We start from the raw sequence: 144,179 nt of genomic DNA, 5'->3' as shown, positions 1-144,179 counted from the left end.
TTTAATTTGAAAATGCATTTTCAAATTTTCACTCTATATGCATTCGTACATTCTTAATTGAAATACTCTTATTTTGTTTAAAAAATTTTTTAAAAAAATACTCCTAAAAAAATTCCAAAAATCCACTTCCGTGATTTTAACATAAATTAGACAACACTTAACCACTAAAATATATTTAAAAGTACTTTCCAATAATGGTTGTGAACGTATATTTAAAAGTACTTTCCAATAATGGCTGTTAACATATACTCCTATATAAAAAAGTACTTTCCGATAATGGTTGTTAACTTATAATTAAAAATACTTTCCAATTGAATTGAGTCTATGGTTGGTTCTTCGGTAGAAAATCAATTTTTGACATCAAAAATTAATTTTGGAGTGTTTGATATTCTCAAATAATTTGCCGTCATCGTGTTTTTTCTCGTTCAAAAATGAATTTTTAAGAAGCTACAAATCTTAGTTTCTTAAAATCAATTTTCCTTTTCCATCAATTTTTCTTTTTTCCCTTAAATTGAACAACATCCTTAATTTTCACTATTTTTTAACCTTTTTTGTCATTTACACATTCAAGTAGGGGTGTTCGCGGTGCGATTTGGTTCGGTTTTGAGTATAAAAGTTATCCTAACCGCGAGATAAAAATGCACGCGGTTCGGTTTGGTTCGGTTAATTTTTAAAAAGTCATCCAAACCAAACCAAACCAATGCGGTTAGGATCGGTTCGGTGGGCTGCGGTTTACATCATAAAGTAAAAATGTACTGAAATAAAAAAAGGAAAATAATTCATTCTTCCATACATATATTACAGTACCATTAAAAACAAGTTTTTCATACTAATTACACCAAAATAATTCATTCATCCATACATATATTTTACACCAAAATTACTACCATATAAGTGTATCATGTATTTTACAGTACCATAGTATGTATTTTACATATACTACATACTAAATTACTAATATAACTTCAGTTATTCATACTACTGTCATACCCCAAAATTTGCCCGGTCAATTCATGTCTTTTAATTCATCAAGGATCAAAATTAAGAATCATAGGGTTTGACATTCCTATTGTCAAACATGCGTTCTTACAGAATATCCTGAATTAAAATGAGGGTTAAAGTTAGAAAGCGCTGGAGCCTAGTCATCTGACCCATCTGTGCCGTCTTCGAGATTTTTTAGTCCGTTTCACAATTAATCATATAGCTTATGATTTTTTGTCGGACTATTTCAATATCTGATTTGATCATTTTTAACTATTACTATTATTATTATTATTATTATTATTAATTAGTATTGTCTAATTATTAATTTAAATATTTAATGTGATTATTTTCTATTATTGTTAATTAGTGTTAGTTATTATTAGGGTTATCTTTATTTTTGAATATTATTAGTATTATTAATTTTAATAGGTTTATTTTTTATTTATTTAGTTTTAATTATTATTTATCTTTTGAAAACTAAGTACAATGCAAAAAAAAAGTATGAAAAAAATGGCTTTGTTAGTAAGCATCCAAAGGCCCAAAATTGCCAAAAAGAAACGTAAAAAGAAGGTTGAGAAATAGAAAGAGGATCAAAAATGGCAAAGGAGGATTGATTCAAAATCAAAGATCCTGGCGTTAAAGAATAAGATTTCCTATCAAATTTGTTAACCTAATCTGGTATACTATATATGCAGAAGAGTAACAAGGGAGAGGGGGGTTTTTTGGCTGGCCTCTCAAAACCGTAAATACGCTATAAAAAAACGAGAAGAAGGTGAAGATCGTTTTGGTGGTTGGAGTTTGTTTCAGAACGTTTCACATATCGCAATCGATTCTTTGGCGCTCCCTGGTGTTATTTCAATCGTCATTTACGACCAAGGCACTCAGAACCGTGGATATATAAGTCACGATTTGCCTCTACATAAACAAATTTTGTTTTCGCACATTGAGGCATTGTTGACATATTTCGTTTGCATATTATAACTAATACAATTGTCTAGAGTGTGTCTGGATCATTTGATTGAAGTTTCGTTGCAGACTCTAGAGCCCACCATTGCTAGGGTTTGAATGCTTCAAATTGGGGTTTTAAGTTTCAGAGAAAATTGGACCATAAGACCTATGCTATCGTGTTTAGGGGATCCAAAGGAGTCGATTCATGGTCTTGAAATTGATTTATATTATGTATTGTGAGTTTTATTGTTCACAGGGTCTATGGCAACGATACAAAAACGTGGCCAAAGGGGGTCTGTTCCAGAAAGTCCACGAGGAAGAAAGAGCTACAGGGACGCGCGCGTCTGATTTCTGTTTTAAAATTTTAATGCTTTTTGTTTTTTACATAGGGTTTGTCATTCCAATTACTATCAGCGAACGATTAATGGTATAGTGGAAGGAGACTTGGATTAACAGTAGGCTATAGAGCCTGGGTTCGATACCCAGGCGAGTTATTTATTTTTTTTTAACAAATTTGGCTTTCCGATTCAGTGTGCGTGACCCTATGCACCCTATCGTGCGCCCCCAGATCTCTTCCGTTGGATCACCATCTCATGTAGATCTAAAGGCCCTGAGCACAAAACTCCATGGTACTCCTCTATAGAGCAGCAGTACACGATTGAAGCCCAGGTTTTATATAATATTTTTTTGTTTTTCTATTGTTTTTATTATTTTGTTTTCTAGATTAATGGTTAAACTAAATTAAAATAATATAATATAATTAGGAGTAGAATAATAAAATTAGGTTTAGGGTTAGGATTATAATATGTCCCAATTATTTCGATTTATTCGACTTAATTATTTAATCGATTTTAATTAATATTAAATCACAAAAAACTTAGAAAGGTTATAATATTAGGACTTGCCCAATCCTATTACCGCTTGGTAAAAAAAACACTAATTCCTATCTAATTGATTCTTGATTAATATACTTTTCCCCTCGATCTGACTAAACCTATTGGTCGCATTGACGAGAAATAAATTTAATCGAATTAATGTTAATTTGACTAATTCAAGTTTAATTCTCTTCTCGACCCGACTAAAGCTATTAGTCGCAAAGACGAGAGATAAAAAATGGTAAAATTCTTTATTTAATTCTCTCCTTGACCCGACTAAATCTATTAGTCGCATTAGACGAGAGATAAAAAATTATAAATCTAAAACACATTCAATTTGCTGCCCGCGACGATCAATCTATCGATCTGAGTAACTAGCAATGCCCATTAATTTGTTAGCTATACTGATCAAATCTATTGATCACCGCATCTAACAGTGCCATATTAAAGCAGGGTTGTACGCCCAAAACCACATCTAAAACACTAAACCACGATACTACGGATTTACATCCTTTCAAACACTGCGATGTTCACAACTACGATAAGGTAATTCAAAATACCTTCGAACTTCGCATTTCAAAACAACTTCAAAACAACTCCAAACACCTCCATAATCAATTCTAAGGCGTACAATCCTGTGCCCGAACTACGTTGACTCTGATTCTCCATAAGGAGATACGTAGGCACTTGGTAACAAGGCGAGTCTCCCCCCTCACAATCTCAATTCAGTTCAAATCTCAATTTTCACCCTGTTCATTTCCTTAGCTATTAAACCTTAACTCTTAGCCATAAAACTTTTGCCTTAACATAAAACCTTAGGAAAGGGTTGAGGGTGCCTAACACCTTCCCTCGACCTGATTATAATAACTTACCCCGATCTCTAAACTGCGTAGGGTTTCCTATTCGCCCTTCAGAATATGTGGCGACTCTAAACCATTAATTTTTAGGGCAGATTGCTACAGCTGGCGACTCTGCTGGGGATACACTTAATGGTGAATTATTAGACTCCTATAGGTTTTGGCAGGGTGTAGGTTTTTGGCGACATTTTTAGGGTTGGCTAATTCGCCATTTTAGGGTTTATGGTTTTAATATAAACATTTAAATTATATTTATTTATTTATTTATTTACAACTTCCATTTACAGTAATTATAACAATTTAAATGAATATTCGTTTACTTTAATATTTGTTGATGTACTCCAATTTTGGAGCTACAAATGGCAGATTTGGAGATCAGGTTCTTTTAAATATTTAAATTTTTATTTATTTATTTATTTGCAATCTTATTTATTCTCTGCAACTCATTTTTTTTTACCGCAATTCAATTAAATGTTTATTTATTTGAATATGTGTTATTTTATCGCATTTTTTGGGATATATAAATTGCTGTCAAACCTAAGCGTGGGAATTATATTAAAGACCAAAGGGGAAATACATCGCCTACGAGTCTTATTATAATTCCACTCAGAGTGGGTTGAATATCCGAAAATGTCTGATACGAGGCTTGACCTTGTTGAGGGCTGGACTTGGTATTTGGCTGATCTCTCTGGGAACCTACCCCTAAATTTCGAACCTCATGGATCAAATGAGTTGTTTTAAAATCCAAAGAGACAAAAAGTCTCGACGGCTACGAACGACCCCATGAGACCTTCTAGAACATACCAATGGGAAGGGTAGGCACCCTAAGCCGTTACGTCGAACCTATGAACCTAGGGCTTATGTGCTTACATGCTTATTATATATGCAATTTATATACTGCGAATGTCTTGCGTCTTAATTTTGCAGGTACTCCTACGCGTTTCCTGGCCTGCAGGGACCCTATTTCCAAAGCCATTCCCTTCCCACGAAGGACACCTCCATTTACGCACGTCAATTGGCCTCTAGATGGCCATGCGATCTAGTGACTGTCTTGAACGGTCACCCCGTGCTTTTATCTACGCACTCCCTAGATTGTAGGGATTATATTTTAAGATCGCATCCTTCCCACGAAGGACGTATCTATTAACGCACGTCGATTGGCCTCTCGATGGCCATGCGATCCAGTGGCTGCCTTGAATGGTCACCATGTGCTTACATCTACGCATTCCCTAGCCGGTAGGGATCCCATTTCTAAAATCACATCCTTCGTTCGAAGGACATCTTCGTTAGCATACGTCGATTGGCCTCTCGATGGCCATGTGACCGAGTGACTGTCTTGAACGGCCACCTCGTGCTTGCTCCTACGAACTCCCCAGCCTGTAGGGATTTCCTTCTATGTCCATTTGTTTTTACAATGACTTCGTCCTTCCCCTGAAGGACACCCTCATTAACGCACGTCTATTGGCCTCTCGATGGCCATGAGATCTAGTGACTGTCTTGAACGGTCATCTCGTGCTTATTCCCGCAAACCCTCTAACTTGTAGGGTTTGGATTTTCGTTCATGCGTCTTCAATCCCTAGTCTGTAGGGATTTCACTTCATTCAATATCGTCCTTAGATAGGTTGTGTTCCACACAGAGAACCTTCCCACGAGGGACAACTTCATTGGTACACGTCGATTGGCCTCTCGATGGCCATGAGATTTGGCGACTGTCTTGAACGGTCACCTGCCGCTACTTTTTGCATACCCCCTAATCTAAGGGATTTCCCTTGGCGTGTCGTAACATCTATCTTGCAAAGAGTTCACGAGGGTCTAATTGCCGCCTCTAAGGCTATCCCTAGGATTATACGTCACATGTCTGCATTACATGCAAGGAGTTATAATACAAGGAGTCTCTCGCATATCGATGCATTCGCATTTTCATGCAGTCATACATCTGCCTACATTTGCATTTCTATCTTCACCCGCATCCGCACCTACCGTGCTAGCCGATTTCTCAAGACTCACAAAAAAAAAAATCAAAAGGATCGTAGACTATGGAGAAAGGAGGATAAATTATCGAGAACGAACTTGGCCTCACAAGGAAGAAAAAGGATGCCTCTCACCGTGTCATACCACATGTCCATGCCTCGTCATAACAGGATTGTAAATACAATAAAGGTTGTCATCGAGCAAGGATTAGTTCAACAAAGAAGTTCCCTCATAGATACACTTAAGATGTATCTAGTCATAACAGGGTTCATCTTAGAACATATCAAACTTACAAGGACGCTCTACGATAACCTAGGGGCAAGGGTCAGTCCAACTGGGCAATACCCTGAAAAAAGATGCATGACTACGATGGAGGAAATGCGACATATGTCAACCCCACACCAAGGGAAAAAGGGGTCATAGGTGATACTATCCTTGGGAAAAGCAAAAGAGGTTCAGTCAAAGGAAACTCATGAAGTTCCGATACGACGAAAACCCACCGCTAACGATTTATTCCCAACAGGTTTGACATGTCCAAGGAGAACTCGAGTTTACATTTCACTTCTACAAGTTCATCAACTAAGGAGTAAAACAAGGTCAATGGATCTATAAAGGAGATTGTCCTTAGGATTAATAGGTGTTTATCATGCTCAGAATTTCAACCCCTACGAGCGCTAAGTGTTACTCAAAATAAAAAGTTGTACCTTCGGATTAGCAGTTCTAATGGGATGACCATGCAGGTTTTGGAATCGATTCACTCGCACGCTTCTATTCTATTCTATTTCAAATTTAGGGTTATTAACAAACTTGAGGGAGAATGACGAATACAAATAACTAAGTCCAGCTAAACGTATGCTTTCAAGGTAAGACCGAGCCGATGATGTACAGGCATTTTTTTCAATTCCCAAACAGTGGAGATATAAGGATGTTAATCCCTCGTCACCCCCTCGAGCCAGGAGTTGGAGTTTGTTTTTACTTTTTCAAATAAACCTTGATTTCAACCAGGGGCAGGGTAGATTTCAATTAATCCAATGGCGTATTTTGGTTGTCAAGAGAATCAGTCAATCCAAGCAAGGATTCAAGCAAAGGTTCAAACATAAGGACCAAGCAAAGCAAAGGTTCAAGCACATCTTCTTCCTCGTATTCATCCAAGAATGAGGTAGTAATGGAGATAACATTCACAACAATCTTCTTTCTCATTACATCATTCAAGATAGAGGAAGTATCAAAGGCGAAGCTTACAAATCAAAATCAACATGGCAGTCACAACATTCAATATCCAAGGATCAATATCTCAGAAGGAGCATTCGAAAGAAAAAGAAAAAAAAGTCCGCTAAGTCAGAAGAAAAATTTCATGAAAGAAAATATAAACGGCTTAGGCAAAAATTAGGGCATCCCGATGGATCAAATTCAAAGGAATTGGTTCATACAAAAATAAGGGATAAAAACAAAACAAAGGCAAAATACCAAGGATAATCTTGTGACGGCTAACTCATCAAAGCTTCCCATAAATGCTTGGATCTCTACCACATTTTTCATCGGTGCTTGGATCTTCACTAAGGCTTCTGCTCAACATCAAAACTTAAGCGATTCTCTTGCAAACAAAGCACATTCATTGGATTAGGCGAATTCTTAGGATATGGAGAACATCAAGGAGAAAGGGGTGGGTTAAATAAATCTTGAGCCTTATATCCATTGTTTCTTAAAACATGAACCAGGCCAAGTTACAACATTCAAAAGTCCTAATTGAGGCAAGGTTAACTACGAAAGCATATTAAGCAGGATTTTGTTATACTGACTCCTAAGTTTGTTAAAACTATTTCTAACCACTATGCTTCTTCAAGCATTCACTTCTAATCATCCAGTCCTAATTCATAACGGACTTCGATTTCAAAACTTGCATACGCATCACATCGGAGTTACTTCTCAAATGGTACAACGTCATCTGCGAGTATACACTCAGCATCGAGGAGACCTCGAAATTGGTTAATCAAAGGTGATCATTTCTGATAAAGACTCTGGAATGGGGGGAACCACATCTAGGGGGTTCTCCTAAACAGGGGCAAAATTTCAAGGATCATAGGGGCATGCAATCGAACGTCCTATTACCTAGGGGCACTCTTCCTAAGGTTCAATCGACTCGGGGCACACCTCGAAGCAATAACAATCAGGGGCATGTCAAACATGGGAAGAGTTCAAATTCAAAAGGATAGAACACTATGGATAGTCCTCCATATCCTGGAGATCAAGGGCATACCCTTCAATTCAAACGTCGAAGCATATGACAAGGTTATTTCTCGGGGCACTTCCTTCATGGCTTGGAGATCATAGGCACCTTTTTCCGCTAAACATTAGGGCATTGGATATCAAATCCACAAGGTGAACAATTCAAAGAGTTAAAGGTGTGGAGAACCCCGAAAGGTTAAAGGTGTGGAGAATCTTCAAAGGTTAAAGGTGTAGTGAACCTCAAAAAGGTTAAAGGTGCGAATTACAAAAGTTGAAAGACGTGGAGAACTTCAAAATTCAAAAGCGTGGAGTAATTCAAAGGGTCAAACTGGGGCAAGACGCACGGCAAAAAGAAATGGAGTTCTCACACTTTACAACATCGAACCAATCTTTCTCCTAACTACGATCTTCAAAAACAGGTATCGGGGAATCGCGCTAGCATCACACCCCACCTTATCAAACAAACCTGCAACTCCAGCGAGCTATATACGTTTTGGTTATCAATAACCTATCATTGGGGAATCATGCAAATACTTACAAATCATGCATTACATACATTGGTCGATACATTACACCACACCTTTTTAGGTAGTCTTCTTTAAGACAAATCCTACGGTCCTTTCTAGGAACCTCTTCAGGTAGCCTTTTTAAGACATTACTGTTCTAAGAGCCTTTCTAGGTAGTTTTCTCTAAGACAATCATCGTCATTTCCAAGAACCTCTTTAGGTAGTCTTTGTAAGACATCTTCCAACCTGTTCAGGTAGTCTTGTTTAAGACAAATCTTACGATCCTTTCTAGGAACCTCTCTAGGTGGTCTTCTTTAAGACAAATTTCTATCCTTGCTAAGAACCTTTTTAGGTAGTCCTTCTTAAGACATCTTTTAACCTTTTCAGGTAGTCGTCTTTAAAGACATTCCTCATTCTTTGCTAAGACCCTTTTCAGGTAGTCTTCTTTAAGACAAATACTCACATCCATTCAGGAGACCTTTTCATGTAGTCTTATAGAAGACATTGCTTCATTCCACTCATTACATTAATCAACATATGCATGAGCATAAGCATTATCCCATACATCAAAACATCCAATTCAAAACTCTGGTGCTAAATGCGTATCGTCCACCTGCTTCCGGTAACCTTACCGACGACAGTAACCTTACTGTTGGTGTATTTCCAATCACCTGATTGATGCTTCCGGTAACCTTACCGATGCCAGTAACCTTACTGAGATATTCTTCCCAATCGCCTGATTGATGCTTTCCGGTAACCTTACCGATGCCAGTAACCTTACTGATGACAGCAACCTTGTTGTTCATTTCACTCATAAACAAACTACGCATATGCATAAGCATTATCCACATTATCAAGCCGGCATAAGCATAGTCGTGGTGTAGGTGCAAACATGGATTAAACAAGTTCAATGGGTTTAAGGAGATAAAATCTCGGGATTGCATCAGCATACATACATACGCATTAGCATATGCACATCATCTATTACATTCACATATTACCAAAAGCCCAGTTTCCAACCCTCGTGTTATGACAGGTGTATTTTCCGACCCTCGTGTCGTGAGTTTCCAACTCTCGTGTTGTGACAGGTGTATTTTCTCCGACCCTCGGGTCGTGAGTCTACAAACAGGTGAATCTTTTTCATGCAGGTACGCTTGTCAGAACCATGGCAGGTAATTCCTATGGTGCAGGTGAACTTGTCCGAACAAGGGCAAGTGACTCCTAATGGTGTAGGTGAAATTTGCCCGAACCAGGGCAAATGATCCAAATGGTGCAGGTGAAATTTGTCTGAACTAGGGCAAATAATCCTAATGGTGTAGGTGAAATTTGTCCGAACTAGGGCAAATAATCCTAATGGTGCAGGTGAATTTGTCCGAACAAGGGCAAATGATCCAAATGGTGCAGGTGAAATTTGTCCGAACTAGGGCAAATAATCCTAATGGTGCAGGTGAATTTGTCCGAACAAGGGCAGATGATCCAAATGGTGCACGCGAGCTTGTCAGAACTATGACAAGTAATCCTATTGGTGCAGGAACCTTTCCAGGCAGTCTTCTTTAAGACATATTCCATCCTTTTCAGGAGTCTTTCCAGGCAGTCTTCTCAAAGACGTATTCCATCCCTTCTAGGAGCTTTTCCAGGCAAACGGGGTTTTACAAAGGATTTTACAACAAAGATTTTCAAAAGGTTTCTCAATTGGGTTTATCACGTTAGTCCCTCGGCAGTGATATTCTCCAAAACATCATCAATGACAATCAAAGGTGCTATCTTTCTTTTCAGAGCTACTAACATACTTTAACTGACAATCACGCATCATTCAACTAACATACCCCATTCATACATAATGCATATACATACATCGCTCTCATTTATTTTGAGGAGCTCACTGCATCATGCATCGCATGCATCATAACATGGCATAAAATTCAGGTTGCCTTTTTAGGCCAAGCTACAAGTAAAGCACAGGGTTCCTTCCAGAAAGCATCTGCTTCACATTCAGATGGTATTTACTTGGGGTGGCATCTTTAAGCCCATCTCTCACAGAACTTTTTCCAACAAATGCAAATTTCAGGGCATTTCAGTGTTCAATCATCTTCTACCTTTAGATCACGATAAGCAGACGTGCCTATCTGACTCTTCAGGTTTAAGAAGATTGAACAGGGGCAGCTGTCATACCCCAAAATTTGCCCGGTCAATTCATGTCTTTTAATTCATCAAGGATCAAAATTAAGAATCATAGGGTTTGACATTCCTATTGTCAAACCTGTGTTCTTACAGAATATCCTGAATTAAAATGAGGGTTAAAGTTAGAAAGCGCTGGAGCCTAGTCATCTGACCCATCTGTGCCGTCTTCGAGATTTTTTAGTCCGTTTCACAATTAATCATATAGCTTATGATTTTTTGTCGGACTATTTCAATATTTGATTTGATCATTTTTAACTATTATTATTATTATTAATTAGTATTGTCTAATTATTAATTTTAATATTTAATGTGATTATTTTCTATTATTGTTAATTAGTGTTAGTTATTATTAGGATTATCTTTATTTTTGAATATTATTAGTACTAATTAGTATTATTAATTTTAATAGGTTTATTTTTTATTTATTTAGTTTTAATTATTATTTATCTTTTGAAAACTAAGTACAATGCAAAAAAAAAGTATGAAAAAAAATGGCTTTGTTAGTAAGCATCCAAAGGCCCAAAATTGCCAAAAAGAAACGTAAAAAGAAGGTTGAGAAATAGAAAGAGGATCAAAAATGGCAAAGGAGAATTGATTCAAAATCAAAGATCCTGGCGTTAAAGAATAAGATTTCCTATCAAATTTGTTAACCTAATCTGGTATACTATATATGCAGAAGAGTAACAAGGGAGAGGGGGGTTTTTTGGCTGGCCTCTCAAAACCGTAAATACGCTATAAAAAAACGAGAAGAAGGTGAAGATCGTTTTGGTGGTTGGAGTTTGTTTCAGAACGTTTCACATATCGCAATCGATTCTTTGGCGCTCCCTGGTGTTATTTCAATCGTCATTTACGACCAAGGCACTCAGAACCGTGGATATATAAGTCACGATTTGCCTCTACATAAACAAATTTTGTTTTCGCACATTGAGGCATTGTTGACATATTTCGTTTGCATATTATAACTAATACAATTGTCTAGAGTGTGTCTGGATCATTTGATTGAAGTTTCGTTGCAGACTCTAGAGCCCACCATTGCTAGGGTTTGAATGCTTCAAATTGGGGTTTTAAGTTTCAGAGAAAATTGGACCATAAGACCTATGCTATCGTGTTTAGGGGATCCAAAGGAGTCGATTCATGGTCTTGAAATTGATTTATATTATGTATTGTGAGTTTTATTGTTCACAGGGTCTATGGCAACGATACAAAAACGTGGCCAAAGGGGGTCTGTTCCAGAAAGTCCACGAGGAAGAAAGAGCTACAGGGACGCGCGCGTCTGATTTCTGTTTTAAAATTTTAATGCTTTTTGTTTTTTACATAGGGTTTGTCATTCCAATTACTATCAGCGAACGATTAATGGTATAGTGGAAGGAGACTTGGATTAACAGTAGGCTATAGAGCCTGGGTTCGACACCCAGGCGAGTTATTTATTTTTTTTAACAAATTTGGCTTTCCGATTCAGTGTGCGTGACCCTATGCACCCTATCATGCGCCCCCAGATCTCTTCCGTTGGATCACCATCTCATGTAGATCTAAAGGCCCCGAGCACAGAACTCCATGGTACTCCTCTATAGAGCAGCAGTACACGATTGAAGCCCAGGTTTTATATAATATTTTTTTGTTTTTCTATTGTTTTTATTATTTTGTTTTCTAGATTAATGGTTAAACTAAATTAAAATAATATAATATAATTAGGAGTAGAATAATAAAATTAGGTTTAGGGTTAGGATTATAATATGTCCCGATTATTTCGATTTATTCGACTTAATTATTTAATCGATTTTAATTAATATTAAATCACAAAAAACTTAGAAAGGTTATAATATTAGGACTTGCCCAATCCTATTACCGCTTGGTAAAAAAAACACTAATTCCTATCTAATTGATTCTTGATTAATATACTTTTCCCCTCGATCTGACTAAACCTATTGGTCGCATTGACGAGAAATAAATTTAATCGAATTAATGTTAATTTGACTAATTCAAGTTTAATTCTCTCCTCGACCCGACTAAAGCTATTAGTCGCAAAGACGAGAGATAAAAAATGGTAAAATTCTTTATTTAATTCTCTCCTTGACCCGACTAAATCTATTAGTCGCATTAGACGAGAGATAAAAAATTATAAATCTAAAACACATTCAATTTGCTGCCCGCGACGATCAATCTATCGATCTGAGTAACTAGCAATGCCCATTAATTTGTTAGCTATACTGATCAAATCTATTGATCACCGCATCTAACAGTGCCATATTAAAGCAGGGTTGTACGCCCAAAACCACATCTAAAACACTAAACCACGATACTACGGATTTACATCCTTTCAAACACTGCGATGTTCACAACTACGATAAGGTAACTCAAAATACCTTCGAACTTCGCATTTCAAAACAACTTCAAAACAACTCCAAACACCTCCATAATCAATTCTAAGGCGTACAATCCTGTGCCCGAACTACGTTGACTCTGATTCTCCATAAGGAGATACGTAGGCACTTGGTAACAAGGCGAGTCTCCCCCCTCACAATCTCAATTCAGTTCAAATCTCAATTTTCACCCTGTTCATTTCCTTAGCTATTAAACCTTAACTCTTAGCCATAAAACTTTTGCCTTAACATAAAACCTTAGGAAAGGGTTGAGGGTGCCTAACACCTTCCCTCGACCTGATTATAATAACTTACCCCGATCTCTAAACTGCGTAGGGTTTCCTATTCGCCCTTCAGAATATGTGGCGACTCTAAACCATTAATTTTTAGGGCAGATTGCTACAGCTGGCGACTCTGCTGGGGATACACTTAATGGTGAATTATTAGACTCCTATAGGTTTTGGCAGGGTGTAGGTTTTTGGCGACATTTTTAGGGTTGGCTAATTCGCCATTTTAGGGTTTATGGTTTTAATATAAACATTTAAATTATATTTATTTATTTATTTATTTACAACTTCCATTTACAGTAATTATAACAATTTAAATGAATATTCGTTTACTTTAATATTTGTTGCTGTACTCCAATTTTGGAGCTACAAATGGCAGATTTGGAGATCAGGTTCTTTTAAATATTTAAATTTTTATTTATTTATTTATTTGCAATCTTATTTATTCTCTGCAACTCATTTTTTTACCGCAATTCAATTAAATGTTTATTTATTTGAATATGTGTTATTTTATCGCATTTTTTGGGATATATAAATTGCTGTCAAACCTAAGCGTGGGAATTATATTAAAGACCAAAGGGGAAATACATCGCCTACGAGTCTTATTATAATTCCACTCAGAGTGGGTTGAATATCCGAAAATGTCTGATACGAGGCTTGACCTTGTTGAGGGCTGGACTTGGTATTTGGCTGATCTCTCTGGGAACCTACCCCTAAATTTCGAACCTCATGGATCAAATGAGTTGTTTTAAAATCCAAAGAGACAAAAAGTCTCGACGGCTACGAACGACCCCATGAGACCTTCTAGAACATACCAATGGGAAGGGTAGGCACCCTAAGCCGTTACGTCGAACCTATGAACCTAGGGCTTATGTGCTTACATGCTTATTATATATGCAATTTATATACTGCGAATGTCTTGCGTCTTAATTTTGCAGGTACTCCTACGCGTTTCCTGGCCTGCAGGGACCCTATTTCCAAAGCCATTCCCTTCCCACGAAGGACACCTCCATTTACGCACGTCAATTGGCCTCTAGATGGCCATGCGATCTAGTGACTGTCTTGAACGGTCACCCCGTGCTTTTATCTACGCACTCCCTAGATTGTAGGGATTATATTTTAAGATCGCATCCTTCCCACGAAGGACGTATCTATTAACGCACGTCGATTGGCCTCTCGATGGCCATGCGATCCAGTGGCTGCCTTGAATGGTCACCATGTGCTTACATCTACGCATTCCCTAGCCGGTAGGGATCCCATTTCTAAAATCACATCCTTCGTTCGAAGGACATCTTCGTTAGCATACGTCGATTGGCCTCTCGATGGCCATGTGACCGAGTGACTGTCTTGAACGGCCACCTCGTGCTTGCTCCTACGAACTCCCCAGCCTGTAGGGATTTCCTTCTATGTCCATTTGTTTTTACAATGACTTCGTCCTTCCCCTGAAGGACACCCTCATTAACGCACGTCTATTGGCCTCTCGATGGCCATGAGATCTAGTGACTGTCTTGAACGGTCATCTCGTGCTTATTCCCGCAAACCCTCTAACTTGTAGGGTTTGGATTTTCGTTCATGCGTCTTCAATCCCTAGTCTGTAGGGATTTCACTTCATTCAATATCGTCCTTAGATAGGTTGTGTTCCACACAGAGAACCTTCCCACGAGGGACAACTTCATTGGTACACGTCGATTGGCCTCTCGATGGCCATGAGATTTGGCGACTGTCTTGAACGGTCACCTGCCGCTACTTTTTGCATACCCCCTAATCTAAGGGATTTCCCTTGGCGTGTCGTAACATCTATCTTGCAAAGAGTTCACGAGGGTCTAATTGCCGCCTCTAAGGCTATCCCTAGGATTATACGTCACATGTCTGCATTACATGCAAGGAGTTATAATACAAGGAGTCTCTCGCATATCGATGCATTCGCATTTTCATGCAGTCATACATCTGCATCTACATTTGCATTTCTATCTTCACCCGCATCCGCACCTACCGTGCTAGCCGATTTCTCAAGACTCACAAAAAAAAATCAAAAGGATCGTAGACTATGGAGAAAGGAGGATAAATTATCGAGAACGAACTTGGCCTCACAAGGAAGAAAAAGGATGCCTCTCACCGTGTCATACCACATGTCCATGCCTCGTCATAACAGGATTGTAAATACAATAAAGGTTGTCATCGAGCAAGGATTAGTTCAACAAAGAAGTTCCCTCATAGATACACTTAAGATGTATCTAGTCATAACAGGGTTCATCTTAGAACATATCAAACTTACAAGGACACTCTACGATAACCTAGGGGCAAGGGTCAGTCCAACTGGGCAATACCCTGAAAAAAGATGCATGACTACGATGGAGGGAATGCGACATATGTCAACCCCACACCAAGGGAAAAAGGGGTCATAGGTGATACTATCCTTGGGAAAATCAAAAGAGGTTCAGTCAAAGGAAACTCATGAAGTTCCGATACGACGAAAACCCACCGCTAACGATTTATTCCTAACAGGTTTGACATGTCCAAGGAGAACTCGAGTTTACATTTCACTTCTACAAGTTCATCAACTAAGGAGTAAAACAAGGTCAATGGATCTATAAAGGAGATTGTCCTTAGGATTAATAGGTGTTTATCATGCTCAGAATTTCAACCCCTACGAGCGCTAAGTGTTACTCAAAATAAAAAGTTGTACCTTCGGATTAGCAGTTCTAATGGGATGACCATGCAGGTTTTGGAATCGATTCACTCGCACGCTTCTATTCTATTCTATTTCAAATTTAGGGTTATTAACAAACTTGAGGGAGAATGACGAATACAAATAACTAAGTCCAGCTAAACGTATGCTTTCAAGGTAAGACCGAGCCGATGATGTACAGGCATTTTTTTCAATTCCCAAACAGTGGAGATATAAGGATGTTAATCCCTCGTCACCCCCTCGAGCCAGGAGTTGGAGTTTGTTTTTACTTTTTCAAATAAACCTTGATTTCAACCAGGGGCAGGGTAGATTTCAATTAATCCAATGGCGTATTTTGGTTGTCAAGAGAATCAGTCAATCCAAGCAAGGATTCAAGCAAAGGTTCAAACATAAGGACCAAGCAAAGCAAAGGTTCAAGCACATCTTCTTCCTCGTATTCATCCAAGAATGAGGTAGTAATGGAGATAACATTCACAACAATCTTCTTTCTCATTACATCATTCAAGATAGAGGAAGTATCAAAGGCGAAGCTTACAAATCAAAATCAACATGGCAGTCACAACATTCAATATCCAAGGATCAATATCTCAGAAGGAGCATTCGAAAGAAAAAGAAAAAAAAGGCCGCTAAGTCAGAAGAAAAATTTCATGAAAGAAAATATAAACGGCTTAGGAAAAAATTAGGGCATCCCGATGGATCAAATTCAAAGGAATTGGTTCATACAAAAATAAGGGATAAAAACAAAACAAAGGCAAAATACCAAGGATAATCTTGTGACGGCTAACTCATCAAAGCTTCCCATAAATGCTTGGATCTCTACCACATTTTTCATCGGTGCTTGGATCTTCACTAAGGCTTCTGCTCAACATCAAAACTTAAGCGATTCTCTTGCAAACAAAGCACATTCATTGGATTAGGCGAATTCTTAGGATATGGAGAACATCAAGGAGAAAGGGGTGGGTTAAATAAATCTTGAGCCTTATATCCATTGTTTCTTAAAACATGAACCAGGCCAAGTTACAACATTCAAAAGTCCTAATTGAGGCAAGGTTAACTACGAAAGCATATTAAGCAGGATTTTGTTATACTGACTCCTAAGTTTGTTAAAACTATTTCTAACCACTACGCTTCTTCAAGCATTCACTTCTAATCATCCAGTCCTAATTCATAACGGACTTCGATTTCAAAACTTGCATACGCATCACATCGGAGTTACTTCTCAAATGGTACAACGTCATCTGCGAGTATACACTCAGCATCGAGGAGACCTCGAAATTGGTTAATCAAAGGTGATCATTTCTGATAAAGACTCTGGAATGGGGGGAACCACATCTAGGGGGTTCTCCTAAACAGGGGCAAAATTTCAAGGATCATAGGGGCATGCAATCGAACGTCCTATTACCTAGGGGCACTCTTCCTAAGGTTCAATCGACTCGGGGCACACCTCAAAGCAATGACAATCAGGGGCATGTCAAACATGGGAAGAGTTCAAATTCAAAAGGATAGAACACTATGGATATTCCTCCATATCCTGGAGATCAAGGGCATACCCTTCAATTCAAACGTCGAAGCATATGACAAGGTTATTTCTCGGGGCACTTCCTTCATGGCTTGGAGATCATAGGCACCTTTTTCCGCTAAACATTAGGGCATTGGATATCAAATCCACAAGGTGAACAATTCAAAGAGTTAAAGGTGTGGAGAACCCCGAAAGGTTAAAGGTGTGGAGAATCTTCAAAGGTTAAAGGTGTAGTGAACCTCAAAAAGGTTAAAGGTGCGAATTACAAAAGTTGAAAGACGTGGAGAACTTCAAAATTCAAAAGCGTGGAGTAATTCAAAGGGTCAAACTGGGGCAAGACGCACGGCAAAAAGAAAAGGAGTTCTCACACTTTACAACATCGAACCAATCTTTCTCCTAACTACGATCTTCAAAAACAGGTATCGGGGAATCGCGCTAGCATCACACCCCACCTTATTAAACAAACCTGCAACTCCAGCGAGCTATATACGTTTTGGTTATCAACAACCTATCATTGGGGAATCATGCAAATACTTACAAATCATGCATTACATACATTGGTCGATACATTACACCACACCTTTTTAGGTAGTCTTCTTTAAGACAAATCCTACGGTCCTTTCTAGGAACCTCTTCAGGTAGCCTTTTTAAGACATTACTGTTCTAAGAGCCTTCCTAGGTAGTTTTCTCTAAGACAATCATCGTCATTTCCAAGAACCTCTTTAGGTAGTCTTTGTAAGACATCTTCCAACCTGTTCAGGTAGTCTTGTTTAAGACAAATCTTACGATCCTTTCTAGGAACCTCTCCAGGTGGTCTTCTTTAAGACAAATTTCTATCCTTGCTAAGAACCTTTTTAGGTAGTCCTTCTTAAGACATCTTTTAACCTTTTCAGGTAGTCGTCTTTAAAGACATTCCTCATTCTTTGCTAAGACCCTTTTCAGGTAGTCTTCTTTAAGACAAATACTCACATCCATTCAGGAGACCTTTTCATGTAGTCTTATAGAAGACATTGCTTCATTCCACTCATTACATTAATCAACATATGCATGAGCATAAGCATTATCCCATACATCAAAACATCCAATTCAAAACTCTGGTGCTAAATGCGTATCGTCCACCTGCTTCCGGTAACCTTACCGACGACAGTAACCTTACTGTTGGTGTATTTCCAATCACCTGTTGATGCTTCCGGTAACCTTACCGATGCCAGTAACCTTACTGAGATATTCTTCCCAATCGCCTGATTGATGCTTTCCGGTAACCTTACCGATGCCAGTAACCTTACTGATGACAGCAACCTTGTTGTTCATTTCACTCATAAACAAACTACGCATATGCATAAGCATTATCCACATTATCAAGCCGGCATAAGCATAGTCGTGGTGTAGGTGCAAACATGGATTAAACAAGTTCAATGGGTTTAAGGAGATAAAATCTCGGGATTGCATCAGCATACATACATACGCATTAGCATATGCACATCATCTATTACATTCACATATTACCAAAAGCCCAGTTTCCAACCCTCGTGTTATGACAGGTGTATTTTCCGACCCTCGTGTCGTGAGTTTCCAACTCTCGTGTTGTGACAGGTGTATTTTCTCCGACCCTCGGGTCGTGAGTCTACAAACAGGTGAATCTTTTTCATGCAGGTACGCTTGTCAGAACCATGGCAGGTAATTCCTATGGTGCAGGTGAACTTGTCCGAACAAGGGCAAGTGACTCCTAATGGTGTAGGTGAAATTTGCCCGAACCAGGGCAAATGATCCAAATGGTGCAGGTGAAATTTGTCTGAACTAGGGCAAATAATCCTAATGGTGTAGGTGAAATTTGTCCGAACTAGGGAAAATAATCCTAATGGTGCAGGTGAATTTGTCCGAACAAGGGCAAATGATCCAAATGGTGCAGGTGAAATTTGTCCGAACTAGGGCAAATAATCCTAATGGTGCAGGTGAATTTGTCCGAACAAGGGCAGATGATCCAAATGGTGCAGGCGAGCTTGTCAGAACTATGACAAGTAATCCTATTGGTGCAGGAACCTTTCCAGGCAGTCTTCTTTAAGACATATTCCATCCTTTTCAGGAGTCTTTCCAGGCAGTCTTCTCAAAGACGTATTCCATCCCTTCTAGGAGCTTTTCCAGGCAAACGGGGTTTTACAAAGGATTTTACAACAAAGATTTTCAAAAGGTTTCTCAATTGGATTTATCACGTTAGTCCCTCGGCAGTGATATTCTCCAAAACATCATCAATGACAATCAAAGGTGCTATCTTTCTTTTCAGAGCTACTAACATACTTTAACTGACAATCACGCATCATTCAACTAACATACCCCATTCATACATAATGCATATACATACATCGCTCTCATTTATTTTGAGGAGCTCACTGCATCATGCATCGCATGCATCATAACATGGCATAAAATTCAGGTTGCCTTTTTAGGCCAAGCTACAAGTAAAGCACAGGGTTCCTTCCAGAAAGCATCTGCTTCACATTCAGATGGTATTTACTTGGGGTGGCATCTTTAAGCCCATCTCTCACAGAACTTTTTCCAACAAATGCAAATTTCAGGGCATTTCAGTGTTCAATCATCTTCTACCTTTAGATCACGATAAGCAGACGTGCCTATCTGACTCTTCAGGTTTAAGAAGATTGAACAGGGGCAGCTGTCATACCCCAAAATTTGCCCGGTCAATTCATGTCTTTTAATTCATCAAGGATCAAAATTAAGAATCATAGGGTTTGACATTCCTATTGTCAAACCTGTGTTCTTACAGAATATCCTGAATTAAAATGAGGGTTAAAGTTAGAAAGCGCTGGAGCCTAGTCATCTGACCCATCTGTGCCGTCTTCGAGATTTTTTAGTCCGTTTCACAATTAATCATATAGCTTATGATTTTTTGTCGGACTATTTCAATATTTGATTTGATCATTTTTAACTATTATTATTATTAATTAGTATTGTCTAATTATTAATTTTAATATTTAATGTGATTATTTTCTATTATTGTTAATTAGTGTTAGTTATTATTAGGATTATCTTTATTTTTGAATATTATTAGTACTAATTAGTATTATTAATTTTAATAGGTTTATTTTTTATTTATTTAGTTTTAATTATTATTTATCTTTTGAAAACTAAGTACAATGCAAAAAAAAAAGTATGAAAAAAAAATGGCTTTGTTAGTAAGCATCCAAAGGCCCAAAATTGCCAAAAAGAAACGTAAAAAGAAGGTTGAGAAATAGAAAGAGGATCAAAAATGGCAAAGGAGAATTGATTCAAAATCAAAGATCCTGGCGTTAAAGAATAAGATTTCCTATCAAATTTGTTAACCTAATCTGGTATACTATATATGCAGAAGAGTAACAAGGGAGAGGGGGTTTTTTGGCTGGCCTCTCAAAACCGTAAATACGCTAAAAAAAAACGAGAAGAAGGTGAAGATCGTTTTGGTGGTTGGAGTTTGTTTCAGAACGTTTCACATATCGCAATCGATTCTTTGGCGCTCCCTGGTGTTATTTCAATCGTCATTTACGACCAAGGCACTCGGAACCGTGGATATATAAGTCACGGTTTGCCTCTACATAAACAAATTTCGTTTTCGCACATTGAGGCATTGTTGACATATTTCGTTTGCATATTATAACTAATACAATTGTCTAGAGTGTGTCTGGATCATTTGATTGAAGTTTCGTTGCAGACTCTAGAGCCCACCATTGCTAGGGTTTGAATGCTTCAAATTGGGGTTTTAAGTTTCAGAGAAAATTGGACCATAAGACCTATGCTATCGTGTTTAGGGGATCCAAAGGAGTCGATTCATGGTCTTGAAATTGATTTATATTATGTATTGTGAATTTAATTGTTCACAGGGTCTATGGCAACGATACAAAAACGTGGCCAAAGGGGGTCTGTTCCAGAAAGTCCACGAGGAAGAAAGAGCTACAGGGACGCGCGCGTCTGATTTCTGTTTTAAAATTTTAATGCTTTTTGTTTTTTACATAGGGTTTGTCATTCCAATTACTATCAGCGAACGATTAATGGTATAGTGGAAGGAGACTTGGATTAACAGTAGGCTATAGAGCCTGGGTTCGATACCCAGGCGAGTTATTTATTTTTTTAAACAAATTTGGCTTTCCGATTCAGTGTGCGTGACCCTATGCACCCTATCGTGCGCCCCCAGATCTCTTCCGTTGGATCACCGTCTCATGTAGATCTAAAGGCCCCGATCACAGAACTCCATGGTACTCCTCTATAGAGCAGCAGTACACGATTGAAGCCCAGGTTTTATATAATATTTTTTTGTTTTTCTATTGTTTTTATTATTTTGTTTTCTAGATTAATGGTTAAACTAAATTAAAATAATATAATATAATTAGGAGTAGAATAATAAAATTAGGTTTAGGGTTAGTATTATAATATGTCCCGATTATTTCGATGTATTCGACTTAATTATTTAATCGATTTTAATTAATATTAAATCACAAAAAACTTAGAAAGGTTATAATATTAGGACTTGCCCAATCCTATTACCGCTTGGTAAAAAAAACACTAATTCCTATCTAATTGATTCTTGATTAATATACTTTTCCCCTCGATCTGACTAAACCTATTGGTCGCATTGACGAGAAATAAATTTAATCGAATTAATGTTAATTTGACTAATTCAAGTTTAATTCTCTCCTCGACCCGACTAAAGCTATTAGTCGCAAAGACGAGAGATAAAAAATGGTAAAATTCCTTATTTAATTCTCTCCTTGACCCGACTAAATCTATTAGTCGCATTAGACGAGAGATAAAAAATTATAAATCTAAAACACATTCAATTTGCTGCCCGCGACGATCAATCTATCGATCTGAGTAACCAGCAATGCCCATTAATTTGTTAGCTATACTGATCAAATCTATTGATCACCGCATCTAACAGTGCCATATTAAAGCAGGGTTGTACGCCCAAAACCACATCTAAAACACTAAACCACGATACTACGGATTTACATCCTTTCAAACACTGCGATGTTCACAACTACGATAAGGTAATTCAAAATATCTTCGAACTTCGCATTTCAAAACAACTTCAAAACAACTCCAAACACCTCCATAATCAATTCTAAGGCGTACAATCCTGTGCCCGAACTACGTTGACTCTGATTCTCCATAAGGAGATACGTAGGCACTTGGTAACAAGGCGAGTCTCCCCCCTCACAATCTCAATTCAGTTCAAATCTCAAATTTCACCCTGTTCATTTCCTTAGCTATTAAACCTTAACTCTTAGCCATAAAACTTTTGCCTTAACATAAAACCTTAGGAAAGGGTTGAGGGTGCCTAACACCTTCCCTCGACCTGATTATAATAACTTACCCCGATCTCTAAACTGCGTAGGGTTTCCTATTCGCCCTTCAGAATAGGTGGCGACTCTAAACCATTAATTTTTAGGGCAGGTTGCTACAACTACATACTATATATAGTTTTTCATAGTAATAAACTACATACTAACTAATAAACTACATACTACATATACAAGTATCATATAACTTGAGTTCTAAATATTAATACAACATTACAACTTCAGGACTAAATATTATCAGCACTACATATACACCAAATGCTTCTCTAGAATGAGTGAGAGAGAGAAATCAGAGAATGAAGTTGAAATGTTGAATAAGAAGGAAGAATGAAGGAATAGTGAGTGACGTGACGTGAATGTACAGTATTGCAATTGGATTGGAAATATAATGAATTAATTATAGAAATTCAAAAGTTTAGTTAAATATGCGGTTCGGTTCGGTTTTGTGAAATGAAAACCGCAAACCGAATCGAACCGTGCGGTTCGGCCCAAAAATCATCCAAACCAAACGTGGTTTTTGCGATTTTCGGTTTGGATTGGTTCGGTTTGCGGTTTTCCATTTGGATTGGTTCGGATACGATCACCCCTACATTCAAGAGCTATTTTGATAAATATATTCAAACAACAATTTTCATACAAATCATTTTTGTCGTGAATATATCCAAACATAAATCACTTTATATTAAACTCAATTTTATCTAAAATTAATTCTCTAAAATCAATTTTTTCAAAAATAATTTTTTCACCATAGAAACAAACACACACCGAAAGACACAACCGTTTTACAATTAGACAACACTTAACCACTAAAATAATATTTGGAAATTTGGAAAAATGATTATCCAATAATATTGGATACGAAAGAGGGGTGGCAAAACGGGCCGCCCGTCCCGCCCAGCGCTCGCCCCGCCTAATGCCCGCCAAAAAGCGAGCAGGGCGGGCAAGCCCGCCAAGTAAAATGGGCATAAAAATCATGCTCGCCCCGCCAAGGTGGCAGGTTGGCGGGCGGCGGGCTTGCCCGCCTATTTTTTAATTTATTTTCTTTCATTTTTTTTAATAGATTAATAGTCTTTTTTTACCTTTCAATTAAATTTTTCACTTATTTTTTATAACAATTTTTTATAAAAGCATCTTTTAAATAAATTTTACCTAAAAAAATATTGCATGTATTTACAAATAAAGTATAAAATAAAACCATCAAGAATTTGAATGACTAGAATTAACTAAAAAATGATGGACTTAAGGCGAAACAAGTTTAACAAATAGGTGATGCGGGCTTTAGCGGGGCGAGCTTAGGCGGGCGGCGGACTTTGGCGGGGCGAGCTTTGGTGCACGGGCCGGACCGGCGGGCCACCGCCCGTTTTGCCACCCCTACGAAAGAGTGTGTCATGAATCCCTACACATATTTTTCAATATTACAGTTAATATTATAACTAAAAAATTTGTTCAATAATTTATTATAAAATTAAAAATAATTAAATGAATGAAAGAGTCATGTTATTCTGCCAACAGTGGAAAGATAGAGCCAAAGTTGCTATCAAGAGTCAATGTAGGAGCATTTTAAGAGAAGAAGCGATGTTATGGAAATATACTTTCGAATTTATTCTTAAAAAATATATATTTTCTGACTTTTATTTTTTGACAAAACAAAAATGTAATTTATTTATGTATGAATTTGATATATTTAAAATACGTTTAGAGTACATTTCAGAAATTAGATCAGGTTTATTTTTGGTTTTTTACGAAGATGTGAAATCAATTTTTTTTAACGTATATTTAAAGGTATTTTTAAATATAGTTGCTAACATAAATTTAAAAGTACTTTCCAATTGAATTGAAAGGCACTACCATTTTACAATGAGACAACACTTAGCCACTAAAATACATTGATTGATATGTTTAGATTTTATAAGTCTATTTTAAAAAATAAAATAATTAAAATTGGACCGGACATTACACTGATATATCTATAGATTCAGAATTTTAAGATTTAATCTGAGTTGAACTCGGGTTCAATCAATTATATATAAATAAATATTTTTTATTTATATAAAAATAATAATACATAACAATAATTATATTTTTTAAATAATAAAATAAATTATTGATAATTTATTAATAAGTAATCCTTAATAGTCTTTTTAAAAAAAATTATAGTCAAACAAATTTAAAACTTTTATTTTAATATAATAATAATAATAATAATAATAATAATAATAATAATAATTCAAGTAATAATAATAGTTATAATAATAATAATAATAATTAAAAATTTGATAATTTTATCAATTGTTTGTTCACGATATTGTCTAGTCATTTCCTCTTTTATTTATTATATGTTGAAATGTATTTTATCGTATTTATCTATTATATATTATTATACAAAATTTACTTTCATTCATCATAGGAATATAGTATAGAATAACAAAAGAATTTAAAATAGTTTTTACTTTGATTTTTCTACGATAATGTGTATTAGAGTGATTGGAGAATGAAAAAGAAAATAAAACCAAGCATTATTTTGAATCAAAACTAATTTTTTATCATATTTTATAAATCAAAAGCAAATTCCAGTCCGATCCTACAAATCGCCTAAATTATTGGTTTTTTTATTTTTACCGATTTTTGATCAGTTTTCTAATTTAAATCTTGATTCTTCTACATGTTAATTTTAAACAAACTAGTTAGGATTCCAATTCCCGGTCCAACTAGTTGAATCGGTCGGTCCTATCCGATTTTGATTACCATGTTAAAAAAGTAAATCAGTCTTAATATTTGAAGAAATTTGGAAAGATGATTATCCAGTACGAATTATTATTATTATTATTATAACTACAAAATTTGTTCAATAATTGATCATAAAATTGAAAACAATAGAATGAATGAAAGAGTTATGTTATTGTGCCAGAAGTGGAAAGATAGAGTCAAAGTTGCTATCAAGAGTCATGTAGGTGCATTTTAAGAGAAGAAATGACGTCACGGAATATATGCTTCCGGTTGGAAGTAAGTATATTTCTGAATTATTATTTTTACGGGATGTAACTTATTTGAACTTGATGTATTTAAAACGTGTTTGGAAGTACATTTCTGAGTTATAAAGATATTTTTAGTTTTTCTTAAAAGTTAGGTAACAATTTGTAGAGAAGTTTAAAAGAGTTACACTCTCTTTCAATAAAAATATGGGTAATGATAATGAGTACTCCGGACTGATTAAGAAATTAAAAAGATAAGTTAAACTTTATTTAATAAAATAAAAAAATATGTTTTAATCTAAAATATATATATTCAGTATATTGAAAATATAAATAATTAATTTTTTCTGAAGGATTTCAAATATAAAAAATATTCTTTAAATGAATCAATCATTTAAACTTCCAATGCATTGAATACAAGTATTTTTAAGAAAAAACATACGTTTTATATACCATTTTAAACTCTTAACCAGTGCTCCAGGACACTCGTTAGCATTGACCAGTGTCCGTGGCACTCGTTAGCATGACCCTAAAAATATATCATTTTATTATGTTATATAAATGATTTAAAAATAATAATTTAACTTTAGAATTTATGATTGCAATTGATTTAAAAATTATAATTTAATTTGTTGATATTCATGATCGTGATTGATATTTATGATTGTGATTGATTGATAATATAAAATTATAACAAATTTTTCTGTTATTAAATTTCAAATAAAAACTGTAAATTATTTTTTATAAATAGGATCAAACTGCATTACTGGTTTGCACAAAAACCATTGAATCAGAGAGGGTAGTTAAGCAGAAGTGCTTTGTTGAGATGGCAGTTTACTCGGGTCTCGATGAAGCCTCGGCGCTGGCCTCTCTTCCCGGCGACGTTGACGGTTACATTTCCATTTGCGGTTACGGTTCCCTCCTCTCCGGTAACTAACCTCTCATTTCATTCTTCCCTCCACTAATTCTATTCATCACTCTATTAACTCTTAACATTTCAGAGAAAAGTGCCAGATCAACCTTTCCAAACCTAACCAACTTCCGAACCGCCAGATTAACTGGTTTCCGACGTCTCTTCTCGGTTGTCGGAGCTTTCTTCTTCACTCATGGCATCGCAAACCCTAAGACTCAGGTCACCATAATTAATTGATCAATGGAGTTGAAAGATATCATAATTCACAAAAGAAAAAGAGAGAAATAATGAAGTCTGAAAAGTGCTGTTGTAATAACTCACTAGTTAATCAATTTATTAACGGCTTGAATGTTTGAGTTTACATTATTTTTTTTTTTTGCTATTTGCACCGGTGTCGACCCACTCAGGTGGGCCACTATTTGTTTCTAAAATTCCTTTACAATTAATTATGAAAACAGATTCCAGCATTTATTAAAAGGGAGAGGGAATACAGACTTTTAGCTGTGAGTTTTCTCTATTTTTCTTTTTGAAAATTATTATTATTATTAATATTGTGTATTGTAGGTTTTTCCTGAATCACTAGATGGAAAGCCCTTTCCCAATCCTGCAGTATGTTATGTTAATTCAAATCTTACTGTTATATATAGCTTTTTCTGATGGTTTTATTCACTTGATGATGGTATTGGTGTCTTCAATGTAGGTCATTTGTGCATCTTACACTGATGAAGAATTCTGTAAAAATAAATGCTCCGGTAACTTTCCAACTAAGCTACTGATCCTTATTTCTATGAACCAGTCTTTGACTTTAAAAATATTATACAACACATGCATCTTTGCTTTTACAACCGGTTTAAACTAATTGTGTTAAGAGTTAAAAGGATTCAATCTCTAATAAAGGTTGTAAATATAATATTAACAATTTTCCATTAAAAACAGGTTAAAAGATAAGAACACTTACATTAATAATACCTTACAGCTGAGCCTTCTGATTGTTTTTATAAATGTTTTGCAGAAGGAAAGGAAACATACTTTCAACCATACGGAGAATATAATGTTCATAAGATTTGGCGGGATGACGTTTTACCATGCCGTGTTTATCTTCGACACTGGTCAGTAGTCTTCTAAATCTCAACTACTAATACTCTTAATTAATTTATCTGAGGTTTATATACTTATCTTTAGGGGCTGCTGATATAGGTTAATTTTTTTAAAAGTGTCTTATAAAGTGTGTTAATGAGCTACATTTCTATTGATTTGCTCATTTTTCTAAGAACTGGGGGAGATCATTTAATTGTAACAGTCAACTTTGAATATGATTATTATCTTGAATTAGTATATGTTCATTGTCTATATATTCATGATGATTTTGGCATAATCTGAACAAGTATTTTGTAAAATTAACTTATGGTAATGAATTTCTTGCAGCGTCCTAGCCGCAAAAAGCCTCGGCGATGAGGCTTACAGTAACTTCTTGGACCATACCTTCATTGCTGATCGCAAAACAACCATACGCCAGTACTTTGAGACAGTAGGCACAGGCATCATGGAAGAAGAGCCTCCTGAATCATTAAAAGCACGTTACGGTGGTTGATCAGATCCAATAGTCGATACACTCGGCAAGGCTCTGGCTTATGGGGTTTCCATTTCTGAATTTGTTGTCCTTGTGTACTTTTGATATGTGAAATATAGATAATTGCTTTCTTTTCACGGATGCATTAGAAACGTGTTCATTATTGATGTGCATCGAGGCAATGCCAACACAGAGACTATGACCCTTCACACCTTTCTGCATCAGTGTGGAGTCCAAATTCATCTATTCCACATATTTGTTAAGAGTCCAAATCATAGTCACCACTCACCATTCATAATTCACTTTAGTACGGGTACGTGAAGGATTTACATAGTTGATATGTGAGTTAGTACACTATTAATATTTTTTTTTATCTAACCTAATTAACAACGATAAAATACATGCTAATAAGATAGTATGAAGTATCAACATTAAGTAATTTAAAATAATAAGAGAAAATAAGAGTTTGAAAATACTTGATGTTAATATTATTGGACAGTTTTTATAACAAATACTCATTTTTTTTTTAATGAAATAATCTGTAAAAATAATGATAATATAATTAATTATTATAAAACAGAAATAAATTAAGCTTAAGCTTATGACCACAATAGAGCAAGAGTAGTTCTTTTTTTAAATTAAATTAAAGAGTATGAGTAGTTTATTGTATTTGTCTTAGGAGCTACTCCCTCCATTCCTTATTATAAGCAAAATTCCACTTTTTAGATACATTGAATAATTAATGTATCTAGACTACATATAGTCCAAATACATTAATGATTTAATGTATCTAAAAAGTGGAATTTTGCTTATAATAAGGAATGGAGGGAGTAAGCTTTAAGTATAAATAAGAAACTAACTCCCACATCGAAAATGTTTAAAAGAAATTAAAAAAAAGATTGCCATAATACAAGTACGGTCATAATGATCAAAACAAAACACGCAGTATATTCATCTCTTAACAAAACAGAGATTTTCATAAAAATAATATGACAAGTATATTCATCTCTTAACAATTATTCACTAAGACGAGTATATCACACACGTTTTAGATTCTTTTAGTCCGTATTGAGATTTGTTTAATTTATTGAAGTAGTCTTTTTGAGATTCAAAATTATATGCCCCAGGTATATTGAATTCTTCTCTAGAAGCTTCATGTAAATGTAACTACCAATGTAATATCCCATATCCTCTTAATCCTCTTAAGTGCCCTATTCTTTTTCATTTGAGACAAATAGAGTAATTAGTGAACGCATTTGAGACTAATTAGTAATCAGTTCTCTTAATCTGTTTACTTGTAGGATTAGGTATGCATTTTAGTGTGTAAAAATGATGAAGAGAATTGAGAAATCCGCTTGAATTGGACCAAGGGTGCGTATCCAAGCCATGCCTAAGACGACATTTGCCCCTTCAATGGGCAATAAGTAAAATGGGAGGTGAAATGGTTGTCCTGCAGAACAATTTGAACGTTGTTGCAAATAGCTTGACATTGGAGATGAGATATGTTGCCTACCATAACTGAAAATTAGGTATTGGGGTAGTGGGTAGGTTTAAATGTTGGGCAATACGGGGTGCAAAATGTTATGAGTACTTCCTGTGTCCACCAATACCATAATTGATAAACCCCTAATAAAGTCGTTCAATTTAAGTGTTTGAGGGGAAAAATGACTAGTCAAAGCTTGAGTAGACACCTGAAAATAAGTGTCATGAAGATCCTCTTCAGTAGGTTCCTATTCAACGTTGTCATGTATTAAATTCGAAGATGTTGGTGAATCTTCCTCATCTAAAAGTAGTAGAAATCTAGCAGAACTACACTTATGTCAAATGAAAAACTTTCCATCACAATTATTACAAAGGCATTGGGCTCTTCTCTCCTGTAATTGGGCTTGTGTCAACCTTTTAATATAGAATTTGGATTGGAAGGTGGAGTTAGTAGGTTTGGTAGGTTGGATCGTTTGGAAAGAAAGTGTAGGTTGTAGCTTAGATGTTTGAGGGTTTGTGGTAGTAGCATTTTGTTTGAAATATGGGCTGGTAAAACTCTTAGAATATTTGGGTTTGGCATCTTTTAATTTAGACTTTATGAGTTTAGCCAGACCAATGACTTGGGAAATTGAAAATGGTTTATGAATGGCCAATTCATTCTTAATTTCCGGGAATAATCTGAAAATAAAGTAATTCAGAATGGCCTCGAGGAAGACCTATCACTTGATTACCCAACTGTTCGAACTTGGTTTGATAATCTACTACAACTTCTTCTTGTTTTAATTTAAATAGTTCTGCTTGGTGATTAACATATGTAGAGGGACCAAAACGTAACTCTGCAACTTTGGTAAACAAAAACCAATCTTGTAATAGTTGGTTTTGATGAGACAGATGAGCCTGGTTCCTCGTCTGGATCGAGGAGTCGACTGGCTCAGGTATCTTCTTCCTGTCAGGAGGAGGAGGAGGAGGAGGTGAGATACCAGGAGGCGGCGGAGGAGATACCTGATGCTAATCCTCCACATGGGGAGGAGGAGGAGGAGGGCTACCCGGGAGAGCCTAGGGACACTTTCGTGCTAATTTCCTACCACGAGCACGTCGCTCGACGTGTCTGGGAGGGAGATATATTTTTTATAATTTATCCGACTTTATTATTTAACCTTTTTTATTTAGCTTTTTATTCCACATTTTCTTAACGGTCTAATTAACAATGTTTTTTGTTTTTGTTTTTGTTTTTGTTGTAACAGGAAAGGCCGACCCTAAAAATGGTGAACCACGCACGAAAGATTTTTGTTCTCTTTAAACTAGAGGCGCAGTGGTTTAATGATGTGGTGACTGCTTCCGGGCTAGGTGGGTTGTGCATGACCGAGTATACCACCATCAGCCACGGCATGCAGGGGGCTTTTGTGGAGCGGTGGCATATGAAGACGTCTTCTTTCCACTTACCGTTTGGGGAGTTGACAATCACCTTGCATGATGTGCATTGTCTTCTCCACTTGCCGATTACGGGGATGCTGCTGAACCATTCCCTGATCCAGAGAGTCGATGCGATCAAGTGGATGTGGATCTATATGGGTATGGACCCTTATATGGCTGATTATGAGTGCCGAACGAAAAATGAGGCTCATATCCGGTTCCCCACCTTGAGAGAGCTGTATGAGCACCACTTAGTGGCGGCGACCGATTCCGAGGAGGCAGATAACAACCTATTTATGGAGTATCACCGTGCGTGTGCTCTCTGATGCTGGTTCATGTTTTTGGTAGGCACTGCATTCTTTGTGGACAAGAGTGCAACATACGTCAACGTGACCTACCTCCGCTACTTCATGGACTTGACTACCATTCACCAGTGGAACTGGGGGTCAGCTATTCTGGTATACCTATACTAGAAGCTGAATGAAGCCTCCAACTAGAGGACCAGGCAATTGACTGGATCTGCCACACTCTTGACGGTATGTTTTATTTTAATTGTTTCACATTTATTTAGGGTTCGTATTTATTTTTAATACATTATCCTGTTTGTCTTTTAGGGTTGGATCATATCCTACTTCCCCCGCATCCACGGCTTCGCCATTGATCCTACGTACGGTGACGCCATGCCCAGAGTCGCACGATATGTTCTCCAAAGGGGGAACAACGCAGTGGGACCATATCGCGGGTACCTCGACCGCACAGCTCACGATGACATTCGTTGGACGCCATTCAGTGACTACACTGTTGTCGTCCCATTTGACCGCATCGCGTTATACTATGGTTGGTTGGCATGCGGGGCCAACACCATGGTGAGGTATCTGTCGGAGTGGTGCATGCGCCAGTTTGGACATGTGCAGATGATACTGAGGTTACCATTTAAGGCTGCTCCCGACACAATTACTCGAGTGGAGCTCACTTCCATATTTGCGGACTAGGAGCATCATTTGATCCCGGTGGAGTATCGTCGCATGCTGGCCACCCAGGAGTGGCATTGTGTAGAGGGGCACGTGACATGGTTGTATCGGGTGTCACATCCTCTGATGACACCTGACGCTCCCGGAGCTTCTATGCCAGCATACGAGAAGATCCTGAAGAACCAGCAGGCCGAGGATGACCATGCCATTGATCTCCTGCCAATATATCAGCGGATAGAGATGCTTGGGCGGGACGCGTTGGAGTGAGGTATCATTGATCAGGGCGGTCCAGAGGCAGTCGCCGTGGTGGAGAGGATGGTCGGTGATGCGGCCGGTGCAACAGCATATAGGAGGCAGAGGAGGCCCCAGGGCGTTAGGGTTAGGCATACTCAGTAGGGGGTTCCGGATTATGTTTCTTGGATTTTATTGTATTCGGGTTGTATTTCTTGACATTCACGTACATTTTCGCACACTATTACTATTTTATTCGGCTTGTATTTATAATATTAATATTTTATGTTTATATGTCGTTTATTTTATTCGGCGTTTTCGTTTAATTAAAAATACGGGACTAAATGTTGTTAAGAAAAACATAAAAAAAAACACATTTTCTGCATATTTCGGAAGTGCACTTCCGAAAAACCCCTAAAATGTGAAAAAGGTGTTTTCGGAAGTAAATCTCCGAAAACACCCCTCATTTGATGTTTTCGGAAGTGCACTTCCGAAGTCTGGAAAAATCTTTAAAAAAATTACTTCGGAAATACATCTCCGAAGCAGGGGCAACTTTGGTATTTCGCTGGAGTCACCCTCATAGTGGGTCAATAAAGAAATTCTTTAATTTTATGATCACGCACATATTTAGAGAAGTCAATTTTTACACGGATATTCTCGCTAACATTGGCTTAGACCGTAACTCCTCTCTCTGGTTTCATCATGTGCATAGGTGCATTAGAAAAGACTTTGCGTTAGATATAGAGGATCCTAAGACTGGAATTTGTCACTAAGAGGTTTTTGACTTGGTCTTTTTTTTTTTTTTATCTATTTTCCTTTTCTTTTAATATTATCCTCTTTTTGGTTAAAAAAAAAGTTGCTATATATATTTACATCACACTTATATACAAGTAAAAAAAAATCATTACTCAGTAAAATTAAATTTAAACACTTAGATCCTTTCATCAATATATCAACTACTTTTTTATTATTTAAAATTCATAGTACTTGATATCAAGAACAAGTGTAATTTATCTTTATCTATTTGACAGGTAAAACATTCACATGAAATACCTTTTGCAGCTCTTCGTTCCAAAACATAAATTGTTTTAAATATTGCATCATGTATAATTGTCAGTTTATTGTTACTAGGAGGAAGAACGGTTCCAAAACACCTTTTATGTTACTATTGATTAGAAATTATATAGTTTTAGCTACTCTACATATATTTTAATAACTTTATCTGAATTTATAGGAGACTAAAAGGAATATCTAACTCCGAATCCAATTGACAAATCAGAGACAAATGATTTTAATGCATTTGAATATTTAATTCTTGAATTCTTGAGTTGTTTGAAAATTTTATTTTGGTTTGTTAACTCATTCAATCAATTTAAAAATTGACACAAATATTATGCTGTGAAATTTAGATAAATTTGAAGGGTTATGTAATGATACTAAAGAATTGTTAATCATACTGCGAAAAATATTGGAAATATCATTTATACTCCAAGAATGTCATCGTCCTCTTCCTAATCACCATGACCTTTTAAGTTTGTAAGAAGACAATTTTTTATTATTGTCTTTTTTACAATAACTATTAATAAATGTCAAAGACAATCATTGAACTACGTCGGGTTATCCTTACATAAGGATATTTTTAGTCATAGTCAACTATATGTTGCATTTTTTAGAGTCAAAAGCAAGAAAGGATTGAAAATATTAATTCATGACAAAGTGGAATAAAGTTTGAATACAACCACAAATGTCAGTCTCACTTTTCAATGTAGAAATGACATGTACACTACTTTCAATACATTTATAAGGTTAATTCAGTAAAAACGCAATGTTTTATGACAACATTATAATATTCAATCAATCACAAAGTGAAAATATTATCCTTAACCTATTTTTTTTTCCTTTCAGGTTCATTTAATTTTTTTAGAGAATTTCTTTACCCACCTCCCTATCTTCTTGGTCACCTCTGGTGAAAAATACAAAATATACTCACTTCGGAAATGCATTTCCAAAACACTTTTTTTTCAAAATTTGTCTTATTTCGGAAATGCACTTCCGAAAACACGAAAAAAATGTGTTTTCGGAGATGTATTTCCGAAAACACCCCCTTTTTTGAGTTTTCGGAGATGCATTTCCGAAAACACATTTTTTTGGGAGAGGGGTGTCTTCGGAGATGCATATCCGAAATATCCCAAGACCAAATTGGTCTTGGAATGTTTCGGATATACACTTCCGAAAGAATTCAATAATTATTAAAAAAATTAAAATCAAGGTGAATCAATACAATTAATAGGTATAAAATCAAGGTGAATCAATAAAATGAAGGTGAATCAATAAAATCAAGGTGAATCAAAATTTTCTAAACAATTTTAAAGTTAAAAATTATTTTACTAACTTATATAAATCAAAAACATTTTAATTCCATAAGTAAATTTTGAATTATATAGAATTAAATATAAAATTTATTCATTAAATAAAATTAAGACAAAATCTTTTTTTAATTTTTTTAAACTAAATAAAAAATTATAACTCATTTTTAATTATGAATCAGAATAGAAATATATAAATATATAATAATAATTATTAATTTTGTAAGTGAAATATATAAATATATAATAATTAATATATAAATATATAATAATTATTATAAATTAAAACACTCATTTTTTTAATTTTTATAATTATTATATAAATATATAAATATATAAATATATAATAATTTTTATAAATATATATAATTGTTATATAAATATATAAATATATAAATTAACACACTCATTTTTTTAATTTTTTTTGTAAATACATAATACTTATTATAAATATATAAATATATAAATAAAAAATTATAACTCATTAAAATTCACACAATTATTTTAGTTTTTTTAATTAAAATTATTTTAAATTTTAAAATATGAATCAGAATAGAAATATATAATAATTATTATTCATAACTCATAAATTATATCAAAATATATAATTATTATTATTCGTTGTTCATTATTCATAAATTATATCAAATTTATGAAATATGAATTAATTAATATCCTAAAATTAATTTTTGGGATTTTTAGATTTTTTTTTTGTTGTTTCGGAGATGCATCTCCGAATTAATCAAAATCCCAATTTTTGGGATTTTTTCGGAAATGCACTTCCGAAGTCTGGAAAAATTTAGAAAAAAAAATATTTCGGAAATGCATTTTCGAAGCAGGGGTAAAGTGGGGTTTTCGCTGGGGTGACCCCCATAGGAAGGTGGGTAAAGAAATTTTCTTTTTTTATTGTCTATCATGAAGTTGTTAGCTTTTGAATTTGGGGACAACTTCTCTGCCTATCATAAAAAGTTGGGTATTGTACATTCAATCAATCACAAGATTTCATTTAATTTTAACATATTTAATTAATTATAAAATAGTACAATTATTTGTTGTTTCTAAGACATTTTATATTGAAGGTAACTTTATCCAACTTTTTAAGTTGGTTACATGAAAATTCCCCTTTGAATGTTCTATTAAAAAATTATTATTACTTTCTTATCATTTTGTTATATAAACTTATTATGATATGCAAAATCTTGAATTATTTATGGTATTCACCATATTACATTAACATATCAAACAACAATCTTACACAAAAGATTATCTACCGTGTAGTTTATGAAAAAAATACCTGTATGGTAGTTAAGTATGGGGTAAAGGCAACACCCATACGCTAGTGGAAAAAAGTTAGACCATGTGCAATCATGGGTTGATTTTAAGTCAACATGGGAAAATCAAGTGCAATGGTGTGTGTAAAGTGGTGTTGAATGTGTGTTGCAGGAGAGAGATGGTGAGAAAACTCAACACCAAGTAAACTGACGCAGAGGCTGACTTGGCAGCGCATGATTGGGCCAAAGCAGGCGCGTGTGAGCCACTCTCTGGCAGTGAGAGTGGGCTTTATCCCACGCGGAGAGAGAAAGAGAAAAGGGATAATTAATGCCACTTGGCTGTTTCTGATTGGCTGTCCAGATTTTTATCCATTTAATACTTTGGACTCAATTATTTCGTTGCAAATTATTATTTTTTATTTTTTATTTTTACCAAAATTCATGATTTTTTTTTCTCTATAAATAGAGACTTGGTTCATTTGATTTGGACACAGAAAAAAAACCAAGTTTTTCACTATCTTAATCTTATTATTATCTTTCTATTAGTGTTTATTTTGAAGTTAAGTGTCTTTTTTTAGTGAAATGGATCCCAATAATCATTACGTTAATTGTGTGTTGTATTTTAAATTAATTTAAGATGATTTGTATCGTATCCAATTATTTAAATAAATTTTGTTTTTATTACAAAAAATTAAAAAATAAATTATTAAGTATTTATTATTTTAATTTAATTTTAATCGATAATTGTAATTTTATGTAATCATAAAAATAAAAATAAAATTTAAATAAGAATATGAAAATAAAAAGTGGTGGGGTATGGTGTTGAGTGAAAAACCTTTGAACAGGGTAAAAGTTGAATGAGTGTTGAGTTATTAACTGGAAGAAAGAGAAAATGATGTGGGGTGTTGGGAGTTGAAAAAGTGGGTGTTGAGTTTCTCAACCATTGTAGATGGTCTTACGTGGATGATGAGTTGGCCGGGCCAAGTGTCTTAATAATATTCAAATAGTAGAGAAAAAACGAATCAAACTGCGTTACTTCTTTGCACAAACCACTCAATCAGACTCAACAAAACAGAGAGGGTAGCTGAGCAGCAGAGCAGAAGTGCTTTGTTGAGATGGCAGTTTACTCTGTTCTCGACGAAGCTTCAGCGTTGGCCTCTCTTCCCGGTGACGTTGACGGTTATATTTCCATTTGCGGTTACGGCTCCCTCCTCTCCGGTAATCTAACTTCACGGTTTTCTTTCCACTAACTAGTAACAAACCCGTGCGTCCGCACGGGTTCTGGTATGGGACGCGCATTTGTTTCAGATGTATATTTTTTAATAGAAAAATGTCTGGTACCCGTTAAAAAATAATAATTGAATGTAAAGAAATATGTCTGGTACCCGTGAATAAATAATAATTGAATGTATAGAAAAGTGTCAGGTACCCGTGAAAAAATAATAATTGAATGTATAGAAAAATGTCGGGTACCCGTAAAAAAAAATAATTAAATGTATAGAAAAATGTCTGGTACCCGTAAAAATATTTAGATCAATAAAAAATTTTAATATAAAATATGTGAATAATAAAAGATAAAAAATATAATAAAAAATAAAAGCTAAAAAAGTTATGATGGAATTAAGATATATATATATATATATATATATATATATATATATATATATATATATATATATATATATATATATATATATATATATATATATATATATATATATATATATTCCATCTTAAAAATGTTAAAGTATATATTGCAATGTAATTAAAAGCTTTGGAATCTGATTTTTTTTTTATATCGATCAATATTTATCCATCATCATGATTACCATTTTTTAAACTGAATTAATTCAAACACTAAACATTTATTATTGTTTAAAAATTGTAATAATATTAACAAAATTTTAATAACATATATTTTCTTCAAATTTACAATAAATGGTAATTAATAGTTTTAAGCGTATTTAGACATATAGTATGTAATATTAAAAATTATATATTAATTTTTTAATTTCTTACAAAATACTAACCTTTTAAAAGTTTAAGATAAAAGAAACACTTTATATCTAAAACAATCAAATATTAAAAAAATATCTTTACCGAGATAATTTCTTTAAACAGTGAGAATAGTGACTATTATTAGTTGTGGGAAATACATTAAATATAATAATTTAATAATTTATGTATATTAAATAAGTATGGTGACAAATTTTTAAGAAAACAATTAAGTTAATTTAGTGCTATTTATTACTTTCTAAGTAACAGGTTAAAAAACATCATGAGTCTTGTTCTATAATATATAAAGATCAAATTAATTTAGTGCATTTTATTACTTTCTAAATATGAGGTTAAAAAAAATCAGTATTGTGAGTCTTGCTCTATAAGATATAGAGATCAATATTATAAGCCTTATTTTACAAACTTGCTTATTGTTCAGTTTAATGCCACAAATTCCATTTAGCACCTAGCACACTAATTTTAAACATAAATAGTTACACAGTAAAAGAAATACTAATAAGCCACTTTTTCACATAGCATTGTTTCAAAATACAGGTATTCACACAAATTGAATAAGTTTGTTTCTACTTGACATAACTCAGAACAAAAGGTTGTTACATTTAAACATGCTGCAGAGACCTGGTAATAGTCATAGCATTCATCCAGGCAATAATATATGATTTTTGCATAATCACGACGAGTTAGAAAAGCTTGTAATTATTCTTAAACCTGTCATTATTTTCTCATCATTTTATAGATTTTGGATCTGGACAGTACGACCTCCATCTGCATGAGCATTCAAGTCCAGCTGAGTCTATATGCTTCATTTTGATTGGATTGTCTCATAATCCTAAGAGGTTCTAAGACACCTTATAGCAGCTAAAATTATAATTAGCTTTTCCAGATCTAAGTATTCCATCAGGTGCTTCTTCTTTTGTATAACTTAGATCTCTAGATTGTCTAGCACCACACCTGGAAAACAACAAAACTGATTTTAAAATGATCAGATAAGAACAAAAAGAATATATTTCAATACACATTAGAGTTTAATTAACATGCACAAGAAGAATAGAAGGGAAATATATATAGCACGAGAGTCTCCAGAATTGCATTTGCTGTTAAGTATTTGGAAATCTATTTCTATTTATTGGAGTGTGTTCCACTTAAGGTATTTTATTCATTATAGACTTGGAACTGCAACTCAAACCAGCCAGTAGCAAAACCAGAAAAGACCCAAATAGCGACCAATACCAGAGTAAAAAACATGAAATTACAAGACCGACACCACTACGGGTGAACCACTCCAAAAAGACATGAAACAAAGGTAGCTCAAAAATATCAGCAGCCTGCACAGACCAACCTAGACACGCGAAACCACTGACAAGTTAAAGAAGTTGATGGTACAAAACTCAGACTTCCGACTATCCCACCTCTACTGCAAACTATACAGAAAACAGGATATCAAGAAAAGCCAGTGCTCACTAATCCGGTCGAGCAGCACTGCGACCTAACTATCCGCCACCAATCTAACCACCATACTAAAACCTAACATAAACAGCCAGACCACTGCATGAACCAAAAACTTCAACAACACTTAATCAAGGAAACATCAGTACCAAACCAAATGAGAATCCACCGCCGCCTCGCCAATAGAGGTGGTCCGAAGTGAACAAAGCAACTTTCTCCTCACACACAATGAAGACAGAACCTCGTCCAAATAGACAATTAAATCTTCCATCCCATACATTCGTTTGGATGAGAAATCCACTGACTAAGATCCATTCTCAGGCACCATTATTGATTTTGGTGACAACTTGGACATATTTGTATGCTTCTAAATAAAACAAAAGGTCCAATCTCAGTAAACCCTCTCACATTAATTGATTTCAAGTAAAGCATTCTCAATAACATGTTATAGGACTGAAGAAGGTGTCCTTGCATCTTCAATGTCTTTCATTATAACTTTAAGGAATGAAACATGTTTCTCATGATTATTTTAAAGAGAATATAATTTGTACAAAAACATGATTAACAATAAATTTGACGGCATCAGGACCTAACTTGCTCAGACCATAATTCAGAACCGGTTCAGATCTTTCGGGAAGTAATCTTCAATTCAGTCAGTTGAGTTCTTCACTCAATGCCAGAGATATTCATATGGATAAATTTGACATGTTATCTGATTATGATCAACAACAACAACTCAAATTGATGCCCATATTTCTCCTGTTGTATCTGAGAAGAAAGAATATCTTGATGGAAAGTCTCTAAAATCATAAGATTCCATCGAAGAAAACACTTAAATAAAACTCACAAATAGTGGAGAGCTCAATAAAAGAAGTCACTAACCATTTTCAGAACTCTCACCCTTTTCCACTTCCTTAAGCTTAAGTGGCTTCTTCTTCAACAATTTGGGTTTGGGCTTCACAGGCTTCATAAAACCAGCCTGCAAAACAAAAACCATGTCAACTTAAATCATATATCCAAGATCTGATTCTAATTTCCAAATCTCACCAAACCAAACCAGATCTCACAAAACTATGAACACGAAAAGCCAGCAAACAAATCAGAAAAACCATAAACGATTCAAAATAGCCATAAACGATTAAACATGTGTTACCTTTGAATAAACTCTTGGAAAACACCCACATCATCTCGCCGGAAACTCCATTTCTTCGATCTCTAACACTCTATCCATGCCACCTTGACCGCCACTTTGATTTTGACCCATCTATCAAAATCACAAGAAGAAATCAGAAAACTCAATAGAGAAAACAATATGGAAAAAAGACAGAGAAGATGAAGAAATCGGTAAGGAGACGAGAGGAAGATCGAAGGCAGCGGCTAGGGTTTTTTTGAATTGAGGTGGAGAGATAAAGAGAAAGATGGAGAAAGATGGAGAAAGACAGAGAATGAGACGAGAAAGAGAAAGAGAAATATTTGTGTTTTAAAAAAATGAACCCGTGCAGAAGTCGTTGGGAGAAGCAAGATTGAAGCATTGTGAAGAGGAGGAAGCAATGCTGATCAACAAAGCAAGCCACGTGGTTCAACAACAGACCAAAGGGACATATTGGTACTTTCAAGAACATTAAACTTTCTTATATTGTAGATTAGTTATTTTCATTTTTTTTAGCTCTTAACTAACTCTTAAAATTTCACAGAGAAAAGTGCCCGATCAACTTTTCCAAACCTAATTAACTTCCGAACCGCCAGATTAACCGGTTTCCGCCGTCTCTTCTCCTTTGTAGGACCTATCTTCTTCACTCATGGCATCGCCAACCTTAGAACTCACGTCAGGCCTCTTTTTATTATTTATGCTATTGTTATCTGATCAATGGAATTTGAAGATATCGCAAAAGAAAAAGAAAAGGCTAGAAATGAAATTTGTTTTCTTTGCAGGAAATTGCTGCCCTCTCTGTTGAACCTTGCGAAGATGAAACAATTATAATTAGTGTTTTTGATATAAGCAAAACCGAGGTATTGTCTTTTCTAACTTTTGCTGTTTATAAAATTTAAGTCTTTTTTCACGAATCAATATCTTTTTATATATATCAAATTAATTATGAAGACAGATTCCAGCATTTATTCAAAGAGAGCGCGAATATAGCTTTTTACCTGTGAGTTTTCTTTATTTTCTTTGAGTACAAATACGAAATCTAAACTTATTCATAACAACTTTACCAATATAACTTTGATATTGTGTATTGTAGGTTTTTCCTGAATCACTAGATGGAAAGCCCTTTACCAATCCAGCAGTATGTTATTATGTTAATTCAAATCTTGCACTTGTATATAGCTTGAATTAATTGGAAGATATGATGATTTTATTGTCTTATTGATGGTATTGTGGTGTCTTCAATGCAGGTCCTTTGTGCATCTTACAATGATGAAGAATTCTTTAAGTATAAATGCTCTGGTAATTTTCCAACTAAGTTACTATTGTTTATGTGATCCTTATTTCTATGAACCAGTCATTGACTTTAAGAAATAGTATATAACACATGCGTCTTCATTTTTATAGAAGGAAGGGAAATATACTTCCAACAATATGGAGAGTATAATATCCATAAGATTTGGCGCGATGACGCATTACCATGCCGTGTTTATCTTCGACACTGGTCTGTAGCCTTCTACATCAATTAATAATACTAACTTAAAGAATTACTTTTCCATCAATCTTTTACCTGATAAATGATTTCAATGCATAAGCATACTGCCATAATCTGAACAAGTATTTTGTAAAATTAACTTATGGTAATGAATTGTTGCAGTGTCCTAGCCGCAAAAAGCCTCGGCGATGAGGCTTACAATAACTTCTTGGACCATACTTTCATTGCTGATCGAAAAACAACAATACGCCAGTACTTTGAAAAAACGGGCTCAAGCATCATGGAAGAAGAGCCTCCTGAATCATTAAAAGCACGTTACAGCGGTTGATCAGATCTAGTAGTCGACATACTTCACGCCTAGGCTCTAGCTTATTGGCGTTTCCATTTCTGAATTTGATTATCGTCCCTTACTTTTGATATTTGAAATCTAGATAATTGCATTCTAAGAATCACAATTAGAAACGTCTCCAATATTGATGTGTATGGATAAAATGCATCATTGCATGGTGCAGCAGCCTAGCACGTAAAGAAAACTATGTTTAGATTCAAAAATTGTGAATTCTCATTGTTGGTTGTAATAATATAGTATTATGTTTTTGAAGAAGGTCACATGTGCAGTTTGAGCATTCATTCTGGAACTACTAAAATGTATCAAAACCTTAAAAAGATATTTTATTGGCCAAGTATAAAAAAGGATATTGTAGAGTTTGTATATTTTTATTTAACTTGGCAAAAGTCAAAGATTGAGCATCAGAAGCTGTCAGGATTGATGCAACCATTAAGTATTTCGTAGTGGAAGAGAGGTAGTATTTCAATGGATTTCGAGAAGAGTTGGCGTAAGACTTCTAAAGAAAGTGATTCGATTTGGGTTGTTGTGGATAGATTGATTAAGTCGGCTTATTTCATCTTGATAAAGATCAATTATCCTATGCAGAAGGTAGCTGAAATTTATATTGAGAAGATTGTCAGTTTGAATGGTATTCCTTCGAGTATTGTTTCAGATAGAGATTTGAGGTTCACGTCAAAGTTTTGGGAGTGTTTGCGGGAAGCCTTAGGAACCAAGTTGAGGTTGAGTTCTGCTTACCATCCGCAGATGGACGGTCAGACAGAGAGGACGATCAAGTCCTTGGAAAAATTGTTGCGAGCTTGTGTTCTTGAGCAATGAGGTGTTTGGGACAGTTATTTACCGCTGATTGAATTCACGGATAGTAATAGTTTCCATTCTAGTATTGAAATGACTATGTATGAAGCTTTGGCTGGCATAAGGTGTCAGACGCCTTTGTGTTGGTATGAGTCCGGTGAGAGTGTTGTACTTGGACCATAGATTGTTCAACAGACTACTGAAAAAGTCAAGATGATTCAAGAGAAGATGAGAGCTTCACAAAGCAGATAGAAGAGTTATCATGATAATCGGAGAAAGGATCTTGAGTTCTAAGAGGGAGATCATGTATTTTAGAGAGTTACTCTGGTGACTGTTGTGGGTTGTGCGTTGAAGTCTAAGAAGCATACACATTTTTTTATTGGTCCATATCAGATTCTATAAAGAGTAGGAGAATTGGCCTACATAGTTGCCTTACTGTCGTTTCTTTCGAATTTGCATGATGTATTTCATGTATCTCAACTGCGGAAGTACATTCTTGATCCGTCTCATGTGATTCAAGTGGACGATGTGCAAGTTAGAGAGAACTTGACCATTGAGGCATCTCCTTTGAGAGTAAAGGGCCAAGAGGGGAAACACTTGAGAGGCAAGGAGATTATGTTGGTGAAGGTGGTGTGGGGATGACCTACTAGTGGAAGAGTGACGTGGGAGCTGGAAAGCCAGATGAAAGAGCCTTATCTGACTCTATTTCCTTCAGATAATTTGTAAGGGCGAAAATTCTCTAAGTGGGGAGAGTTGTAACACTAACACTCTCTTTTGGTTATTTAATTATTCTAGTCGAGTCAAAATGCGTTATTTTAATTTAACTGGATGTTGGTATGCTTTGCTTGCGTTATTTGATTTTGTTGGGAACTATTGAGATTTATTAATAATTCTAATGAATTAAATAATTAGAAAATTAGAGAAATTAGAGAGTTAGGGTAGAATTAGAAACAATGAGGAATAAAGGGTAATAAAGTGAAAATAGAAGTAAGATGGGCCAAGGTGTAATAATCAAAATATTAAATTAGGTTTTTGATTGAATAAAGGATTAGTGAACCTTAGAGTTGTCAGTACGTAAAAAATCAAGAGAAGTGAAAAGAGGTAACCATAGGATTGAGAAGAAACCACCATTGTTGGAGCTTGCTTTTGATGGAAAACTCTGATAAAGGGGGGTATTTACTCTACTATGGGTGTATATTATATGAAGGGTAGAGAGGGATCCTCGCCCTGCTATAGGTTTTTCTCGTATTTCACCATTGTTGATGCTTGAAGTGTTTTGAGAAAGTTATACATTAAATGCAGTCTACATGTTGTGATATATGTGATTTTATGCACTGATTTTAATGCTAAAATTCATATGTCTTTGTATGCATTCATTGATGGAGTTGTTATTCATGTTTAAGATTTTGGGGTTATGAACATAATCATGATTTTTGTGATAATTAGATGAATTAATTGTGTGATCAGTGGTGTTTCAATGTTATAAACATAATATAATTATATGGTTTAATTTCTATGTGAACTGGGTAAATCGGGATCGAAATTGGAGCTTTAGGGGAGCTCAAATGGTGAAAAATCGTATTCTGATTTTTGTAGGTTCGTTTGTTTTTGCCTGACAAGACCAGAAGCTTGTTGAGCGAGTTGTGCAAAGAGAAGAGGGGTTCTAGTTTTGTCAGCTCGCACGATGATGAAGGACTTCCCCTGGGGAGAGCTTGCCCAACAAGCTATTGTGTTGCCTAGCGAGGCTGACAGCGTAGAGTCGATTTGTTTCGACTTAATTTCTTTGACAGAGTTATATTGTTGTGATTGTTTGGTTCTATTGAGTATCAATTATTATTGTTGTGTACTATTTGATGTTGATTTATGTGTTATTTATTATTTTATGGTGATTTTAATAATTAATGTTGATTTTCATGGAGAAGTGTCCATGGAAGGGTGAGTTATTGAAGTGGGTTATGTAAAATTCGAAGCGGAACTAGTGGTGATTATTACAATTGAATGTTGTTGTTGCATTATCATTGCATCATATGTGTCTTTGTTGTGATGTGATGAGTTGCTGATTCAAAAGAAGGGATCAGTGATGAGTTTCGAGTTCAAAGAGGGACCTGGTTCGAAGAGGAATCGTCATTGAATGGACGAGAACAGTAACAAACTTCTGATGTCTAGAATTGGTACTAGATGCACTGATTCGAGTCATGAGTCACATTTCATTCATAAAGGCTATGTGAATTGTTGAGTTGTAGTGTAAATTGAATGTGTGATCGATGATTGTTGTGTGAATGAATCATTTGTTTGATAATGTTTGTTGTGTTTATGCTACCCTTTCTGATCTTTTGCACCACTAACATATTTGAGCGTATTATCACGCTTTTTATTGTGTTTGTGTATTGATGTACGTTGTGTATATATACTCGGGAACAGAAGTTGTAGCTGGTGCGAGTTGGAAAAAGGCATATAGATCTTACTTCATATGTTTACCGTTTTTAGGCATTTAGTTTCGTTGCTCTGATCTGTAACACTAAGATACGGGTCGATCGTTATTATTTTATTCAGTTTATGTTTTTCTGAATGATATAGCATTTCAAACACATTATTTTGTTGAACTATTTTGAACTATGTTTAACTAGATGATTATGCTGCTTATTTTCTAAATGAATGGGAATGAGATGTTGTGTAGAGCACATGTGTAACACCTTACTGTGATAATTATTCATTTTTCTCTTTAAAATTAAGAGTCAGGGTTTTAGAGTATTACAACATACATACAAAATCAAACAAACTCAATAGTTGCATAAAAATTATAGAAGTGCATTGTAGTAGAAATTGTGAGAAAGCTTGAAAAATGATGGAAATGGAGTTTGCTCAAGAGCTCTATTTTGGGTTATGAGTAACTTTCTAAAGTGAAGAAGGAAGGAGAAAGGTCTAGCCGATAATATAACTCAAAATGCATCCAGAGGTATACTTCCACGTTATTCACTGAGTTGTGAAATCATGGGTTATTACAAAAGTATACATATAGACTCACACTTCCATCGGTATAGAGTTACACATTCAGACTAATTTTTGACAATATAAGGATGAGTCACATACAAAGCATTTTGGTGCATCCGAAAATGTAATTTAGAATTGGGGGCATTTATAATTTTTCACGAAGGTGTGTGAGCACCACTAAGGATGCAAAGAGTAATCCAACTATATGCACCAACGATTTAAGAATATGACCAATCATCAAACCGGTTAAGGTACTGGGTCATTAGTTTATCGGTTGAATGAACCAGTCTCTATAAAAATATATAGTTATTAAATCGGTCGAATCGAATGATTGTCTCTAAAAAAATCACGACACCTATAAAAGTTCAAAATATCATAATTTCACAAGTTCATTCTTTAATTTTTCATTCTAAAAATAATCATCACACACAACAAAATAGTAGAAAATACAAATCCAAATGAATTTTGAACAAAGTCAAATTTTAACATAAATTGAATAACAAAATAATTATAATGTTTAATAAATTTAATATTAAAGAGGAAAAGTTGTTCCAAATAAATTTTGAACGAAGTTTACTAATATTTTAATTTTATTAATTTTTTAAAAAATTATCAAAACAACACCATTTTGTATTTTGTACGAGAAAAATTAAAGTAAACATTTAATCTGTTGGTTTTCCAAAACCGTCAGTTCATCAGCTTTTATCGATTTTGATCGATTCTAATCTTTTTTTACTAGTTCAATAGCTTACCCGACCCATCAATAAGATCAGACAAGTGACCCCACCGACTTTTGATTCAATTGCTTCAACCGATCAATTCGGTTCCAATTTTAAAACACTACGATTTACTTCCTTCCTCACTTTTTAAAAGATTAAATGATATATTTTATGAATGGTAAAACAAAATTTAATATATATGTATATAAGGAGAGATCAAATTACACCCGAAGAGTTGCACCACAAGTTACACTCGCTTAATAACTTCACATCGGATAAATATTTTTTAAAATCAACCGTTAGATTGAAACATATTATCATATAGATCATATCTATACAGTTTGAGATTAATCTATAATGATTTGCTATGACATCAAGATATCCAAAGTTTAACCACAAAATGAACTTTCATATAACATTAATTTTGATGTAATTCAATGACATAGTAAATCATTATAGATTAATCTCAAACTTTATAGATATGATCTATATAATAGTATGTTTCAATCCAACGGTTGATTTCAAAAAATATTTATTTGAAATGAAGTTATGAACGAGTGTAACTCGTGGTGTAACTCTTCGGGTGTAATTTGATCCCTCCCTTATTCGACACATTCATGCTCTGATACATTTTTTTAAGAATGCTCTGATATTATCAAACATGCTCTGATACATTCCAGAATGTAAGAATGCTATGATACATTCAAGAATGTTCTGATACAATCAAGCTTGCTATGATTCAATTGATTACAAAGGAGAAATTCAAAGCTCTGAAGCTGTCCTATAGAAGCAAAAAGCAGAAGCTCTGAATGTTCTGAAGTTCTATGCAAAGTGAAAGTCTCGATTGAAATGGAAAAATACTCAGGGAAGTCTTTTATTTATAAAATTCTTCTAGTATTAATTTCAGGGGGAGATTGTTAATCTCAGGGGGAGACATATTCACACACTATAATTATATGCTTATGCTATAACTGTGAAATTGTCTTTGGTCATCTGATATTCTGGTTACAAATTCATATCAATTATATATGTTTTTGTCATCATCAAAAAGGGGGAGACTGTTAGAACAATATTTGTTCTGATCAATATTCTATGTTTTGATGATAACATTATATATGAATTTTGTATAAGATAATGTGGTACTCTAATCCTTTGCATTTTCCATTTCAGGAAATACATAAAGAGTATGCACAAATCAGCGCTCAGAAGCACTGAATCAGAAGGTTCTGGATGGCTACATCAAAACATGATCTGGCAAGACATCAGAAGATGGTCAAGCAGAATCAGAACATGAACTATGAAGCATCAGAAGAACATGAAATCAGAAGCATAAGCACTGAAGTTCTTATGGTATGACGCTCAAGCTCTTCAAAGTCAGAAGACAAGAAGATGCTCTGCACCAAGCTGTTGACTCTGATATTCAAACGTTGTTAATCACAAACATGAGTCCAGAAGCAAGTACAAGATGACAGGCTATTAAGTCTAATCTCTGACTGACAAAAGGAACGTTAGAAGCTACAAAAGGAAAAGTCAGTAAAAGCAGCAAAAGCATGGCTCGAGGTAGTTGACAAAAGTGTGTAACATTAAATGCAAATCTGTACTATTCACGCAAAGCATTAAATGCAACCCAACGGTCATCTTCTCTCAAACGCCTATATATAGAAGTTCTGATCAGAAGCAGCAAGTGAGAACACTTGTGTAAAAAAATACCAAAACGCTGTCAAAATCAAAGCTCACGAACTTCATCTTCAACCTCACAAACTCTTGTAATATTTAGTGAGTGTTTAAGCTTAGAACTTAAGAGAAATATCATTGTTGTGATTATAGCTTTATAAGAAGCAATCTTACTCTTGTAAACATTATTTTACATTGTTTGTAAAAGGTTCCTAGAGTGATCAAGTTGTGATCTGTACACTCTAGAAGACATAGAAGTTTTCTAAGTGGATAACCATTGTAATCAGTTGGATTAGTGGATTAAATCTTCAGTTGAGGTAAATCACTCTAAGGGGGTGGACTGGAGTAGTTTCGTTAACAACGAACCAGGATAAAAATAACTGTGTTCATTGTTTTTATCTTACAAGTTTTTCTTTAAGTCACACTTATTCAAACCCCCCTTTCTAAGGGTTTTTCTATCCTTCAATGGGCATCAGAGCGTCGGTTCTAGGTGCAAGCACTTAACCGTGTTAGATAAAAGATTCAGGGAGAAAAACACAAAGTCAATATGGTTGAAACAGCTACATCCACTCCTACACCTGAACAAAACAACAATGGTAATGGAAGCAATAGTTTTAATGGCTATAATAGACCACCAGTTTTTGATGGTGAAAACTTTGAGTACTGGAAAGATAGACTCGAAAGTTACTTTCTTTGTCAAGATGGTGACTTATGGGATCTAGTGCTGGATGGTTACACACATCCTGTTAATGCTCAAGGTGTCAAGACAAGCCATGAGTGATGCTCAGAAGAAAGACTTCAAAAATCATCACAAGTCTAGAACAATATTGCTAAATGCTATCTCTCATGCTGAATATGAGAAGATAACAAACAGAGAAACTACACATGACATCTTTGAATCGTTGAAGATGACTCATGAAGGTAATGCTCAAGTTAAGGAGACAAAGGCCTTAGCATTAATCCAGAAGTATGAAGCCTTCAAGATGGAGGAAGAGGAAAACATTGAAGCAATGTTCTCAAGATTTCAAACTCTGACTGCTGGATTAAGAGTGCTAGACAAAGGCTACACCAAGACAGATCACGTCAAGAAGATCATCAGAAGCTTGCCCAGAAGATGGGGCCCAATGGTGACTGCATTCAAGATTTCTAAGAATCTGAATGAAGTTTCTCTTGAAGAGCTGATCAGTGCCTTAAGAAGTCATGAAATAGAGTTGGATGCAAATGAACCTCAGAAGAAAGTTAAGTCAATTGCATTAAAATCTAATAATAAAAAATGCACTAACGCTTTTTAGGCTGAAGAAGAAGATTTTGAAGAGTCAAAATCAGAAGAAGAAGAAGATGAACTCTCTATGATCTCCAGAAGAGTAAATCAACTCTGGAAGAGTAAGCAAAGAAAGTTCAAGAACTTCATAAGCTCCAAAAGGCCTGAAAGAGGAGAATCTTCTGGACACAGAAGATCTAACAAGAAGAAAGTGACATGCTATGAATGCAAGGAGCCAGGACATTACAAGAATGAGTGTCCAAAGCTTCAGAGAGAAAAGCCCAAGAAAAAGTTTGAAAAGAAGAAAGGCTTTATGGCTACTTGGCATTACTCAGATTCTTCTGATCAAGAGTCAGACTCTGAAGACGAGCAGGCAAACATAGCGCTGATGGCTACTGTTGATGGTGAATCAGAATCTACATCAGAATCAGACTCAGACTCTGAAGAGGTATTTTCTGAACTTTCTAGAGATGAGCTAGTTTCCAGCTTAACTGAAATTCTGGAAATCAAGGCTAAACTTAGTTTCAAATACAAAAAGCTGAGAAAGCTCTTTGCATCTGAAACTAAGAAGCTTGAAATAGAAAATGTTGAACTCAAAGAAAAAGTTTTAAAACTATCTAAAGATGCTGAGTCATCTTCTAGTTCAGAAAAGTCTATTCCAAGTGTAAACAATATTCTTAAGGAATATGACTTGAGTTTCAGAAAATTTCTATCTAGAGGTATTGGAAGATGTTAACTTGCCTCTATGATATATGCAGTTAGTGAAAAAAAAGAGTTGGCATAGGATATGAGGGTGAAACCCCATATAAACTTGAATCGGTTGATGAGATGAAAATCACATACAAACCTCTGTATGATCAATTCAAGTTTGGCCACTCTCATGATATAAAGCTCACATCTAACTCTAAGAGTTTTCATTTAATACACACCAAGAAGCATGCTGCACACACTAGAAAATATCATGCTATTCAGAATAGGGAATATCATGATGTACCTCCTGTTAATCTTCATGCTAAACGTCAATTCAATCAGAACTTGAGGAGAAATAACAAAAAAGGACCCAAGAAATTGTGGGTACCTAAGGAAAAGATTATTCCTGTTGCAGATATCCTTGGCATCCAAAAAGACAAAGGAAAACATGTCATCGTACCTGGACTCTGGGTGCTCGCGACACATGACATGAAAAAGGTCTATGTTCCAAGACCTGGTGCTTAAATCTGTTGGTGAAGTCAAGTTTGGAGGGAACCAAAAAGGAAAGATCACTGGTTCTGGAACCATTTGTATTGGTAACTCTCCCTCTATAACTAATTTACTTTTAGTATGTGGATTAGCTCATAACTTATTGTCCATAAGTCAATTAAGTGACAATGGTTATGACATAATCTTCAATCAAAAGTCCTGCAAAGCTATTTGTCAGAAGGATGGCTCTATCCTATTTATAGGCAAGAGAAAGAACAACATTTACAAGATTGATCTTCAAGATCTTAAGAATCAGAAGGTTACTTGCCTTATGTCTGTTAGTGAAGAGCAGTGGGTCTGGCACAGAAGATTAGGTCATGCTAGTTGTTGAAAGATTTCTCAGATAAACAAACTTAATCTGGTCAGAGGACTCCCTAATCTGAAATACAAATCAGATGCTCTTTGCGAAGCACGTTAGAAAGGGAAGTTTTCCAAACCTGAATTCAAGTCTAAGAATGTTGTCTCTTCCTCTAGGCCGCTAGAACTTCTGCATATTGATATGTTTGGCCCAGTCAAAACAGCATCTGTCAGAGGGAAGAAATATGGATTCGTCATCGTAGACGACTATAGCATATGGACATAGGTAAAGTTCTTGAAACACAAGGATGAGTCTCATACTATGTTCTTTGACTTCTGCACTCATATTCAATTTGAGAAGGAATGCAAAATCATAAAGGTCAGAAGTGATCATGGTGGCGAATTTGAGAACAGATTCTTTGAGATTTATTTCAAAGAAAATGGTATTGCCCATGATTTCTCTTGCCCTAGAACTCCACAGCAAAATGGAGTTGTAGAGCGAAAGAATAGGACTCTACAAGAAATGGCCAGAACCATGACCAATGAAACCAATATGGCTAAGCATTTCTGGGCAGAAGCAACTAACACAGCGTGTTATATTCAGAATAGAATCTCTATAAGACCTATTCTCAATAAGACTCCTTATGAATTATGGAAGAACAGAAAGCCCAATATCTCTTATCTCCATCCATTTGGATGTGTATGTTATATTCTGAACACTAAAGATCATCTGCATAAGTTTGATTCTAAAGCTCAGAAGTGTTTTCTACTTGGATATTCTGAACGCTCAAAAGGCTACAGAGTATACAATACTGAAACTCTTATAGTTGAAGAATCAATCAATATCACATTTTATGATAAGCTTGGTCTTGAAAAGCCAAAGCAGTTTGAGAATTTTGCAGATATTGAAATCTCTAATTCAGACTCTGAAGAACCCAGAAGCAAAATTTCAGAAGATCAAGTTGCTGCTTCATTAGAGAATCTCAGAATTTCTGAAGAGCCAACTATCAGAAGATCTCCTAGACTCAACTCTACTCATCCAGAAGATGTTATCATTGGAAAGAAGGATGATCCTATCAGAACAAGAGCATTCCTTAAGAACAATCCAGAATGTCAATTTGGTCTAGTATCTCTAATTGAGCCAACTTCTGTTGATCAAGCTCTGGAGGATGCTGACTGGATAATTGCCATGCAAGAAGAACTTAATCAGTTTATAAGGAATGATGTATGGGATCTAGTTCCAAGACCAAAAGGATTTAACATCATTGGAACTAAGCGGGTCTTCAGAAACAAGCTAAGTGAAAAAGGAGAAGTTGTAAGAAACAAATCCAGACTGGTTGCTCAGGGCTATAGTCAGCAAGAAGGTATTGACTATACAGAAACCTTTGCACCAGTGGCCAGGTTAGAATCTATTCGCTTATTAATTTCTTTTGCCACTCAACATAACATCACTCTGTATCAGATGGATGTTAAGAGTGCCTTCTTAAATGGTTATATAGATGAGGAAGTATATGTCCACCAACCTCCTGGTTTTGAAGACTCTAAGTCTCCAGAGCATATTTTCAAATTAAAGAAATTATTATATGGCCTGAAGCAAGCTCCCAGAGCTTGGTATGAAAGATTAAGTTCTTTCTTTCTGGATAATGGTTTCACTAGAGGACAAGTGGATACAACACTCTTCTGTAAAACCTTTAAAAAGGATATTTTAATTTGTCAAATATATTTTGATGATATAATCTTTGGAACATCTAATGCTACACTTGGAAAGGAGTTTGCTAAGTCTATGAAGGCTGAGTTTGAAATGAGCATGATGGGAGAACTCAAGTACTTCCTTGGGATCCAGATCAATCAAACTTCTGATGGAACTTATGTTCATCAGACCAAGTATGTGAAAGAACTTCTGAAGAAGTTTAATCTTTCAGAAAGCAAAGAAGCAAAGACTCCTATGCATCCAACATGTGTATTAGGTAAGGATGAGGTAAGTAAGAAGGTAGATCAGAAGCTCTATAGAGGTATGATTGGATCTCTTCTATATCTTACTGCTTCTAGACCTGATATTTTATTCAGTGTTTGTCTGTGTGCAAGATTCCAATCAGATCCTAGAGAATCTCACTTAACAACTGTTAAGAGAATTCTGAGGTATCTGAAAGGTACTACTAATGTTGGTTTAGTCTACAGAAGATCTGAAGATTACAACCTAGTAGAATATTGTAATGCTAATTACGCTGGAGATAGAGTTGAAAGAAAAAGTACTTCTGGAAGCTGTCAGTTTCTTGGAAGTCATCTGATCTCCCGGTACAGCAAGAAGCAAGCTACAATTGCCCTCTCTACAACAGAAGCAGAATATGTTGCTGCTGCTGGATGTAGTACACAGATGCTCTGGATAAGAGTCAGCTAGAAGATTATCAGATATATAAGAGTAACATTCTTATCTTCTGTGATAATACTTCTGCTATTTGTTTATCTAAGAATCCTATTCTATATTCCAAAGCTAAACATATTGAGATTAAACATCACTTCATTAGGGACTATGTTCAGAAGGGTGTTCTATCTTTAAACTTTGTTGATACAGAACATCAATGGGCTGATATCTTCACAAAACCCCTTGCTGAAGATAAGTTTAAGTTCATTCTGAAGAATATTAGTATGGATTTATGCCCAGAATGAAAGGATGAGAAGATCTGATATATGGATTAGATTTGAAATGATTATTTATTTTCTTATCAGAAGTTCTGAAGATGTTGATTAGTTAGATATTCTGATTATGTTATTACTAACGTTTCATATGTCTAAGTTTATTCAGAATTTCTTTTAAATCAAAACAGCTGTCACCATCTATTCCAGAAGATGAACACGTGTTCACTCTAAAGGGACAAGCATGCGTGCAGTTGATGAGACACCGCCCTAGGTAACTGTGCAAATCATTTCAAATATCACGTTTTACCCTAACGTCACTCAACATTAAATGCATTTGATTCTCTGCATTCAGTAACTGTTCATTCTCAGAATTTAATTGCATTTTGTTTCAAATCCGTGTCTATTTAAACATCTCTCATACTCTCTTTTTCTCTTTTCACACATTCATTCTCTTTAAGTTTATGCGTTTCTGCAACCTTTTCTCTCTTTTCTCAAACCCTAAAAGGAAACCCAAAAATCTCAGAAGAGCTTCCATGGCTTCCCCCTCTACGCATAATGTTTCTTCTTTGTCTCAGCAACAACATGAACAAGAACAAGAGCAACAACTTGTTCCTCCAATCACCTGTTCTATTCCATTGGATCAACTGGAAGTCATCTGTGAGTTAATGGTTGATGTTGAAAATCTGGAAAAACATGAGATTCATCTTGAAGAAAATTTGAGGTTTCAAGGATGGGCGCCAATGTTCTATGATTTCTGTGGACCAATCTATCCAGACCTTGTGAAGGAATTTTGGATTCATGCAACTGTGATGCCTAAGGCTATTATCTCTCTTGTTCATGGTGAATTCTTCCCTATCGCTGGAAACGTTTTGAAGAGAAGGAGTCTTTTGATGAGCTTGAAGAAGTGCATCCTCTGGCTATGGTCGTGTGGAAGCCCCAAAACAATGTTCTGACTGGCGACTTTCAGTCTGTATTCAGCTGTCTTAGGGAGAATCCCTCTGTTAAAGCACCAGATATGGTATATCCAAGAGTTGAATACCCATCAGAACCTCCTGCTCCAACACCTCCAGAGAATCTGGCTGACATACTTCTGGCTCTTAAAAATCTAGATGCTGAGATCCATGCTCCTGTGTATCCCGAAGATGCTTTTGTGTCTGAAGCTGATGTTGAGAATCATTCTGCTGTGAAAAATCCTGCTGAGGAAAATCCTGGTGATGTTCTCATGGTTGAAGCAAGTGCTGAGAATCCTCCTCTTATGGATAATAACTTTGATGCTTCTTCTGTTGGACCTTCTGTCTTTGTTTTGATAAACATTATGAAGGCTCTTCAACAGAACCAAGCTGATTTGGCTACTCGTCTAGACAAGCATGAGGATACTCATGATGAGTTCAGATCCTTCATCAAGGATCAGAAGGAAGACTCTGCTGAGATTAAAAACCTTCTGGCTATTTTAGCTTCTAGGCTTAGCCAGTCGTAGTCTGTCTTTGGTCTTAGTTTGTTGTCTTTGTTTCTATGCATCTGCTTGACTTGCATCTGTTTCTATCTTTTTTTGTATCTTCTGATATTTTATCAATGAAATTTTATCTTCTTCACTCTGTGTGTCTTTTATCATCTTAATCTTTTAATGCTTTTTGATGTTATGACAAAAAGGGGGAGAAACATGATAATTGAAATTGATTTATTGTATCAGTTACTGGGAATAAGTCTCAACATTCCTAATATTATTTGCAAGTTCTATGTTTTTGATAGTTTTTGCAGGATTGAAGATATTCTGAAAAAGCTAAACGTGAGAAGCAAATACATGGGGAAAAGCAATTCTATAAAGAAGCATGTTCTTAAAAATTTGAAGCAAGCTTAGTGCTGTGAAGCTTCAAGAGTAGAAGAAAAAAGAATGCTCCGACACATTCATGCTCTGATACATTTTTTAAAAATGCTCTGATATTATCAAACATGCTCTGATACATTCCAGAATGTAAGAATGCTATGATACATTCAAGAATGTTTTGATACAATCAAGCTTGCTATGATTCAATTGATTACAAAGGAGAAATTCAAAGCTCTGAAGTTGTCCTATGGAAGCAAAAAGCAGAAGCTCTAAATGTTCTGAAGTTCTATGCAAAGTGAAGGTCTCGACTGAAATGGAAAAATACTCAGGGAAGTCTTTTATTTATAAAATTCTTCTAGTATAAAATTCTTCTACATCAGAACATGCTCTGACAAGACATCAGAAGATGGTCAAGCAGAATCAGAACATGAACTATGAAGCATCAGAAGAACATGAAATCAGAAGCAGAAGCACTGAAGTTCTTATGATATCACGCTCAAGCTCTTCAAAGTCAGAAGACAAGAAGATGCTCTGCACCAAGCTGTTGACTCTGATATTCAAACGTTGTTAATCACAAACATGAGTCCAGAAGCAAGTACAAGATGACAGGCTATTAAGTCTAATCTCTGACTGACAAAAGGAACGTTAGAAGCTACAAAAGGAAAAGTCAGTAAAAGCAGCAAAAGCATGGCTCGAGGTAGTTGACAAAAGTGTGTAACATTAAATGCAAATCTGTACTATTCACGCAAAGCATTAAATGCAACCCAACGGTCATCTTCTCTCAAACGCCTATATATAGAAGTTCTGATCAGAAGCAGCAAGTGAGAACACTTGTGCAAAATACCAAAACGCTGTCAAAATCAAAGCTCACGAACTTCATCTTCAACCTCACAAACTCTTGTAATATTTAGTGAGTGTTTAAGCTTAGAACTTAAGAGAAATATCACTGTTGTGATTATAGCTTTATAAGAAGCAATCTTACTCTTGTAAACATTATTTTACATTGTTTATAAAAGGTTCTTAGAGTGATCAAGTTGTGATCAGTAGACTCTAGAAGACTTAGAAGTTTTCTAAGTGGTGATTTCCTAGAGTGACCAAGTTGTGATCTGTATACTCTAGAAGACTTAGAAGTATTCTAAGTGGATAACCATTGTAATTAGTTGGATTAGTGGATTAAATCCTCAGTTGAGGTAAATCACTCTAAGGGGGTGGACTGGAGTAGTTTCGTTAACAACGAACCAGGATAAAAATAACTGTGTTCATTGTTTTTATCTTACAAGTTTTTTCTAAAGTCACACTTATTTAAACCCCCCTTTCTAAGTGTTTCTCTATCCTTCAACGGTCAATGTTTGAGATTTCATTAAAATTTTAAGAGTAAATAATTAATAGATAGAATTTGTTTTAAATACATATCACACAAATGCATATCTGAGTACTGATTTTAAATCGTATGGTTATTATTAAAAATTCTCAATTCTCGTAGTAACTAAAGTTCTCATTAGATACGTTCTCATATATATATATATATATATATATATATATATATATATATATATATATATATATATATATATATATATTTTCAAGACCAAAAAAATACTAACAAATAATATAAACTTTAAAATAATAAGAAGTATAAATTTTTTAATCATTTTATTTGTATTTAAATTATATTCAATAAAAATAATATCATCTAATATTTTAAAAAAATATTAGTTCTTACAAAATTAATATAATTTATAAAAAAATTAACATTTAATTCTTACATTTAACATTTTTAAAATAAAATAACAAGTCTTTCTTCTTAAAACAAAACATGTTACCAAATATTTTAATAACAATTTAATCATTGCAATGGAGATTAATAAGTAATAATTAACAATAATTACATAGCTCATTTAATGATTTATCAATAATTTAAAAATTTGATTTTATAAACAATAAGTATCTTGTAAAATCACTGGTGATTCGGAATTTTTTACTACTTTGCGTATTATTCAATCTTCTCTTTGTAATTTTCCAAACGAGGTAAAGTTTATGAAACGTCAAGCGAATATAGTTGCTCATTCTTTAGCAAAGGCGGCCAATTCTTGGGCTAGACGTAATGTTACTGATAATACTCCTCCTTGTATTGATCTTTTAATTCATAATAAAAGAAGTTAGTTTTGCTTTGCTAAAAAAAAAAATATCTTGTAAAATTATCATTCTTGTAATTCCATATGAGTTAGATTGACCCCTTTTTAATTTCAAACAATAATTTATTTGCTTTAGAAAATCAAATTATTTTATTTTTTTAAAACTATCGATAATTTAACGAAAGAGTTATGCAGCTAGAATTAAGTTTCATTTATTAATATTTATTCTGGTGATTAAATTTTTATTAAAATATTTGAAGTTTTATTTGATTTTTAAAGTAATTTTAGAACAATTTATATACCTAAATAAATTATGAAAAAAATATAATTCTATAAAATATGAGATACAATGTTAAATAGGTTTTGGTTGAATTAAATTAATTTTTTAAGAGTTATTATTTTAAAAATGTTTATATGATATAAATTTATTTAAAATAATTTTAATATTTGGAAGATGAGTAAACAATTTATGCTTATGATAGTTTTAAAATAATTTATTTTCTCTAGTTTTATTTTTGAATATTTTTTAGTCTTGAAAAGTATTCATGGTTTAGATAATGTTAATTATAAATAAAAATATTAAATATATTTCTCTTTAAGACAAATATTTTAATTTTGTCACGTTCTCTTCCTAAAATAGATTTTTTTCCTATATCAAAAAAGTATTTTTTTTGTAGATTTTTTTATAATGTGTCATAAATTATTTAATTTAAATAATATTAAATTTCAATCCATAAACTTAAAAAACTATTGAATTGTTTAAATTTTTATAAAAAAAAAAATCTCTCATTCAATCTCAACGAAAAATTTTAGGTTTTTTTTTTTAAAAAAAATTGTTGATTTATAAATATCAACAACTTATATACAATAAATGCTGTTGCCAAGATTTGAATCTTGGACCGAGATTTCCTTAACTCAGCTAACAAGTACCAAGTGAACTATCCCACCTAGGTGTGTTCATGGGTTGGGTAAACCCAATAAAACCAGTAAAACCCACCCAAACTGATCCAAAAAAGTGGGTTGGGTCGGGTTATTGGGTGAATACGGTTTTCAAAAATGAAAACCCATTCAAAATAATTGGGTTATGGGTAAAACCACACCCAACCCACAAAACCCATGGGTTATTGAGTGACTATATTTTTTCTCTTTTTTTGTATTTTGACAAGTGATGACTTTGATGTTTTTAATTTTGCTTGCTTCAATTTCAACTTTTTGAACATCTTTTATTTAGTAAGTAATGATTTTAACTTATTTAGGATGCCACATTTTGATTATTTTGATGCTAATTCTAATAAATTGCAAGTATTTTATGCAATTCTAGGTTTTACTAATGTAACTTTGGTTTTTACAGATATATGTTTATGATAAATTTCATTATACATTTTGACATTTGATGTTTAAAAAAACAACAGTAATATGTTAAGCTATTTATTAAGAAAAAATGTAACATATCATTAATAATTATATAAGGAAAAATAATATTGGGTAACCCATTACCCAACCCAATCCAACCCATAGATTTGTGGTTTTACCCAAACCAACCCAATGATATTGTGGGTGGTTATTTTTACTCACCCAAACCAGTGTACCATGTACGGGTTGGGTTATGGTTTTGGCTAAATTCAACTCAAACCGACCCATGAACACCCCTAATCCCACCCACCCCAAAAAAATTTAGGTTATTAAAATAAACATAAAATTTATAAATATAGAAAAATACAATTAAATTATTTTTTGAAATCTAAAATTAAAAAAAATGTTGTCAAAGAAGTTGGGAATTAAATTTGTCTCGTTTAACTTAAATTATACATTATATTTTCTATCAAACCTGAGAGAGTTGGCCTAATGGGAGGGTGTTTGGGTCTCAAGGGTATGCTCTCCTTGAGGTGGATGGATTAGTCGGTACGGAAGGATACCACTATATAAAAAAATTTATATTTTCTATCAATTTAAAACGAAACATTGTTTTATATATTATAATAAAACATTTTTATCAATTTAAAATATAATATGTCAATTTGAATGATTTACTATATATTTTATATACAAATTTTAATGAGTGGTCCTCTTTATAAAAATATTGAATGAGTGGTCCTCTTTATAAAAAAATTGGAAAGATCAACAATCTTTAATTTAAGGATAGAAATTTACCATAATTTAAATAAATATTTGTATGATAAATTATGAAAAAATATCTACAATTTTTTTTGAGTATATGAGAAAGAAAATATCTACATTATATTGAAAATAATTGAAATATTTTCTATGAACATTTTAGAAAGAAAATGTGACTAAATTAAATGTAAAAAAATGTCAATAGTTTTGATTTAGAGTTTAAAGGTAGTGCACTAACAGTGTAAATTAACTTTAGACGTACAGTCAGTCAAAATTCTTACACTTGACATGTCATATTAGTTTTTTTAAATTAGAATTGTGTTTTAATTATATACATAATTGTGATTGGTTGATAGTATAAAAATATTTTACACTGTTAGTGCATATCTTTTTTCTCTTTGATTAAATATTTAATTTAGATCATTAAGTTAAACTAAAATCAATGAACAAGATTTAGAATAATTCTTTTGAGTTACTCATCATCTTCTTTTTTATAAAAAAAATTAATTTTCTAAATTAATTTAGTAAATATTGTATGTAGACTATAAGTAGACTAGATACATCAAATTTTTAATGAATCTAAAAAGTTAAAGAAAATTATAATTAAAAAAATGTTATTTACAGTTATGTATCATTTTCAATTTTCAAAATGAAATAGTTTTTTTTTGTAATCTTTTCAAAATGAAATAGTAGTAATAAAAATTTAAGTTCATTGAAGAAATGATGGATTGAGACTCTAAAGGGACTAGATGCATCCATTCTTCTATGAATCTAAGAAATTAAAATTTATTTATAATAAGGAAACACTTGTATAGTTACTATGGAATTGTCTCTAATAATAGGATAAAACTGCGCTGCTTGTTTGCACAAACCATTCAATAAAACAGAGAGGGTAGTTAAGCAGAAGCGCTTTGTTGAAATGGTGGTTTACTCTGATCTCGACCAAGCCTTGGCGCTGGCCTCTCTTCCCGGCGACGTTGACGGTTACATTTCCATTTGCGGTTACGGTTCCCTCCTCTCCGGTAACTAACCTCTCATTTCATTCTTTCCTTCCACTAATTCTATTCATCATTCTCTTAACTCTTAACTAACTAACTCTTAACATTTCACAGAAAAAAGTGCCAGATCAACTTTTCCAAATCTAACTAACTTCCGAACGGCCAGATTAACCGGTTTCCGCCGTCTCTTCTCCTTTGTTGGAGCTTTCTTTTTCACTCATGGCATCGCCAACCTCAAAACTCGGGTCAGTTCTCTTTTTATTGTTAATGTTATTTGATGAATGGAACCGGAAGATGTCGCAAAAGAAATTTGCTTGAATGTACAAGTTTGTTTTCTATGCAGGAAATGGCTGCCCTCTCTGCAGAGCCTTGTGAAGATGAAACAATTATAATTACTGTTTTTGATATTAACAAAACAGAGGTATTGTCTTTTCTAACTTCTGTAAAATAGTTTTGCATATGCATAATGCATCCAATCGTGTTTTGTAGTTATGCAAATTTGTTTCTCAAATATTCTACCTCCGGTCCTATTTATAAGAAAAAGTTCAGATACATTGAATAATTAATGTATCCGGAGAATTTGTCCAGATACATTAAATATTGAACATATCTATAGTGAATTTTTCTTATAAATGGGAGCAGTGGGAGCAGAGGGAGTATTTACTATTGGTGAAATATGATTAGATGTAATCACATTTGTTTATAAGAATAATGACTGTTTTCACTAATCAATAATTTTTTTTATATATATTCAATTAATTATTCAGATTCCAGCATTTATTCAAAGAGAGCGTGAATATAGCTTAATACCTGTGAGTTTTCTTTATACTGTATTTTTTTTTTTTTTGAGTAAAAATAAATCTAATCATAAACGTATCTGCTGCAAAACTTCCAACTTTATTGTTGTTAATTGTAGGTTTTTCCTGAATCACTTGATGGGAAGCCCTATACCAACCCAGCAGTATGTTGTTTTCATTCAAATCTTAAGAGCTTTTTCTGCTGATAGTAAGATATGGTAATTTTATTCATTTGATGATGGTATTGTGGTGTCTTCAATGCAGGTCCTTTGTGCTTCTTCTACTGATGAAGAATTCTTTAAATATAAATACCCTGGTAATTTTCTATGAACCAGCAATTTACTTTATGATATAGTATATAATGCATGCATCTTCATTTTTACAAATAAGTTTTGTTTCCTTCTTTTTGCAGAAGGAAGGGAGATATACTTCCAAAAATTTGGACAGTATACTATCCATAAGATTTGGCAGGATGATGCATTACCATGCCGTGTTTATCTTCGACACTGGTCCGTAGTCTTCTATATATCAATTATACAAACTTTAGGAGTTATTTTTCCATCAATCTTTTACATGACACATGATTTCACTGCAAAAGCTTACGAGAACTACCATAATCTGAACAAGTATTTTGTAAAATTAACTTATGGTAATGAATTATTGCAGTGTTCTAGCCGCAAAAAGCCTCGGCCATGAGGCTTACAATAACTTTTTGGACCATACGTTCATTGCTGATCGAAAAACAACAATACGCCAGTACTTTGAGAAAATGGGCACTAGCATCATGGAAGAACAGCCTCCCGAATCATTAAAATCTCGTTACGGCGGTTGATCAGATCCAATAGCCGACACATTTGTCGCCAAGGCTTTGGCTTATTGGCTTGCCCATTTATGAATTTGATTATCTTTCGATATGTGAAAATAGATGATTGCGTTCTTTTCAAAGATCAGATTAGAAACATGTCCAATATTGATGTGTATGGATCATATGCGGTCATTACATGGCGAAGCGGCCTAGCAAGTAAAGAAAACTATGTTTAGATTAAAAAATTGTGAACTTTTGTAGTAATACAGTATTGATGTTTTAGGGCAGCTTGCTCATAATGCTTGGCAACACAAAGAAAATAGAACCAAGAGAAAGTGAAGAAAAGCTTTAGGGAAAGAAAGTAACATGTTTAAAATTGAATGCTCAAAGTATCCACAACCACACGCCTAATTCATCTCAAAACCACATACGCAATAGCAGCTAGACGATTGAGACTTTTGCCTAAGGTCCAGCCTCATTTTGTCTTGACTACATGTATTTAGATATCATTGGCCAAACAAATTGCCCTTTTATCCAGATATCACGCTGTAGATGGTTAATGAAAAGTATTTTGAGGATTAAAGTTAAGATTTTATGAGGCATCATATTTTTCATAAATTGTCTATATGGTTCTGCTACATGAAAGAGTAAAAATAACATAAATGATATATTTACACTGATTAGCTTTGCTATACTTACACTATTTTTTTACACCAATACCTATACCGTATACACTGTTTACCGTATATATACGATGAATAGTATTTTTTAATAAAATAATATTATTATTTTTTAAAATATTTTATTTTTTAAAAAAATATTTAATTTTAAAATTTATAATACAAATATAAAATTGTGTCATTAACCAACTTTACAACTATATTAATTACAAAAATATATTTCATAATTAAAGCTATAAAGGACAACTTCATAAATTCCATAGTGAAAGCACCTAGTACCTGGATTTGAATCCCCTAACTTTACTCTATAACTTTCTCTCTATCTTTATCTGTGTCATTTACTTCTCTCACTTTTTTTTCTCTCTAAAATAATCATCATCTCTCTTCTGTCTTATTTATTTTTTAGCCTAAAGTCACTCTACATTTCCTTTCTAAAAAGTAGAGAATCCTTACCCATTAAATACTCCCCCTATCTCATATAAAATGTCTCAAAATAATTGTCCTTTTACAATATTAATGCAGCATTTATTACTCTTTCCCTTTCATAATGAATGTCGTTTAAGGTTTTTGCACACATATTAAAGAATGACACAAAAGGACATTCTTATTAAGAAATTTGTGATTTATTTATCTTATCATATTATATTATTAAATTAATTTATATTTTATAAAAATAAATATATTAAGACAAACTTACAAAGCAATTTTAATATATGTGAAAAATTTAAGAAACATCAAAATATTTTAAATTTGTATATAAATTATATAAATAAATTTAACAAATACATGAAATTTGAATTCAGATAAATTAATCAAAATTAATGATAAATATAAGTTTATTATTTAATATTATACTATAAAAATATAACAAAATTTTTAATTTTTTCGTCTCGGTTAATCTCATTGATTCTTCGATTACGTTTCACTAACTTGAGAATTATCAACACTATTTCAAAATTTATTATATACTTTAGATGTTATTAAAAACATTAAAGATTAAAAAAAACATTAAACATTAAATCATAATATATATCGAAGGGTAAAAATAGATTTTTGTTAAAATATTAAGGGTATAAATGGAAGAAAAAGTCACAAGCTAAAAGCTACAAGCTCAAAAGCTACTTCATATAGCTTTTCAAAAAAAAGACAAAAACTAGTAAAAAAGCTATAAGCTAAAAGCAAAAAACAGTTACCAAACAGAGCTTTTTTATTTATATGAGCTGAAAAGCTAAAAGCTCTTTTTATGGCCTTACCAAACAGACTCTACATATCATTTCTACATTGAAAGTGAGACTGACATTCATTTTGAAACAAAAATTATGTGCTAAAACGACAGTCATTTTGAAACAGGGGTAATACTATTTTTCCACAACTATACATCTATTTATTAACTTTCACTTTGCATATGTTTGAAAAAGCATTTGGGTTGATTTTCTCGCGTTCCAAAGAAGTGTTACCGCGAAAACTAAGAAGCTACTACATGTAGCTTTCATGTTAACGTGAATAGCCACCGCAATTTTACTAAAAACAACTTACCAAACACGCGCTTTATTCAACTACTCTATTATCTATAATTAATATGGGCATTCTAATAAATGATATTAATTTTATCATTAAAACCAACACATTTTCTTAAAAATCACGCATTACTCAAATATGACACTGTTTATGAGGTAGGGGGAGTATATATTTAAATGTCCATCAATTTGACAAAAATCACGTTAAAAATCCATGTCAACTCAAAAGCTCAAATAGTTGTTTTATTATTTTCATATTTTATTACACTGGAATGTGGTTTTCCACCGTGATTTATTTTCCTAACGTGAATCAAAACACATATGAATTATGCGTTTGGAAACAAGGTGAGTCACCGCCACCTTTTGTTTCTCACCCTTCCAGCATGAGTTTTGAGAATGTATATCACCCGTTCGTTAACTGTTAAGTGTCAAATTGTAGTTATTTTGTGGATGTAAATAGTGGCACTTATCAATGCTTTTTGTTAATACCGTTTGAATAATTCCCCGTTTTTGTGTAAATACGTATACTTTGTGAATAGATGTATTTTCATACACTTTTATACCGTTTGATAGTTTTGTTGTATTTTTGTAGGTATTCTTGCGTTTTTGGAGCCTGGAGGAATAAAGTGTCGAAGACACGGCTGCGAGAGCAAAGAGGAAATAATTCTGCTGTTCTGGTGCAGGGCGCTTCGCGCGCTGTAGGGCGCGTCGCGCCCTCTTTGAGTTTGAAGAACATAGTCTGGCAGAAGTTAGGGCGCGTCGCGCCGGATTAGGGCGCTTCGCGCTCTAGGGCGGTTTGGTAAATTTATACAGGGCGCGTCGCACTGAAGTAGGGCGCGTCGCGCCCACTGCGAAACTCAGTTTTGTATAAATAGTTAATAACAGATTTTTTAGGTTTTTTATCACCTCTTCTTGACAAGTTGAGCTCTGATCCTTTTTTGGTAGTTTAGAGGCTTAGGAAACACCATTGGGCGCGACATCATGTGGATTGATCATGGATCTGACTCGATTTCATTGTACCGGTGAGATCTTTCCGGTTCATCTTCTCTCTTCCCTTTGTTTCATTCCAATGGTGGGTGTTGTATGTATGTTTCTACTCTTATTGTATGTATATTTGTGGATCTTGGGATCGTTTATATATTCGCTTTACAAATCATCATTGTTGTTGTTCTTGATCTTTTTGCTTAAATGCTCTGGATTTGTGTTGTTGCAGACATGGACACCATAGATCTTGATTAGGAATGATAACTGTTAGTTTCTGGGTTGCAGACATGGATTCAGGACTAACAATCGTAGTGGGTATCGAGTTTAATGCCTCCGTGTTGTTTGTGTCGATGGAGAAATCGCTGATGTGAATAGTACGGTTGAGCTTTCGTCGGTGTTGCAGACATGGGCACCGATGTGGCATCTCGGGTGATGCCTGGTGATGTTGATGCGTCTTGTGAGTGTCGAGCGATAGATCTTTAGATTTAAGTATTCGACGGGTAGAACGAAATGCAATTCCATAACTATTTCTCTTAGGCTATTGAGATTGTTTATCTGCTTTTATTTACTTTTCCCGCATTTACTTTTCCGCACCCAAATCATGAAACTTAGAACGCGAGATAGTCGAACGGCAGTTCTTCTCACCAATCTCTGTGGACACGATAAATCCCGGATGAATACTTCCAAATCTTTTGTTGCTTGCCGCTTTACCGCTTCAACAAAATGGCACCGTTGCCGGGGATTGGTTGAGATTAATCGCATTGCGATGGTTTTATGTTTTAAGTTTCGTATAGTTTTGATTAAGTGTTTGGGCAGGTCATTTTCTTTAGGTTGCGTTTGAGGCGAAAGCATTGGCGTACCGCGAGGAAGTTTCTTACCATTCGCGAAACAATAAAGGCGTCGAGCTAACGACGTTAAACGAGCGCTTGTTGGGAGGCACCCCAACGGTTTTATTTTTCTGTTTTTATGTAATTGAGTTGTGTAGGTGTTAAGTGGTGGCTCACTGGAAAATCTGTCTTTTTAGACTGGTCTGGTTTTTCTGGTGTAGCGCGCGTCGCGCGCTCATGGGTGCGTCGCGCGCTGGGTTGCTTTTGGCCAGTGACCTCTTTTTAACGGGTCACTCGGCTCGCCTTTTTCCCACTTACACCAAGGCTTTATAGTATAGTATTTTATCGATTTATTTTTAATTCTTTTGTTTGTGTTTAGACTCAAATTTTGGCCCGATTACTTGGAGTCGCATTTGGTAATTCTTCGATTTTGATTGATTCAACAAGCCGGTTGTGCGGTAATGATTGATCGAATTTGTACGTTGCAAGGTACTCGTTTATCGCTTTCTATAGCATAGCATGTTTAGGAGACTTTTCATTTGTACAATTTTCATACTATTCATTCTTTTTGCATAACTTGCTCATGACTTGAATCACAATTAGTTTCTCCTTTTTACCATAAATGTGAGGTGGCTTTCCATTGTGTATATATGTGAGTGACCGACATTTCTTGTTTTAACTGGATATTATTATGTTTAATCTTTCGTCTGTATCGATTTTGTGAATGCACGAAAGTGATCAAGGCACTTGTTTGATTTTGAGCACAACTACCATAAGCCAAATGTCATTTTACCTTGTGAGTGTGTGACCATTCGTACCCCCTTTGAGCCTTTTTGTCATTGTCCATTTTGTTTTTGAACGTGAGACATAGTTCACCCTTTTTGATGGATTTTGATTATCTTTGTTTTCTTGACCTTAACTATGATGTTTAGTTGGATTTTTACCTTGCCTTAGAAAGTAGGGAGTATTCACTTTATGTTATGGTTGAATTCAAGTTGGGGAGAAGGTGTTTGTCTCTTTATGTTGTGATTGATGTGAGGTTAAGAAAAGAAAAAGAAAAAGAAAAAAAAAAAGTGAGAAAGAAAGAAAAGAAAAAGAAAGAAAAAAAGAGAAAAGCTTGAAAAAGAAAAGAACAAAAAGAGTTTTGAATAAGAGTGTGCTAATAAGTTTTGTGTTTGGTGTGAAATTTGTGATGAAGAGAAAAGTTGGATTGAAATTGTATTGTTTGAAACTTTGTGGAAGTAATTACTCCCTTAGGTTTAGGCAAGTTTTTGTTTCGATTAGCTTTAGGACTTATCACTTGTTTGTTAACCGAGCCACATTACAACCTTGAAAGCACTTGTGATTCGTGCCGTTGCATTTTCAATATTATTTTTGGATGAATGCATAATTTTGTCTTTTGTTTGCAAGATTGTTGGATGAGTGTTCAAAGTCCTCACCTTTCGGTGTTTTTCATCTACCGATGAGTTTGTGCTAGGCGTGATTCGTGATTGAGCATGTTTTGTTTAGAATGTTTTTGTATGAATTTTTGTACTTAGGAATCGTTTCATTTTCATGCTGTCGTTGTAGGATAATGGTAAGTATTTACTTTGTTCGTACGTTTTTGTTTGAACCGTACAATTGTTTCGTTTTTCTAAACTTTGTTGATTCTTGATTCTTTGGATTTTTACTTTTGCGATTTGAGTGTTTAGCCCTGTTTGAGGACAAACAGATTCTAGTTGGGGAGAGTTGTTAAGTGCCAAATTGTAGTTATTTTGTGGATGTAAATAGTGGCACTTATCAATGCTTTTTGTTAATACCGTTTGAATAATTCCCCGTTTTTGTGTAAATACGTATACTTTGTGAATAGATGTATTTTCATACACTTTTATACCGTTTGATAGTTTTGTTGTATTTTTGTAGGTATTCTTGCGTTTTTGGAGCCTGGAGGAATAAAGTGTCGAAGACACGGCTGCGAGAGCAAAGAGGAAATAATTCTGCTGTTCTGGTGCAGGGCGCTTCGCGCGCTGTAGGGCGCGCCGCGCCCTCTTTGAGTTTGAAGAACATAGTCTGGCAGAAGTTAGGGCGCGTCGCGCCGGATTAGGGCGCTTCGCGCTCTAGGGCGGTTTGGTAAATTTATACAGGGCGCGTCGCACTGAAGTAGGGCGCGTCGCGCCCACTGCGAAACTCAGTTTTGTATAAATAGTTAATAACAGATTTTTTAGGTTTTTTATCACCTCTTCTTGACAAGTTAAGCTCTGATCCTTTTTTGGTAGTTTAGAGGCTTAGGAAACACCATTGGGTGCGACGTCATGTGGATTGATCATGGATCTGACTCGATTTCATTGTACCGGTGAGATCTTTCCGGTTCATCTTCTCTCTTCCCTTTGTTTCATTCCAATGGTGGGTGTTGTATGTATGTTTCTACTCTTATTGTATGTATATTTGTGGATCTTGGGATCGTTTATATATTCGCTTTACAAATCATCATTGTTGTTGTTCTTGATCTTTTTGCTTAAATGCTCTGGATTTGTGTTGTTGCAGACATGGACACCATAGATCTTGATTAGGAATGATAACTGTTAGTTTCTGGGTTGCAGACATGGATTCAGGACTAACAATCGTAGTGGGTATCGAGTTTAATGCCTCCGTGTTGTTTGTGTCGGTGGAGAAATCGCTGATGTGAATAGTACGGTTGAGCTTTCGTCGGTGTTGCAGACATGGGCACCGATGTGGCATCTCGGGTGATGCCCGGTGATGTTGATGCGTCTTGTGAGTGTCGAGCGATAGATCTTCAGATTTAAGTATTCGACGGGTAGAACGAAATGCAATTCCATAACTATTTCTCTTAGGCTATTGAGATTGTTTATCTGCTTTTATTTACTTTTCCCGCATTTACTTTTCCGCACCCAAATCATGAAACTTAGAACGCGAGATAGTCGAACGGCAGTTCTTCTCACCAATCTCTGTGGACACGATAAATCCCGGATGAATACTTCCAAATCTTTTGTTGCTTGCCGCTTTACCGCTTCAACATTAACACCATAACTTTTCATGAATTCCATACATAGGCTAAACACCTGGTTGTTTGTGCACATTTCCATGCTTGCAAGCTAATTGCAAACTACACTTTGCAACTTCTATTTATCCCGTTAAATTTTGTCTCGCAATTTTAAAATGTCAAATTTGTATACATTTTGGAAGTGAGTCTAACTAGAAACTACACTTTTTAGCTTCTATTGATGTGGTAAAATTTTGTTTTTTAATGTGAAAATGTTAATTTTTGTTCCGTTAAAATTAAATCATATTCATAAAGTCAATCATATTCAACTAATACCGACGTTTTTTTATGTCTAAGACCCCAAAATTTTTATACAGGGATTTGAATATTAGTAATATCTGTCACCAATAAGTAAAGAAGGAAATTCATTACCCCACATCAGTGCAAAGTCCAGGTTCATCCACATGCACTATTTTACAACATATTGAAGAATACAATCTATTGAAATAAGAGAGTGAGAGACATTCGAATTAAGTTGTGTGTTTGAATAATACTACAAAAATTGTATTATATAGTGAGATTTACATTTTATTGTATTAATTAGATAAAAAATATGCTATAATATATTCTATTATATTCTTCGTAGGCTAAAGAATATTATATGGAATATTCTATATACAAGTATTAATATACTTGATTTTTGACACTCCCCCTCAAGCTGGATCATATATGTTATACGAGTTGATCCAGTTACAAATGTAATACAACAACATGTAAGTCTCCAAAGATCGAGCGGTAAACATTAACTTAGAATGAGAACTTAACATTATCCATTAAAAACACCAACAAAAAAAACTTTTTTAGATGAATTACGAAGCTCTGACTTCTTCATTGAACCATGAGGATACGTAGGCACGAGGTTTCACAACCGAGGCGAATTCAATAATAAAAATCTTTTCTTTTTTCCATAATCAAATCATTCATGCATTCCCCCTTAGCAAGTTATATATATACACACTCATTGATTATAATAACAAAAGTGGATCATGTGGAGCACCACATACGTGAGGGATGCTAAAACCATACCCTTGTGTAGTCGACTTTCGCATCTAGATCTTTTATAAGGGTTTTATCGATATTTTCCCTTTTTCTTTGTTGGAAGCAATAAATTTCGACAGCAACTCTTGCTCATCCGAGTTAAGTTAATCAATAGCTTAATCTCATATTTCCCTCCGCGAAAAGCTCGACTGATGAGACTATATGCCTCTTAGGCGATCCATTTGACCTCTCTGGAGGGACTTCTATCAATCCCTCATACAAAATTTCTCTGATCGCCCGATTTTGCCAGGCGGAGCGACCCCGTCGTCGGGCAAGCCTATTGAAAAATAAGACCATTGGGCAAGTGGTGCAGGCGAGTGGAAGTGTTGGCCACTAACTTGACTCGTCGAGCAAGTGAAGGGACTCGTCTGGCGAGAGAGTTAAGAAGATTGAGAGGTTGGCTACTGCCTTCAGTCGTTGGGCGAACAAGGGGACTCTCCAGGCGAGAGGTGCCTGAACCAGAAATTCTGCACAGACTGTAACTTGAGTTTCCGGATTCCGTTTTAAGTGTCATTCGAAGCGTAAGGGAGCTAATGAAATAATCTATATTCTGGTGGGATAAAATGAACTATATGGTGTAGGTTTCTAGATTTGTTGGTGATGAGATGATGATACCTTGTGATGAATAATAATAAGTAATGTTTTCTACTATGAGGTTGAATTAACCACGTCTGCAATTACTTGGCTTGTGTTCTATGATGTTTTGATGTTATGGTGATGATATGTGTGTTAAGAAGTATGTGATGACGAATATGATGAGGTATGATTAGTCTAATGATTGATGATGCATTTTACTATTATGTGTTATTGTGCATCATGCATTCATATCATTTACCGGACAAGTAGTCCAATGAAGTTTTGCAGGATGATGATCCAATGAAGTTTGTAGGACAACCTAGTCCACTGACAGACTTAATCCCATTGTGTGGATTGAGTGCAAATTTTGACGTGCTCCGGTTCCAAGCGGGAATCGATCCTACTGGTAGGAATCTTTGGAGAATAACGATGATAAGTCATCAGTGATGTATTGGTACCACATGCATGAGTCTAATGATGTTGAATCTCATTATTTGTGGCATTGCATAATATGTGGGCTAAGTGATGTGTTTGGTGTGATTCTTGATTTGTGGTGATTCCATCTGGGATTTAGTAACTCCTATTATGATATAGATGTAGTAGATGATGTCATGTTGTTGTTGTTTCCATACCATGTTTACTATATCTATTACTTATGTTTTTTATAATGATTGCAATTTACTTATCCTTTCTGCTTGGTAATGTTGCCTGGAAACGTGGGTAACTTGCAGGTGATAAAGACTAGTGCAGGAAGCTTAGGAGGTAGCTTCGGAGTACACTTATTTTAGTTCTAACGTATGTAATATTGCCTTAAGTGGCGGTAAGAATCTCCGCTAGGAAGTCCATCATTCATAATGTTTCCTTGAGAGGTGGAAAGTATCTTCTCATAGGAGTATTTGTATAGCCTTTAGAGGCGACAAAGATATTCCCGTGGAAGTCCAACGTATTTGTATTGCCTAGAAAAGCAAAAAGGATCTTCGTTGTAGAAGTCCAACGATATGATTGGGCGAGGATCTTGAGTGAAGGTCTGATAGATAATTGTCTCGTAGGGCGGAAAAGATCCTACAATGAAGGTCTAGCATTCTCATTTGCCTTGTAGGGCGGCAAGGATCTTTTAGTAGATGTCTACCAATCGTGAACTACCTTATAAGGGGACAAGGATCTTCGCCATAAAGTCCACCATACAAAATAATCTTAAAAGGCGGCAAAAATCTTTACCATGAAGTACAACGTATTCATATTACCTTAAGAGACGACAAGGATACTCTTGTGGAAGTCCAGCAATATGATTACTTCAAGGTTTCACTAGTTCCTCTTAGTATGTGGCCCTGTAAGAACTGAGACAAAACAAAGAGGGGGCGCCTCGCTAAAAACCCTTTCCACATATGGGAAAGAGTGTCACCCCATTATTTAGGGCTGACTTAAAAAGTTTGTACATAAATTACAAACGACAGAGACAATAGCAATAACTACTTAAAATATAAACTTGTATATGTCAAACCCTTTGATTTTCCCGGCAATATCACTTGGTAAATTCATGCTTTTAAGATTGGTTATGCTGGCTCGTATTTTGATACTTATGATGTAGTGCGGCACATTTCGTCATGTGAAACTTGTTATATTTGTTATATTTAATTTTCTACTTGATGGCTAAACCTTTTATGCTTAACAAATACATAAGTATTTGCAAGTATTTTGAAGGCTCGTGGATGCGAAATTGTCGCCTTCGCTTGCTTGTGAAACGTTCTTAACATATTCCGTTGCTTAGCATTTAAAGGACTTATTATAATATGTGACTCATATAATGGATAACGTGTTGTTCGGCGGCTTTGGCTTTGGGATGGACAGTCGTAATCTAGTGCTGTCATAAATCAAAACCAACACTATATATATATATATATATATATATATATATATATATATATATATATATATATATATATATATATATATATATATATATATATATATATATATATATATATATATATATATATATATATAAGGAACTTGCAATCAAGAATTTAACGTGAATACACCGACAGATAGTTTTACACCGTCACTAAATTGTAACCGTCAGATTTTAAATTATATTTGACATTATATATAAAATAATAATTATGAATGATTGTGATAGAATGAAGTGTAAAATTATTTATACCGACAGTGCATAACGATTAATCCCTAACAATCAAATACGGGTTCAAATAAAACGGTACAGCGTGGTTTATTTTACTAATTCATATGAAAATGATTAAACTATAGTTTCATAATTCTGTATAATCGTCATCCAAAGAGGAATACGCAAGAAAAAGGATTAAACTATAGTTTCATTACTCTGGATAATCGTCATCCAAACATGAAGAATACGCAAGAAAACAACGTGAAGTTCAAGTTCAAAATAAATTGTCTCCTTATTATAAATAGGTTCAAACTACGTTACTTGTTTGCACAAATCATTCAATCAGGTAGTTAAGCAGAAGTGCATTGTTGAAATGGTAGTTTACTCTGATCTCGACCAAGCCTTGGCGCTGGCCTCTCTTCCCGGTGACGTTGACGGTTACATTTCCATTTGCGGTTACGGTTCCCTCCTCTCCGGTAACTAACCTCTCATTTCATTATTTCCTTTCACTAATTCTATTCATCATTCTCTTAACTCTTAACTAACTACCTCTTAACATTTCACAGAAAAAAGTGCCAGATCAACTTTTCCAAATCTAACTAACTTCCGAACTGCCAGATTAAACGGTTTCCGACGTCTCTTCTCCATTGTAGGAGCTATCTTCTTCACTCATGGCATCGCCAACCTTAAAACTCACGTCAGGCCTCTTTTTATTATTTATGCTAATGTTATCTAATCAATGAAGTTTGAAATGCATTATCGTAATTGCTTGAACGTTTGAGTTTGTTTTCTTTGCAGGAAATTGCTGGCCTCTCTGCTGAGCCTTGTGAAGATGAAACAATTATAATTACTGTTTTTGATATTAACAAAACTGAGGTAATATCTTTGAAGTAAAATAGTTTTCCATATGCATAATGCATGCAATCATATTTCATAGTTATGCAAATTTGTTACTAAAATATCTTAACAGATTCCAGCATTTATCCAAAGAGAGCGTGGATATAGCTTTTTACCTGTGAGTTTTCTTTTTCTTTATTATTATTTTTGAATAAAAATATAAAATCTAATCCTACACATATGTGCTGCAAAAGTTCCAACTTTCATATTGTTTACTGTAGGTTTTTCCTGAATCATTAGATGGAAAGCCGTACACCAATCCAGCAGTATGTTGTGTTAATCCAAATCTTTTACTTTTAGCTATTTCCTATTCATAACAACTTAAGTAAAGAGCTTTTTCAGCTTATTTGAATCAATTGTAAGATATGATTTTATTCATTTGATGTAGGTTCTTTGTGGATCTTACACTGATGAGGAATTCTTTAAATATAGATGCCCTGGTAATTTTCTAACTAAGTTACTAGTTTATGTGATTATGAAATAGTAAACACATGAATCATCACTTTCACAACTACTACTTCCCATCATTTTCTGCTTACAAAATGACACAAGTTAAAAAATATAAGCACACAAATTTGCAACCATACTTATACTAGTATGAACATTCTTTGCATTACCATACTTTTTTTTTTTTGCAGAAGGAAAGGAAACATACTTTCGACAATATGGAGAGTATAAGATCCATAAGATCTGGCGGGATGACGCATTACCTTGCCGTGTTTATCTTCGACATTGGTCAGTAGTCTTCTAAATTTCAATTAATAATACCAACTTTATGAGTTATTTTTCCATTAATCTTTTACAGGATAAATGATTTCAATGCATAAACTTATGAGACGTGCTATTATGTGAACTAGTATTTTGTAAAATTAACTTATGGTAATGAGTTATTGCAGTGTCCTAGCCGCAAAAAGCCTCGGCGATGAGGCTTACAATAACTTCTTGGACCATACCTTCATTGCTGATCGAAAAACAACAATACGCCAATACTTTGAGAAAACGGGCACAAGCATCATGGAAGAAGAGCCTCCCGAATCATTAAAAACACGTTACGGGGGCTGATCAGATCCAATAGTACTCCCCACACTTTGGATATGTGATAAATAGATGATTGCTTTCTTTTCAAGGATCACATTAGAAACATGTCCAATACTGATGAGTGTGGATCATATGCGGCCATTGCATGGTACAGCAGCCTAGCACGTACAGAAAACTATGTATAGATTCAAAGATTGTGAACTCCCATTGTTGGTTATAATAATTCGTATGTAAATAAATAAATCTCATTTAGAAGCTGCCGGTGCCAGTGTGACTGAGAAATTTAATGCAGGACCATTTAGAGTTTTGTCATCGTAAATAAAATTGAATGCACAAAGTATGCACAACCACAAGCCTAATTCATCTCAAAACCACATACCCAATAACAGCTAGACCGTTAAGACTTTTGCTTAAGGCCTAGCCTCATTTTGTTTTTACTACATATACTTAGAGATCATTGATCAAACTTATGATTTTGCGAGGCATTCTCTTTAAATTTTCCATTAAATTTTAACTTTTTTAATATTGATTTAACGATCGAAAAAAATACTGAATGCATTAATGTGGCAAATTGGTGACAGTGGAAGTAAGGAATAATGGTCCCCGAAAATTTGTCAAACTTGTTGTCTACTCTCCGCCACATATTATGGTGGCCAGTTAATGCAATCTTGTCTCTTCAAGAACTCCCACTTGTTGCATATACATGAAGAGATGTCTTGAAAAATTACATCCAAAAAATTTGACAGAAAAAAATGGAAATCTCTAAAACCAGTGAAATTTCAGTGGCAACAAAACCTGACTATGATAGAGTAAGCGAGCTGAAAGCTTTTGATGAAACAAAAGAGGGTGTTAAAAGACTTGTTGATGCTTCTATCACAAGCATCCCTCGCATGTTCCATCACGAAATTGATAAAGATTCAGCTTCATCTTCATCTTCAAGTAGCACCACCAAACTTGTTGTTCCTTCTGTTGAGATGCAATGAGGGACTCGCAGCTGTTTGCCATTACTATCCTTCCTGTCCACAACCGAATTAACCTTTGGAATAACCAAACATACCGATAATGACTTTATCACCGTGCTTCTACAAGATCATATCGGTGGCCTACAAGTTCTTCATGAGAATAGCTGGGTTGATGTATCAACATCGGCGATCTTCTACAGGTAATTATCATCCAATAAATTTCGATCTACCTTTGGTGTAATACTATTTTACATTGTTAATGATATTGTTTACGTTGTTGTAACAGCTAATAACAAATGACAGATTCAAAAGTGTTGAGCATAGAGTATTGGCAAACCGTGTAGGTCCAAGAGTATCAATTGCAAGCTTTTTTAGCACAAGTTTTCAACCATCAACAAAACTTTATGGTCCTATAAAGGAATTAGTATCAGAAGAGAATCCTCCAAAGTATAAGGAAATTACAGTTCATGATTACGTTGTCTTCTTCATGGCAAGAGGCCTTGATGGAACTTCTGCTTTGCCATATTTCACAATTAGTTTTCTATTTTGGCAACATGTTATAGAATACTACAGTATGTGTATGTTGGTTTTACTGGTTCTTCACCGCTGCCGTGCGTTCAAGAGAAGCTTGACAGTGTAGTTTTAACACCAACATGCCTTGGGACACAATAAATTTATGGGCTGAACGTGGATCCAAACATACGCTATATCTTTTTCAAAATCGATTTTTAAGTCTGATTCCATTTCCCATCTTGACAAAGAACCATATGGACATTACCATCATGAAAGAACAGAACTTAGCAGCCATGATCATCTATTAGGAGCTCAAAGTTGCACGGCAGACAAGAATTTTGGGAACACAGCAAGGCTATTGATGTCCCCATACCAATATCTTTGCCAGTGAACTATATTTATAGATTCTATTCTTCTCAATTTCAAATTAGTAAACCTACCAAGTCTATAAAAAGAATAACAAAATTAAACCATTATTCTTGTAGTCCCACATCGAATGGGTTATAAAATAGAATGAGAGAACACAATTATAAATAAATAGAAGATAGTTCCGAGTAAATTACCTGTCCTGTCAGGGGTGAAAGGCAACTGGTCAATGATCGTTTAGAGACGACTAGTTGTGCCGACACAACAAATTCGAACACACCTGTCTTACGTACGGGTGGGTCCTTCCTTACTTTGGATTGGCCTGTCCGTCAATTTTTGGAAGCTTCTCCTTCAAGGAGAGGCTCACTTAATCTAAATTAAACAATTATTTACTATTCTAATTTAACAATTATTTTTTTAAGCAAATAATAATTTATGTTAAATTATATTAATGCATTTTTATTTGATTTGATTAATAATTTCATATAACTACTGTATTAATAATAAATTTAACAATTATTTTTTTAAGCAAATAATAATTTATGTTAAATTATATTAATGCATTCTTATTTGATTTGATTAATAATTTCATATAACTACTGTATTAATAATAAATTTTTATGATTAAACATATATCGTGAGAAAGGGTTAGGTAAATCTGTGTAACTGTGTTCGTGTATATTTAAAGTTATTAATCGTATGACTTGTTAAACTTTTGCTAGTAGTTAAATTTTAGCATAAGTTAATTTATAAAATATTGACTTAGTTTCAAGGCAATCGCGAAAAAATCTTATTATTAATTATTTAAGTTTTATTGTCTCCCACTATAAACTTTCTTAGTCATTTATATTTTATACTATTCTTTTATGGCACAAAATTTATGATTAAATTTATAAAAATTATCATTTATTAAAGATATTAAAAAGAAAAAGAAAAAGATCACGATAAATAAATATAATAAATGTCCTAAATTATAAGAGAAATTCACATTTTAGATTTATTAAATAATTAATGTATCTAGTCTATATATAAATTAGATACATTAATTATTTAATAAATTTAAAATGTGAATTTCTCTTATAATTTGGAATAGAGGGAGTATATAATATGAAATTTTTAATATAGTCACCCAAAATTATGAAACAAGTAATAAATTTATGAGAAAAAAGTTCATACACTGACAGTGTAAAATTATTTTACACTGTCAACCAATCACAACCTTGATTACTTTAAATTAAAAAAAATTTTAATCACAAGGCACTTTGTTAGTTTTCTATTGAAAGACAGTGTAAAATAATTTTACACTGTCGGTGTATATAAATTAAACTCTAAACTTATACCTATTTGATTTTGACTAAAAACTCAACATTTTTTTAAACTACTTAAATTAATTGATTGATGCTTGAACTATTTAAAATTTTGCGATTAATTACGAAGTTTTATATTGTCAATTCACTGTAAGTATTATTTTATAAATAATTAAAATAAAAAATAAAAATTCTCTCAACATTAATTGACGGTGTAAATCCCTTTTATTTATCCGTACATTTCTATTAAATTGTTAAACTAATTGTTCCTGAAGTAATATTCAATTTTCAATTTTTATTTTCTTTTTTTAGCAAAAAGAGTTAAAGTTCATGGTTAAAAAAAGAGACCACAATACTAAAAAAATTCATTCAGAAATAAATTATAGAAAAAATAAAAATGAAATATCTTGTATCACTAATCCTAAAGAAATTTTCTTCCTACTCAAAAAGAGGAAGAAGCTCGTGAGAACATCATTTTTTCAAAGGTCAATTCAAGTTTAAAAACCCTAAATGATCATATTTAATGTTTATATAAAAGTTGATCTTAACAAATCTTTCTCTGTTTAGAGTAAGGATCCTCTCCATTTCTCAAAAGAAATGGAGGTGTCCATCACTATAGTTTTACTACATATTTATTTTGAGAAATGGAGAGGATCTTTACTCCTCCGTTCAAGAGATTTTCAAGATTATAACTAACCTTAAAGTAATGGTAGCCCCTAGTCATGATGGAATTTTTGTCTTTTTCTATTAATCTGATACGGGTTAAACTAGTCAACTTAATTGAAATGGGCCTGAAGAAGGGGTGAACAATAGACCCAAAAGGAAAATTGTAAGGTCAATTTATTTCTTAGACTAGAAAGATTCAAATAGCTTATTTTTGCTTTTAGAACATGAATAATTTTTTGTATTATTCTAATGATTAGCTGTCGAACATTTTTGTTAATGAGTACAAGTGTCGGCAGATCCTGTAATTAGAGAAATTTTAGGGTTAATAGTCAGCTATATAGGCGAGTTTTGATTTACCCCTCTTTTAAAAAAAAAAATTTTGATTATCCCCTATAATTTTCGGGCGCCCCCTAAGCGTGTAAAAACCAGGGGTAAATAAAAAAAAAAATTTACAGGGGGTAATTTTTACTCTTAGGGGACAAAAGACTTAAAATTTTAAAATTATAGGGGGTAATCCAAAACTTTTTTTTAAAGGGGGTAAATCAAAACTCACCTATATAGTAGGGGGTAAATGACTATTAACCGGAAATTTTATTATAAATATTTTCTATATCTTATCCCTAACAAAATAAAGAGGCAAGTAAATTTTTTGATCAATTCTATCTTCTCATCTTCAGGCTTTTTCAGAACCTTTTCTGAGAATTCAATTTATTTGGTTCCAACTCTAACATTTTGGAACTTTCATTCTTTTGAACACCATGACTCGACAATAAGATATTTCTCAAATTTTGGATTCCCTTCAAAATCTCACCACCGCATTAATTGAATTCCTCCGTACCCAAGACACCTACCATGGAAACAATCTCAACACCTTTCAAGCCCTCCAAACCTAAATCTCTTATTTACAATTCCTAGCCACCTCTCCACGCCAACACACACCTTCATCCTCAACACCATCATCATATCCCCTTAAACCACCAAAACTGACTTTACAATCCTTTGAGGGTATGAACCCGCTGGAATGCAAGCAGGACAATTCTTCTCTCACTACGCCAACCTACCATAGCATGACTTTCTCGTATCTCCGTTTATATGAGTGGGGATGCACTTGGTTGGTTCTAGTGGCTCTATAACAACGACATGCTCACGACATGGGATGCATTCACGCGACATTCGGAACTCTGTTTTGGACCGTCCTCGTTTGAGAATCATCAACACGCCATGTTTAAACTCAGAAAGACACACTCGGTGACAGAATTCTAGAAATCATTCCAAGCTCTATGTAATCATGTGATATGGTTGTCTCAAACTACAATTAGGGATTCCTTTATTTTTTAGTTACAATCTGAGATTCAAAATGAATTAGCCATATTCTTCAACCCGCCATTATATCTCAAGCTATTGGTGTGGCAATGTTAATTGATTCCAAACTCCTATCCTCTTAAACCACTTACACTCCATAGCCGCGACCGCACTACTACAAATAACGCATCTAACATCAAACGCGAAATACGTTTTTATCTCGGTGTAACTAAGGTCGACATAAAAAGTAAAGTCTTATCACCTTGGTGTTTAAAACACAAAGGTAAAAAAATTAGCGCATGGGTTCGAACACCGACTTCTGCACTCTTATTATTTACAAAAACTAGCACTTTTTTTATCTCAGTTTATCAGGAAAATCGATGGGTTATTAATTTTCTAATCGAACTCGTTACATTGTTACATATAACACTAATAAAACAATTTGTTTACAAACTAATTTATTGTCCATGAAGTTCATATGTTGGATATTCAATTCCTTAACATTTTGGGCAAGATCAAATGATGGGAAACTCTTTTCTCCCAACAAAAAAAGGGTTAGGTAAATTAATTTTTCCATGATATAGATTTTAGATCTTCAAATCATATACTTTTAGGGTAGATCAAATGTTGGGTTCTAATATGTTTTCAATTGATTTTCATTGCATTTGTTTCTGATATAAAAAAAAAATAAAAATTGTTAAATAAATAATTTTATGTTCAAGTAAATATTTAAGAACAATAACCTTAAATCCAAATAATTTTATACTATTACAATTTATCACATAGAACTCTTCATGACAAAAACTATTGCTAACTTTAAAGTGGAGGATAGTTTCAAGCGATTCATGATGTTGAATTATCAATTTTTGATATTCATATAGTTTTTATAATAGAAGTTATTTAGGTTTCACGCAGATCACTAATGGTAGTGTATTTAGCGTTGATAGTCTTGAAATAAACAACAAGAATTTGATTAAGGACGGTGACAAATATCCTCAATATTAACGTTAAAATATACCCTCGGTTTTTAGGAACACCGAGGTGCAATATATATAAGTTACATTGTTTACAAAGAATATTAAAATAACATCAAGTATATACAACAAATTATGAATACTCTTTAAAATAACAAAGAATATTAAAATAACAAGTTATTACGACGAATTTCCACTTCTGATTTGATGTTGTGAGAAAAATCTCCAAGATGCATTAGGCTTAGTGAAATTAACAAAAGCATAACCTTTATTCAACCCAGTTACAACAAATATTTTCTCTTTTGAGTGAATATCTTCGCTGAAGGGAGCTTCCTCCATTATCTCCTTGAAGGAAGAATGAATAAGTGGTTTACAACAAAGAGAGAAGGGAGTTTCCTTCATTGTCTCCTTGAAGAAAGAATGATTTTCTGCACTTAATCTATCGAATGAGCAAAAATACAACAACACCAACACCAACACCACCACCAACAACACCACCAACAATTGATGCTTGCGAGTTTAGGGTGGCTACAAATAAGTAAGCATTAGGGTAAAATATGTTGCTTTTATAGTGAAATATGAATATTTAATCCCTCAATTATATCGAATTTGATCCCTCGGTTATATCGAGAAACCAAAGAATTAGTTGTTTTAGTTTATAATCATAATTAAATAAAAACATAAACTACAAAAGTTGGGATTCGAAGCGTGTCCTGATTAATTTTACCCGTCGGATATATTAGAAACCAATGTAAATTGTTACTTTTATTATTATAAAAAAATAAAACCTGGCGCGCCTAGGCTTAGCACCTTGTTTTTTCAGATTGCCGTGAAAGCTTTGTCATGAAAAGCGTTATTTGTTGTAGTGCCATTTCCCCTCTCTACACCTTCATCAAATCTACCTCAAATGAAACCCTCTCTCCTCCCTGCTCCTCCACCACGGCTTACCTTACAACCATCCTAAATCTTTTCAATTTTTTCCCTATCAAACGATTGACCCTTACATAAATTCAAGCGCGACAAGCAAAAGGTTTATGCTTCAATTGTGATGAAAGGTTTACAACGAAGCACCGTTGTAAGACTAAACCCTTCTTTTTGCTTCTAGTTGATGAGGCTAATCCTGGGACACAAACTATTGAAACAGTGGAGGATGAATCTATCTTACTCCTCACAACTCCCTCTCCTATGTCATTACTGTCACCTTCGACATTAACTCCGCCTTCACCTATGAGCCCCTGACTCTTCCTTTTGATGAGAATTTTCACCTATGTGCAGGATCATGATAAGTGGATGACGATTCCTGATATGAGTTACCCTATTGCTTCTATATACAATGTCATATTGGTCTCGTTGTCCATGAAACTCAACATCACATTCTTCCCATTAGTCATAGCTCCATGCATAGCTTCAAGTTGACAAAATTATTGCATATGATTTTGTTGTCATTAATTATTGGGTTTAGGTGAAATTGAAACCCAATTGTTCAGTGCCTCCCGTCACATAAGACAAAACTCTAGTGAAGTTGCAAGAGCATGAGAATTAGCATATGTGGGACCTATTAGGCACCGCGAAGATCAAGAAGCTAGGAAGTCGACATAATTTATGTTGTAATGATATTGTAGCACTTTTGCATTGTATGTATATATTTTATCTAATAATATAGTTTGTTAAAAAGTCAAAAAGTTTTTTCTTTTAAATCTCACTACTGTCTACAAGATTTTTCTAAATTTCTGGAATATTTGGTTTGTATTGGATTTTTCAAAAAGTTCACTAGGTCTTATAGGTTACTGGGTTTTTCAAAATATTCGGTATAACTCCATCGAATTTTTCAAATATCTGATAACAATGCACCAGATGTTTCAAATATCTGGTATTTCTTCATCAAATTCACAAAAACCCTCGATTTTTTCCCTGCAATTTCTAAAATATCCAATAATTCTTCATAATTTTACAAAATATCTAGAATGTTTTTAATAGATTTGATATTTCTTAATCTAAACGATATAATTTTTCAAATTTTTGATACTTATATAAAAAAATCGGATATTTACATAAACTTTTAAAATATTCATAAAGTGTAATTGTAGCCCTTATGTGGGAGTGGGAGTGTCAGGTGGAGGTGTATGGATAAAGTCTTTAAATTTAATTAACACCCCCTTTATATTAAAGCCCAATCCGTTATAGATATGAGAACCACTTAAATCAATGAAATTGAAGAGAATCTCTTTTCACAGTTGAATACTCCATACATGATTAATTGATTGAGTTTTCAATATTCCACTCTATCCTCCATTTCCGCCTAAGTTTTGCGTTAGATTTTGAATTATTATGGAGCCTGTAACATGTACATTAGGTTATAGAGCTGTGTAATTGTAAATAATGCTACATCCTACCCTACTAGTACTAGAAACATGTCCCCCATGCAAAAACAAATCATATATTTGATGCACTTGCTAAAAAACAAAGTTTCAAGTACCAATGCTTCTTGTTTCTTTCCATTCAAACTTGGACAATAACTTAATACTAGTCGAGCATTTAAAAAAATAAATTGCTTCAATAGTTGAATCGTACAAAAATCTTGGATTTATTTAGATTAATTTATTTGAATATTTATGTTATGCCATGAACACTTCTGATATTGTTTAGAAGAATATATAAAAATACTTTATAACGTGTTTATAACATTTTTTAAATTTATTTCTATAAATTTTCTAGAAATTTTTCATAGTTGTTAGTCTAGCTTAGCATAATTTTGGTTGTCTCTACGTGACAGTTTAATTTTGTGTATTTAAATAAATTTGTTACAGTGAAATCATAAATGAATTTTCACAATTGAGAGTTTGTTATGTTTTTTTCTATCTTTCTCTTCTTCCGTTTTTATCTTTATCTTCAATTTTGTTCACCAACATTAACATACTCACCCACGCTTAGAGTTGAACATCTAAAACATGAAAATAAATGGTGAGTGATTAAATATCAAAAATCTAATAACAGATGGTCTTCCAGATCATAAAAAAAAAGACTATTAATACTATATTAAAAAAATGTGTGACTTGACATGATTAATCTTTACAAAACCGCTTCTTCATTTATGCTTATTCTCTGTATACCCATATATACTCGTTAGAAGTCAAATATCATGCTTTATCATTTTCTTCAAAACAAGTTAAAGTTACTTAAAATTGTTAAGAAATCTGGTTGGGCCTAACTTATTCCTACAAAACCGATTTGTAGGGTAATGACTGCCCCCACTTATAAGGACATGTTCAGGTCATAAATTGTCCGATGTGAGACTCTTAACACACCCCCTCACGTCCAGGACTAGACAACTAGAGCGTGAAAATAAATGGTGGGTGACCTAATAGCGGAAACCATAGAAGGTGGTCTACCGGATCTTAAACCAGACTCTGATACCATGTTAAGAAATGTGGTTAGACCTAACTCAACCCTACAAAATCGGTTGTAGGATGAGGATTTCCCTCATTTATAAGGACATGTTGAAGCTATAAATTGTGATGCGAGACTCTTAAAAAAAATCAATTTAAATATTTTTGTAACTAACTTGTAGCGACTAGTAGATGCTCTCAGCATGACTATAAATATTCATATATCTCTTAAAACTAATCAAATAAAACTAACACACAAGTATATTTATAAATTATCATTTTCTTAATAGAACATAGAAATCTATATACATTATGACCAAATATATCATAACACATTAGTAGGGGAACAGTATGATTTATGTAGTAAGATCATCATAAATTAAAACAAGGAAGTTCAAACAAGTCTCAAGTGCATTGTAATAGAGTCCAATAATGAATTATAACAAAGAATCATCATACCCATATGATCCTTTAAACAAAAAGACTCAACACAAGAATTTCAACACATTTGATCATTTTTCTAAACTACCCAAAGTACTTTTTAAAAGTATTCAACCAAGCCTATATAAGTGGGTCACCCTACCTGAACGCTCCCATCACATCCTCACGGGCAATTCCCCTTTAAATTTAAAGACTTAATATTTCAACCTACCTACCACAATAGCACTAATTCTCAATATATTTTCAACCATCAATCGTCATGTTTCATTTACATTACTATGTGTTATGGGCCTCTGATTTTAAAAGGGCTTTCATCATTCATGTACCTTAAAATGAAGGGTGTGACACGGGTTTGTAATTTACCACAATGCCCTCATAAAACCAATTTATGTCACACAACCGGTTCAACAAACATAAACATCTTAGGTTAATTTTTGTTTCTTCCTACCAATAACTAATCCAATATCAAAATTCGACTCCTCAAGGGTTGTTCATTTTTCTTAACCTCTAAAACCTTTTTGTATGTCACAACCATAACAAAACCACATTCATTATTTATTTGTAATCTACATTCCCATTTTTGTCTTTCACTTTCATTATCTCATAATCATATCAAGCTCTCAAATGGGACAAGACTCAGATTCCAAAGCCAAGTTGGTGTTAGATATTTGTTCCATTTCCACACGTTCTGTAACATGTGTTCATACCATTCTTTCAAACCCAACCAAAACAACTTTCATTGACTGGTATTGCATTCTTGGAGTAAGTTCTATCAACATTTTCTTTTTGTGTTCTTTCTTTCTCATTGATACATATATCTTAACATTGGGTTCTCATAGGTAGAAGAAAATGCAGGGCTCGATACGATTCGCAAGAGATACCATAAACTTGGTAGGTTTAATTTGTTTTACCATTATGCTAAATCTGCAGTCTCTCTCTATCTCACAACTGAATAATGAAAATTTTGCTTTTATTTTGGTTTTTTTTTTTCTGTAGCCTTGCAACTTCACCCAGATAAGAATAAACATCCAAAGGCTGAAATTGCCTTCAAGCTTGTTTCTGAGGCAAATGCATGTCTAACTAATGAAGCTACACGCGAAGCTTTTGACTTCGAGAGGTACAAACATTTCTGCATCCAGTGCAAAAGAATTCCATATACATCAGCCAATGTTTCTGTCAATTCAAGTAGTTCGGGTTTCAAGGTGTGGAGTATTATCGCGAGGTCAAGATCTTTAAAGTTTTGGAGAAATATTAAGGATATTAGAGAGAGATTTAAGGAAGAGGCTAATGTGATTGATAAATGTTTGAAAGTAAATTCAATTTCGAGGACAGAATCTTCACTCTACAGTCGAGATAGTTATCTAGGTAGAAGCGAGTCAGTGCGTAGATTTGAGAAAGAGACTCCTGTTTTCAATCCATCAGATTACTTGTACCAAGATTATCCTCATATGAGAGGCCTTGTTAGCAAGAATTCTTCGATGTTTTGGTACTTGCGGACGAATAGTACGCCCCAAAACGAAAAGAGAGGAGCGCGGACTAGTTCTCCGATTTTTGAGGTCAAAAGAAGGAGCATGTTTTCAAACCAATTTGCTTTTGTACCATCAAGATATTAATTAGCTTTAGAACATTTTTTACTTTCAATGGAAGCAATATGATTGTCCCATTCTTGCTTTAATCATCTTTCATTTTGAATTTGTCATGATACATGTGACTGATGAGTTGTGACAGCAAAACTAAATGATTAAGAAGCAATTTCCATTCCTCTGAACAAGTTGTTACACTTTTCAGAGCAATTGGTTAATTGATGATTCAAGGTAAACTGCACTGTGATAACAAGCAAAGATATTGATGCGGGATGAGAGATGCAGGAGCAAAAAATGTAACTAATGCACAAGAGGTTTGTGAAGAAGAATGTTTTTGTAAGAGTTCCACATCGGAAACATACAAAATAAAATGAGGGAAATTGCGTTTCCTTTTGTTTTACATGTCCCACATCGAAAATGTGAAAGCCTTTGGAACATTAATTTTACTCATTCAAACACCGCTGGTGTGTTTGGCATAGAACAGGGAGATTAGTTGAAAAGATTTACCCTTTTGTTTGGCTGTCAAATGAAATAAAGAAAGGAAAATATTTAGATGGACACAACCATAACACCTGGGTTTACACACAATCAATTATATTTTTTTATTAATTAAATAATAAAATTAAAATTATCTCTCTTCTTCATTATCACAACCACCCTCTATGTTGGCAATTAAAAACAAAATTAAATTTTAAATAAATTTAAATTCTCTCTCTTCTTATTGGTTGTTCCTAAATATATGAATTTAGGGTGGTGTTTATGCAAGAATTTGCTCATAAAGAAATGAGAGAGTACGAAAATATAATATTTGACATGGTAATCAACCGGACGGGTCGATCCAAAATACACTAAAAATTGACTTGGCTTGCAATAAAGAGAAAATTTTTGCATGGACATAGTCTTAAATCTATATTCTTAGGAACAACCAATAAAAAAAGAGTAATTTTTTAATTTATTTTAATTTTATTTGTAATTGAATTTATGGGGTGGTTGAGATTATGAAGAAAGAGAAAATTTATTATTTATTTTTAATTAATTAAAATTTTATGATTGGTTGTGTAAAATAATTTCTTAGGTCTATGTCTACATAAGAATTTTCCTGCAATAAAATAGGAACAGAAAACTGGTTAACGGGATAAATCCTAATTGCTACACAAGTCAGACCCGCCTTTTACTTTTCAAAAAAATAAATTATTTTTAAAAAAAATAAAAACTTTGCATTTTCTTAATGGAATGGGTTTCACCATTAAATTAAAGGCCCATATATATAGGCATTATTTTTTATGGGAAATGCTAACAAGTGCCCCAGGGGCACTCTTTAATAGCTTTAAAAAGTAAGTTTTTCTTAGAAATATGCGTAATTAATGCATCGAAAATTGAAATGGTGAACTTTTGAAAGAATATTTTCTTTATTTAGAATGCTTAAAGAGTGCCCCTGGGGCACTCGTTAGCATGATCCATTTTTTATTTCTTTATAGTCTCATAATTTAAGGGGTGAAGATCCAGGCTAAAAATCCTAAAATATCCTTAAATTTCAGAGATCTATCTCTGAAATCACTTATTTTCACATTTTCAATTATTAAGACGCATCTCCGAAAACACCTATTTTTGAGTGTTTTCGAATATGCATCTCCGAAAATAAAAACCTTCCATGGCCATGCCTTCTTCTTCTTTCAAACATTGAACCAACCACCCAAATTCTCAAAATCAACAAACAACAACCTCAAATTCAATGATCCAAAATGGAACCCCAAATCTCAATGACAGTCTAAATCAAACATAGAAGCAATAATTTTGAATTTTGTGGTAGCAAACATCTAAAAATGCAAAAAAGTTACCAACGAAGAGGTGGATCCACAAATTGATGGGTTTCAGTTGGTTGGGTGAGTATGGAGGTTCTAATCTGTGCGAATTAGCGTTGAATAGGTTATGATATGCAGTGATTATTGTGAGTCGGTGTTTGCTGCTTATGTTTGTGAAATCACCAGGTATTCAGAGTAAAAAGGGAGTAGTTTATGTGTTGATGATATTTCGGAAGTGCATTTCCGAAATATTTTAAGGGGTGATTTCGGAAGTGCATCTCTAAATGCACCTTTTTTTTTTCTTAAAAAATAATTTTGTCGGATGTGCACATCCGAAATCACCTTTTTTTTTCTTCAGAAAAATATGCATTTAAAGATGCACTTCCGAAATATATGGGTATTTATGAAATTTCACAAGAGGTTGTCTTATTTTTTGAAAAAAGAGGAGCTAAGCCCAAAAGAACACTAAACAAAGAAAACACGCTGGGTGTTAACCCCTGCAACATCATAGTAACTACATCAGCTCTGTTTGGACAATCATCGCAATGCCACAAGCCAAGGTCATCATGATCCAGACCGAGTTTTGCAATGGCGTTTGCGCAAATGCTGGAGAAGGCCCTAACCTGCGCCTAAATATGGTTTGTTGATATTAATTATGCCTGTGGAAATTTTGCTATCTGTTTGGAGCTCTACTTTTTTGTAGCTTTTTTGAACGCGAGCTTGAGGCCCTCAAGAATGCCCCGCAGCTCTACAACACCAATGCTGCAAGAACCAATGTTCCTTGAGAATCCTTCATTCCAATTTTCTACACTGTCCCGAAGCCAGCCCACACATCTTGTTTCCCATTGCTCTTCACAACAACATCCATACTAATAAGCATTCAATTAGCCGAAGAGGTCTCCATTTAACCTGGATAATGGTTTGCTTCTTATTGATAAAACTTTGTTGGAAACTAAGACTAATGTTTTAATGTTGAACCCTGTTTCTGATGTCTTTGAATAAATTTGTTGGCATCACAAATTCTTTTTCGTGAAGCTTTATATTTCTCTAAAACCACAGTGAGTGACAAGTTGTAGGCTATAACTCTTTTCAATAAGTTTGCTCTCCACGACCACATATACTCTGCAGATTCATCTGGATCCAATCTTGCAAACCTGCACCAAAAAACTTATCCCAATAGTTGGATCTAACAAGAGAGCACCAAATGGGTTTTTGCAGTATCATAATAACCCCTAAGAACATGAAGGACGAATTCAATCACATTAGAGTAGACACAACAGTGGAGTTCATTCAATTTCATCTTGTCAAGTCGATGATTTGTGATGAGACTATCATGCTTGACCAACCATATGAATGTTCTAACTCTTTCTGAAGTTCTCAAACTCCAAATACTTTCCCAAGACTTGTCTTAAGCATGCTCACAACTATCAGTGGTCAACATCTCATAAGCATTTGCAACTGAATAATCTCCACTTTTAGTTCCTCCCCAACGACACACATCATCTCCATTATTAATTCTACGGGGATGAATGGATATAATTTCTTTGATGATGTGCTGAGGAATAATACTTGCCAGCCATTCAATGTCACAATCTCCAATATCTTTCACCAAGTCTGCTACTTTCTCTATTTGAAGTCTATTCGAAATTGATGTTCTAACTTCAGTTAGGAGTACTCTTGAAGGTATCCAATGATTTGTTCAGACATTAGTTGTTGCACCACTTACAATATCCCATTGTATTAACTCTTTCATTATAGACCTTCCAATGCTCTTCGAAATACTTGAGTCATTAATTTTGCAAATAATCTCTTTGAAGTTATTAGATTTCTTAGTCTCATTCCTCCCATTCTCTTCGATTTTGTGAGAGTGCTCTTATTCAAAACATGCATATGATTCCCTCCCTAGATGCAGTTTCTTTGAAAGGTCTTGAGGCTTTCCTTTGGCATATGGCACACCACATCAATAACATATCTATAACTAAATCCAAATCCGTTTTAAATATTTAGATATAATTAAATGGTTATTAACCGGTGTAATAATTAATGGTTTGGTTATCCATCCATATAATCCAGATATAATTAAATGGTTATTAACCGGTTAAGTTAACTTTAGATTCGGTTATAATCCGGTTATTATCCAAAAACCAAAATTAATCTAAATTTTTTAATTCAATTATAAATTTTTTAATTTTCAAAATAAAAAATATTTTTTTAACTGGATTTTTTTTAAAATCGGTTATATAACCATAATTAAATTTAGGGTTAAATATGTTTTTCGTCCCTATAAATAACTCAACATTCAATTGTAGTCCCTCAAAAATTTTCCTTTAAAGAATGGTCCTCCTAAAGTTTTCCGTCCACACTTTTGGTTCCTACCGTCTATTTTCTCTAACGGAAGCTGACGTGGCATGTCATGTTGCATGCCACGTCATTTAAAGTCAACATAATAAAAAATTCTTTAAATTGCGGGGGTTTTAAACCTCCCTAAATATCGTGATTTTTTTCTTGTTCTTACTCTTCTTCTTCTCCTTCACCGTGTTCCCAGACCCGCGTTCCTTTATCTTCTTCTTGCTCCTAATGCTTTTTCAGTCAACCTAAAACTTGTACTCCATTGTCCTAGAACTGTAATTTCCTCATAAATCTTCTAAACACATAAATCTCTCAAATGTGACTTCGTTCAACCTATATAGTGTGTCCCAAAAGTGTAAATTCATTTGACATTAGTAAGCTTTAATGTCACATGCATACAATACACTAACTAGAATCATGTGAATTAAAATATACCTGACTATTACACAGTTACAAAACACCATTAACCAAAATTTCGTTATATTGAAAGTCTCAATCACAAGCTATCAATTGCTAAGACTTTATATCAACTTATTAAATTTAGGCTATGGTACATTATAACACATATCTTATATTGGCAAATTAAGAATATGACAATCATAGTGCATCATGTTTTTCGTTGCTTATATGTTTTTTTTACAGTAGTTGCTTAGATTGTGTTTTTCAATTTGTACATATATATATATATATATATATATATATATATATATATATATATATATATATATATATATATATATATATATATATATATATATATATATATATATATATATATATATATATATATATATAGTTGTATTTTAGTGCAAAGCTTTATGCAGATTGAATGCAATAACAATGGATCATGATATCCATTACCATTTCCTAATAATTCCCTAACATAGTCATATATATGCTTAAATAATCGAATTCTAATTTCAATATCAAAATGACAAAACAATTCAATAATTGATATGTATTTTCAACTCCACATAGCTATTTGAAGTTATAAGCATACACACGATAGAGAAAATTTAACATACAACAGATGAGCAAAAGTTAGAATCTATTGTTGGCTCATTTCAATCTTTCATATCTACTATATTTCAATGTTCTTTACTCAAATGCATTTTCTTTATCATATAAGGGATGGAAGTGTTAAGAAGATTTGAATCAAACCATTTATTCTATATAAAATATAGTAATGTTGGTTATGTTTGAATTCCTTATGACAACATAAAGACTTTTACCTATGTGTTTAGAAGATTTTAGAGGAAATCAAAGTTCTAGGAAAATATTGTACAAGTTTAAGGTTGACTGGAAAAGCATTAGGAGCAAGAAGAAGAGGAAGTAACGCGGGTTTGGGAACATGGTGAAGGAGAAGAAGAAGAGTAAGAACAAGAAGAAAATCACTATATTTAGGGAGGTTTTAAACCCCCGCGATCTAAAGAGTTTTTTATTATGTGGACTTTAAATGACGTGGCATGCAACAGGGCATGCCACGTCAGCTTCCGATGGAAAAAATGGACGGTAGGGACCAAAAGTGTGGACGGAAAACTTTAGGAGAACCATTCTTTGAAGGAAAATTTCTGAGGGTCTAAAATTAAATGTTGGGTTATTTATAAGGACGAAAAACTTATTTAACCCTTAAATTTATAACTAGTTTTGATTGAAATGTAGTTATGGATATTAATTCAAACCATTTAAATGGTTTGAAAATAGTTATGGTATGGTTTTTTAAAATAACCAATCATGCACACCCCTAAATTTTGCTAGAGTAGTTCTGCTTGCAAATGATAGGTGCTTTGCTTTCCAAGTAGTCAACTTTGACATTCTCCGTTATACAATTAAAATATTTGTGCCTCAGAGTCTTGCTTTTAATGGGACCCCTCTGATACTTTATCAAAATCTTTGTTTCTTTATATCCTAACATCTGCAACAACTCTTTCCTCAAAACAATTGGAGTATTTTTGGAGAACATTATTCGCCTTTTCTCATTACTAACTCGTTGACCTGATCGATTCCAAAAGTTATACACAAGGATGGCTCTGAGCACGGGCTCGTGGGGCGGGAGCCCAGGGCCCCATAATTTTAGGGGCACCAAAAAAATATTTTTTAACATCTATATATATTAAAAGAGAATCTGGATTTGTAAATGCTAAGGCTAGTGCTAAAAAGATTGAGAATGAAATGGAGATTGAATGTGTGTTTATTCAAAAACGTCAAATTCGTAGAAAACAACACTGATGAAAATCCATCTAAACCCATCAACTGAATCTTGAGTCTGCTGAAGAGTCTTTCCGAAATCACTACTTCTTATATATTGTAGATCAAACAATTGACTCACTTGATAGAAGATTTTAGCAGTATAGCACATATGAAAATATTTTTGGATTCTTGTTTAGTATCGAAAGGCTTAGATCATTATCTGATAGGGACTTGAAAGCATATTATAAACATCTTGAAACTTGTTTAAAACATGACGGTTCGAAGAAGAAGAAGAAGAAGAAGAAGAAGAAGGAGAAGAAAGAGGAGAAGAAGAAGAAGAAGAAGAAGAAGAAGAAGAAGAATAAGAAGAAGAAGAAGTCTCTTTGTAGTGGTTTATATTTTGATGTAGTATAAACATTGATTCAAAGATACATACTTGTATTCTTTTTGCATAATGTCAAATAAAAATGTGTTTTTTATCCAATTGTTTCTTTTATCCTTATGTATTTATTGTTAAAAAAAATTATAGGGGTATCATTATTTTGATTCGCCCAAGGCACTCAAATTCAAAGGACCGGCCCTGGTTATACAACACACCCTTTTACATGGTTCAACTGCTTCTTATTTTCCTTTCCAAGGAGGATGAGATCATCAGCAAATATAACTCCTCAATTTTTGTTAAATCATTTTATTTTGATTATTTGTGATTTACGTATGTTTGTTAATATTTTATTTAATTTTAGAGAGTATTAGCTAGTTAAATAAGAATTGAAGGGGTGTATGTTCTAGAGGTAGAGATGTAGAGAGTAAATTGGAAGTGATAGAGTTAATTAGAATTATTTGGAATTTATTTAGAATTTTAAATAATTAAAATAATAGTAGTTTATTTGATTTATTTAATTAAAGTGAGGAAATGGAGAATTTGGGCCACATTTGAGAATTAAGAAAAAAAAATAGAGGAAGGAAGGATTAAAAGGAGTGTAAGTGGGAGGAGGAAAATATGATTTATAAAACTAGAGTAACTACCCTAATTATAAAAGGTTAAGAGATAACCTAGTTTTAGGAGAAAGTGTCAGAAAGTAGAAGAGTCGAAGTGGCAAGAGTGAGCATTGAAATTTAGAGTTTTGGGAGAGGGAAGAACACCAATCAATTCAGAATTCTATTACTGCTAGGAGAACTGGGTAAGGGGGAACCATTTCTCTGATCACTACTACAAATAACACATTTCACCTCGAACGCAAAATACATTTAACCTCGGTTAATATAAAACCGAGGGCGTCTTGAAAAGCTTACACTTTACCCCTCGGTTAATATAAAACCGAGGGATTAAGTCATGAAATGGATGACAAAGATTTGTTTAAGGACAGTGATCAATATCCTAAAAAATAACGCCAAAATCATTCCCTCGGTTTTTACAAAAACTGAGGTAAAATATGTCTAACCCTCGGTATTAGAAGAAAATCGAGGTAAATTTTTTTTACAGATTTACATTGTTTACACATAATATTTAACAAATCCAGATTTGTCATCGTCGCTGTAATGTGAGATTTTGTTGCATATCTTGAATGCATCTAAGTTCTAATCTTTTCAAATGCTGAATACCTTTTTTGTTTAACTTAAAGCTGGAAATTATTTTATGCACTTGCAATCTATCATAGAGAACTTTTCCAACCTTCTATAACTGGGTGTTGTTCGAAGAATACAACAACAACAACAACACTATTATGTGAGATAGATTCCAAGGGCGGAAAGTATGTTTTGTTTAAGGATAGAAGAATATTGAAGATTTTTTATGTCTTGCAATCCCAAAGAATAATGCATACAAGTTAAGGCAGCTACATATAAATAAGGATTAGGATAAAATCTTTTTAATGAGTGCTTTTGTAGTAACATCTAATTATTTTATCTCTCGATTATTACAAAAATCAATGGGATAGATCATTAAGTTTACACTTATAAAGAAATAAAAACTGCATTATTTGGGATTCGAAGCGTGTCCTGGGTTGTTTTCCCCCTTTGTTATATTAAAAACCGAGGAAATAGGTTGTTTTTATTTTTTTTAAAAATTATGGTGCGCCTTGACATTATACCTCGGTTTATTTTTGGCGGAGGTGAAAACTTTGTCATGAAATGTATTATTTTTAGTAGTGAATGGGTATATGCATAGAATGAGGAATCCATGATCTCCAATAGGATTGTGGATTTTAATTGAATTCTGTAATTTGATGATGAATTGCTATTATGTGATGATGTTGATGATAAAGTTCATGTATTTATTATGTGTAAAAATATGTGTGACTCACCAAGTTTGTTATGAGGTGAGTCATCAAAGTTTGTTAGATGCTATTTTGGATTCTAGCTTAGATTTTTGTACTATTTAAGCACCCTTTTGCCTAATGAAATAATACACAAGGAATTTGATATCAGTAACTTAGCTTTTCTGTTAGCATAGTTTCCTTTTTCTCTTATGACAAACAGAATTCATAACACACACAATTGTACGGAGTTATTTATATTAATGAGGTTGGTTACTTCCTATCATTTGACTCCTAATGTTGTTTATTTTGTTTAACTCTAAATTCTTTTTCTAAACTGGATTACATTATATTTATTTAATTTTTGTTAGTTCTCATAATAAAGAGACAAAAAGATATTTAAGTCTCATGAAATACTAGTCTGTCAAAGAAATACTTTATAAATATTTTTATCTAAAGTGTTTTTTTATATAAATACAAATGTTTAAAAGATGAGTCAAATAGATATTTAAGTCTCACGAAATACTAGAATGTCAAAGAAATACTTTATAAATATTTTTTATGAAAACTATTTTTTATGTTGAATATAAAATGAGAAAACGGAAATAAAATATATTAAATTACATTGTCAAACATTGCTTCTAAGGTTGTAATTATGTTGAAACTAGTTATGTTTTTCTCGGTTGTCTAAGTCATTTTACTGAATTATTAAACTCGCATTTGTTTGTTGCAGTGGTATGAGGAAAACTTAGAATACGTAAAAGCACTATATTTTATAACTCATAAAATTGTACAAAGTTATTTTTATTCATGAGGTTGGTTACTTCCTACCATTTGACTCCTAATGTTTTTTTTTTATTTTGTTTAACTCTAAATTCTTTTTCTAAACTATATTACATTATACTTATTTTGTTACTTCTCATAATAAAGAGGCAAGTAGATATTTAAGTCTCATGAAATACTAATCTGTCAAAGAAATACTTTACAAATATTTTTGTCTAAAGTGTTTTTCATATAAATGCAAATGTTTAAAAGATGAGTCAAATAGATATTTAAGTCTCATGAAATACTAGAATGACAAAGAAATATTTTATAAATATTTTTTGTCAAAACTATTTTTTAGGTTGAATATAAAATGAGAAACGGTAATAAAATGCATTAAATTACATTGTCAAACATTACTTCTAATGTAGTAATTATGTTGAAATTAGTTATGTTTTTCTCGATTGTCTAAGTCATTTTTCTAAATTATTAAACTCGTGTTTGTTTGTTGCAGTGGTCTGAGGAAAATTTAGAATACGTAAAAGCACTATATTCTATAGCCCACAAAATTGTACCAAGCGTTATTTTTTACCCCTATTTTTTTAATTTCGTATAAGTCTAAATTCTTTTTCTAAACTATATAGTATTATATTTTATTTGGTTAGTTTTCACGGTGAAGAGGCAAATAGATATTTAAGTGTCATGAAATACTAGCATATCAAAGAAATATTTTATAAATATCTTTTTGTTAAAAGAGTTTTTTCATGCCGAATGTAAAATCAGAAACGGGTAAAAATGTATTAAATTACACTGTAAAGCATTACTTTCAAAGTTATAATCATGTTGAAATTAGTTATGCTTTTCTCGATTGCAATGGTATGGAGAATGCTAAAGTATATAAAAGCAATATTTACTATAGTTTTCAATGTATACGAATAGATATTTTCATTGACGAGGTTGGTTACTTCCTACATTTTAAACCTTAATGTTTTCTTTATTTTGTTTAAGCTTGAATCCTTTTTCTAAACTACATTACATAAGAGAAGAGGCAAATAGATTTTTAAGTCTTATGAAATAATAGCATGATAAAAAAATACTTTATAAATATTTTTTGAAAAAATAATTTTTTTCATTTAAATGCAAACTTTTAAAGGATGAGACAAATAGATATTTAAGTCTTCTAAAATACTAGCATATCAATGAAACACTTTTTTAATATTCTTTGTTAAAAGTGTTTTTACATGTCAAATGGTAAATGAAAAAAAGACAAAAAAATGTATTAAATTACATTGTTAAACATTACTTCCAAGATAGTAATTAGGATGGACAAAATTTAGGTACCCGACCAAAAAATCGAGAAAATTGAATAAATGGGTCAGTTCAGGTCACAGTAAGTGATGGTAGCATTTTTCAATTTTAAAATTTTCACTCAAAGAAATTCTCAACTGACCGAGTATGTAAAGTAAAAGTTAAAAATTATCTTAAATATTAAATTATCAGTAACTAGACTACTACCCTCACAGTTATTTCTGACCTCTAATATTCTTTTGTATTATACCATCTTATCTAACTTTGGAACTCACAAAAACAAATAGAACTTATAGTAACCACACATTTATTTTTCAATTCTCTATTCTACATTACAATATAAATAAAATGCAAAAATCTGTTATTCCTTGAATGAAATAAATTTTACACTTCTTCTTCCGGTCACTCTACTCTCTTACCATTTATAACTTTTTTTTATGTTTATTATCACTGTGAAGTTTTAGGATTCATTCTCATTATTGATAGTGAATTATTTATTTCTCACAAATTTTTTTATTATAAAAAAACAGTGTTAGTGAGTGTAGCTGAAAGTGTTGTCATCTTATGAACCCTTGCCGATATTGGATTTCACCACAATCTTAAATGGGTTGATGTCACCCTATGCCTACCTTATTTCTTTGTATTTTTCTTATGTGTTTTGTATGGCTTTAAACAATTCGAAACAAACCACTTGATAAAATCGGCATCCAAAATAATCGACACCAAAAAAGCCAAAAGTTTGAACGGTCAGAATCGGATCTAAAATCAATGATCACGATTCTATTCGAATTAGCATTTCTGGTTCGGAACCGACCGATGTCCACCGCTAGTAGTAATTATGTTAAATTAGTTATGTTTTTTTTCGATTGTTCAAATATTTTTACTAAATAACTAAACTTATAGTTGTTTGTTTGTTGCAATGGTGTAGAGAAAGTTGAATATATGTAAAAACACTGTTGCAATGGTGTAGAGAAAGTTGAATATATGTAAAAACACTATTTTCTATAACTCATAAAATTGTACCAATAGTTATTTTTATTGATGAGGTTGGTTACTTTCTATATTTTGACTCGTAATATTTTTTTCGTTTAAGTCTGTATTTTTTTTTAAATTACATTATATTTATTTTGTTAATTCTCATGCTGAAGAGTTAAATAGATATTTAAGTCTCATGAAATACTAATATCAATTTGTCACATAAATATTTTATAAATATTTTTTGTCAAAAATATTTTTATATGTTGAATGTAAAATGGAAAACATAAAAAATGCATAAAATTATATTGTCAAGAATTACTTTAAAGGTTGTAATTATGTTAAAGTTAATTATGTTTTTTTTATGTCCAAATTCTTTTACTAAATATTTAAACTCACATTTGTTTGTTGCAGTGGCATAGAGAAATCTAATAACATGTAATAACACTATTTTCTATAGTTCTCAAAATTGTATTAATAGTCATTTTTATTGATGATATTGGTCACGTCCTACATTTTTACCCCTAATTTTTTTTTTTCTTTAAGTCTAGATTTTTTTTCTAAACTAAATTAAATTATATTAATTTGTTAGTTCTCATGGTGGATAGACATAAAAGTCTCATGAAATACTATTACATCAAAGAAATACTTTATAAATATTTTTTGTTAAAAGTGTTTTTTCATGTCGAATTTGAAATGAAAAACGGAAAAATGAATTAAATTACATTGTCAAGCATTACTTCCAAGATAGTAATTATGTTAAAACTAGTTATGTTTTTCTCGGTTGTCCAAGTCCTTTTACTAAATGATTAAAACTCACATTTGTTTGTTCGAGTGGTACGAGAAAAACTAAGAATATGCAAAAGCACTATTTTTTATAGCTCCCAAAATTGTACCAAGAGTTATTTTTATTCATGATGTTGGTTACCTTATACCTTTTGATACCTAATGTTTTTTTTATTTTGTTTAAGTCTAGATTCTTTTTCTAAACTATATTACATTATCTTTATTTTGTTAGTTTTCATGATAAGTGAAATATTTTTTGTGATGGTAATTTTTTATTTGTTGAACTTAATGTTTGATTGTATATTATTTTTTTTAAATCTTAGTGTTTGTTTTTTGCGATCGATGGATGGGTCAATTTATAGTTTGATGGCTTATTAACTTATAGTTTGATGAAGCAACTCTACTTTTAATTTTGGTTGAAACTCAATGTGAAAGGGATGATTTATACATTTACCTCTTCTATATTGTTGTGTATTCTTTACTTTCAATAATCATGGTAAAAAAGTTCATTTAGGGTCTGTTTGGTTAAAATAGCGGTTGACTGATAAGCTAGCTGATAGCTTATAGCTTATGACTGATGGCTGATGACTGGTGGCTTATAGCTTATAGCGGATGGTTGAGACTGATAGCTTATAAGCTAATTGAAGTGTTTGGTAAAATTGGCGGTTCAATTAACTTATAAATGTAAAATGACATAAAAGATATTTAATATATAATTATTTTATTTTAAATTAAAATAAATTATAAAGGTTAACAATGGATTTTAATTAAAATAATAAGGATAAAAAAGGAAGAAAAAATAATAAGCTATAAGACATAAGCTAAAATGCTATTTGAAATAGCGTCTGGAAAATAAGCTATAAGCTAGTAAAATAAGCTATAAGCTCGTGATGAAAAGACCGTTACCAAACGAGTCTAAATTATTATTATATGAGCTTATAAGACATAAGCTATAAGCTTGAAAACATGTCTTACCAAACAGAGCCTTATTATCCTTATTTAAAACTTAAAGAAGAATGTAGAGAGAAGATGACATGTTAAAAGTATAAATGCCCAATTAAATATGTTGTCACCATTCGCTCAGTGAATTTTTCTCTCTTTCTAAGCTTTTTCATCCTTTCTTTTGTTGTTGAATAATATTTTTACTTTTTTTTTCTCCCTTAGGTAAGATTATCAATTCTTTTTCTACTTGAATTTCCAACCTATATATACTAGCCATTAGTAATATGTACTATTTTTTAATTTTTTATGTTGCTTTTCTAGCTAACGAACTTAAAATTGTTTGATAGTTAAAAATATATTTTATGTAAAAAGAAAAATACATTCAATTTAGTTTGTCAAATGATATAATAGATATTCTAATAATTTGCAAACATAACACACATTTCATGTTATGCATTTTCAACCATTTATTTTGTAACAGAATGCTCAAATCCCCATATTTTAATGATCTTGGCCAATGAGTGCAGTATGAAGAAAAACTATACTTTTACATTTATTAAGAATGATTGTTAAATATATTTAAATTTTAATTTCATGTGAAAAAATTACATTTACAAACTTATCTATCTCTTATTATGATTTGTCAGTTTTTCACAACAATAAATATAAATAAATTAGTTGATTATTTATCTTTTAAGTTTAAAAAATTGATGTATTTTTTTCTTTCTTATAACTGAGTTCGAATTGTTAAGACTTAAAAATTACATTTACAAACTTATCTATCTCTTATTATGATTTGTCAGTTTTTCACAACAATAAATATAAATAAATTAGTTGGTTATTTATCTTTTAAGTTTAAAAAATTGATGTATTTTTTTCTTTCTTATAACTGAGTTCGAATTGTTAAGACTTTAAGTCTTTTTGTATTGGCGATCAAGCACTTAAGTATTTAGAGTACGTTGGCCCGATCGATAGGCTCTGATACCATATTAGAGTTTGACCTAACTCATCCTTACAAAACCGGTTGGTAAGGTGAGGAGTGTCCCTCTATATATACTCTTTCAATGCTTTATCTCCAACCAATGTGGGACTTTAAGATCTTCCTAATACACTCCTCACACCCAGAAATTTTTTTGCTTGGTTTTTACCTTGTTAGAGGGTGGTGTTAGTTTAAGCTTGCCCTGCCTAAACAGCCACAAGACTCTGTCACGTATTGAACCAGGTTTTCTTATTAGTACCGATGCTTCCTTAACCAACACCCATTGGATAAACGTTGAACCTTTTGGTTTTACATTATGGAGCTTCATCGCCGCTTTCATTAAATCCATTTCAAAATCTTGTCATTCATCCCCGTCCTTTGGCAGTTCCATCTTCCTAACCGAACTTGTAATTGAACTTGAAACTGTGCAACTCTGGCTGAGAGCGAGTTTTAGAAAGGTTAATCTCTCCGGTTTTGTAAGGATGAGTTAATTCAAACTCTAATATGGTATCAGAGCCTATCAATCGAACCATGGGCCGCCCACCGTTAATATCCACGCACCAAGCCCAAAAAGAGTGTTGGACGTGAGGGGTGTATTAGGAATATCCTAAAGTCCCACATTGGTTGGAGATAGAGCATTGAAAGAGTATATATAGAGGGACACTCCTCACCTTACCAACCGGTTTTGTAGGGATGAGTTAGGTCAAACTCTAATAATGAGGTTGGTTATTCTAAATTACATTATATTATATTCATTTTGTTATTTCTCATGGTGAATAGGCAAACAATATTTAACACTTATTAAGTAGAAGCATGTCAAAGAAATACTTTGGGAATATTTTTTGTCATAAGTGTTTTTTAATGGTGAAATTAAAATAAAAAACATAAAAAAAATTACATTAAATTACATTGTTAAACATAACTTCCAATGAAGTAAATCTGTTGAAATTAAATATGTTTTTCTCTGTTGTCCAAGTCCTATTACTAAATTAGTTATTTTGAAGTCCTTTTTCCATTTATTTGTTGTAATGGTACGAGAAAAGTTGAGAATAGGTAAAAATATTATTTTTTATAGCTCTCAAAATTGTACCTAGAATTATTTGTAGCTTGGTTATTTCCTACATTTTGACCCCTAATGTTTTTTTTTTCAGTCTAAATTCTTTTTTAAACTACATTACATTATATTTATTTTTTAGTTCTCATGGTGAAGATGCAAATAGATATCTAAGTCTCTTGAAATGCTAACATGTCAAAGAAATAGATATTTAATCATCAATAAATACTATATTTCCAAGAACACTTTATAAATATATTTTTGTCAAAAGAGTTTTTTCATGGCGAATGTAAAAAAGGAAAACGGAAAAAAAAAATGCATCAAATTTCTCTATCAAGCCAAGGTAGTAATTTTGATGAAATTAGTTATGTTTTTTTCGATTGTCCAATTCTTTTTACTAAATGACTAAACTCAAATTTGTTTGTTGCAATGGTATGATGAAAGCTGAGAAATATTTAAAAGTATTATTTTTTATAGCGCACAAAATTACACCAAGAGTTATTTTCATTGATGAGGTTGGTAATTTCCTATATTTTGACTTTTAGGCTAAATTTGTTTTCAAAATTACATTATATTATATTTTTTTGTTCTATTTTAAAATTTAAAGTTTAATCATATGAAAGTTGGACTTTTTAAGTACCTCATTTGCAAACATTAATTTTCTACATTAGAAAAGAACCATTATGAATAGTCTTTTAAATTGTTGTGTTATTTGTGATAGGTGAACACTTTGTTAAGAACATAAGTGAACTCTTTATAACAAAATTAAGACATGGTTTTTCGTCCATTGGGACTGTTTTCACACAAGAAGAAAAAATTGGTACTTGTTTTTACAGTTCCAAACAAATTGTTTGATCTTGACAATGTTGTTATCATGAGGCTTCCAAGAAGGTATTTTTTTATTTTATAGTATTTTATGTAATGTTTTCCTTAATGTTACTAATGATTTACAAACTATATATAATTGTTAATATGTCTGTTAACTTTGACTTTGTTATATGTTTGACATATGATCAAAATTTCAATCTAACAGCTCAAATATATATATTTTTTCATATTTTTTATAAATTTGTATTCTAATTCATGGTCTTACATCAAAATCATATACAAATTGTGGATTAATTTACCAGATGCTTCAAACCGTGAAAAAAATACTTAAATCATATTAGCCGCCAAGAACTTGTCATTGGATGTTGATCTAGAAGAAATGGCTAATAAGACTAGTGGTTACTTCGAAAATGATATCATGGTTTTTTTTTTCATTTAGATATTAAGATTGTTATGTTTGTTTATGTGAAAAAAAGTGTTTTTTCATGTCGAATATAAAATGAAAACGGAAAAAAAAAAGATTAAATTACATTGTCAAGCATTACTTCTAAGGAAGTAATTATGTTAAAATTAGGAATGTTTTTCTCAGTTGTCCAAAATCTTTTACTAAATGACTAAACTCACCTTTGTTTGTTGCAGTGGTATGAGGAAAACTTAGAATATATAAAAACACTATTTTCTATAGCTCACAAAATTATACCAAGAATTATTTTTATTGACGAAGTTGGTTACTTCCTATATTTTAACCTCTAATGTTTTTTTATAATTTTGCTTAAGTCTAAATTCTTTTTCTTTGGGACGGGGAATAAGCAATTTTATTTTAGGTTGAGACTTGGGAGTGTAAAATGATTTTAAATAATGTTCGCGGCTGCAAAAAAAGCTTTCACAATTTTGGTCGGACCAAGTGTTGTCCATGGCAGATGGCAGTCCAACTAATAGAAGAAAAAACTTGAAATCATGTTAGAATAGCTATGTAACTATGATTATTTTACTACTAGCTCCTCTAATTATAAGTTTAAAGTAGGTTATCTAATGAACTAAAATCAATTTCGACACCTTTGTTCTGATATTCCGTTATGCATAAAGAGCCTTAAACTAAAAGAATAACTGAGAATTTATGGGTAGGTAATAGATACTGTTAACCAAGGTTTTCAATCACTATAGCAGTTGCAGTTGCCTATCGAGAGTCTTATACTATGCCAAGGACTTACTTCCCTAAAAGATTCAACAAGGTGAAGGCCCGTGAGTGGTTTTATGGATCTGTTTGTTTATGCATAAAAAGGTGATTCTGTGGTCCATTTTCTTTTAATGGTTTTATTTCTTTCTGAAGCCACTATTTTTAACTATCAAAGTAAGAACTAATAGAGTTTTTTCTTCAAGAAAATCACAAATAACTGGACCAATATATGTATTAGTGACCCTCTTATGAATCTTTTTTCTTAGTGTTTCTTTGTAAAATGCTATTGTGACATGTTGACACTTGGTTTGCAATTTAGTATATGATTTCAGTGTTGCGTGTACCATTATTTTTACATTTTTGATGTTTAGATTTTTCTTCATTCTTCCATTTCTCATGAATTTACACAGTCGGATCTGATTACTACTGCTTTGAATTTTTAGAATCTTCTAGTTTGCCTGATACATAAATTGTAAACCCTAAATCATGGATTTCTTGGTTCTGTAAATCGAAGTTCTGTAATGTTATATCAAGGTTTTCTCAAAGAAAGAGGTATGATTTCTTTTAGTTTTAATTTTCTTTATTTAACTTTGATATGTCTAACTGTAAAGTAAGTTAAGAAAAGGGAAACCCATCACATGATTGAAGATTAGTGATTACTGATTAGATATTTTCTTTTTCCATGTGGAATTGTTTCTGCGATGTCTAGAGTTTATGTAGGATAAGCTTCAGCTAGCTCTTGGTTGGGGAGCATGTGCATATCTTGGAAACACTGTAACCAAAAGTCAAGCAAAGCATTAAGGTTCTTAAAGTTTTGCAGGTTTGATGATCCTCTTGCTATCTCTTACTTTTCATGTGTTTAACATAGTTGTAATTACTTTTCTTTAATTCAGTCATAGTTATGCAAGGTTGTTTAGTTTTAACAAATTGATCTTGAATTTAAGCTACTTGTGCTACTAGTATACTTATCTCCTTGAGTTTGATAATGAGTTGCAATTATTTTTAATTGATGTTAAAGTATACCTGCTTGTAGCTTTGTGCTAGAAGTTCCAATTTTATATTAGTAAGGGAAAGAAATAATAGTATGATTTTGTTTTTCAACTTGCAGAGTGAACATGATGAGCTGGAGACTAAGTTCTTAGAAGAGCGGGCTCAGTTGGAAGCTAAATACCAGAAGCTTTATGAACACTTTATACTCAGGTTTGTGTTACTTACTTATTGTCTATGATTATAATATTAACTTTTTGACATAATTACTTGTTTTACAATGGTTACAAGTTTTTCTTCTGGTTATAGAGGTATGAGATTGTCAATGGTGTTATTGAGGTCGAAGGAATAACAGATGAAACAGTACTGACAGAAGAAAACAATGGTAATGCAATTTATGTATATCTATTGCATAGCTTCCATCTGTTAATGATTGCATATTTAGTTAATGGCGAAGTAGTTGCTGGTGTTGCTAGTGTGGAAGCTCCTGTAAGTTGATCATTCAAGTACTAAGCTAATTAAGTAGTCTCAAAACTTAAACAAGCTAAAAGATATGATTCTCAATCTTACATATGTTTAAAATTAATTACCAGTTATAAAAAAAACCTTATTTGATCATGTGGTTGCAGGAAAAATATTTGACACCTGACTGAATTTTACGCTTCAAGAGCACTTTACTTTCTGCTCAGTGTTGATGGTCGATGAAAATCTAAGCGGTCATTCCCTCGAAGCTTCTAGTAAAATTTAATTGCATTTACTCTTTTAACTATCTCCTCCTCTGTCTCTACTGCATTGTAAACTCACTACAAATGCTTCTTTTTTGTTGTTACATAAAAATCCCTGTTTTCATACCAAATAAAAGCCTTGATCACTTTCTATTCGGTATGGCGTTACCTTTTTTAGTTAGGAGGTTTGATTGGTGGAATTGCTACATCATGGCTTATTGGAACTGTATGGAAACACAAGTTCACGACTATAGATGGAAGAAGATTTCCCATTGACAGAGCACCGATGTATAATCTCTTGAAGATTACAAGACCTAAGCAATGGAAATAGAAACATTTCAATGATCAATTGGATTATAACTTATAGAAGTAAACAAGAAATAGTTGCTAGCATTGTTTACCTTACCTGTATAATGATAATGATACCTGTTGTAAGATTTTGATAATAAAATATTTGAATAGGGGTTACTACTTTCTACTACCTTACCTCTTTAAATTACCGTGCATACTTTTATATTGCATAAGATATGATGACTTATTAGTACAAAAATATGATTTTATATACTTTTTGGTAAATATGAAAAGTATTATGGCTTAGTACATGAAATATGATTTTTATGCGTATGATTTTATAGTATTTTAAATATTATGACTTCTTAGTACATGAAATATGAAGAAATGTGATAATTAAAATAGGTTGTAATGTAGCATATGATATAGGGTGTAAATGGAATTAAATATAATATAATGTATTAATTCATAAGGTATAAATTATATTTAAAAAGGGTGTAACTAAGAACGTATTTATACCCGATTTTTATTAAGATAGGGTGTAACTAAGAACGTGTTTACACCCGATTTTTATTAAAATAGGGTGTAACTAAGAACATATTTACACCCAATTTTTATTAAAATAGGGTGTAACATAGAACGTATTTACACCCGATTTATATTAAAATAAGGTGTTACTAAGAATGTATTTACACCCAATTTTTAATAAAATAAGATGTAATTAAGAACGTATTTACACCTAATTTTTATTAAAATATGGTGTAACGTAGAACGTATTTACACCCGATTTTTATTTAAAAAGAGTGATATGTAGAATGTATTTACACCCGTTTTTTATTTAAAAAAGGTGTAACATAGCATGTCTGTACACCCGTTTTTAAACGGGTGTAAATTCGTCATACATTTCTCACCCGGCGAATATACACTTGTTTTTTATTATAAAAAATAGGTGTAAATTAACCATTTTGTACTAATGATATTTTATGTTATAAGTGTTTTTTCATGTCGAATTTAAAATTTAAAACATAAAGAAAAAATACATTAAATTATATTGTCAAACATAACTTCAAATGTAGTAATTATGATCAAATTAGTTATTTTTTTCTCAATTGTCCAAGTTCTTTTACTAAATGACTAAACTCCCCTTGTTAATTGCAGTGGTCTATAAAAAGTTAAGAATATGTAAAAGCACTATTTTTTTATATTTTACCTAGAGTTACTTCTTATATTTTGACTCCTAATATTTTTTCGTTTAAGTTTAAATTCTTTTTTTAAACTACATTACATTATATTTATTTTGTTAGTTCTAATGGTGGAGAGGCAAATAGATATTTAAGTATACAAACATGTCAAAGAAATACTTTATAAATGTTTATTTTCAAAAGAGTTTTATCATTTAAATGCAAACATTTAAAGGATGAGGCAAATAGATATTTAAGTATCAATAAATACGAGCATTTAAAGAAAACACTTTATTAATATTTTTTGTCAAAAAGTTTTTTCATGGCGAATGTAAAATGGAAAACGGAAATAAATGCATTAAATTTCTTTGTCAAGCATTCCTTCAAAGGTAGTAATTTTGACGAAATTAGTTATGTTGTTCTCGATTGTCCGACCCCTTTTACTAAATGACTAAAATCAAATTTGTTTGTTGGAATCGTTAAAAGTATTATTTTCTATAGCTCACAAAATTAATTGTACCAAGAGTTATTTTTATTGATGAGGTGGGTTACTTTCTACATTTTGACTCTTAATGTTATTTTATTGTCTAAATATTTTTTTCAAAACTACATTAAATTATATATATATATATATATATATATATATATATATATATATATATATATATATATATATATATATATATATATATATATATATATATATATATATATATATATATATATATATATAACTTATTATATGAGAATGACATTTTTATTTGAGAATATGAGAATGAATCTGAACCATTAGATTTTAAGATAAATGGTGAATATTAACTGTCAATATTTTTTTCTCTTTCCTCCGTAAATTATTTTAATAATGAAGGAGGGAGAAAAAGATTTACACTTAATTGTTTTTTTCTATTTCAAAATAAAAAATTTATTTATATGAAAGTTTGACTTTTTTAGTAATACACATGAAAACATTAATTTTCAATGATAGGAAAGAACTATCATGAATAGTCTTTTATTCAGATATTCTTTTAATTGTTGTGTTATTTGTGATAGGTGAACAGTTTGTTATGGAAACATGAACCATTCGAATAATGAAGCTCTTTATAACAAAATTAAGACATGATTTTTTGTCCGTTGGGACGGTCTCTGCACAAAAGAAAAAAATTGTGCACTTGTTCATGCATTATAAACAAATTGTTTGATCTTGATGATGTTGTTATATAAGGAGGCTCCCAAGAAGGTGATTTTTTTATTTTATAGTATTTTATAAAATGTTTTTCTTAATGCTTTTAATAATTTCTAAACCATATATAATTGCTAATATGTTTGTTAATTTTGACATATTAACAAAATTTCAATCTAAACATCATATATATATATATATATATATATATATATATATATATATATATATATATATATATATATATATATATATATATATATATATATATATATATATATATATATATATATTTCCTATTTTTATAAATTTGTATTCTAACTCGTGGTCTTACATCCACATTATATACAGATTGTTGATTAATTTACCACATGTTTTAAACCGTAAAAAAATATTTAAGATCATATTACCTGTCAAAAACTTGTCAGTGAATGTTGATCTAGAAAAAATGACTAACAAGACTAGTGGTAATTTCGAAAGTAATATCAAAGTTTTTTTCTTCATTTAGCTATTAAGATTGTTATGTTTGCTTACGTGAAAATTAATTTAATATTATATATTTTATTATAGAATTTATGTGTGGAAGCTGTCTATTGTCATATTAGAGAGATATTAGAAAAAATAAAAAATGTTAGTTTAATATTATTCAGATGTTGGGCTAGTTTATATATTACACCTCAAAATTATTAATTTTTTTAAATTATACTTCTTTTTGACAGAGAAGTGGGTTATATAGCAATGTAGATATCTATCTTTTTAAAATGGAGTGATATGCTATAAAGAGGAATATCAATTATTCTTTATTTTAGAAAATTTCTTTACCCACCTGGTCACCCCAGCGAAAAACTCATTTTACCCCGCTTCGGAAATGCATTTCCGAATTTTTTTTTTCTAAATTTTTTCAGACTTCGGAAGTGCATTTCCGAAAAAAATCCCAAAAATTGGGATTTTGAATAAATTCGGAGATGCATCTCCGAAACAATAAAAAAAATCTAAAAAAATCCCAAAAATTAATTTTAGGATATTAATTAATTCATATATCATAAATTTGATATAATTTATGAGTAATGAATAATAATAATTATATATTTTGATATAATTTATGAGTTATGAATAATAGTTATGAGTGTTTTAATATATGAGTGTTTTAATTTATATATTTATATAATAATTATAATAATTATTATATATTTTGATATAATAATAATTTATGAGTGCTTTAATTTATATATTTATATAGTAATTATAATAATTATTATATATTTATAAAAATTATGATATATTTATATTTATATAATAATTATTATATATTAATTATAAATATATTTATATATTTATATAATAATTATATATTTTGATATAATAATAATTTATGAGTGTTTTAATTTATATATTTATATAATAATTATAATAATTTTTATATATGTATAAAAATTATTATATATTTATATATTTATATATTTATATAATAATTATTATATATTAGTTGTAAATATATTTATATATTTATATAATAATTATAAAAATTAAAAAAAATGAGTGTTTTAATTTATATTAATTATTATATATTTATATATTTATATAATAATTATTAAATATTTATATATTATATATTTATATATTTCACTTACAAAATGGATAATTATTATATATTTATATATTTCTATTCTGATTCATAATTAAAAATGAGTTATAATTTTTTATTTAGTTTAAAAAGATTTTGTCTTAATTTTATTTAATAAATAAATTTTATATTTAATTCTATACCATTCAAAATTTACTTATGAAATTAAAATGTTTTTGATTTATATAAGTTAGTAAAATAATTTTTAACTTTAAAATTGTTTAGGAAATTTTGATTCTATTGATTCACCTTCATTTTATTGATTCACTTTCATTTTATACCTATTAATTGTATTGATTCACCTTAATTTTAATTTTTTAATAATTATTGAACTTTTTGGAAGTGTATATCGAAACATTCCAAGACCAATTTGGTCTTGGAATATTTCGGATATGCATCTCCGAACACACCCGCTCTCTGTTTTCGGAAATGCATCTCCGAAAACTCAAAAAAGGGGGTGTTTTCGGAAATGCATCTCCGAAAACACCTTTTTTTCGTGTTTTCGGAAGTGCATTTCCGAAAACACCTTTTTTTTCCAATAAAAATACGTTTTCGGAAATGTATTTCCGAAATAAGGGGTATTTTGGTAAATTCGCCAGAGGTGAGTAAGAAGGTTAGGAGGTGGGTAAAAAAAATTTCTTATTTTATGAGTTGAAGTTGTTAATATGAAAATTTAATTAATTAATTGATTTTCTTATATGCAGGTTTGTGTTGGTGTCAAACTTGACTCATCCATTAGGATGAATTGCACTAATGGAATGAACACTTTGGAGAAGTACAGAAGCATTTGGATCTAAAAAACAAATGAGTTATTTCATCTAAATAACATAGGTTATTTTATGAAATTATGACTTAACTACATTATATTATATTTATTTTGTTTGTTCTCATGATGAAGAGAAATAGATATTTAAGTTTCATAAAATACTAGCATGTCAAAGAAACACTTTTTAAATATTTTTGTGTCAAAAGTGTTTTTTTTCATGTCTAATAAAAAATGAAAAACGGAATAAAAAATGTTTTAAACTACATTGTTAAGCATTACATCCAAGGTAGTAATTATGTTGAAATTAGTTATGCTTATCTTGGTTATCCAAGTCTCTAACACACCATATAATATATATCTAGAAAATATATTATGCACAATGTTAATTGGTACTGATACAACATAATTGTCTATCGGCATCAATATATACACATGTCCAAAAGAATAATATACAATATGGCACATGATATTCAAAGGTGTCAAATCAAAAACTAAGATATATGTACAACATCGAGATATGTTCATAATCCACAACGGAAGATCGTGATAACAAAAGTCTTCGAAACATCATCAAGCAAGCTTTTCCTTGTCTTCAACATGCAAAGAATCACCTGAAAAACAATAATAATAGTAGGGTGAGATAATAATATCAGTGTTTTCCCTATCTTAAGGTTCACTCGGCTCTGTAAGGTTCTATATCTAATTCTCTAACATAAACTCCTCAATTTGGAACATTTTTGTACACTTATACAATAGAGCATGAGTGAAGTATCTAAGAGATATTCGCATTTTATAGAACTATGTAATTTAAACTCACATAACTCAATAAATCGTGGGTGTACATGGCTGCATTATCAAAACTTCATGTGAATAATATAAGGATATGATATGATCACGATGTAAACAAATTGTATTATTACATAAGTTATAAACACATTATCACATAATACAATTATAATTCTACATTACATATACATATTACTACCTGTGAATGTATGTCACTTGCAATATAAGCACATACGCATTCATTGCTTTTTATTATTATGCACAACACGAACAAAATCAATTATAACTATTAGTATAGATTGCTAAACAAGTAGAGACAATGACCCAAAGCATACATTTACATGATATATATAATATACAACTACAACTTGTGCACTCAAGCAAAAAAAGGACATCACACAGTATAACAACACACTCTATATTAGCACTCTCACTATTAGAACATGACTTACAATGCAACGACATATTTAAAGTGTGATGAATCACATACAAAACAAAGTTTATGAAAAAAATCATGAATACAATAAACAACACAACATTTTACATAGCAAGAAGCATGTTTTAAAAACCAATCTCACAATCAAAGCAAGAAATCGTTAAAAAAAATCTAAAATTCAATTTCATAAAAATTTTCTCCAAGGCAAGAACTAAACTAAGAATCACCTCAAAGCAAAAAAATCATTAAAAAAAAATCTAAAATCCAATTTCATAAAATTCTTCTCCAAAGCTAGAACTAAACTAAGAATCCACCTTGATGAGATGAAGATGATGAAGACGGGAGGTGAAGTTAATGATTATGATGATGATCCCATGAGCTTTTCTTCTTCTTCCTTGAGTTTCTTCTTATTTCTATCATTTTCTTCTTTCTCTTTTTTCACTAACAAATAATATATATATATATATATATATATATATATATATATATATATATATATATATATATATATATATATATATATATATATATATATATATATATATATATATATATATATATATATATATATATATATATATATATATATATATTAAATTGTATATCTTAGAGAGAGAGATGTCTTCTACTGACCAATTGACCATTCAATAATGTTATCAAAATATTCTTTATTTTACTTATTAATAAAGGTCAATTGAATTGAGTAAAATTAAGCTCAATTGATTTTATTGATTACTCTATTTGTCCCAATTGACAACAAATAGAGTACATAGAAGCACAAGTTGTCTCAACTTACAACAAAAAGAGCACATAGGAGTTCAATTTGTCTCAACTGACAACAATTAGAGTATTTAAGAGGATATGGAATGTTACATACCCTCACCCCCCCCCCCCCCCCCCCCCCCCCCCCCCCCCCCCCCTCCTTAAATTGAAATTTGTCCCCCAACTTCTTTCAATTAAAGAAAGGAAACACTTCTTGTGTCACTGACTTAGGTCAATACCTAACTTTGTTTGAGTCTAATTCTCTGACATACTCGATCTTCCAACTTCTCCTTACTGTAAATCTTCATTCTTTCGTGACTTCTCAAAACTTCTTGATTTATTCATACTCGTATTTCCAATCACTGATTAACTTCTAACCTTTCCTACAACTTCCCTCTTCTAACACACCATTCTAGTCTGTTTAATCACGGTTTACCCAAAATCCACGACTTAATATTTCTTGCACTGAGTTAACCAAATTCCATAATCACTGCACCTTATTTTGATTGGATAGTCAACAGTACTCTCTAAACTCTGTGGCGTTAACCACTGATCCCTTACTTACCAGCGGTACTAATGACTCTTCTCTTATAAATTCTTTAACAAATCATGCGACCTTACAATCTGACTACTGATATTATTATTTACTTCACTTGGCCTGATCCTGCGTACTAAGCATGCACACACTTGAGGCATCACTTCCTCCACACGACTCCAATAAGATATCACTCATTTTGTACAGAAGTTTCTGACATTTATTCCTATGAACAATCATATCTCTGATCCTCTATGAAACTATATTAAGCTCTTCCATCCATCACTCACCACTGCAGTATTCTGACTCAAACAGCATGGAACACTTGGGATTCCTAAGTACTACTATTTAGCTTATAATCTTCCATAGAAAAATCACATATATCCTCTAGAGTGCCTACTACCCAAAACAGTACTAGAACCTTACTGACATCCACCGGTAGAATAACTTTCTCGCCGAAACACAAAGGTTGATGAGAATAGGACCAACATCTGTTGAAGATAGATATACAGGAGTCACACGACCGTGGCCATAAGAGTGTGAAACATTCAAAATTATCCTATGTCGGTTCCGTTTAATCCATGTAGTCTGAAAATAATCGGTTTTTATTGCCATATTTCATTCTAAGTCATTTATAGGGTTCTGACCTACTCATGGATTCTGCTGACATAGGATTTAACCAACTCACAAAATATTACCATTAAGGAACATCGAGTCACCAACGAGACAAAACTTCCCAAGGACTTTAACCCATCAGGTATGCAAATATGAGTTTCTAACACTACTCACAGAGTCACACCATTTTGTTACACATCTTGAGATGACATTGCACTTCCTGATCATAATTTTGCATTTCGATCATCTCGCTCCATCTCATGGAGATTCTAGCCTCTGGTCTTACACGTATACAATCCAAGTTACATGCTTAACTTTAGGAATATATCATTCCTACTCTCGCCTGGAAAGATAACTCACGAAACCTGCCGATAAGGTATGGTAGCATTGTATACATCTAACACTTCTCTCACGGGGCTCTAACTCTAAGGCCATATATCAAAGTGAACTGTTCAGATGTCATACCATGACTATCCACTTATACCTTATCAACATGTTCGCAAGATACTGAATCGATCTCTTCGAGATCGCCACCCCGGTAAGCCTCTTCCAACTTCACTCCTTATGCATCTCATTAGTCATAAGAGTGATACGCTCAAGGCTTACCCACACTAAATGTAAGTCATACCGGTTGGTTCCCCAAGCGTCTAACTTCCTTGGCATCTCTATAGGTGATCTATTACACATTACCCTTTAGAAATTCAATTTTAAAACTATAAAGTTGGCTTGCATTAACTTGCAACTCTTTTCTCAACTTACACATCTTTGATGGCGCACAAAATGGGATTCCGGATTTACTTAGTTCAGATAATGTGTGAACCTCATGCTCTATGATCATACAATACAACAGGAATTTCAATAATCCACTCCTACTCTTGCCAACCAAATAAAACACACTCAAGATGAATCTTGATATTCCTACGCACTTACCGAATTGGATTCACTTCTGAACTTAACATCCATTATATGCTTCATCACACGGAGGTTACCTATCTGAATGACTCACAACTGACAACTTTTTTCAACTACTTACTATTTCACGTGATGTAGTCGATTTCACGGTCCACACTTAGTTTTGTTCCCAAACTTGGCTCGCCCTCGGTTGAATTCCACATACTTAGATTTTCAGGACTCAAAACTCATCTACTCGAAAAAAAGTGTGATACTTCACAACTACCTCAACGCAATATAATCAAGCATACAAACTTGTGACGAAGATACCATTATTCGCATGCCTTCTTAGTACCAAAGTATAGCTCTCTCTACTTCACTCGATACTCTCGAAATCTTTGTATATGAACAATCATTTGTTGTATACTCCTTTACATGAATCACATCCAATTGTCCTCTAGATATCATATCATTGGTGTAGCAAATTTTTATTAGCATTAAATCTTTTTCGTGATACCCTAAATATAATCTCCAATGTAAGGCTGGCAAGATTTAGTCTACCTTCCTTCTCTCAACCGGTGCATACATGTTTTGCTTGGAATAGACAGTCAGTTGCTAAATTTCAATACCTCTCGAGTATTCAACTATTTGGAAGGTACCATTCCGAACATACTCCTTAAAGTAATCTCGTTCATTCAACATTCTCTATTGAACTTATGAGCTGAAACACTAGTACACCGCCTCGCTTTTGAGCCTTGTGGCATCTGTGGGACAAAACTATCTTTTCTCCCTCACTGCATGGAATTACTTGTAATACTTGTTCCACACTAGTGGGTTAATCTTGCTATACTAACAGTCTCATACATTCCTCAAAATTCTTGTGAGTCTCGTTCGATAGAAATCCTTAAGTTTTCGATTCCCTTAGCACTAGAGGATTGATTTAACTGTCTGAACCGATGATATTTCCATCGGTTTGATTTGGTGGAACCAAACCAAACTAACTGATTTGGTTTGGTTTGATTGATCGGTTTACAATATTTTTATTTTAAAACATTATATTCATCAGTTTATTCTTCATTATCGTGTTTTTTGGTGTATTTTATGCTATTATTTTTTAAAATAATATATTTTATAACATGATTTCCATACAAATTATAAGTTGCTCTTAATCCATACGAAACATAACATGATTTTCATTGCATCATGAAATAAGTTCACTATCAAATACAAAAGTTAACACTTGGCATCAGAATGTTGGAAAGGGATTTCAAAACTTGACAATTAGAACAGAGCAAAACACACATCAATTAACATGTTTCACACCTGAAACATGCATCCAAACTATTTTGTAACAAGACTAGAAAGAATTTTGTTGAAGAAGAAGAAACAAAAAAGGTAAAAAAAATATATGATAATTAATGAAGAAAACTTGAACACGAAGAAGACGACCATAGCATATCAGAATAACGGTAGTGAGAGGAATAATGGTTGTGGGCAACAAGAGCAGCAGTTCAGTGAAAACATGTTTTTTGTGACTTATGATTTCTATTTTTCATGTTTTAGAATTTGGTTCTAGATGCGTGTTTTTCTTAAAGGAATGAAGTTTAAGCAAAAATGGATAATGATTGGACCGGAAAAAAACTTGAGCTTAATGATGGATGGAATATAATATTTAGAGCGTCATTATTTGCATTAGTTCGGTTCATCAGCTTGGCGGTTCTTAAAAACTAAAACTGGGCTATCTATGAAGGTCTTAAAGTTGGAATTAACATGGGGTTCAAGAAAATCATCATGGAATCAGATGCCAAACAAATTATCAAAGACATAAATAGAGTCAGAAATGCTCCAGCAAGTGGTAATCTTTTTTGCAAGATTAGGAAGTTTCTTTGTGCTGATGTGGAGATATCCCTCAATCATGTTTTCAGCGAGATAAACCAGTGTGCTGACCTTTTAGCTAAACATGGTATTCAACAAACGCCAACTTTCAGATTATTTCAGGATTGTCCTTCGTTCATAAAGGACTGCTTCGAGTTAGATCTAACCGGGTTTGCCTATTCCCGGTTGGTTCCGGTTTAGTTTTTTTTTTCTTTGTTGGGGCTTTTGCCCTTCATCCAAAAAAAAAAAAAAAACTAAAACTGAGAATTGAACAAAACCACATCGATTTTTATTGGTTTGGTTCAGTTTTAAAATCAAACTAATAACAATCGGTTTGGATTGTCGGTTTAATTGAACTTTTTTAATCCGCTTACACCCCTATCCAAGACACTCTTTAAAGATACTAAATAAAAAAAATTATAAAAGTCAATTATTTTATTTTTTATGTATTGAATATATGCATTTTCAAAAAATCTTATGCGTTTTTTAAAGGATTAAACTGTTAAGATTTTATGCATAAACCGTACTATACCTCATAATGTCAGTATGCAAACTTGAGATTGATTGAAACATTTATATTTTTTTGTTTTAATCACCAGTATTTGGTTCACTGGAGCATCTAATCTGATTCGGAGTCGATTTTTATATCAAGTGGTTTCAACCTCTTTTTAGACAGTTATGGGATCGAATCGTGATTCTTACTATCAAATTCAACATCAATCACACCAATTAACTATGAGTATCGAAACATTTATGTTGTTTTTGCAAATCAGACTTAAACCTAACAATGTTCAATTATATATTAAATGGTCATGATTATATATTATTACCAAATATACCATTAGTAGGTGATCACATAGGGATACATAAAAAATTAGGGGCCCATTTGATCATTTTTCCAACGCTCTTGTCTCATGTTCACGGGTTATTTCCCTTTGAATTTAAAGATAGTATAATATTGCAATCTACCTACCACAATAACACAAATGCCCAATATATTTTCAACCATTAATCGTCATTATTCACTTACATTAGTATGAGTTATGGGCCTCTAATTATAAATGATTTCATCATTTATGTACCTTAAAACGGAGGGTATTCATTTCCTTATCATAATTACGACATGGGTTTCTAATTTCAAATTTTCCAAAATTCCATCATAAAACAAAGTAATACTAGAAATAGATTTTGAAAGAGAATTGTTGAAAAAATTGCCACAAAAACCGGAAAATGACTTAATAACAAATTAAATGAACTTTATAATTGTCTTTCCTTAAAAAAATATTGAAATTAGTTGTGACACAATCCTTGTCAAAACAGTGCCATGTGGAGAGATTAACGTTAACCTCTCCGGATATCTCTCTCTAAAAACCTTGTTTGTCTGTTCCTACCAACAACTGATTCAGTATCAAAAAAATTCCTCCGCAAAGGTTGTTCTTTTTTCTTAACCGTTAAACCCCTTTTGTTTCTTATACAACAAAAACAAAACCACATTCACTATTTCTATTCCGTATTCACATTTTTTTTGTCATTCACTTTCAAATTCTTGTAATCTTATCAAACTCTCAAATGGGACAAGAATCAGATTCCAAAGCCAGGTTGGTGTTAGATATTTGTTCCATTTCCACACGTTCTGCAACATGTGTTCATACCATTCTTTCTAACCCAACCAAAACAACTTTCATTGACTGGTATTGCATTCTTGGAGTAAGTTCTTTCAAAACTTTCTTTTTGTGTTCTTTCTTTCTCATTGATACATATATCTTAATATTGGGTTCTCATAGGTGGAAGAAAATGCAGGGGTGAATGTCATTCGCAAGAGATACCGTAAACTCGGTAGGTTTAACTGACTTTAATATTATGTAGAATCTGCATTCTCTCTTTAACACATGAACAATGAGAGAGAGAAAATCTTATTTGGTTTTTGTATGTAGCTTTGCAGCTTCACCCAGATAAGAACAAACATCCAAAAGCTGAAATTGCCTTCAAGCTTGTTTCTGAGGCAAATGCGTGTCTAACTAATGCAGCAAAGAGAGAAGCTTTTGATTTTGCAAGGTACAAGCATTTCTGTGTTGAATGCAATAGAATTCCATATACAACAGACAATGTTTCTGGCAATTTCGGAGATTCGGGGTTCAAGGCATGGAATATTTTCACAGGGTCAAGATCTTTAAAATTTTGGAGAAACATTAAGGATATTAGAGAGAGATTTAAGGAGGAGGCTGATGTGATTGAGAATTGTTTGAGAGTAAATTCAATGTCAAGGACAGAATCTCCACTCTACAATCCAGATAGTTATCTAGATAGAAGCAAGTCACAGGCACGGCATAGATTTGAGAAAGAAACCCCTATTTTTAATCCTTCAGATTACCCTTACCAAGATTATCCTCATAGGAGAGGCCATGCTAACAAGAATTCTTCCACATTTTGGTATTTGCAGACAAATAGTATGCTGCACAATGAAAAGAGAGGACCGCAGCTTAGCTCGCCTGTTTTTGAGGTCAAAAGTAGGAGTATGTTTACAAATCAATTTGCTTTTGTACCATCAAGATATTAGCTTTTTACCATTTAATTAAAGCAGTATGATTTCATTCTATCGCTTCTTTAAAACATTAATTACCTTTCAATTCATTTGTCGTGATACGTTTAATTGTTTAAATCTCTAAGGGTAGAAGCAGTATTGATTAATTTAAACATGGGCTGTTGCACGAAAAAATAAATAAAAAGGCTAAATAATATAATTTGCAACAATGGTAAAGAGTACAATAGGTGGTTTAGTATTCCTTATGCTACAGTAAATGTGAAACTGCTAGAATTTAAAATGGACAAAATTTGATCACTACTTAAGGTGATGTAAATGTGATAAGTTTTTTTAGGTTTGTCAAAATTACAATGAAAGCAGCTTTCTTGATAACATTAGTTTAATGCCTTTTAACAAGTTTTCTCAAATAAACCCATTACAGCCTCCAGAGATGATAAGGCTTGTGATTTGCTACTAATTCACTCCTTTTGAACTTTAGTTTCTTTCTTTCTCTGTGGAGCATAAACGAAAATTATTGGGTTGCCTGTTCTTTAGACTTTGGGTTCTTGAGAATTCCATTATCAATCAAAGGCTGCAACTCTTTTTTTGCAAGCTTCTGTACCTTTGAGTCTGATGATTCCAAATATGCAGAGATAATCTTACAGCTGCAATCACAATGCCAAGAAAAAGATAAACATGAGAAATTGGTCTTATGCACACTGATTCCATACATTAGAGGATAGGATAGTAATATACGAGCAAATGAGACCTACCTGTGACCATGGGCCCATAACTCAGTCTTCCCTTTTAAGGCTTCCTCCCATAAGACGGAAGCAAATTCAGGGCAATCCAAAATTAGTTTTCTGATGGTCCTACTTGAAAAGAAATTTTCAAAGACATGCTCCTCTTGTGAATCTTCTGACTTAGGCACTGCTGCAAGAGATGTTATTGCTTTGTGGAGAGAATTAATCTTATCATCCAAAGTTGGATGCAGTATGCCTCCAAAACCCCCTGTTGCAACCTGCATGTACCATTGATTTTATCAAAAAGGCAATGCTTGGTAACAAAATGAGTTCGAGAAATTTTAATATCAAACTAGTCTTTATTACCTCGTATATGACCTCTTTGCCAAAATTTGACTGTATCAGTTCTCCTACATTCTCAATGCAGACATCAAGAAGACTCTGTATAGAAAATTACAATCAAACATTATTTTAAGTACAACTTCACAAATCAGAAGTTATTAGCCTGGCCTCAGGTTTGTAACTGATCAAAATCAATATAATTAAGTGACCAAAGAAAGGTTACGTAAACAACCTTTGCCATAAAAAATATATAAATATATACAGAGAAATATATCACAGTATAAAACACAAGTAAAAACATGGAAGGATAATTATATTATTAGAAGAAAAGCTAAAGCAGACCCACCTCTCCAAGTCCACTGTTGATCAATAGCTCTTGCCTTCTGACAAATGGATCTTTCTTTCCACTCTCAGCGAGGTCGGTATCATCCTCAGAAGTTTTATCTTCATTAACTTCGGGCACTTTCACTTCTATGTCTTCCTTGGAATCATTGTCATCAATTGAAACCTTGGAAGTTTCTGTCTGAGAGCTTGGTTCTGACTGATCCTGGCAGCATTCAAAATGAATGGCGCGATTAATAAGTTGCCTAAGTACAAAAAGACGGAAAAGATGGGAACAAAAGAAACCTTGAGAGACAGAGAAGGTATAGATGAATTCATAGAAGTGAGTTCATCAGGACTGAAATAGCGTGAACAATTGGGATGCAGTAGTTGGAGTAAAGGACGTCTTCCATTCTGAAAACCCATAAGATAGAATTATATGCATAAAAACAACATAAACCACATCATAATTCATAAGAACATAAAATAAATAGCCTTTATGCATGGTTTATTGATGGGATTGAAGAAGCTAGGGCAGGATAACTTAAAAACTACTGAAAAAATGCTAATTGTTCAGCTGCATATAAAAGGTTTCAAGAATATTCTTATTACTATTACAAAAACTACAGTTTATTTTGGCTTCTCTTTTATAATGTTTGTAAATATCATATGAGAAGTATAAAGAAGTAACCTTATCCAAAACAAGCTCCTTCAGAACTGATTGAAGCTCGCGAATGATAACCTGTAATGAGAATATTTTAAAAGCTTAATATGAAACAAAAGTTTCATTATAGAGCAACAATTACTATTCAATAGATATATTATCAAAATCAAGCGCACCTTTGTTATCAGTTTTGTGTCGTCAACAACTGAAAAGATGGAAACCAGTACCTAAGAATTTAAGGGAACAATATTCAAATTTAGTTCTGAATGAAAGGTAAGTTGTGAGGAATTGGAATTTAAAGGCAATATGATTCCCTTTCACAACTCATGGGAGTTCTTTGATTATTTTATAAACTGAATCAATAGACTATAAATATGTTAGGCAAGGGCATGTAAGCCTTAGTGTTTTGTAAACATAACTATTTTCAAATTTATTAAGTCTTTTGAGTGTGCCAAATTTGACCTAGTTCCCCAAAACCGAACTTTTTACCATTATGTATGCGCATTATGCAAGAATTAGACTTTGATACCAATAATGAAAAGAATAACTAAACATAGATAAGCTGATCAACAAAATATAGCTAGAATCAAAGCACTAACCATACACCCATATTGATGAAAGGCAGTTTTTCCAACATGCCCTTTCAATCCTTTGATGATCTTCTTTCTTTCCTAAAAAGGGAATGTGAAGTAGAAGGATGAATTAAGTCAGATTCAATAATCAGGGGTACGTAACACATTCCGATTAAAAATATTAATTACTATAGAAACCTTGGCACTCCCATATTTCAGACAAAGTACTCCAATTTTGGCTCCATCCTTGGTACCAATCATTCGGACAAGGAGTGGACTTGACAACTGTTGGATTATATCTGTGACAGAGGACTTTAAAAAAACTCAATTTAGATAACAAAAAGCTATTGCCATAATCAAAGTACTAAGAAGTAACGAGAACCCTCACAGGTTGTTGGGGGGAAGGGGAAAGAGGATCTGAGTTGTAGGTGGAAGAGGGAGATACCTTATCAGCGATGGTAAAGTATTCCAGCAAGACTCTGTGTAAGATAGAGTGGTCAACTATCCCTTTCTCTAAAATTGGCTGAATCACTGAAGACATATGACGTGAAACTGCGCCTTTTTGTAGACCCAACTTGGACATTACATCTAGTAATCTGACATGCAATTAAAAGCTAAGTAAAAATACTCCAGAAAGAGGAAAATAAAATAAAGTATTATGATGAATTCCATTCAATCACGACAAGTAAAATTAAGAGATTAAGTGAGACAAGTTGGGGAAGAGGAGCAATTATTGCTCACAAAATTAGGAGACTGCTTTATACATAAAATTATATAATTCAACTTGTTATGTTTTCTACGTAATTTTAACTATTCTTAATTTTAAGTATAGACTGTTTAAACCCATAGTATGAAGGTATATTCTTCAGTGTTCTCTGTGTATAAAGTATTTATATATAGACGGAATAAGAACCATCTAGTTATTGGATAACTTGCAAAGCTTGCTTCTGCCTTGTATGCAGGTCTCAATGAAATGAAATAAAATAAAGTTGGAACAGGTGTTTCAACTCTCCTTATGTAAGTTTGGGGAGGTTGAGTATATCCTTTATATTACACACATTAGCACACTCTCCACCTGAACAACAATCAACTCTAAATTCCAGCGGTGACCTTTATATCGTGTATAAAATGCAGCGCCTAGAAGAGATATAGACATGCAACAATGTCCCAAATGTTTTAATGTAATTCCTAACAGCAGAATCTTTACCTGGTCTCCTTCGCCGTGACTAAGTCCTTAAACAACTGAAGCTCTGTGGAATATAATTCCAAAACCAGCTCTTGCTTTTGTGCAGTACTTGCTAATTCATATGCATGCTCAACAACTGCATAACACGTAGGTGCACAACTTAATTAAAGGACGTTATGTCAGCTAAATACTGAAATGTTTGAATTATTGGCAATGACAATTAGTATTGTTGCTGCATGAAAAACAGGAGAAATGCGGAAAGAAAGCAAAAAACAGATTTTGAATCCCCTCGCTCTCTTCCTTATAAAGGTCCAAAACAAGTGAAAAACTTTGATCTGGTAAGCCATTGAAAAACTCAAAAACAACTGCAGCAAACCATGAGCAACTTCCAAATATTGCTCAAACCTATGTTACATACCAACTGATCCAACCATGTGGCGAAGAAGAGGAGCAACATGACCACGAAGTGTAGAGATAAAGCCTGCCAGCTGTTTCTTTGAGGCTGAAAATGAAGGATATCCAATTAGAAGAATATGAGTCACTGACACACACACGATATTATATACAAATACGCATTTCACGCAGACCATTACCATTGTCAAGCATCTTCTTTACTAAGTGAACTGCATATGCATTGTATGCTAGAGTTAGAAAATGAGGACGTAGCTCTTCAAATACTTCATCTCTTTCAGCTTGTGAACAATGTTTGACACAAGTCTTTCAATTCAAACACACAACAAAAACCAAAGATTAAAACTGCAATACATACATACACTACAAGGATACAAAACCGGAAAATAAAATCTCAAAAAGTATACCTGAAGAACACGAGAAGTAATATGAGACCCTGCAATCTCATGAATCTTCCCCTTCATTTTCGTTAAAGCTTCTGTCACCAACCTACCATTAAATTAAAGTACATAGTAAATTAATAATTAAAAGTTAAAAATTCATTCATATCTTTTCTGCAGAGTAAATTAAAAGTACATACTTAGATCTATCTGCTTTCGCAATCTCGTGACGCCTCATCTTTTCCCATAGACGAGCAAGATCCTAATTACAATTACAATTACAATTACAATTAGGTATTTAATTAACCAGATTTTCAATTAATTTACAATATAGTAAAGGCTTCAATTCAACTAAATAATAAAAATAACAACAAATTGAACAAATAATGATACAAAAACGACAACACTAACTTGTTCAAGAGTAAAATGGCGTCTTCTCTTCTTCTTTCTAGAATCCGCAAGTTCCTGAAACAACAAAAAATCACAATCCAAGTTAATCGATTCAGAACAAGTAATTACGAGATTGTGAAATTGTGAAAATCGGCAAGAGAAAGTAACCTTAGCATTGATTCGACGTTCTCGGCCGGTAAGGGGGATTGTCTTCTTCTCTTTATCATCGGAGTGTGGTTTGAGCTTTTTTGAGGGAACGAACTTGGTGACCTTTGGTTTGGAAGGGGATTTGTGAGGTTCAGTGTTGGTTCGCTTTCTCTTTTTGGCGTCTGCAACTTTGTCATTCTTCGCCGCCATTGATGAGTGAGGGTCTGAGGTTACGATTGGGTTTGGAGGAGAAGGAGGTAACACTCGCAAAGTCACAACTACGAAAGGTTTAGTATTACTACTAGGGTTTTGCAAATTCCTTCGGTTTTTCCCCCAAATAATTAATTGCTAATAATTTTGTTTTATTTTTAATAAAATTTGCTAATAATTTTTGTGCTCTTAAAGAAATATCAAATAGTAGTAATATTTTTACTTGAAAAGTAGTTTTTTTTTTTACAAGATAATGTATTATTAAAGTAAAATTATATGGTCCTATTTGAATGAGATTTGAATTTTCTCATGTTCTTTTGGTCATATTTTCTCTCATTTTATTAATCTAATGATTAAATATCACACCAAATAAAAATAATAATACAAATAAAAGAGAGAAACTTGAACCAATGGTTGAGATTGGAGCATGATGGAAACATGAGAAAAAGATCATGAAAGATCCAAATCCATTTAAATGAGTTCAATACTAGTTATGTGGACACAAATATGTAAGAAAATTCCGATCATTAGAATATTTGATAAATTAATTAAGTCAAAAGTATTTTCTAAATTTGTATTTGACTTTTTTTTAAAACAAAAAAGTTTATATTGAATTAATTCATCCACAAACTTCATAATACTCACCAAATGATTCTCGATGTAAGTCTTTGTAACCTCTTGTCTTTCTTTTTCCTCCGATTAGATGTATTAAACTTTGTCAATCTAATTCTATTTCAACTTTTGACAAAAAAAAATAGTTGCCACGTCGTAAGCGCTTAGCCTCTATCGAAGTAATATAAAATGTATCATTCCATGAAGAACGTTTGAAGTACCAAATTCCATTATTTCAATGTTTAGCTAAGATTATGATTATTTTCGATTGGAGGTTGATTTTCGGTTGATTTCTTAAACAATTTATGAAAAGGAATTTACAATTATGAATTATATCCAAGACTTACTCACGAAGGTTCTTAGTTTAGGTTAATTACGAGAAATCTACGTTGTAGAAACGAATAGAAAATAATGATGATATTTACTTACGTCAGTGCATTATCTCGTCATAAACCAATGAACTACCTAATTTCGTTAGTGTTGTTTATTTGTTTAGGATCCATTAAGCTCGACTATTAAAAATAGAAATTTTTTACAGTAGTTTGAGACACTTTCGTAGCCCCATGCGTGTATTTGTTTAGATTTTCAAATTTAGATGTTAATCATACTCTTTAAGTATATGACTGGTATTTATGAATGTCTCTTTACCCACAGAGACGTATGAGTTGAAAAAACAGAAACTAATACAAGCAATGAGTTCTCTTTATTAACGTTTTATCAAGAAACCTACCAGAGGTATGTCATTTAAATAGTCCTCATGTCCTAAATCCTAAAGGGAACTACTCACACATATTGGAAATGGAAGCAAACATGTCTATATATGGAAGCATAAACAGATGTATAAACATAAGAGATAAGCAATTAAAATAAATAAAAAAAATAAGTAAATTATAACCTATAAAACATGAATACTTGTTCCAACTGAGACTTTTACAAGACTTGAAAATGCAAAAAAAAAATAATAATAAAGAGAATAAAACTATAAACTAATTTAAAATTGCATAATGTAAAGGTGAGAGAAAGTTAGTCTTAGTTTTTCGTGGCAGAAATGGCCATTCCTGTCACCCCGACAAATGGAGTCCATAAGTGGACCATATTCGTAGACGGAGCATCAGCTCGACGGGAAGCAGAGCGGACATCATTCTAAAAGCGATGAGGGTGTCTTGATTGAAGTTTATATCACCGTATCTTTCCCAACTTCGAATAACCAGGCAGAGTACGAAGCTTTCCTCGCAGGACTATGCCTGGCCGAAGACTTGGGAGCAAAAGAGGTAAAAATATTTATTGATTATTAGCTTGTCATCTCCAGGGTCGGTCCTTTAAATTCAGGTGCCTTGGGCGAATCAAAAGAGTACCCCCCATATAATTTTTTATAGGGATAAATAACATTTTTTGATTTACGCCCCCTTAAAAAAATAATTTGAGATTCCCCCCTCGTAACTCCCAGATTTCATTTGCAGACCCCCCTTGTCACGATTTTGCTGACTGTGTCCTACGTGGCATTGACGGTGTCCTACGTGGCTTTTTAAAAATATTTTTTATTTATTTTATTTCTGAAAATGTCCCAGGTGGCTTTTTTTATATTTTTTATTTATTTTATTTCTGGAAATTTCTAGTTTGTAACATTTAATAAATTATTTTTTTCCCAAAAACTTGCAATCGGTGGGTATTGAACCCATGTCTTCATCGTTGCAGCCATGTAGTGGTACCACTAAGCCAATTAACTTACACTGTTTTAATGTTGCAGCCATGTTTTCAATGTTGCAGCCAATGCTAATGTTGCAGCCAATGCACTAATCTAAATATTTTTTACACAGAAATCAATTATAATTATAAAATTACTTAAAAATTATTTTAATTAAAAAAATTCTTAATTAACATATATCAGTTGTAATTTTTATTAAAAAAACTTATTATTTTGAATGGTTATATATATATTAAAATGAAGTACTTATATTATAAATAACATATATTCATTTAAACACATAAATTATAAATAATGTTCTTTGTAATTTAAAAATATTTTACTGTTAACAAATAAATTATAAATATATGTTCTTTATATATTCTTCATATAATAATAATCTTTATTCATATTCATATAAGTAATATTCATATAATAATAATCTTTATATTTACTGTTAACAAATAAATTATAAATATACTGTTCTTTATATATTTAGATTAATGATATATAAAAATTAATTTAAGTTTATAATATTATTTAAAAAACCATAATTATATTTAATATATTACTTCAATAGTAAGAGAATTTTTAAAAAACCAAAACGTAAGTTAAAAAACCAAAACGTAAGTAAAAATTTTTTTTAATTCAATAGTTAAAGAATTTTTATTCAAATTATATTTAATATATTATTTCAGTTCTACTACTTATTTATAATTAACCAAAACGTTTTTTTTGTTTGTTTTATAAACAATATATATAAGTCGTTTTAATATTTTAATAAATATAATAATTACTGTAATACACTATATATTTACTATTAACATACTATATATAATATAATACTTATTGTTAACATATTGTATATATTTAACTTACTGTTATCATAATATATATTAAAGAGGTAATAAAACAGTTAGAATATATATATATATATATATATATATATATATATATATATATATATATATATATATATATATATACTTGTAAGATACCCGTGCTTCCGCACGGGTAAATTTATTTAATATTGTATGAAATTAATTAGATATATATAAATTTTTAATAAATGATTTAATTACAAATAAAAAATATTATATAAATTTAATTATATTAAATAATTATATAAAACAAAATTTGGAAGATGAAGTTAAAAAAATGAAATTTTAACATTTAAAAATAAAAATTATCTCTCAATTTATAGTAATTGTTGATTAAAATAAAATAGATACTTTGTTGATAATGACCCGTGAAATAAAAAATTTATTTGATCTGATATAAAATATATTTAAATACAAATGTAAAATGAAAAATAATCATATGAATTTAATCGTATTAAATAATCTTTAAAAAGACCGTGAAATGAAGAAAAGAAAAAAAAAGTTAAAAATAAGGATATTATCTCTCTCTAATAAAAACAATGATTGATTAAAATAAAAAAAGTATTATGTTGATAGTGACCCGTGATATTACAATATTTTTAATTTTATTAAAATTAAAAAATAAATTATTTTTTAGAGTTGATACATAAATAGAGAAAAAAAAATGAAAGTAAGAAAGTGTGAGAAGAAAATTTGAGAGAAATTTGAAATTTTAATTAAGAAAGAAAAAGTGTGTAATGATCGATTAAAATAAATTAAATATTGTATTGATAGTGACCCGTGAGATAAATAAATATTTAATTTTATTAAAGTTAAAAAAAATAGATTATTAATAATTTTTGTGATTAAATGAAAAAAAATTAAAATGAAAGTAAGAAAGTGTGGGAAAATGAAATGTGAAAGAAATTTGAAAATTTAAGTAAGAGAGAGAAGAAGTGTGTTAGGGAGAAAAAGTTGGTTATTGAAAAGTTAAAAAGTTGGACCAATGAGAGGCCGACAATTGGCGCTTGGTTATTGAAAAGTTGAAAAAGTGATATGTGATTTTGTTAGTTACCGAATTGCCCTTTTTTATTTGTAAAGAAATTTTTAACTAAGGGCATAATAGTCAGATTGGTCAATCTTTTATTAATTGTTTGTATATAGTAGAAGTATATATATATATATATATATATATATATATATATATATATATATATATATATATATATATATATATATATATTACTATTTTAGTTGCATCTTTAAATATAGCACGTCAATTGGCTTAGTGGTAGTTCCCCTTGCCAATCACATTCGTGACATGGGTTCGATACCCACCTGCTACAAAATTTTGGAGAATAATCCACTTATTAAATTTTATCAAACTTAACATAATAATAAATAAATTTAAAATATTTTAAAAAAAAGCCACGTGGGATTCACCAGAATTAAAATAAATAAAAATTATTTAAAAAAGCCACGTGGGATGCCACCTGTGCAGATTCCAATGCGCAGTCAGCAAAATAGTGACAAGGGGGGGTCTGCAAATGGAATCTGGGAGTTACGAGGGGGGAATCTCAAATTATTTTTTTAAGGGGGCGTAAATCAAAATTCGCCCTAATGGCAGGGGTAAATGTTATTTATCCCTTTTTTATAATAATAAATACATAAAGATAAAAGAAATAATTGGATAAAAAACACATTTTCATTCGACGTTGTGCAAAAAGAATATAAGTATGGATCTTTGAATCAATATTTATACTACATCAAAACATAAACCATTATAAAGAGAGTTCTTCTTCTTTTTCTTCTTCATCTTAATCTGGTCTTTTTTCCTATAAAAAAATTGATCAAACCTTTAAAAAAAATTAAATATCATCCTCTTAACATTTTTTGTTGCAAGATCATTAATAATTGGGTCATAGTCAAGGTTCTTCAAAAAAATATTTTCAATTGAAATCAACGCAAGACTATTTAATCTATCTTGTGACATGATAGATCTCAAATAAGATTTTAATAATTTCAATTTAGAAAAACTTCTTTCAGCAGATGCAACACTAATAGGAATAGTCAATATTATTCAATAAGCTATGTGTGCATTAAGAAAATAATTAAAAGTCTTTAACGAACTCAATATCATATAGTTTGATTTTGATTCAACTGGTAATACTTCTCTAATAACTTTCAATTCTTCAAACAAAATTTCACCATAAAATCACCAGCTTGATCCAAATTTGACACGGTTTCTAACCTATCAAATAACACTATCAATAATATAAAATATTCTCTGTATCATTATTTTAATTTTAGTTCCTCAATTAAATTCTTTAGTTGCTAAAATTATGAATATATTAATTGATTTTATTTTAGGGGAATTAATTGATTTTATTCGACTCTATATTTTATTAATGGGAAATTACATTCTTTTATTAATTTTGACTTTGTAGTGCCCCTAAAATTTTGTTAGCTAGTATTTTTTTTTAAAAATTCTAACAAATTATTTTATAATAGAAAATTTTCTTTTTATATATATATATAGGGATAAAAAAAATTGGTGCCCCTAAAATTATGGGGCCCTGGGCTCCTGCCCCGTAGGCCCATGCTCAGGGCCACCCCTGGTCATCTCCCAAGTAATGGGAGAATATCAAGTCAATAACGACAATCTCTCTGAGTACTTAGCTCTGATTCAATAGAGAATGGCAAAATTCGATTCTGCTGAACTAAAACACGTCCCTCGCGAGCACAACACCCAAGCACATATCCTGTCAAAGCTCGCGAACACAAAGAAGAAAGGGAGAACAAGTTTGTCATCCAAGAGATACTTTTTCACCCAAGCATCAAAAAGCCCTCTGCAACTCTTGACGTAAATGCAGTCAGCGACAATAACTGCTGGATGACCCTGGTATACAATTACCTCGCAACAAAGGAACTACCCCTGACCAAAAAGAAGCTAGCGTGATCAGGTGCTGAGCTTGCGCCTACATCTTGGTCGAGGACAAGTTGTACATATGGGGATTCTCCACCCCCTCCTCGAGTGTGTCGAAGAATCAAAGGTTTCCTACATCCTTCGTGAAATCCACGAAGGAAACGCCCAACATCTCAAAGGAAGATCCCTCGCCCGAAAGGCCCTGTGAGCAGGATACTACTAGCCCACCATACAACACGACATGAAGGAACATGTCAAAAAATGTGACCAATGCCAACGCCACGGAGACATGCACTTAGCTCTGCCCAACAAGCTCAAAATTCTCTCATCTCTGTGGTCCTTCGTCTGGTAGGGAAAGGACATCCTCGGACCGTTCACCACAGGGTTAAACTAGAACAAGTATTTGATAGTCGACGTTAATTACTTCATGAAGTGGATAGAGGCAGAAGCCCTCGCCAAAATCACGTTGTACAGTATACTTCATACCTACAAGAAAAACATAATCGCCCGGTACAGCATACCATAAGCACTCGTCACAGACAAAAAGACGCAATTCACCTACAAAAAATTTCAAGAATTCATCACCAGACTGAGCACCAAATAACATTTCACGTCTGTCAAGCACCCACAGACAAATGGGTTGGTCGAAGCCACAAACAGGGTTATCCTATACGGTCTAAAATGGAGATTAGAAGAAGCCAAAGGAAGATGGGTCGGGGAGATACATAGCGTGCTATAGGCCTATAAGATGACACCACACTCGACCACTGGGGAAACTCCAGTCCAACTAGCCTACGGGACCGAAGTCATAATCCCATTGAAGATTAGAGAACCCTTTAGACGAACTGAATTTCCTCTCGATGAGGAAATGAATGACGAGGCGCTAAGAGAGGGACTTGACCTTGTCGAAGAAATTTGATCAAGAGCAGCCCTCAGCGAAGCCTCGTTAAAACAAAAATCATTTATACGATATGGCACCAAAGTCATAAAACGAGAGTTTGAAGTTGGCAACCTAGTTCTGAGAAGAAATCACAAAGATTCTCGCGAAGGCAAACTCGATGTGAACTAGGAAGACCCTTATTAAGTATGAGTAAAAACGGATACTGGGGCATATTATCTTGAAAACTTACACGGGGAAGAACTTGCTCGACCATGGAACGTCGAAAAATTGAAACAATATTACAGTTAGGCCTAACAGTCAGTGTACCCCATTCGATGATGATAAGATACGTCCTGACAATGGAGGCATGCACGGGTACAAGCACAACATCCCAAACTTAAACAAAAAGGTAAGTTTCCATTCTTTAACTAGCAGATTCTTGACCTGACGAGGAAACGCCAACCGAGCCCCGCCATCGTCGTATCAATTTGGCAGGACGCCCAACTCACGATGAGAAGTTCACGCCGCGGGTCTAAGATCTCAAACAAGATCTTTTAAATTGATGTTAGTCCGGAACCCAACTCCGGTCACTCGACGAGTTCTCTACACTATCGAGTAGTATCACTGTCGAAGCAAGACCCTAAAAATACTTAGCGAAATTAATCGCAAACCTTGTGAGTGGCTCAAATCAACGAGTACCCATACGTCATACCCTAATTTTTAACCATATGATCCCTTATCATCTTACATTCTTGCAATACATCATGATCACAATTTTGGCTTGCCCTTCAACCTTGTCTTTGAGATATCACTAAGCATCCACTTGTCTATCTTTTGCATATATATTTTACTAATATCTAATCAAAATCCAAAAAGACATTTTGTTTCTCTTTATATTTTTTACATTGTAGATGTTGATTTAAGTACACTCACCTTATCTTCTAAAATAGGTTTTAGGGATCAACCCTCAATCAATTGACCATTAATTAAACCTCTGAGGATTTAACTTCAAAGAAATACTTATATCATTAAAGTATTATGTCTTGAGCATCTATTAGCTTCATTTTATCAAGTTCATCTCAAGATTTTATAGTTTGATTCATCAAGGAACTTCATAGGTTCATGTGTTTAAATCCTTAAGTTTCATCAAGCTATGAGCATCATTATCAAGTGTGCTTCAAGATAAAATAATTTCAAGGTCTTATATGTTTCATCATGCCTTAGATTGCAAGCAAAGTTCAAAGGATTCAAAGTTGATTCTAGTGGTTTGACCTAATTTGGCAAGTTCTTGATTCCATGATCACAAGGGCATAACTTTCTCAATTTTCAACATTTTTAGTGCTTCTTTTTGCAAATGACTCTCCTTGATATTCCCAACAACTTCCCTTTTACAATTCAATAGCTAATTTTGCTTAAAAGTTCATCAAAGATGTGGAAACATTATAGGTCATTTTGAAGATTCAATTGATTTTTGCCCATTTTGCCAAGATCATTAATCTCTCAATTCTCGATATTTTTAGTGCTTATTTTAGCTATGGACTCTTCTTGATTCTATCTACAAGTTCTCTTCAAGTATTAAAACCTAATTTTGCTTGGAAGAGCATGTAATTCATTGAAACATTACAGGTCATGTTTAAACATTTTGGACTTAGAATTTTTTCTAAGTGTTGGAGTAGTTCTTTTTGCTATTTTCAAAGTTCCATAAATTTTCAATCAAATTTCCAAACGGAAACTATCTTTACACATTGTGAATCTTGTGGGAAGGTATTTCAATTGCAAAGGGAAACATGTCATAAAGCCTCCTACATTGTGAGTTATGCATTTTTGAATAAGGCTTCATGGAACTGAAAATCATGCCATGATCAGATTTAGAAATCATTTGAATTCATTTGTTAATCCAAATTAAGGATTATTCGTGTGTCTACACATGATTAGAAACCTTCCAGAAGAAATTTAACACTCAAAACGCAAGAGAGGAGTGAGTTTTGACACCTTTATAAGTCACACTTTTCATGATTCAAGGGTGCACATGATTTCAACAAATTCTTATCATTCACCACACCTCAATATTCCATTCCATTTCTCCTATAAATAAGGACTTTCCCCTCTTCATTTTGTAAGCTTTGATAGCCAGAAACACCATGCCAAACTATCTCCCTAACTCACTTTTCTACAACTTCGAATCCTTACTTTTCGAGATTCACAATCCAAATTCTTGACATATTTAGCTTCATTGATCTTCATCGAAGGTAAAGCAAATGAAATCAAAGCTTGAGGTGCACTAAAACTCCATAACCAAGTCAAGGTTCAAAGTTGTTTTCACCTTCTTCAAACAGGTAATTGGAGGAACCAATTCTCTTAACTCAAATTACTGGAACGATCCTTGTTGTGTAGTAATGCTCACTGCATCATTATTTTTCATTGTTTGATCCATTATCCATGTCTGTTTTTGAATTTTGTGTTTGAAACTCCTTCTAGATTTTTTTCAAATCGGCTGAGCTACAGATTGGATAAACGTTTTGCAAGGATATGGTTGAGATCGTCACCTTGAGATGCTTCTAATGATGCCAATATCATGAGTAACGACTTTCTATTTTTTTTAAAATGATTTGCCCTAAAATTCTGTAAATCCTTGGAGTTGGAGGTTGAAAACGATGAGGTGTCATCAACCAACCAATGATGGTATGACATTTGAAATATTTTGGTAGGCTAATCTTTTTTTAATCTCATGTGTGTGTTTTGACTCTTTGCGACCATAGATACACACTTCTGTGCCATTGGATCTGCCACCGTGTTTAAATGAGGATGATCCGTTGCCTCTTGTTTTTTTATGATTTCTCTTATTTTCTTCTATTTACATTTATCTTTAAAAATTCATATCTTCTTTGTTTTTTATCCAAAAATACTTAGAATTATTTTCTTTCTGATGAATATTTTCCCACATTTTTTATTTTATCATTTGGTATTTTTGTTATGTTTTTTCTCATTTCTATTGAGTTTTAATTGGTTTTAAAATATTTTTGAGTATCAAAAAATTGGAGATGATCCAATGATGGTCCCTAACCTATGTTAATCTTTTATTTGAATTTATTTGATGTATATTTGATTTGGATTTTGTATTTTATTTTCATTTTAAAAATCATTTAAAAATTTGTTTCACTTGTTTATTTTGCTTTTAATGACTCTTGTGATCCATTTTGGTGAAAAGCCTCTTGATTGTTTTCATCTCTTTTCATCTCTTTTATCTTAAGTCTTAATATACATGAGTGAGATCACACAAGAAAGAAAGATAGATTTTTGTATATTATCCATATATGGCTCAAAATCTCACAAGGGTTAATAATCTACTACTAATGATGCACAATTCCGAGTTTAGTTCTACCTATCACAATAAGAATGCACAACAAATATATCATATCACACCATAAGTCTTTAATCAATAAAACAGAGAAATTACTCATAAACACTTGCAACCCAAAAACCAAAGAATAAGCATGCATTTTAAACATTTTTCATTTCAAAGAAAACAAAAAGGAAATAAAAGAAAGAAATGGTCCCCTCCCCCACACTTAAAACATGCATTGTCTTCCATGAAATTAAAGAAAATAAGTATAAAATAAGGACTAAAGAGAGGAAATAGCACACTCGAGCAGTCAGGGAGGATAGGAGATTGCATACACAACATTTTCTAGCGATGGATCTGTTACGGTCTCTCCTTCTAAAGTGGAGCTCTCAGGGAGCAGCTTCGGGTACTGTCCATTGAATTTTTTATTAGTGCCTTTGTCATTTATTCCAGGATCAAAGAATATTCTTCTGCATGTAAAAGTGTCGAATGGGCACGTGAAAGTGATCCCATCTTTCACAACATCAAGGATCAAAGGGTTGTAGGGTTGCCTCACTGATTTGTATCCATGTTCAAGTGAGATCCTATGCATACACATAGATAAACTAATATAAAAAATGTTAACCACAGTCCATCCAATTTCCTTCTTATGTTCCTGCAATAAATGTAACAACTTTTATTCTTGTTCAGATTCAAGTTTAGATGAAATTATGACAGACAAATTTTCATTAAATTCTAAAAATATAGGGAGTGGATTTAGTTCTAAAGCAGGTGGTTGCTTAATGGATGATAAAATTTTGGCAGCAAGAACTACATTTAAATCTGCAACATTAACTCTGTCAATAGAAATATCATAAGAAATATCAAACGAAATATCACCTTGTAAAGCAACTTCAATTTTACTACAAACTGAACATAAGTGAGTATCAATACAAACATCAGTAATATAGGTGTCATCAAAATCAGACAAAGAAGGGAAATAAGCAAAGAGTGAATCAGGAGTAGAAAATTCTCATAATATTCTATTTTGATCAATCGTGATATTATTATCAAATTTAAAATCAAATAAAATCACTACCACTAATGAGAATTAAACCAATAATCAAATAAACACATAATCAAATAAAATCACTATGAATTTAAAAAGAATGGAAAATAGGAAAAGCGATTAAATTAAGATATAAAAAATATAAAATATGACTAAAAATCAATTAAAATAAAGCTCATACAATTTTTTTTGGATTTTTCTGAAACTATGAAGATAGAAAAAATTCAAATAAAATAGAAAAAGAGGAATTTGTGATTTTTAGGGTCGAACTTCCTTAGAAGTCTCTTCAAAAGGAATACTATTTATTGAGTTTTTTTTCTTCTGATTTTGTAGAAAAAACAAGGAATAATTTGAAACAATAGTTTACATACACACTTGGTAGCCTGAGATAGTTACTATCATACTGCAACCCTGAAAATCAACAAAAAGAAACCAAAAAAAAAAAGCAAAAACAAAAACAAAAATAATTGCTAACAAGACTTTAATCTTACGAGGAAGAGTCTCCCCGGTACAAGAGTTTCTTCATAAAACTCATGAATTTTGCAAGGCATAGTCTTCCCAACGCAAGAGTTTCATCATAAAACTCATGAATTTCGTGGGGAAGATCCTCCTTGACACTTGAACTTCATCATAAACTCATGAATTATGCAGGGAAGAGCATCCTTGGCACTTGACTTTCATCATAAAAACACGAGTGCCGTCGGTGCAAAATATTTCACTGTTGTAATGGCAACACTGGACTGGATACAACCCAAATTACTAAACTCCTACCTCAAATACTAGGGGTCCTCACCGGTGCCGGCGTTTGGAAATGGCTAAACCACTGCCAAACACCAACACTCGTCGGACATAACATACAAAAATAGAAATAAGTGGTAAAAAGAGAGAATCAATAGAAAACTTGTTTGATCTGAAGAAGAAATGAAGAACTAATTTAACAGTAATTTAGCACTGACAGCAGCGACGGACAAGCAAACAAAAAACGCTCTGCCCTTATGTCTAGGACTTAATTATGATGCATTTAATAGCTGCGACACGTGGCTCGAGGGGATGAATCCATGTCTCTTCAAGTACCATGATTCTCTAGGTCCCAAGAGGACAATCACCCCTTGTCAAACACAAACAATGAACTTTTACGTTTCCTTATAAGCACGACCTCAGAGGAAAAATTGAGGCGAATCACCAACATAATAGAAATCATGAGCGTAGCCAGTTGCCTAGCGCGAGCATGAGCAAAAACCGTCTCCTAGACATGGTTTACGATTAGGGGTGGAAATATACCAGGCCGATAACAGGGGCCTACAAGCCAGGCTACACAGGCTCAGGCCAAGCCACATATTTTTTTTAAATAGAAAAGGCCTAGGTTTTTTTATAAGCCTATTTAGTTAAAAGGCTAAGCCTCAGGCCAAAAAAAACCTTTTAAGCCTATTAGGCCGACCTATTTAAATAAATATGAATATTTTTTTATTATCATTATGTTATGTTTTGTATTTTGAATTAAAATACATAAATAAAACTTGGTTATCTTGAAGAACTTGTGAAAATAAGATGAAAACACATGATGAATATTGTTTTCATAAATTCTCTTAAACAAATCGTCTGACATAACTTATGCTAATAGGTAAGTTAAAATAAGTCAATGCAGACAAATTTTTAGTCTCTTAGTCTTTTAGTTAGTTAGTCTATCTTAACATTAATTTAATTGTTTATTTACTTATGTCTAAAACAAATAGGCTTTTATGTAGCCTAACAGGCTAACCAAGCCTTCGAAAAGGCCAGACTCAGGCCTAAAAATAAGCCTACGGCAGACTACAGGCCAAACTTAGGCTTTATTTTTTGACAGGTCAGGCTTAGGCTTGGCAGAGCCTAGCATAACCCAGCCTATTTTTACCCCTATTTACGATGCCTTCAACAATGAGCTTGTGCGTACTCAGACCCTTATGGCAATGTAAACTTTTCTTGGCTGAGTAAAACTGTCGACCACAGTCCTGACACAATGCTTTGTCTTAGTAAGTAAAATCCAACAAGTTACAGGCAAAATACCATCCTCACGTTCGCAAACTCACAAACAAGAGACGTCCGCGGCGGACAACATCTCGGCAGAGCGAGCTTTCTGTCGCAAGCTGAGATGTAACTCGCTTCACACAGAGTCCCCTGCTCATCTGTTGATGCGAGTACAGGGCAAACAACAAAAGATTTGGAAATATTTATTCGGGAGTTATCGTGTCCATAGAGATGGTTGTATAATGCCATTCAACGATTTCTATGGTTTCGAGCTCGTGTTTGAATGAACAAAAATATAAAACGGAAAAGTAATTATTAACACATAAAGAATTCATTATTTTGAAAGATAAGATTTATCAAGCATTGCATACAGTGGCAGAACCAGGAACCTGGTCGAAGGGGTGCAAATTTAAATTTTTTAATTAATAATTATAACAATATATATTAAAAAATATATTATATTTATAAAATTATACATACTTTACAACTGAATTATGTTTTTTTAATGTGAAAGTATTAAATAACCAACTCTATATAAAATTTAATGAACATATCTTTTATCGATATTTAAGGAGTTTAACTCAAAAAAAATATTTTTTTCATGATTTAAATTCACCAGTATTAAAGTGACAATGTGTAATTAAGTGATTTTTGAGTTCATAAGTATTTTTAATAATTTTTTAATCATTACTTGAGTTTATAAGTACAATAATACAAGAATTTTTTAAAATTAAGTTGCTTTTCATTTTATTAAGCGATTTCTAGGAAAAAAATTATAAAAAAAAAAACATTTTTCATACGTATTTTCAGTATGTATTGGTAAATAACATGTTAACGCTCTTAAAGAGAGCAAATTCTAAAGTTTATTAAAAAATAGTACAAACTCTAATATCATTAGCAATTTAATATTATTTATCAAATTTATTAAATTAAATAATCATGAATAATATACACTTAAATTAATTTTTTTGATGGAATAAATAAATACCACAATTTTTTGAAAGAGTTTAGAACTAGAGAAAATATGAAATATAAAAATAAGAACAAATAATTAATTTAAATTTTGAGTTAAAGGTGCAAAGTTCTTTTGTTGAGGGGGTTCAAAAAGCAAATTATATAGAAATTTGGCCTCTTTTTACAAAAACCAGGGGGTTCAATTGAACCCCTCAATATACTCTCCCTCCGCCACTGGTTGCACTTGCATACAATCTACTTCTCACAAATTTAAACTTATCGACTAGTTATACTCAACCTACGATACTCGTCAATGTCATCACGTATCTCTCACATCAGTGTCCATCTCTGGAGCACCTACGAGATCAACTCACAACCAAGGTTATCTCTAACGCAAAGCTACGAGAACATTTGTATTCTCGCGTCGACGATCTCTCGCACGCCACTCAAACACGAAAGCATTAAGGACAGATACACAAGTGATTGTCAACTTTAAATCCATCTCTAGAGTTTATAAACTAACAGGTAATCATCCTAGATAAGGATTCAAGAATTTTATCTCTAAAGCAACCCAAATCCCGAGCACAGAGCAAAAATCTAAGACAACAATCAACACAGATTTATAAAGCAAGTTTTATATAACGCCATGGGCAAGAAATATACATGAGTTCGAAACAAATACATACAAAAAACCCAACTATAATAGAAAACACAAAGAGGAAGAGAAATGAACCGAAAATATTCCAGTTTGTCAGCTCCATTCGAAGCTCAATCCACCTCCAATCATCCAAGTGCAAGCTTCGTAGTTGTTTTCTAACCTAATCTAACCTAAAAACGATAGTTTGATGAGTTGGGAACAAATACCCCAAAACATAACCTAAAAAAATGTGATTTTTGCCCTTTTAACGAGCTGCTGTCTCACGAAATCTTGCTTAGAGAGCTCATCTCGCTAAGCGAGTGGCAGAAAAAATCAAATTTTGTTTTCGCCATAACTTGAGAACCGTAACTCCGAACTGTGCCGGTTCAAAGCGTTGGAAAGCTTATCCAATGCTCTATATAACAATGACTAAATGGCAACCAAAATGATGATTTTTATCATCCTTATTTTGAGCCTTATTCTTTGATGAATTGGTAAAATTTGCATTCTTGAAGATTAGCCATTGACCTTTATTACTCAATGCTCCAAATATGCATGAATACCTACAAAATGAATGGAAAACTATATAACTCGAATTTGATCAGTGCATTTTAATGCACATTCTTTCATATTTGTACTAAGCATTTCTATGTTTTTCTTTATTTATTTTTATGTTTTACAATGTTTTTATATTTCAGTCTTTTTTTTATCGTTATTTAATTTTCGTATTTTATTTTTCAGCTTTGACAGCTTTCACTGAAACAATCATAACTGGAGTTCCAGGAATCCGATTGAGGCGTTCTAATAATCGCCGGAAAGCTAAGAAAGAGAGCTACGACTTTCGTGTTGGAGTCGAAGTCAGATTCGGAACCTATATTTTCCAGATTTGCGTTGGAAGCTGAAGCACTAGTTTTATAAGTTTTGGGTCGTTAGTTTTGGGCCTGGATGATGTTTGTTTGACCCAGTTGGGTTATGACCCGAATTTCCTTTTGTTTTCTCTTTAGTCAAGGTCTGGCCGTACAGCCAAATATACTTTACACTTTTCACGAAATAATTTTGAAAGCTTTGTACGAACGATGAGGAACTAATCCTCGAAGGCAATTTCTGCTGGTTACGGTTTCCAATACTTTGAGGTTTTTAATCTTTAATCCAATTTCTTTTCCCTTTCGATATTAATCTATATGTCTTGTTTGCTTAATTTGAGTTATATAGAATATTATTGATTTATACCGATTGATTTATGTTCCTTGACTTTTATCGTACTTTATCGTTGCTTAATCGTTAAAGTGTGTATGTTAGAATCACGTTTGCTTAATTCGTGATTGTGCTTAATCCGTTTGCTTTATTCGGAAAATAGGAATGAAATCTTATAATGTCAATTTCGCTTGTTAATTGATGTTGTAATCGGTAGGGGAATAGAATCCGCTTAGGGGATTGAAGTTTACTGAACCAATGATAAGTCGGTAACCGAATCAGTAGAATTGTCGTTTTAGCTTATTTATATAATCACTTATTTTAATCACTTTTTCACTGTTATTATTTCATCGATCCTAAACCAAAACCCCCCATTAATCAATTTTGATTAGTTAATATAATACAAGAATCCTTGTGAGAACGATATTCGAGTTGTCGTTACCGCTAAACTACCGTTTTGCAAAACTACTCGTTTTGATCCGCGCGCGACAGAGGATCAAATTGGCGCCGTTGCCGGGGATTCTTTTCGTTATTAACTGATATTAGAGTCATAGGTTTAGTGTTTGTGCGTTTAGGCCATAGGTTCCTCGCGGTTTCGGCCATAACGCATTTTTGAGTCGAAAAAAGGTTTTTTTTTTTTGGAAATTGAGTCTGATCGATAATCAGTTTTTGCCTACTGGAAGTAGAAAAATCGTGCGATTAATACTCCCTTACTCTAAAAGAGTAAGGGAGTTCGAGCCAAAATTGCCAAATTCATCGTTTTTCTATTTTTAATGAATTTTTTACTGTTTTCATAGAGTCGAAAAAATCCAAAAAAATTCTCAAAATTCTTATTTCATCTAATTAGATTAAATTTTGTGTTTTATATTTTTTTGAACTTATTTTAATCGTGTTCCTTCATTCTATTTGTTTATGGCTGTTATAGGACATTGTTGGCATTTTCGCATTTGTTGATGCATTGCTTAATTGATTTTGATTCTGAACCTGATTTTGATAATATGGTTGATCAAAGAACACTAAGGCAGCTAGCTGCGCTTGATGTTAATTATAATGGTTTATGTATTGAATATGCTGATGTTGTTGATCCCTTTGAATCGAAATCTGGTTTAATACACTTGTTGCCAAGGTTTAGTGGTCTTGCAGGTGAGGATCCACATAAGCATCTAAAGGAATTCCAGATTGTTTGTTCTACATTATTGAGACCTAAAGGAATAACATAAGACCATATCAAGCTGAGAGTCTTCCCGTTCTCACTTCAAGGTGCTGCAAAAGATTGGTTATACTAGCTTGAGCCGAACTCTGTTACAAACTGGAATGATCTCAAAAAAGTGTTCTTAGAAAGATTCTTCCCTCCCCAAGTTACCAATTTTGCATCTTCCGGACCTTCACTAGAGGACCTTGTCAAGCAAATGGCTATGAATAATCTCCAGTATCAACAACAAATAGATTCTACTCTTCAGACTTTGCAAACACGGATTGGACAGCTTTCCACTTTGATGAATGCCATGCAGCAAGCTCAAGGATCAAACCAACAACCCTTGGAAGAGCATTCTGTTTTTCAAATAGAGTCGCTTTCTGAAAATGTTAATGATACGCGTAATGATTTGCTTGCATCTGATTTTCCATCATTGTTTGATTTTGATGATGTTTACTCATGTTCTGATTGTACTGACACTAACACTTGTGTTGTATGTGTTGAGATTGATGCTGCCTTGCAGGGTGACATATTTACTACAGGTGAAGTTCTTATCGATGAATCTGTTCTTGCAGCTGATACTCTTGACATCCCGGCTGCCCCAAGAACTCCTTCCATTGAGCAGCCACCTTCCCCCGAGCTGAAGCAACTTCCTGAAAATTTGAAATATGCTTATTTAGATAGTAATGAAAAACTCCCAGTTATAATTTCTTCTAACCTTTATTTTGATCAAGAAAATAAGCTATTGCAGGTTTTGAAGAAGCATAAGAAGGTGATTAGGTGGACTTTGACTGAATTTTCTGATATTAGCCCATCTATGATTTTGCATAGGGTCTCAATTGAAGGGGAAGATGAAACAAAAGTAGTGGGGCAGCCCCGCAATCTTTTGATCTCCGATGTTGTGGAAAAGAAGATCACGTGCCCATTCAACACTTTTACTTATCGGAGATTGTTCTTTGATCCTGGAATAAAAGGCAAAGGTACTAAACCAAATTTTAAGATCAATGGACATTATCTGAAGCTACTCCCCACTTTGGAAGGACAGACTATAGAAGAGCCTTCACTAGCAAAGGTTGCTTATGTGATCACCTATCCTCCTTGACTGCTCGGGTGTGTTCTTTCCTTTCTCTCCCGCTTACTTTAATATTTATGTCTTTATATTGAGGACAATGCTTGTTTTAAGTGTGGGGGAGGGAAACCTTTGTTTTATTTACTTGTTTTACTATTTTGTCTTGTTTTGTTTTCAGTTATTATAAAAAAAAATGCATCTTCTTGAAAGTTTTAGGCTACACACTGATTTGAGTCGGGTTTGCGGAGACTTGGGAAAAATTCACAAGATCGGTATCGTTCTAACACCGTAAGTCTCCTGCATACGGAAATTGATTTGAATTTGTTATTATGTTTTAGCCTTAATTTCTCATTCTTTGACAGCTCTTGAGTAGTTTATTTCAGCAGTCGGCACCATCTCTCACACACTTTACACAGGGAAGCCGATGAATATAAGTGAGTGTTCCGAAAAAAGAGAAAAGAAAAAGGTAATACACCTTCTAAGTTTGGTGATCCTCACCCGGTCACTTAACCCAACGGTTGTGGAACCTTCAAAAGAAAAAGTTGAAAGCAAGACTCTTTGTTAGTTGGTTCAGCGGTCTCTGGTGTTGAACTTGGTAGGGAGGATTACGGTCCGATCCCCCGCAACTACAACTGAGTAAACAAAGGGTTATGCCACGTAAGTACCAGAACCCTATGTAGAAAAGGATCAGATTCACTAACCGGTTTGCTTGCTATAAGTGTGTGGAGATAACGGGCTTAATGTGATTGCGCCTGAATAAAAAAGAGCAAAAAGGAGGATGAGTAAGTTAGGCTTTAACATAATAACATGATTCGATTTGATTTGTGTATTCAGGAGGCTTATGTCTGCACAATTATGGATTAGTGTCCCTACGATATCCTTAGTGTGCAACATTAGTACCTATCAATGCAAACTTAATCGAAGAAGA

At 32.9% G+C, this 144,179-nt stretch overlaps 7 protein-coding genes across 9 annotated transcripts; 6 read left to right on the top strand and 1 right to left on the bottom strand.

Moving 5' to 3' along the window:
• The first annotated feature begins 26,485 nt into the window (after window positions 1-26,485).
• On the top strand, window positions 26,486-28,340 carry LOC131631239 (uncharacterized). The gene is made up of 7 exons (XM_058902032.1): window positions 26,486-26,649; window positions 26,722-26,852; window positions 27,092-27,136; window positions 27,198-27,242; window positions 27,334-27,385; window positions 27,646-27,742; window positions 28,059-28,340. Exons 1-7 carry the CDS (start codon window positions 26,547-26,549, stop codon window positions 28,222-28,224), a joined length of 639 nt encoding a protein of 212 aa, XP_058758015.1. The 5' UTR covers window positions 26,486-26,546; the 3' UTR covers window positions 28,225-28,340.
• Window positions 28,341-36,979: 8,639 nt separating this feature from the next.
• Window positions 36,980-42,675, top strand: LOC131631231 (uncharacterized). Its single transcript, XM_058902023.1, has 8 exons — window positions 36,980-37,155; window positions 41,097-41,227; window positions 41,335-41,412; window positions 41,508-41,552; window positions 41,646-41,690; window positions 41,800-41,851; window positions 41,957-42,053; window positions 42,207-42,675. Exons 1-8 carry the CDS (start codon window positions 37,053-37,055, stop codon window positions 42,370-42,372), a joined length of 717 nt encoding a protein of 238 aa, XP_058758006.1. The 5' UTR covers window positions 36,980-37,052; the 3' UTR covers window positions 42,373-42,675.
• An 18,239-nt stretch (window positions 42,676-60,914) lies between these two features.
• LOC131631216 (uncharacterized) lies at window positions 60,915-63,333 on the top strand. Its single transcript, XM_058902006.1, has 8 exons — window positions 60,915-61,100; window positions 61,191-61,321; window positions 61,420-61,497; window positions 61,844-61,888; window positions 61,993-62,037; window positions 62,138-62,189; window positions 62,286-62,382; window positions 62,540-63,333. The coding sequence occupies exons 1-8, from the start codon at window positions 60,998-61,000 to the stop codon at window positions 62,703-62,705; spliced, it is 717 nt and encodes a 238-aa protein (XP_058757989.1). The 5' UTR covers window positions 60,915-60,997; the 3' UTR covers window positions 62,706-63,333.
• A 10,471-nt stretch (window positions 63,334-73,804) lies between these two features.
• LOC131631225 (uncharacterized) lies at window positions 73,805-76,504 on the top strand. Its single transcript, XM_058902015.1, has 8 exons — window positions 73,805-73,938; window positions 74,029-74,159; window positions 74,261-74,338; window positions 74,433-74,477; window positions 74,581-74,625; window positions 74,748-74,799; window positions 74,998-75,094; window positions 75,256-76,504. The coding sequence occupies exons 1-8, from the start codon at window positions 73,836-73,838 to the stop codon at window positions 75,419-75,421; spliced, it is 717 nt and encodes a 238-aa protein (XP_058757998.1). The 5' UTR covers window positions 73,805-73,835; the 3' UTR covers window positions 75,422-76,504.
• On the top strand, window positions 76,150-76,999 carry LOC131662206 (1-aminocyclopropane-1-carboxylate oxidase homolog 12-like). Its single transcript, XM_058931959.1, has 2 exons — window positions 76,150-76,365; window positions 76,646-76,999. The coding sequence occupies exons 1-2, from the start codon at window positions 76,150-76,152 to the stop codon at window positions 76,997-76,999; spliced, it is 570 nt and encodes a 189-aa protein (XP_058787942.1).
• An 8,579-nt stretch (window positions 77,000-85,578) lies between these two features.
• Window positions 85,579-119,651, top strand: LOC131631199 (uncharacterized). Of its 3 annotated transcripts, none has more exons than XM_058901994.1 (3): window positions 85,579-86,076; window positions 86,154-86,205; window positions 86,311-87,449. In XM_058901994.1, exons 1-3 carry the CDS (start codon window positions 85,939-85,941, stop codon window positions 86,925-86,927), a joined length of 807 nt encoding a protein of 268 aa, XP_058757977.1. In that variant the 5' UTR covers window positions 85,579-85,938; the 3' UTR covers window positions 86,928-87,449. The 3 variants fall into 3 exon arrangements, with proteins under 3 accessions (XP_058757977.1, XP_058757972.1, XP_058757966.1); XM_058901989.1 differs by lacking the exons at window positions 86,154-86,205; window positions 86,311-87,449 and adding exons at window positions 118,743-118,794; window positions 118,893-119,651 and having other exon boundaries at window positions 85,593-86,076; XM_058901983.1 differs by lacking the exons at window positions 85,579-86,076; window positions 86,154-86,205; window positions 86,311-87,449 and adding exons at window positions 118,251-118,665; window positions 118,743-118,794; window positions 118,893-119,638.
• A 23-nt stretch (window positions 119,652-119,674) lies between these two features.
• LOC131631190 (pumilio homolog 24) lies at window positions 119,675-124,955 on the bottom strand. Its single transcript, XM_058901974.1, has 17 exons — window positions 124,657-124,955; window positions 124,510-124,563; window positions 124,299-124,360; window positions 124,126-124,207; window positions 123,901-124,024; window positions 123,726-123,809; window positions 123,329-123,443; window positions 122,567-122,717; window positions 122,320-122,433; window positions 122,149-122,220; window positions 121,726-121,776; window positions 121,577-121,627; window positions 121,192-121,299; window positions 120,911-121,111; window positions 120,589-120,663; window positions 120,253-120,500; window positions 119,675-120,144 (listed from the first exon to the last, which is right to left on the bottom strand). Exons 1-17 carry the CDS (start codon window positions 124,843-124,845, stop codon window positions 120,012-120,014), a joined length of 1,914 nt encoding a protein of 637 aa, XP_058757957.1. The 5' UTR covers window positions 124,846-124,955; the 3' UTR covers window positions 119,675-120,011.
• Between the last annotated feature and the right edge of the window lie 19,224 nt (window positions 124,956-144,179).

Source organism: Vicia villosa, linkage group LG1 (assembly GCF_029867415.1).
Source record: "Vicia villosa cultivar HV-30 ecotype Madison, WI linkage group LG1, Vvil1.0, whole genome shotgun sequence".
Classification (NCBI taxonomy): domain Eukaryota; kingdom Viridiplantae; phylum Streptophyta; class Magnoliopsida; order Fabales; family Fabaceae; genus Vicia; species Vicia villosa.
This window is presented reverse-complemented; position numbering and strand designations above follow the sequence as displayed.

Excerpts from the sequence above, each read along its gene's own strand:
- LOC131631231 (XM_058902023.1), top strand. The coding sequence starts at position 37,053 with ATGGCAGTTTACTCTGTTCTCGACGAAGCTTCAGCGTTGGCCTCTCTT. Across the intron at positions 41,413-41,507 it reads TTGATATAAGCAAAACCGAG|ATTCCAGCATTTATTCAAAG; the intron begins GTATTGTCTTTT and ends TTATGAAGACAG. Across the intron at positions 42,054-42,206 it reads CGTGTTTATCTTCGACACTG|TGTCCTAGCCGCAAAAAGCC; the intron begins GTCTGTAGCCTT and ends GAATTGTTGCAG.
- LOC131631225 (XM_058902015.1), top strand. The coding sequence starts at position 73,836 with ATGGTAGTTTACTCTGATCTCGACCAAGCCTTGGCGCTGGCCTCTCTT. Across the intron at positions 74,626-74,747 it reads AGCCGTACACCAATCCAGCA|GTTCTTTGTGGATCTTACAC; the intron begins GTATGTTGTGTT and ends CATTTGATGTAG. Across the intron at positions 74,800-74,997 it reads CTTTAAATATAGATGCCCTG|AAGGAAAGGAAACATACTTT; the intron begins GTAATTTTCTAA and ends TTTTTTTTGCAG.
- LOC131631216 (XM_058902006.1), top strand. The coding sequence starts at position 60,998 with ATGGTGGTTTACTCTGATCTCGACCAAGCCTTGGCGCTGGCCTCTCTT. Across the intron at positions 61,322-61,419 it reads TCGCCAACCTCAAAACTCGG|GAAATGGCTGCCCTCTCTGC; the intron begins GTCAGTTCTCTT and ends TTTTCTATGCAG. Across the intron at positions 61,889-61,992 it reads GTGAATATAGCTTAATACCT|GTTTTTCCTGAATCACTTGA; the intron begins GTGAGTTTTCTT and ends TGTTAATTGTAG.
- LOC131631190 (XM_058901974.1), bottom strand. The coding sequence starts at position 124,845 with ATGGCGGCGAAGAATGACAAAGTTGCAGACGCCAAAAAGAGAAAGCGA. Across the intron at positions 124,564-124,656 it reads AACGTCGAATCAATGCTAAG|GAACTTGCGGATTCTAGAAA; the intron begins GTTACTTTCTCT and ends TTGTTGTTTCAG. Across the intron at positions 120,664-120,910 it reads TCAACAGTGGACTTGGAGAG|AGTCTTCTTGATGTCTGCAT; the intron begins GTGGGTCTGCTT and ends TTTTCTATACAG.
- LOC131631239 (XM_058902032.1), top strand. The coding sequence starts at position 26,547 with ATGGCAGTTTACTCGGGTCTCGATGAAGCCTCGGCGCTGGCCTCTCTT. Across the intron at positions 27,386-27,645 it reads CTGTAAAAATAAATGCTCCG|AAGGAAAGGAAACATACTTT; the intron begins GTAACTTTCCAA and ends AATGTTTTGCAG. Across the intron at positions 27,743-28,058 it reads CGTGTTTATCTTCGACACTG|CGTCCTAGCCGCAAAAAGCC; the intron begins GTCAGTAGTCTT and ends AATTTCTTGCAG.
- LOC131662206 (XM_058931959.1), top strand. The coding sequence starts at position 76,150 with ATGGAAATCTCTAAAACCAGTGAAATTTCAGTGGCAACAAAACCTGAC. Across the intron at positions 76,366-76,645 it reads CCAAACTTGTTGTTCCTTCT|CTAATAACAAATGACAGATT; the intron begins GTTGAGATGCAA and ends TTGTTGTAACAG.
- LOC131631199 (XM_058901989.1), top strand. The coding sequence starts at position 85,939 with ATGGGACAAGACTCAGATTCCAAAGCCAAGTTGGTGTTAGATATTTGT. Across the intron at positions 86,077-118,742 it reads ACTGGTATTGCATTCTTGGA|GTGGAAGAAAATGCAGGGGT; the intron begins GTAAGTTCTATC and ends GGGTTCTCATAG. Across the intron at positions 118,795-118,892 it reads CAAGAGATACCGTAAACTCG|CTTTGCAGCTTCACCCAGAT; the intron begins GTAGGTTTAACT and ends TTTTGTATGTAG.